This window comes from Adelges cooleyi, unplaced genomic scaffold (genome assembly GCF_023614345.1).
Source record: "Adelges cooleyi isolate 19-005CV unplaced genomic scaffold, UGA_ACOO_1.1 ACOO_flye_CR_arks_rails_tigmint_CR_PRNA_2, whole genome shotgun sequence".
NCBI lineage: Eukaryota > Metazoa > Arthropoda > Insecta > Hemiptera > Adelgidae > Adelges > Adelges cooleyi.
In genome coordinates, this window is record NW_026095860.1 from 12950172 (window position 1) to 13094350 (window position 144179).

The following is a 144179-nucleotide window of genomic DNA, read 5'->3' on the forward strand; positions in this document are numbered from 1 at the left end:
TTGTGGCTGTTCAAGTCAACGTGTCCTGCATGTGATGATTAATGTCTCTGGCGCATAACCGGACACGACGTCCTTTAATAACGCGTCACAAAGGACACGGGTTATTGTGTTATTTGCCAAAGTTGACATTTGTCAAAGGGTATTCAGGTCGTTTCCCATACACACGGAGAAGAGGAAAAAAATGCTCACATCCCACACACAGACGGAGCGCACTCATCAGAAAAAGGTCCCTCTTTTCAACAAAACAATTTTTTTAATAACAAAATAAAAATATATAATTTATCAAGACGCGAATAATAAACACTAAAAAAAAATATGTAAAAAAAAAAAAAAGTTGATTGATAATTCTTTAAAAATAAAATAATACAAATTAATAATAATAGAAAAAAGGGACATTTTATATGGCGATTGTTATCCTTGTCTGGGCGTGCGGGTCGCTGGCTATAGACGGTACGGAGGGGTAAATGTCTATGGGCAAATCCCACACCATAGTCTCGATGTCAATGTGTTCGGGACCCGTCCAGCAGGTGCCCTCTTTGGTTTCGTCCAGCCGTTCCCCGGTGGCTTTTGTGCCGGTCACAAACTCAAAGTGCAGTCGCCATTTGACACAAACTGAACAAAAAAAAAAAATGTAAATTCGTTAAATTACGATATATTGTAACGAGTCAAGGCTGGGCGTAACCAAGTTAAATGGAGTTAAGTTAAAAGTTGAGTTATTTTCCCGGCGCTTTTTAACTTGACAAGTTATTTTTGATAGGGCAACCTCCACACTTTTAATTTTCATGTAAAAAATGTCTAAAGAGATTCACTTTTATGAACAGCAGATCATGCTTAGCGTAAAAGTTATAAAAACCTTAAAAAATGTTTTAAATGACAAGTCATACAACTCAGTTTCTAATTTACAATATATAAATATGAATGTCTGTATATGGGGCAGTCCGAGTCAAACCACGCGGTTATCGGGCCGACCTCCTCAACATTTTTCGAAATTTTTTTTATAAACTTCTTTTGGTAAGACTAATTTTTTTGAAATTTTTATCATAAAATCAGATCAAATATTTTCGTCTAAAAACGGGAATGGGCCGAGATTTGTTTATATTTTTTTGTTTAGTAATGAAAATATTTTTTTCAAAATCGGAAAAATAAATTATTATTTCAGTTTTTTTAATTTTAAATAAAATAAAAAAATAAACATGTCTTAGTAAAATTTAATTTTTTGCATATTTTGGGAGTAAAAAGTGAAAATGTGCCTTACGAATAAAATTAAAAACTAAATTACATTTTTTTTCAGATTAAAAAAAAAAAAAAATTTCATGACTAAAAAAAAATATAAATAAGTCTCTGCCCATTCCCGTTATTAGACAAACAGATTTGAGTCTGATTTTTTGATAAAAATTTCAGAATTTTAAAACTAGGTCGAATTTGATTTTTTGTGAAAAATAACTTGACAACTAGGTTTTAAGATTTGTAAACTAAAATTAAATACCAATGTGAATTTATTTTTGTTATGTAAATGTATGAATTTGAAAATTTTAGCTTAAGAGAGCGTCGCACAGGTGATTTTCAGTGGTAAAAACATGTTTAAGCAGACTGAAAATAACTCGCTTAATTTTGGGTTTAGAGTGTCCATTATAAAATTAAAAAAAAAAACAATATTCCGGAGGGCAAGACGGTGCGTTTTTTAAAAAAAATTAATTTTTTGGAAAGTTAGTCATTTAAAAATGTTAAAATAGTCGTTATTTCTAAACTATGTATTACGCGTTATACTTAGTATAATGAAAAAAACGCACCGTCTTGCCTTCCGAAATATTGTTCTCTTTTAATTTTATAATGGGTGCTTTTACTCAAAATCCAAAATTAAGCGAGTTATTTTCAGTCTGCTTAAACAAGTTGATATGAAAAAACATTTTAAAATCGCTTTCAAGGATGCTGTGATATTCCAAAAAATAAATTAACTACCAAAATAGAGTCCTAGTTATTGAACTAATAATTACACATCAAAAAATTTTAAATAATTGCAAATCATTTTTTTTAATATTTAAATTGTTTGCCAACTGATGTTTATTAAGTGAACTAAAAAATAAAAGAAGTTGGATTTATTATAAAATGTTTAGATAAGAAAAAATCTAATATTTTACAGCAGTAATAATAGTTTATAATTATAATATAGTATGCATAATTACCCAACAGCGTGTTAAAAGCTGGTGTAACATTAAGCGGTATGGCTAGTTGTAAGAATGACTTTAAAGTGTTGGCGCAAAACTGATGTTGAGTGTTGTAAGAAGAGATGGACAAGTTGTCTCTCCGGTGTCTAGGGTTGGCGACGATAAAGGCTTTGTTTACAGATTCTTCGCATTGTAAGCTTACGGTAAACTGTTAAAAAAAAAAATCATCATGACATTTATTTCAGAAGTATCATTTAAAAAAACTATTAGCCTGAGAAATCCACAAAAAAATATTAAAAAATACTAATTTTTTATTTTGCATTTAGATGAAATCAAAAGATATTCTACTAATAATTTTGATTGTCGGATTTCTAATTAAATATTAGTGTTATAAAAAAATTATATATATTATTTTGCGAATGTGAATTAGAAAAGAAGGATGTTCAGTAAATTTGTTGCAATTATCAAATACAACAATAAAACTAAAAAAAATTGTATTTAAAAAGGAATGAACAGGAGCTATTTGTTAAGAGGCAAACGGTCAAAATGTAACATATATTTATCTAAGAAGAAATTTAAGTACAACAACAAATTAAAGGGTAAACGACTGTTATAATTATTTTCAAAAATTAACATTCATAAAATTGTATTTTCTTTACTATTGTGGCAAGGAATATAATGTATCTCTTGTATACATTTTAAAAGGTATTTTTATGGAAAACTTACAACTTATTATATTTGGGTTTAAAAGCTGATTTTTTTTTTTAGTTATTAGAAAATTAACTCAATTTATTATCAAACTAATTACCTCAATGCATGGCACATCTGTTTGCTCAAAATCAAAGGTTCCAACAATATCTTCTCCAAGTTTATAAGCTTGTTTAAATAAACAAAATCGAGCTACTTTCCCCCGTGAATTAGTTATATTGTAAAAGTTTGGACTCCGCTTCGCTGTTATGTTCTAAAATAAAACATAATAATAAAGTACATTTTATGTTGACATAATATGTAAAATTGTAACTTGATTTAAAAAAAAACTAATCACAATTACAATTCTTGCGGCTGATGGAAATAGAAATGACCAAATAACTGAAGATATACAACAAGCCTTACATATTTAGGCTAAGAAATAAATGTGATTATGATTTCGACAAAAGTGTAATCCAGCTTGTTTACAATACAAAATAATAACTTACACATTTTTATATAGAACGGGAAGAAAGAGACGTATGTGACGAAAGTGCAGAATTAATATTGTAAAATATCAATATTTGACAGAGAAATAATAATATCAAACCAAATAGTTTTTACCTTATATTTAAGGTTATATAATTTATACATGTATGATTGACAATTAAAATTGAAATAAACTGAACTGACGACCCATCCCGATTAGCAAATTCATCAAGAAACCATCTCATGATGACAGCGTTGGGCCTTCGTGGCCCGTTAAGCTACATGATGATGATAATACATACAACAAAAGTAATGTTTTGCCCTAATAAGCATAATGGCCATTATTTAAATACATTTTTTTTTAAATTAAAAAATGTTTTATAATAATTATTATTAAAATGTTTAATTAGAAAATTATCAGGGTCTACTAATAAGTACCTGGAGATTTTGAAGAGCCATATCACATTCCTCGTGCTTGTAATTTGATTCTAAAAACGGATTGCTCGGTGATAAGTCAATGCTGTTCTCACATGTCACTCCTTCTGTTAGACCTAGAAGAAAATTGAAGTGTCACAATAAAATGTACATTATTATTAAAAACGTATATGTTCTACATTACTTCGTATGACTACTACACGAAGAGGAACTCTTAAAAGTTTAATTGGACTGTTTAGACGTTGCATTCCAATAGTAATTTTGTATGCATATTTAACTAGATGGCCTTTGTATGAAGGTGGTGCGTCATTTGATATGGTTTCACTGTATAGATCTAAAATTAAACAAATATTTTATTACTATAGTGTCCGAGGCGAGATTGTAAGCCAAATTAATTTTACATACATGATTTACTTTCGCCAGGAGACAAGCCAACATCACAAAATAGTATTTTTGGTTTTGTAGACAAAACAACATGACCATTTTCGTTGAGGCAAGGAGCGAATGATGTTTCAGAATTACCCAAATATCTCTCCTCTTTGGTAACGCACATATCTGGTGGGAAGTTAATGGTGTCGTTGGTTAAACAAAGACAGTTAATTTGGACACTAGCCCATGCCAAATTTTCCAGTACATCACTGAAACAACATATTACATATTGGAAAGTATTATACAATTTCTAAAAGCATGGTATTGACTTAAATGTGTCACTAAGCAATTAAGGTTTAACTCCTTGAATTAATGACATATAAGACGAAAGAAAAACATATATAAAGAATAACCCTTTAAGCATATGTATATATGAGTCTTCAATGAAAACATTTTACTTCCTACATGAGGTAAGATTTTTACAATTTTTTATAGTTTGACCCAGTGTTAAAATTGTTCCACTATCGTTTGGCTATCTCTACACAGCTCTATACTCCGGACACTTTAAGAAGGTTCTTCATCGAGTCGATTCCACCCCGCAACATCATAGTTTGGCACCACATTCTCTGCATACAGATACACAGTCAACTCAAACACTGTATGCATTAAGTACTTGTAGAACAATAATTAACAACATTCAAGTAGCTATAATTTTTTAATTAAAAGTTTCTAATTTAAAAAAAAATCAATAAGAAAAGGGAATTGTATACCCTTTTTCTAGTACAATATTACAAAATTTCTCACTAACCTATTACTCTGACTTTTAGAATCTGTTGGTATCGGTGGATGTGTAAATGTAATACAGCAACCGATTTTGCTGCCTGGCATAAATATCGGTCCACCAATAAGTCTGGCTGATACTTCAATCATCGCACAAATAGTGTTTTTTATTACACTTTGTCTTAAAAACTTAAAATATTTGAAACTGTATTAGGTATCATAAAGAAATGTGTAATGTTCTGACAATAACTATAAAATAGAATTGAGATTTGAGACTACAGGTCACTTTTATTATTATTAATTACTATCAGTTAACAGCAACACAAATTCGCTATCATCAATACAAATGCAATACATTTTAAATTTATTGATAACGATTTTAAATTATCAAATATTTTTTTGTGTGAAGTTGTGACTCGTGTGCAACACCACTTTTCCCAAATTGCACAAGTTACCAAGGACCTTTTTTCCATTGTACACCTATTTCCAATCACTAGTTTCTAACAGATCTTTTTAACTTAACTTTTAACTTGTAACCTCCTACTAGACTGTAGTTTGCAAACTTAGTTATTTTTGGTTTAGCGGAATTACGAGGGCGAGTAATATAGTATTATAGTAATATAGTATTTGTTCCACACGTTTTATCTTCCAATGAACATTTGTTAAAATATTTTGTGGAACAAGTCTGCTACACAATCGATAGTACTAATACCGAATTAATAGTTTACTATCGTATTGATTATTATATTCTTAACTTTTGTTATCAATTATAACTTATAAGTTACAATTTATGTACCTAAAATATTGGAAACTCGAGTATTCAATTTTTTTCACTGCCATAAGCCATTACAACACTCAAAATAAGAAACATTTCGAATAAAATATAGCTGTTGGTAAATTTGATGACAATAAAGTAAACAAATAACAATAGATCAACATTAAATCCACCTTGCATTAGATACTAAATTTCCAATAATCGATATCGAAACAAATAGCGTATAAAACGTTAACCGACATTGGCTCGATAACTCTTTTTTCGAATACTTTCTACATAATATTATAATTTATATATACCGCGCATATAAACCGTGTTTGCATATAATATATCTCCCTAATCTATATAAAAACCGAAAGCCACTAGCATTGATTGTATTTTATAATCAATGCCACTAACAATTTTTAGCGTCAAAGTCATTAAAGAATAACAATAATACAAAAATAAATAAATAAAATTAATAATTTCTAAGGGACATGATTGTAAATATATATGAACCCGTAAAGCTGGTAATAAAACATACAAATTAAGCACGTGTTCTACAATATACTAGTAACTAATATAATATTTATTATACTTTGTGATGTCACCATTATTTTTGGAACACTTTTTTCATAGATTTAAAACATATACACAGAGCTAAATGAATAAAAAAAACAAAATTTAACGGATTTTTTAAAATTTATTTGAGCATATCAATTTTCAATACATATTATTATTATGGTATTAATATGCATTGTGTGGTCTATGGCATTTTTGAGTTTGACATCATGGAATAATTTCATTACCACTTCTGAAAAATTAAAGTATTATTAGTTTAATATTATAATAACTATTTGTGTTCTTAAATATATGTCTCCTATAGTATAAAGCTAAATTTGTTGTCATATATTTTAAAATAACATTCCATTTTTCTGTAAATAATGTTAAAAAATAAATTTAAACATACTTATATTTAATTAATCATTTTACGGAACTAATTTTAAGTTAAATTAGTCACAAACATAATATATTGGGTAATATAGTAAAAGTTATTACAATTCAAAATGTAAAAATCAATAAAAACTCTATAAAATGATTAAGTTATTTTATAAGTAACCTTAATAAAAGTATGTTTAATAATTATAATTTATAAAGACCAAATTTGTGTAAGTAAAAAATAATAATAAATTCTCGAAAAAACAGAGGACCAACTAAAATTAAGGTTTATATAGGGTCACACTAAATATATAGTACTAGTACCATAATTCATTTAATAGTTTCTTTAAATAAATATTTAGTTGGATTAAGAATTTATATAGTTTTATCAACAATAAATGTATTGTGTCCTTATATTTACCATAATTTCATCATATATTTATGAAAAAAAACATTAAAAAATGTACAAAAAAATTGGTTAAATCCAATCGTTTAAGTTGTTATTTAAGAATTTCATTATTTCATTTAAGTTCTCCAAATTTGAAAAAAAAAACTTAAAACTTACCGTGGCTTGGTTGGCAGCGGAGCTGGTCTTGGCGACAGTCTTGATAGCTTTGGCGGATTGCACCTGTCCGACGACAACGATGTTCATTGATACCTTTTCTGCGCCCATTTTTGGTTTTTGAGTTGGTTCTTGGAGAACTTGCGAAGGAAATACTGAAATTTCGAAATCAGTTTTATTGGCATATTAATATTTATACGATACAATTATATTATTACGAAAAGAGAATAATGCTGTTAGTACTTACCAAAGTATAGATTTGCACAAAAAACGTGTTATGCTCGATCTGAAATGCTGCACACCTATTTAAACTGTTTTGTATCAGATGCAATCGATATGGCGTGGTCTCGTTACAGTCATCCGATGGAGTGGCACCATATTTTTCCGTTCAAAGTTCAACACGGAATATGGATTATATAAGCTATTTGACTAACAATACCAAAACAAAAAAAAAAATATATATATATATATTCCAGAGAAATAATAATGCAAAATGCATACATTTTGAAACTGAATGTTGATCTATAGGTAACATTAACAACCTATTGCACATTGTCGCAGTAGACAGATACTATCAAATGAAAGTCTCAACTGAAAGATATCTCATTAAAAAAATTTTGATTCAAACGTAACAGCAAATGTCAAAAAGGTCTTGTCTACTGTAATGTGTAAATTATTAAAAAATATTGATTGCTATGAACGACAAAAAAATGGTAACATTATAAATTGAAGTGTTGCAGTTGGTTAGCAAATAACTTTTTTGTAATAGTGATCTATTTTCATTTTTAATATATTATTAAATCAATTTTGGTAGTATAGTGGACATTTTTTATTTTAACCCAGATAAAATCGAATACATTTTATTCTAAAAATATCACATTCTAGCATTCAAGTGTAAATTGAATGAAATAAATTTATCAACCTAGCCTTTGTCACTTTACGGTTTCTCGATTTCAGCGTAAAAGTTAACAAAGTCAAGAGCAACAAAATATTAAAAATAAATATTTTATGCGACTTAACATCTGAATATCTGTTCTGTCTAACTACATTTGTATGTTTGTATATGCGGTGTTGGGGTCTTCTATTCATGTTTATTTCTTTTAATACCCTTTTGACATTCTTTCCTATGTCGAATAACTGTTTTGGTGGCTATGGAGATTTTTAGTTGTACCTAAAAACCAATTTGTACTAATACAAATTTTTTTTTGAATTTTTTAAAATTATATATATTTTTTAAACTCGTGTCGATTGAAGGCTTAGGAAAAAGGTGGCCGACCCCAAATAGTTATGTGATGAAGGTGAAAAAAAAACAGTCAATTTTAGTTAAATCATTTTAATCGCCTGGTATTAAAGTATTGCAACGTTAAATACATTTAAAATACACAACTATAAGTTCCATGTACAATTTTTGAGTAGCACGCGCCCCATTAGGTGTAACTAACTTTACACTACCTACGTTGTTAAGGGGCAAAATTAGGCAATATTTGACAAAAATTGATCTAGGAGACATTTTAAACATGCCATCTAATTTAAGGGCAAATAAATATGTTTATAACCAGTTTGACTGGTCATAAAATTGTTGGTAAAGTTATTTTTCCCAATAGAGAAAAATTGATATAGAAACTTCATTCCACTGTAATTCCACTAAATCGAAAAACATTAAAAACCCTGGCTGGACAATCATGTCAACAATCATTATTGTATTGTCAGAAGCGAACACGATTACTACTTGATGTAAAATTTGTATAACCAGAATATATCTAGATTTATTATAAAGCTCCTTAAGCATCCTATTATCGACACCGGGACCAGGTTTCGATAAACCAGAAGACCCGGGACTTTCGGTAAAATCGTTCACAACTTTAGTTGGCCAATATCTTTAAATAAAAAAATTCCTTGATGACCTTCTGTAAATAAAAACAACGACGGTTAATTTTGATATTTTTGATTTTTCCAACATTTACTACAAAGTACAAAGGCTGTTCAAGCACCGTGCACGCCGGTGGCCGCCATACTGAAAAAAACGGCCGTGTTTTCCGTGTAGGAAGTTACCAAACCTGGTTAAGACGTGCCGGTGTAATTTCTTATCAGTGACAATATAAATCCCGCCAAATTATTTGTTTGGCAGGGCCCGTAGATACGAGCTGCACCTTACAAGAATAAAATACATTACATTACATTTGGTCATTATTCATGAAATATGTGATTATTCATTATAACTAGGCGAAACCCAAACATTTTTAAATTGTATTTGTAATAATTTCGTACAGAATTCAGTTTGTTTGTAGTTCTAAAATAATACATTATTCTTATCATAACTATCGAATTCAAAATGGACTCTGACTATAAAGTTTGCACTTCTATCGAAGAAGTCAAGACAATTATTTCTTCGGAGGACAATTCATTCGATGTTTTCATTGAGTCTGAACTACCTGAGACGACTAAAACGGAAAAATGTATTTTAGGAATTGATGAAGCCGGTCGGGGTCCAGTATTAGGTAAGTTCAAGAAATGTCTTGACAAAATTTCATTTGATTGTCTTCAGCTGTCTTTTTGTAGGACCAATGGTGTACGGAACATCATTTTGTTGCAAGGACAATCAAGATATTCTTAAAGCATTGGGATGTGCCGATTCAAAGGTTCTCACAGAACAGGCTCGTGACGATATCTTTGATGGTATAACCAAACAAAATGATGTGTTAGGATGGGCAGTGCATGTCATATCACCAAACACCATCAGCAATTGCAATTTTAGAAGGTACAATACATTTATACAATTGTGTTTAGTTGGGTTATGAGTGTTTTAAAACTTTCTTGGATCGACTATTAGTTGATAATTTTCAGACCTAAGTATCCATGTTGTCATTATTTAACTGACATTTCAGACCCATTACAAAATTCATCTTCAGAGCAGTAGTCATTGTTTCATTGGCATAGAGTAGGTATAGTCGCGACAGTGGATCGCTAAAAACATGGATATATATGAAAACTATCAAACTATAGTTGGTTAATTTTTTAACTATAACACAAATTTTTCGTATTTCAGACAAAAGTGTTCTCTTAACGAAGTTTCTCATAATGCAGCAATTGGCCTAATACAAAGAGTCATAGATAGAGGAGTAAATCTTTGTGAAGTTTATGTAGATACTGTTGGACCAGCTGAAAAATACGAAGTAAACTATCATAATCTATTTGTTTTATTAATATTGAGAAATCTAATGGACACAAAATTGTAGAGAAATCCATATAACCTTGGTTTGATTTATGTGTTAAAAATATAACATTTGCAAAGGTTTCAATGTGGAATGCTTATTATTATTTTCAGGCTAAACTTTCTGCCATATTTCCACAGTTAAAAATTAAAGTATCCAAAAAAGCTGATTCTTTGTTTCCTATTGTAAGTGCGGCAAGTATTTGTGCTAAAGTTACACGTGATGCTGCTTTAAAAAATTGGAAGTTTGCCGAAAAACCTGATGAAGATATTGATTCAAAATGGGGAAGTGGGTACCCTGGCGGTATGTTGATTTTTTTAAGTTATAATAATATTATCATGTAACATTCATATTGTTACAAACGGAATAAAAAATTTGGGAACAAATGCACTTTACCGGATACCCTTTATTCTTCGATTTTTTTTTGCCATATTATAGTGTTTTTACGCTGATTACGAATCTGAAGTCAGAATTAGGCGGACTCCGTTAGTTCAATAGTTATAGCTAGTGGGAATTTGCATATTTCCCCTATGTAACAGTATGCGGCAAAGCCGTGCGGCACCATTGGCAATAACTGATAAGGACGGCAGGTCTCCGAGTGTTTTGGTACTCGCTCGCTCAGAAAAAAAAAAGGACCACAAAGGGCGCGTACAGCTACATAAGGAAAATATGCAAATTTCAACTAGCTTTAACTTTTGAACTAACGGAGTCCACATAATTCTGACTTCAAATTCAGATAATATTTATGTCAGACACGTGACATGGCTTCTAGAGCCGTTTTAAACCGACTTTACTTTAAACCTGTGATCTCCTCCTAGACTGTAGCCTGCAAACCTAGGATATTTTTAGTAAGCGAAGCGACAGTGCCGAGCGAGCGAGTGCCAAAACACTCGGAGACCTGCCATCCTTATCAGTTATCGCCAACGGTGCCGCATGGCTCTGCCGCGTACTGTTACATAGGGGAAATATGGAAAATTTCAACTAGCTATAACTATTGAACTAACGGAGTCCGCCTAATTCGGACTTCAGATTCGTAATCAGCGTAAAAAAAACACTACAAAATAGAAAAAAAAAATTGGAAAAAAAGGGTGTACGGTAAAGAGCATTTATACCAAAGTTTGTTTTGTTGATTATCACTAAAAGGAATTACATTTTTTTAAAAATATAAATGTTAAATTAAAATAGTTCTTTAAAGATTCAATTTTCACTCATTATTTGTTTATTTTGTACAGACCCAGTGACCAAAGACTATTTGACAAAAAATATAGATCCTGTATTTGGATTCCCTAACATAGTACGATTTTGTTGGTCTACGGCCGAAACTATTCTGAAAGACCGAGCAATACAAGTAGATTGGTATGTAATTGAAATTTGTAGTTATTTGATAATATCATTTTAGTTTTGAGTTTAAAACATTTAAAGTTAAAAACAACTTGGTTTTTTATGAAAACCTGACCTATTCCAACAATTTTTAGGAACTAACATTTTCTGGAGTTCTTTTTGCACACTGATTACAGTCATTATATCATATTTTAGGTCTGACGAAGATGAGGATGATGATAAAAATACTGTTCCAATAACTTCATTTTTTGCTCAAAATGGAAAGAATGTTCAACAAAAAACTGCATTTTTTGATGACCGATGTTTAGTGGTAACCAACAAAATATAAATTTAAAACAATGTTGTACACATTTTATTTTCACTAAATGTATTGTAATATTTTTATTTTGTAAAACATTTTAACTTAATTATAATGTAAATTTAAATATTAATTATATTTTATCTTTGTGTCTTGGTAATATTGAGTTTATTGTATTATTGTTTTAGCTTTGTATCAATCCACTATAACCTAAATAGTTATAGTTCACTCAATTAATTTAAAGAAAAACATTTTTTTTGTTTGGTTTGATGAAGTATGAAAACAATATGATACTGTAGTTAAAGAGTGATCACTAGCAGATCTATAGCAATATATTTAAAGATAATATAAATACAAATATTTTCACATAAAATAAAAAAATTTGATGTATATAAAAATATAATGTATTTATAAAAATAAAAGTAATCAAACGCTAATCATAAATTTTCAATGCATACAATTTTCTTAAAATTTATATTTTCAATCATTCGTCGTTATAAAATATAATATAATATATAAACTCTTAAACATTTAATATTTTAATTAAATAATGTTTATATAGCCTTTATAAAAGTATATTAAAATATACTTACTAATAACTAAAATATATTTATTGTCTGATGGGACTTTTGAGTTAATTCACCAAAAAAATATGTATAACGTAAACAATTTTTTGGACACAAAATCGTTTTATAGTGGTAGACTCAAAAGTCCAATCATGCAAGAAAGCGTTAAAACATTATCTGATTAGAAAGTTAAGAATGAAGTTATGATTTTCATTTCAATTAACTTTAAAAAAAACAAATGAATAAAACAATATCAATGTTGAGTATTCTTTCTTACTAATTGTGGAAAACTACTTTTTGGTTGTGTAGAATTAAACTTGGTAGCAATATACATAAATGGTTCAAACAATGTATTACGATCCAATGCGTTTACTTCGAAATGTTTCATTTTTTCTCTGATGGACCAATGAGAAGCTCGACTTGTAGGACACTCTAAAGTCGGAGCTTTGATATCAATTTCCCTCATTTTATGTCCCAAAATTACATAAAACACCTAAGAAAATATTAACAAAATTACTAGAAATTTTAGTTTTATTGTAACTAATGTTATAGAGAATCAACTTGCATCTTTTTTTTCTTTATTTTTATCAATTTCTTTTTTTAATGTAACCAAACAGTCGAAGGTTTCTGGCCTACTAGTGTCGTATACTAGTATAAACGCATCCGCAACACACGCATATTGTTTAGCGATTTGACCAAACGACAATACAAGAGAAGGATCAGGATTTGAGTACAAACCCACTTCAGGTAATTGAGTTAAATCCAATCCGGCCGTGTCGTAAAATCGAACTTGTTCTCGTAGTCCTTTGTCTGTTTCAATATAGGCTTGGTATATATCTTCGATAGTGGGCCATAATTTCTGTGTTCAAAAATTAATAAGTATTATTAACGAATTATTATCCCCTTTGTATAATACAAGGGTCCTTACATAGTGTTGACTGAAATGTCCATAAATCGCTTGTTCTAATATTGCAGTTTTCCCGACGCTTTTTACGCCAAAAACCACTACACGATAAGTCTTTACCATATTTCTTAAATAATTATTATTTAAACCATATTATATTATTTATGTGTAAATATATTTATTTGTTTACGTTTTGAACATTCATTTTAAAATTTTTCCAGGATGTGTTTGAAATCCTATCATTTTTTTTTATCAATAATTCTATACTGATTAATCGTGCTGATTATTGACTAAATTTAATTATTCAAATTTTAAGATTTGGTTAATGATTTTAAATAGTGCGTCGTCCGAGTTTTTTAATTTATTTTTAATTGTATTATAATATTTTTCATGACGATGATCTATATTTCGATTTTAAAGTTTGAAATTCAGATTTATTAATTTTGAACTATACATCATGGCAATATATATATAGGTATATCAGTAACTTGTGTTATTATAGTTTACAATATGGCGACCGGATGATTCTCATAAGAAATAAGGTACAGCCGGCAGCCATTTTGTAGTTGTCACAAGTTGCTGACATACCTATTCATTTGTCACGCCGCCGTTAACCGCACGTCAACGGCGGCATCTACCGAATAACTTTTATACTCAAGATATCAATTGGCATAATAATGTTTATGTTTTGAACAAATATTTCATTATCATCAAACATCATTAATCCGGATTCCGGTATGATTTACAAAATACAAAGCGCTTAACGATTGAAGTTTCAACTTTCAAGTTAATAAATTAACATTTTTTTTTCGAATCAAGATGTCTGACGACGAAGAAATTACTTACGTTAAAAAACCCAAAACGATCCATTATGGTTCTTTAGAGGATCAAGAACGTGCTCGTTTAGCTCAGTTGGCCGCACTCGATGATGATGGCGAGCAAAAAACTTCCAGTGGAAATATTAATATTTCCAATGGTATATATATTTCTAATTATTTAGATATTTGGTTAAAAAAAATGCATTTATTTATGAAGAATTTAAAAATTTAAATTAATGTTTTGTAGAGTACTTTGATTTGGAGGATGCTATGTCCAAAGACAAACAAGCATTGTTAGAAGAATTTGAACGTAAAAAAAAAGCTCGACAAGTACAAGTGTCTACAGACGACGACGATGTTAAAAAAAGTCTTAGGAAACTTGGTCAAGCTATTTGTTTATTTGGAGAAGGTCCAGCCGAAAGAAGAAATAGGTTACGAGAATTACTGTCCAGGTGCATATTATTTTATTTACTAAACTTTCTTTTACAATGCTGTGTACAAAGAAGTATAAATGTTTGTATCATACTTTTTTAGAGTGGGAGAAGACGTTGTTATAAAAAAACCTGAAGAAGAAAGAGAAAAACGACAACAAATCAAAGATCAAGATACAACGTGGTATCATGAAGGACCGCCATCGTTATTAGATTCTCGGTTAGCTATAGCAGGTATAAACTATAAAATAACTAGAGAGCTAAAATATGATCTAATGTGTGAATATCACTCTGATTTCCATGTAGTTCACTATTTTTAATTTAGGATTTATTGAGGCGCTTAATAACAATATTGAAGTTTGTTAATATAATTTTTTTATGTTGTAGAATACTCATTATTGAGATCTCATTTTCGACTAGAAAAATTGAGAGAAGAAGCTAGTATACCTGAGTCTACTCTTACGGCTCGTTTGCAAGACTTACATAAATATACTACGTCGTTATCGATATATTGTAGTCAAATTGGCGATACTAGGCCAATATCTTACTGTCGATTTAGCCCAGATTCACAGTTTATAGCTACATCATCTTGGTAAATTCTATTAAGCGGGGATCCTATGGTACAAAATTTAGCTAGCGGTTTGGCATTCGGTTTTTGCCCTTTCACTTTTATTAAAAGTAACCGACATAAATCAGATAGGTGCAAGCCAAACTGAGTCTAGCAAAGTAACAGGGATTTAAGCTAAGCTAGACCGTTACTCAGCTTGTAAGAGTCCTGAGCCACTCACTAAATCTTGTGTCGTGGGATTCCAGCTTTAGTGTTTTTAATTGATGTGCTGAAATTAAGTAAATCTTGGAAAATGTTCAAAAAAAAAAATATTTATCATTTTTTAGGAGTGGTTTGTGTAAGCTTTGGTCAGTTCCAGACTGTAACTTAGTCAAAACATTCAGAGGGCACAACTGTAATGTTTGTTGTATAACATTTAATCCACAGGCTAATACTGAAGAAAATGTGTGTGATCTTGTGTCGTGTGCTAGCGATGGGTCGGTTAAACTTTGGTCCATGAATAGGTAACATATTTTTGTATTAATGTGTATTATTATCAAACAACAGCTAATGTTACTATTCTCAAATTATAACTAACAATTTCAGCAAAAAAGAAGAACCCGTAGCAGATTTGGAAGGTCATGCTCCGTTTAGAGTGTCACGGGCTATTTTTCATCCTTCCGGTAGATTTTTGGGAACTTGTTGTTTTGATAATTCGTGGCGTTTATGGGATTTAGAACAAGCAGAAGAAGTACTCCACCAGGAAGGTCATTGTAAGCCAGTTTATTGCATGTCGTTTCAATGTGATGGATCAATCGTTGCTACTGGGTAAAGATATTTTCTTAAATATTAATACAAAGTTAAGAGCACAATGAGAAGCTTGGTTTGTTAGGCGAGAAACAATCCAGGGTCCCCTCTCTCTGGCGACAGGTTTATGATCCGTTCCGAGTATCATATCTGTATGCCAAATTCCGATTCCTAATAGTACAAAATTAATTAAGATTTTAAATTATTTTCAGTGGATTGGATGCATTTGGTCGTGTTTGGGACTTGCGAACAGGCAGATGTATTATGTTTATGGAAGGCCATTTAAAATCAGTCTATAGCATAGACTTTTCCCCAAATGGGTATTATATTTTTTAATTTATATATCTTTTTAGTATATAAATATATTTATTTTTATTTTTAATAACAGTTATCAATTAGCTACTGGAAGCGAAGATAACACATGCCGTATTTGGGACGTGAGAAAGAGAGCTTGTCTGTACACAATTCCTGCACATATGAGTCTTGTATCTGGACTCAGGTATCAACCAGAAGGTCATTTCATTGTTACATCGTCTTACGATAACACAATTAAGGTAACTAATAAAACTATCCAAATTGTGAGTTTATATAATTATTTACTGGTTTTTTCTCTTCTTCAGATTTGGGCAAATAAAACGTGGCAAATGTTAAAAACATTATCTGGACACGATAATAAAATTATGGGTGTAGACATATCTTCAGATTCAAAATACATAGCGTCTTCATCCTACGATAGGACTTTTAAACTGTGGGCACCTGAATATTCAACTTAGTCAGTTTTTCTTTTAAATTGATTGGTATATTTATGTTTTGTTTTTTTACATACTAAAATTTAATAAATTGTACAAATTTAAATAAATTATATTTTTTATTTGATATTTCTAATTTTTGCTATTACTGCTACTACTTTTGGTGCAGCGACTGATGATGATTTCATAGTGTACTCTTCATTTTGTAGTCTTAGTAAATTCATTATTTGTTTAGTAGTGTCGTTAAGTTTGACCCCCAATTCTTCCAGTACATATCCCAAATATTCTAAAAATAACAATAACTTTGATGTGAAAAATGCACAGAGATAAGTAAAACAATTAAATGAACATTACCTATGTCTGCTGCTAAATGTTGTGCAGCAAAATTATTAAGATCTCTTAAAGATTGAATTTGTTCAATATACAAATCACACGTGTTATTTGCCAGTATTTTCAGTAAAACATTAGTATAACTTTCTTCCTGATTAGCATCAGAATACCGTCGGTCAGCCAAGTTTAAAACTATAGTTATTGCTTCGTTATCTCTTACTAAAAACGGTTCAACATGTTGAGGAAGAGTAATTAGGTATTGGCCTATCTAAATTAAAAAAAATAAAAAATAATAATTAATCTGCAAAAATAATGAGTAAAACTAAAATATACATTTAAATTTACATCTACGTATTATACAGTTACCTGCGTAATATATTCTCTTGGTGTAAATCTATGTGAGTCGGAATAGTTTTCTTTGCTGAATTTTACTTTGTCCACTTGTTTTAAGTAATGAGATATTGGTAGAAATGATATTTTATAAAATGTTTGATATATATGTGAACATAATTTCTCTGTTCCTTGAATTGTTTCTCTAAAAAGCTTCCATTGTTTGTCTGTATAAAAAATTAAAGCTCTAATTGTTCGACAGTTGCAATTAATGAAAACTATAATTAAATTTAAATAGTACCTTCTTTTAAAAATTGAATGATGGTATTTAATTCTTTTTGCTTTTCTTCAGAAAGCAAATATTTTGAAGTTTCCAAAGCTAGATTTTCGTTTGTTAATAGACAGCTTTTAAATTCCGATTCCAAAAAGTACAGTTCTCGTAAAAATTCTCCTAAAAATAATTTTTCATGAGAAATGTACATTATAAGTAGATATATTTATAATAACTACCAGAAGACTGTAAAAACTTTAAGCATATTTGAAATAGGTTCCAATTATCACCGGATTTAATTGTTGTTAAAATTTTTTTTAATACCTCTTTTCCTCCTTCGATAATGCTGGAAAAAATTTTCTAGAAAACAAATCTTAATCAGAGTAATTCAATCATTTTGTTGGTCACAACTTTTTTTATAATAATCATAATTAAAGCTCAGAAGTTAATGACCATAAATTTATCAAAATATGCCTTTATTGAAATCGGCTAACCATTTTAGCTGAGTTATCGAATAGACCTTTTGACATAATTTAAAAATGTACTTTATATATCAGGATAACATATGTTAATTAAGGATAAGTTTAATTTTAAATCTAGTCATTTGGGTATAAATCTGATTTTACTAAAAAATATGCATTCATAATTATACACATTTGAGCTTTTATCATAATAAATACACGACTACTTACGTTAATTGCAAACACCATCCCTGGGAAAACACAATGATTGAACACCGCACTTCTGCGTTTTGCTTCTTCCGAAGTTCTAAATCCCGTCAGTTGAGATTGAGTAAAAGCTTGTACAATATCTACTAAATCGTCATTATTGAGTTTTAACTCAGTGTTTTTTTTTGTATGTTCATATTCTAATTCCTTATAAGAAGCCAGTTGAGGAATTAAGGGACGATATATATTAATAAGTACATCATTCCAATCAAACGATTCACCTATAATAGCAAAATGTATATAATCATTAAATGTGAAATATTTTACCATTAATAGTCAGTATAAATATAAATTATGAAGTTCGTACTAATTTTTGAATCATTTCTAATGCCTTTGATAAATAGTTCTGTGGCAGTAAATAAATTCAATAACAGAGTAAGTGGTTCGTGGTGAGCTTTCATGGAAACATCGACTAACTCAAACAATGGAAGTTCTAACGTATTAAATAAATCTCCATACGACAGGATCAGCTGTGATTCAATTTCAGGTTGTTCTTCGTTATTAAATAACTTTTTAAATAAAACCATCTGGATATAAAATATTAAGAAATATAATTATTTAGAAAATGTCTTATCTGCTCTACAGTAGCAACACCAGAAAAACATCTCAATTCCCGGTTGGGCCACTGATAAATATTACAATTGTAACATAACAAATATATTAACCTGTTGTTTTTTTCGCTGGATTATGGCATCATAAAAGTTTTCAATAAACAATACAGGATTTGTGGAACTTTCTTTATCGTATATTTTAGATGACCATTCTTTGCGCAATTTATTTTTGTTACATTTTATATAATATTTGATAATCTGATCGCGTTTGTCTAAATCGGTAAATATTTGTACATAACTTTTTGATTCATCTGAAATTAACACACCAATTAGTAAATTAAACTTAGATTAATAACAGTACTAACTATACCAATTTTTTGATTTTCAAACGCGTCATTAAGCATTGGAGTCAAAATAACCTCCAGTTTGTTTTTTAATTCTTCAAGTTGGTTTTTTCTTAATTCATAGTCAGATACATTTTCCAAAACAGCTAATGACTTTTGCATTCTGACCATTCTACTTGTTACTTGTTCTAATTCTTCATTTTCAATTAGCTTAACATAAAATATGCTATTATTATTACATGTAAATAATTAGTACTATTAGTAATAATATTTTTTACAGTTTCAATGTCGGTTATAAGTTTAGTCCAATTGTCTGCTTCTTCTAAAGCATGCTTTGTTATTTCCATTTTACATTTTATTTCATCATATATTTGTAACTTTATTAATGACTCTCCAGTATTACTTTTAACCTTAAAAAAACAACTAACTTTTTATTGTTTTTCATACTTTAAATGATTAAAAAAATTAACAGTTACAGTATTTATTTCCTGTTTTAAATCAGTGATTTTTTGTTTGATATGTATCGCTTGGTTTTCAAACTGCTCGATATCATTGATTACTTTAGGCAAAGAAAAAAGAACTTGTTCAGTCGAATCATCTAATACTTCATTGACTTGTTCTACACATAGTTGTAACTTTTTTAACATTGATGGAATAATCTGTCAACATGCATAAGTTATATTTATTAATTAGTATCTAGTATTTTAATAATGAAATATATAATAATTATAAATTAGTTATAATTGGATCTTGCTTTACAAAATTACATTGCAAATAATATACAAATGGTTTTGTTAATAAATCATTTTAAAGTTGATCTTACATAAAGATTATAAGATATTTAAAAATGTATTACAAATAGAACTTTTGGTGGGAGTTTGAAATTGAAAAACTATTTATTATAACAATAAGCTGTTCAAATTTTACAAGCCCAAACAATTAAAAACATAAAATAAATTTGTAATTACTTCTCGACATTGATCTGGAGGTTTATCTTTTAATGTATTATTGATCCAATTAACAACATTAAAATCTTTTTCAGAAAATAATGAAATATCCTAGAAAAATTTTTTTTTTTTATTAGATAATTGTATAATTTCATAACGTAGTTTTAACTACATTGTATAATTAAATCTATCAAATTAATATAGATTTTACCATTTCGTTGAAAACTGTTCAAACACTCAAAACATGAACAAAAATACTTATAATTACTATAAACATTTTTTTAAAAAGTCACGTCAACTATCTTATTTTGAAGACGTGATGTGATTGGAACTTGCCACTTGGACCATTGTAGGTCTTTATCACATTAATTTGTATTTATTTTACAGTGTTATCAATGTTTCTGTAATATTGATATTCTGTGTTTGTTATTATTATTTTTTTATATTCATTATTTAAATGATAAAAAAAGTATGATGTCGAGGTGATCCAACAGCAATCTGTTCTACTTTGATTTTCGAGCGGCATTGTTATAAAGAATGTAATTCAACTTTCAAAATGTAAAATATAAGGTTTTAAATTAGGTAGTGAGTAAATGTAGGTATGAACTTTGAAGATACTACTTTTGCCATGATTACGAATTATCTAATCTGGAGAAATATGTACAAATTTTGATTATGATTAATATTGACGTTCGGATTAATTAAAATGAATATGTCTACAACATAAATAGACCGATTTGAACATGCTTCATTCGAGCTTCAAGTGGCAAACACTGGAATATATATTTATTATAATTAAAACCTTAGGTTATAGTATTGGGTCAAATGTCTCATAGGGCATGACGGTCCGAGTACGAGTGTCGGTTACCCCGCATCCTAGTCCTGAAAAGTGGAAAAAAAAACCATCGAATTTTTTAACTTTTTATGATAACTTATCATGTTGAATGTCGGTTCTACGTTCATGCGGTTCCAATGCGGTCGGTCGAGCGACGGGATAAACGGTTCTCCGACGCGTTCTGTTCCTCGTGCGGTTACAGGCATCTGGCATACGCACTCTACGGCAGCTGCTCGTTCCACCGTGCAGTGCTGCAGCTTGTACCGGGCTGAACTCAGCAACGGTCGCGGACTTGTATAATCACTTTGATTATTGTTTTTTTTTTCCTACCGTTTACATACATTTCATCCCGTTGCTCCGCCGCTGGGTTTTGTTGTTTTGCCGACGACAATTTTCTCGTCTGACCGACCGTGTGCGCCCGTCTTGCTGTCAGATCGTCGCCAAACCCGTTTAATTATCGTTGTTCACAGTCAAATTGGTCGGCAAAACCTTCGGCACGGCCGTTGCAGTCTACTGACACGTTCGGCGTGTGACTGCACGGGCCCGTTCCCTCCAAATCGCCGTTCGTCCCGGCAACATTCGGTGTGTGTGTGTGCGTGTGTGTAACGTATCCTACCGCAGACAACAAAGGACCGCGGGTTGACCAAACCGGAGGCGCCATGCCGCTCCTTCATAAAAAACCGTTCACCAAAAACCCGGTCCCGAGGGGTCTTCGGGACACGGACGAAGTGTTCTACTGCGAGATGACCAAAGAGATTTTCCTCAATTACGAGTGAGTACACCCGTTACGGCAACGGTCAAAACGTACAGACGACCCTGGCCCCCGCAGCGATCGATCTCGTTCGCGTCCCAGCGTTTCTGCCAACGGACAAAACCGAAAACGGTTGTTTTGCTGGCCAACGCTTTTTTTGTCCACTTTCACCTGAGTTTCGTCATAATGACAAATGTGCCATTGCCCAACACGCCACAGCCGAAAATTTAAGGTTAATTTATCACTCAGTGGCGTGTACCATTTGACTGTCACCTCACCGGTGTCAGCATTTAAGTCCTAATCGTTGTCCTAATCGAAAATTGAAGTCCTTTTAAACGTACATTGTTTACCACCAGTATCCGTCCCCGTTAAAATAGTTGCTACAAAAGAGCAATAACTGATGATTCAGTATAAATAGCCTGTGAATTGTCGTACCTATATGTTGTGTCGTGTCCAAAGTCACATTGGAAACAACCTTGTGGCTTTGGCTATGACAAATCAAAACTAGAAAAAATATACTTTAAAATCTATAGTCGGTCCCTTATGGTGTTACTTAGGAATAGTGAAATACCTGGAAGGGTCTAAGGGTACTTGCCACTCTTCCTGGTAACTCGAAATAATCAATGTAATGATGTAAATGTTCATTGCATTTAATTTAAATGTGAATTTATCCTTTTTTTAAATTATTTACAGACATTACGTAGAAAGAATAATATTGTGCAACTCATTAGTATGGTCTTGTGAACTTACTGGTAAAAAAAACATGACCTACAAAGAAGCTTTAGATTGTGAATTAGAGTCCAAAAAAATGTTAAATGACTTTCCTAACGAGGTAAACATTTATTTGTATTAATATTGTTTTTGATTTTAATATTTTTGATGTTTATATTTTTTTATTATAGCTTCAAAAGCCAATTTTATTCTTAATATCTCTGACAAAATGTTCTTCACTGAAAGAACTCATTGAACAAATATTTAACTATGTAAGATATCGTTATTTTATATCTGAAATTGTGGAAGTTGCTTTAGAACAAGATCAGTGGTAAGATAAAATATTGTACTGCCTTTTACATGAAATTGTCTCAAATATTATTTTCCAATAAGTTTGAGAATGTTTAATGATCTGAAAATTCATTAAATAAATATTTTAATTATAAGTTAAGTTTATTTAATTAGACGTTCTTTAGATAAGTAATATGGCACTTCAAACAAATTTTCTTTATACTTATTGGATGATAATACTATAATTTTAAGCCTATAACACTTGTTATGATTATTGTAAGATTATTTATATTGAAATTTACTGATATAGGTTGAAATGTAGAGTTTTAGCTGTGCATCCACCGTCTGATCAGAAAGTAATTGAACGAAAAAGTACCCCTAAGTAATTATTTATTAAAATTCTAATATTTTATTTCGCAATATTATAATATGTGTCATTATTTAATAGGAAATCAAATGATAGCAGTCCACCTGCAACTCATTCGTTTTATAGTTATGATGTTGAAAAACTATGTTCAACAAAAGTAGGCAATCCTAATACACAGCCAATATACCGAGTAGACGCTGTTCAAATAAAAAGATCAAAAAATTGTTTCACAAGAGACCGATGCAGGTTTTTCATTACTCATAATGTTGAGTTTAAAAATGGTCTGCTTTTATTAAAGGTAAAACATTAATTTTTCTTAAGCACATTTTATTTGAAAAACAACTATGTAGTGTTTACAGATAATTTGAGCTAACTTAGTTCAAATAGTTGTAATGAAGAAAATTATAAATCTTCTCTGAATCACTATTTCAGGAAAGCATTGTAACTCAAATTTCTGATTTGAAGTTTGATGATATATTTAGTGGAGATGTACCCAAATTTTCTGAAACTAAAAAGAACAAAGTATTAGCTAAGAATGGTTTAATTAAAAAACATGAGTTAATAAATGGAGAAACATCAAAGAAAAATGAAAAGTCACTGCAAGAAGTAGCTGAAAAAATTAAAGAAGAAAAGTTAAGAGTGAAAGAAAAGAGGAAAGAAGAAAAAGAAAAACTTGCTAAATTCATGAAAGAATGGAGTAAAAAGAAAGAAGACCTTGAACTAGAAGATTTGAAAGTACAAAACATTTTTTTTTTATCATTATTTAAGGTTGTTTAATCAATTGTTTAATTTTTAGGATTTACCAGTCGCCAAACCTGTAAACTTGAAAATTCCTAATAAACTTTTTGGAGATTTCGTTATGATATATGAGTTTTTCCAAAATTTTTGGTCTCAGCTGGACGCAGGTAGTTATTTTCCCCAAGGCTTAAGCATAGAACTGCTGGAAAGATGTATGGTCGAACAAGAAATTGCCGGTAAAATATATACAACTTGTGTTATTGACGGTTCTTTAAGTAATATTTTCTTTTTTAAATTTTAGGGCCTTTAAATACACTCGTTCAAGTATTACTTACGACAATATTCGACCTTGAGGAAGATGAAGAAGCTGATATGAAAGACAGTCATATTTCAGGTTGGGAACCTGTTTACAATCTTGGAGATGACAAAACTCGTAATGCAATAAAGTCTGCAACTAATGTAAGGAATTGGACTATGAGTCACCTCGGACAACAGTTAAACAAAATAACACTACTTCCAACAGTTATTTCTGAAGTATTGAGACTTCATTTGCTCTCTTCTGGGGGAAAACATTCTGACAGAATGGCCAAGTGGATGTAATGACTGAAATATATAGTTTATTATAAACATTGGTAAACATTTTCATATCATTTTAAAAATTTTATTTAGATATCAAGAAAGAGGAAACTACTGTCCAACCGATGATCCCGGACTTACAATTAGATTACAGCGTCCGGATTTATTAGAATCGCTTAGCCACCATCATATTTCTTGTCTATCGATAGGTTTGTTTTTGTATAGTTTACAGAGTTGGCGAAAATAACCCAGCAAATGTTTGGTATTTATCCAAAAATATGGGTTTTACTGAGTTTGCATGTACCCAAAAAAATGTATTGGCTTAAAAAAAAAAAAACCTGGGTTACTGCCAATTTTGATATTTTTACTTTTAGTTAATTTATAATATTTTTGTCTTTTTAGCGGACAAAATGACAATCGTAAATTGTCTTATGAGTCAAATATTGACATTTTCGTCTTACCGAATACAACTACAAAACACTGTAATTAAGACGAAAAATGCTAGGTTGGAAGTAAGAAGTGCCCTGGCAGCCGAAAAGAAAAAGTCTCTTGAAATTATTCAAAAGTTTGTTGTGTTTTTTTATATACATTTTAAGTATTTAGTAATAAATCATTTTGTTAACCCAGGAAAAAAGAAATGAAACTACTCAATGGTGACTCTCATAATGTAGAATCTGACCAAAAAGCTATTGAAGCTAAACAACTCGAATGGAACAAAAAGCTTAGCGAACTCAGCGAGTTAGGTATGACTGCTCAAATATTGCCCCTTGGCACCGATCGAGCATTCAGAAGATATTGGATATTTGCTTCAATGCCTGGACTATTTGTTGAAGACAATGAGCTAAACCCAGGATCTTGCTTACCTGAGTAAGAAATCGGTTTTGTTAGTGCAATACATTTGATTTATGTTCTATTAATTTTTATTTGAAAATTTTAGTGGTACTCCAGCGAGCAACATAACGGATAGGGACACAGTGACTTACGTAAAACGATTATTTGAAATGAACGAAAAAGAAAATGTTGACGAAACAAGAGCCAGCTTGTCCAATACCCCTTTGAGAAAAAAACTGGTTGACAGTATGAACAATTCTTCATTTATGAGTAACGGTAGTTTTAGAGAAGATCAGAAAAAGTCGACGCTCAGTTGTTGGGGTCCTGATAACAATTGTCCGGTGCACAATGAAAACAATGAAAGACTTACGTGGGGCTACTACAACAGTCCCGAAGAATTGGAATCTCTTCTTGAAAATTTAAATTCCAGGGGTTTGAGAGAAAGTGAACTAAAAAAAACTATATCATTTGAAAAGCATCGTATAATATCTAGCATGGAAAAATGCACCAATTGTCTTTTAGACCCATCTTTGGTAAGTTTTTGTACTGTTGTAACGAAATTGAAAGCCAATCTGTTGTTAATAATGTGAGCAGCAGTTTTGCGCTCGACAGCGGTAAAAGCAAGAAACAGGTGTAACTGCCATTGTGATTTTTAAAAATAGGTTGGCAAACCTTTTTCGTATACAGCAAACTGTTATAATTTGTATCAAAGTTTTAACAAAAAGCTATATTATATGAAAACTAATAATATTTGTTTCAGATGGTTGAGGATGATAAAAAAGTCCAAAAGCGTTTAAAAACAGAATTTTCTGAATTCAAAAAAGTAAATGTCAAATTTCTCCGTATTGATCCCGATGTTGATACATCATTGGAATTAACTTTGAGAGAATATATTTTAGATTTAGAAAGAAGATTAAACACAACAGCGCTTGGCAACTTATCAAATATGGTAAGTTCACATATTTTATAATTTTTTTTTTATAAAATGTCAAAATAAGAACAAACGCACTTTGAATAATTAACATTCTTTTCGTTATAGAAAATAGTTGAAAACATTTGCACATTGACTTTTTTTTTAGTGTACTTATTAAGACTAATTTTGACCTGTCGATACCTAATAAATTACTGTACACTGCTAACCTTTACGAGATAGTAAAATTTTGGTTTCTCTTGACAATCTGACACATTTAGAAATTAAGTGTATTTTAAAATTCATAATTAATGATGATTTTTTTATTTTACATCTTATTTTGACAAAAAAAAAACCTATTTATCTTAAGTTTAAATATTACATCTAATAATTACATTGTTTTAAAATATGAACAACTACATTTTGTAATTAGATACCCAATCGTGATGAATGGAGAGAAAATATATTGAATGGTGTTTACGAAGTACAGGGTCAGTTATCTTGGGGCGTTAGAAGTAAAGTGGTAAGTGCCAATTATTATTAAGTTGACTGTTATAATTGTAATACTGTATAGTTTTGATCAGGGATCCAAGCAAAATTCAAATTTTACTCAAACAAAAATGAGTAAATTATAATTATATAATAATAGTATGTTTTTCTGAATCAAACCATCATTTTACAAACTAGAAAAATTAATTAGTTCTTAGTAAAATTTGTCTAGTTTTATTTATGTTGTTCCAATATATTTTACGGTTTTTTGACCATATCACATTTTTTTAATTGCATATTTTATATAAATTTTAATATTTTAATTCCAGAATACTGATAACACTGAAAAAGCCAATACACCAGAACCTTTTAGTAAGTAAAAAGTTAACATTTGCAATTGGAATCGATTAAAGTCAAATATTCAACAACATTCTTGATTTAGGTTATCAAGATCCAATTAATTATGTGGTCGACAGTGTTAAACCAGAACAGAATATCACCGATTTGGCATCTGTTATTTTACAGATCGAACAATCAGTTGAACCGAAATTCCTCAGAAGACCATTAGGTAAAATTGCATTTTCTGGGATTTATATAATATTGTTACGGTTAAATTTATAGTTAAATCTTGTCATAAATCATAGTATACTTTTTTTAAATTTAGGTTATGATAAAAAAGAGAAAATGAGCATCTCGGCAGTTAATCCTATGATAGATAAATGGGAAATGTCGCTGATGAGTTCTGTAAATTATTCTCAATTATATTTACATTTAATCACACTAGGTAAGAAAAATATATATTTTTTTTTTTAAATATTCATTATTATACAATTTAATTGAATATTCTGTTTGTATTAATATTTGTTTTTGTATTTATAGAAAAAAGTATTGAATGGTCAAAGTCCATTATGAAAGTTAATTGTGTTTTGTGTAGAAGCAACAAAGATGAAGACGTCATGTTATTGTGTGATAATTGTAATAGAGGTCACCATATGTATTGTTTGAGACCAAAACTAAAAGTATGTTGATATAAAGTTGAAAAATTCAATTCAATTAATTTTTATTACTAATATTTGTTATTCAGAAAGTACCTTCAGGTGATTGGTATTGCCAAAAATGCAAACCTCTTGCTAAAAATCAACAAGAAGAGGACGAACCCGAAGATAAAGTGTAATTATTATTGTTTTACAAAAATATTTCTATAAAATTATTAAAAGTAATTGTGGATATATTTTTTATAGGAAAATCGATATTTGTCATATATGCAAAGAAGAAGGTTCGGTAATAACTTGTGACGATTGTTCAAAAAATTATCATTTATCTTGTTTAAATCCACCTAAACGTGCACCGCCCAAGCGGAACTGGACGTGTTTCAACTGTAGACAAACATCGTGTAAAGGTAAACCTTTCTAATGACAATTTTAGTAAACATTGTTCAGTAAGACAAAATAGGGTTCTAACAGTTTGACTTCTTGTTTACGGGTTAGGTTTCAGAAAATAAAAGTTAGACTTATTGTGATGGAAGATATTGAACTAACTTGTTTTGTGAAATCATTTTTTAGACATCTGTATAAGATTTTTAATATTTCTTATTGTCCATGTATGGCTTCAGTTGTTCATAAAACTAATGAATAGTATATTAGCGTTTTTTTAAGGTAAATTAGTATACTTCTCATTGATACAAAGTTATATAAAGTAGGCATGTGAACTATAAGGCAAACTAGGCAAATTATTACTTATAAATTCGCATAATTATTTTATTAAAATGTATATTTAAATAAAAGCTCAAATAATAAATACAATTTTGTATTTATTTTGAGAAATTTAAATAAAAAATAAAAAAATGATTTACATAAATTATTAGTTTCAAAGAAATAAATAATAAATAATATTTCTGTTGGACTAAAATATAAGGGTATTTTATTCCTTTTTTTTGTTTTTTTTTTGTACAAAACCCCCAAATTAACTCTGATACAACAAATTCTTAAATTTAACCCTTTCACTGCTACACCTGCTTATATGCAGCCAACTAAATGTAAAATATAAAGGAAAACACTGAATAAAAAAAAATTATTTTATTACAAATCCTATTTCCTACAAAAATATAAAAATGGAGAAATAAAAAAAAAATCGTGTGTACAGCTTATATACTTAAACTACTTTTACTAATAAAATATGCCATAGCAGTGAAAGAGTTCAACATATTTTTTTCCAATATTGGTTTATTCTTTAAATTTATATTTCATTGACACTATTAATCTAAATTTAAGGACTTGTGGAGTTAAAAGTTACCCCAAAAACCTAGTTCATTCAATTTGAATCTGTTGAATGTTATTTACAGATGATTTGGAACAGATTGAGGTTGAAAGGTATAGCAGGCGAAAGAGCTCGCAGGCTGCCACTGCCAAAATATCTGAATTTGCTCGACAGCTGTTGCATGCATCAGCCAGATGTTATGGTCTGTCTCTGATGTTCACCAATAATAATAATAATTTTTTTTTTGGTTTTGACTTCAAGATAGTATTATACTAATTTTTAAACACAGATCTCAGTATTTGAAATTAATGAATACCCAATTATTTATTTTTCCATAGCAATATTTGTCTTTTAAATTAATTTTTATACTGGAGGAATAGTTGCTTTTTTAATTAAGAGTTGTTGAATTTTTAAACTTACTTGAAAGTACATTATTTCCATGGAATAATAGTTGATTGTATCAATGTTAAAATAATTTATTAATGATTAATCACATTTTTATAATTCCTCTTTAATTTGATGTAGACAAAAGTTGATTTTTATTACTACTGGAGAACAATGATACTTATTAACACTCAATCTAGAACGATTTGCTACATGAATTATACTATGCTGAATTAATTTTTTTGGAATTAATCCAAACAAAAGTATTTAAAAATAATTTGGTTTTTGTTATTCATTGGAAATCCAGAATCTGTGATTAAAAGTTGTTAACCTCCAAGCAGTCTCGTCTTAAAATTTCTTGTTGGTTAACCTGCTGCAGTGTTACACCGTCATTTCATTTCTGTATTTAAGAATTACCAAAAGTCACGTTATTTGTTAACAATACCTACGCGAGCGCGCTTGGAGGTTAAGTATTTGTTAATAAAAACAATAATATACCTAGCACAATAATGCATGGGTGGGTAACTGCGATTTTTATAAAAACATTTTTACAATTTTAAAATTTTTTCTCTAAATTGGATGATTTTTTAAATTATGGGTAGCACACCATTAATAAGCTATTAGATAAATACATTTTTTTAATAGGAATACAGTTTTTGAAATACATTTTGGATGTATAGTATATGAGAAAGAAAATGCTATTAATTATTATTTTTTTTTTATCAATTTTACTGGACAACATTGTCATAAATTATTAAGTTAGTTACAGTTCAAGACATTTTGTTGGAGTGTTATTATTTTGCATGGAAACAATAATAGTAGTTGTAATTTTAGTAAAAACTTGTTAATTTAATTTTGTTTTATTATTATTAATGCAATAGACGAAGATGGTGTGACCGAAGAAAAAAGTCGAAGACGAGCAAGGCATTCAGAAAATACAGTGCTGACGACATCTGGAGACTTGCCCCTAGACAACGCATTGTTACAGTTGCTTCTGAATCAAGTCATGCACCATCCAGAAGCTTGGCCGTTCTTACGACCCGTCACTAAGTCACAGTGTCCTGATTATCACAATATTATTAAAAATCCTATGGATTTAGGTACGGTCAAGTATAAACTTAACATGTTGTCGTACCGGACCAACGAAGATCTACTGAGCGACATGGAATTGATATTTGAAAACTGCTTCTATTACAATTCAGAAACTTCAGAAGTTTACAAGTATGTCGTTTTTAAGTTCTTGCAGTACTCTTTATGCAGTGGTGTAGTTTAGTGGGTGTATAAAAGTTGTGTACTTAATCTACAGGTTTACAATTTTTGTTACGAGTACGGTAAGTGTATATAAAAAAAGTTGGTACACACGGCGTTTATACCCTTACAACTATGCCACTGTTTATTTGTATTTTTGTTAAAATTAACATTTTTAATAGGTGTGGGGAGGAAGTATATAACTATTATAAAAAATTATGTCAAGAATGTAACCTGAAAGATTTTAGTGAAGATGGTGAATTCGATGGACCTCCGACTAAAAAATCAAAACATAGTTTGTAGTTGATATGTAATCTACGAGTTAAAATCGAAATTATTTTCTCCTTGCATACAATTATCTTAACTACTAAACAATGATGTAACTTTATTTGCGTTGGATCCGTCACTGAACTTGTTTTGTATTCCTTCAATGTAGCTTCTAACGTCCGAACTGTTGATTCATCTACCAGTGAGATATTTAGTAGTAAAATAAATATAAGAGACATACTTACATGTTAGCTTTAAGATAATAGCTCATAGTGATCTAGGAGTAAGTTAATTTTTAATTTTATTATGTAATTTAATTAGAATTATTTTTTTTACTCTGCAATGATGATGGTTTCCTCAATGAAGTGGAAAATTGTGATTATTTCTATTGTTTTTAATAGGTTTCTAAATGTACATAATAAATGCCTTACATTCAATTTAAATTATGAACATTTACATTAATGTGTTAGTTTATAACTAATCATTGTTGTATTACCTTATTACTATTGTGATTTTTTTTTTTTCGTTTACCTTTACAAATTCAACAAATAAATGTAACATAGACATTAGACGTTTAACAAGCCTAAAATTATAGTAGTATTTTGATAAAACAATTAATTTTATAATATACTTTTCGTATGTTGGTTTTCAAAAATGTTATACTGTATGTTCAAGATAAGTTGAATCAAACATCAAAGACAAGCATGTTTTTTTTTTTTTTACAAAATAATTTCTTTTTTTAATTAAACTTTTTTATGTAATTAATTTTTTTTAGTTTAATACTAGAAGTCCTTAATGTAGTATAACACAATTATTTATAGTTCTGAGGATTAGTTGCTCTTATTTTCATAAATTTTCATGTAAAAAAATTCATAATATTGTATTCGTTTAAGTGAAAGGTGATAGTCCATCTTTATTATTTTTCTATATTTACAAGTATTTAATGTAATTCAATTCCTATTTTTCGTATTTTTTACTTAAATATGGTATTTTTATTTTTTTATTTTAGAAAAAACAGAATAAATTTAAATTAAACTTACATTTAAGTAAAAAAAAAAAAAAAAACATTATGTTTAACAAATTCTTTTCAGGTTTCCTGTTCTACCATGAGTAATTATATATTTAAATGTATGAGGCTAAACAACTACAAAATTGCTTCTGTGTTCTCAATGATTTCATTTGGTTAAATAAAGTAACTGATAAATTTTCGGTTTGTCAAATTGTGTTAGATAAAACATCAACGATTTGTTGCAAGCAAGGTAATCTATTAAATTAAATTTTGTTTAGGAATTTGTGAGTAAAAAGAAATTCAACATTTTATTGAATAGTGGTAGTATTATTGGGTATGTTTGTTTTTACTTGATGTAAAGTAAACGCCATTCCTTTATTTTTAGTATACAAAGTGTAGTGAATTTTCGCGCAAAATAGGCGTAAGAGTGGTAGTATCTTTCAGTACCATAGTGAACCAAATCCTTAGTTCATCCTAATGCCGCAAAATGGCTACATGTACACTGCATTTCACCACCGATTAGATTATTCAAAACCAAAATTAGGAGTCAATTGTAGAAAATTGGCTGTGATAGATTTGGTTCACTTGTACTCTGAAGTCATCCCTCTATTTGCAGTAACGGCAAGAACTAAACTAACCGATTAATTAGATTTAATTTAATATTTTTGGTTGATCCGTATAATTTCTACTTCTACGTTGGTTCTGCTTATAGGTGAAATAAGAACATTCAAAATTCTGTTGAAAATACACTGGCTAGTAGTAAATGAACTCTGTAAATCCCAATAAATTTACATTCTCGTTTGAAAACAGCCCGGGAACTTTTTAACCATAGTGGTAACACTCTAATCAGCTGTGTGGTTACTGTGGTATCTTATCAACGACAATACGCATTAGATGCCGTATTTTAAGTCGATACTCAATAGTCGCCCTTCATCCATTATACGTACTTTCCTAGGTCACATTTCGTTAAACGTACTTTTCATTTTCCAAAGTTTCTTCGTCCAAGAAGTTAACCAGAAAATTAACGGTAAGTGTTGTGATTTAATCGATCATTACTGTTAACCAGAAAGTTATTTCGTTTAAAATAACCAGCAGCCTGTACTTAGGTTAATGTTTAATAGAAAATTTGTTGTTATCATGTTCTATTTTGTTTCAATAATTAACCAATAATATGATATTAAAAACGTTTACCCTTCCGCCCGACATTTTGTATGTACTTAATTCGTTTCAATTACTTTAAAAACCACCATTTCACAATATTATATTGGGCAAGATGAGTGGCGGATATGGGATAACCCCTGTTTCACAAGGTTTGAGAACCTAACTTGACGCCTTATACTGTTGCCCCTCAAAAATTCACAATTTTTCACCAGTTAATGCAACTTTTAACCATAGCTTATTGAGATAACTTTTTTTAAATTACTTATGGACGTTCTAGCAAGTTTAGTTTATAAGTTTAGTGTTGTATACAATAGTCAATACTGTATTCTAACATACTATAGCTAAACTTGTTGGCCAAACTGTTGAAAATGACCATTAATAAATAATGTAAAACGCATTATTATTTTAATCAACAAAGATCCAAGTATTTGATATTAGCAACACTCGTGGTATTGTTGTTTCAACTTAAATTAACCTGTCTGGGTTTTTTTATTTACCAACTGAAAAATTAGGTTTTTTATATTTGTTTTTAAATTTTAAAACACTCATTTATATTTTCCCATTTGAATCTAGCGGCGTAAAAGACATTCAATGGCTAATAAATAATAATTTACACTAAACATGTTTTTTTGTAGATGGGTGGCGAAGGTGAGAAATTGAGCCGCAAGATGATTTTCCCTTATACGCACACGGCTAAATTTGCTCAATTCCCACTCAAACTTCATTTCAAACATCACTGGATGTTCCCATGGTTAGTCGGAGCATCAGTCTTGTGTTTACCACTTTTCTACAAGATTCAGCAAGCTGGTAATTTTTTCATAATATTTTTTTTTTTACCAAAATACTAAAAGTAGTTTTGTTTTAGCCAATTGTGAAGCCAATGTTAAAATTTGGGCAGAAAAAAGGCGCAAGGAGGAAGAACATTATAAACACAGATGGGACTAGGTCAGAGTATAAGGTGTAGTGAAAAATTACAAAAAAAAAAAAACCATATTCAATGATTTAAAATGTATTTCTAATAGTGTTACTGCGAGTTTTATAATCATATTCTAATGTACGTACAATAAAAATAACCAATAAAAATAATTTTGCTTTATTTACTTTTTTTCTTCTTCTAGCTTGGTCCACTTTTCACTTACTTTCCATAACCAGTCGACTGTTTTCTTATCTTTTACTTGAATAGGCATTGAAACTTCTTCAAAATTACTGGAAAATATGTTTTTAATTAATAAGAATGGTGACTAGTCAGTCTTCTTCTTCTTGATACAAATTATTTATTAAAACGTTTTTAATTTAAATTGTGACATTACTATAGTTGTGTGTGTATATTGTATACCTAAGCATTTTGTTATTACCTGAGAAACTGTCCAGTCACATTTTCTAATTCGGGATCTATTGAGGCGTGTACTATGGTTTGTGATCCTTTTGAAGGAGATTTCATAAATAGCCACGCCAAAGGCTTAATAATAAATCTAGTGACGCTATTGTAATAAGGTAAATGCCTTGAAAGATCAGTTGTACATATGCCGGGATAAACTGCATTTACTGTTACACCAGTGTCTGTGAAATAATTGTATAACATAATTACAAAATTATACAACCAAAACAACTTAACTAGAAGGAGATCCCGCGACAAGAGTGGGTCTAAGAGTAAGGTGTACACATAATTTTGCAGGAAAAAATACAGATGTAAAATGTGGAAAAAAATTAGATAAACAAGTTGCACTAATTTCTATATTATGAGTTTAAAACAGGTAATACACTAGGATTGTTTCTATCAGAATTAAAAAATTGTAAATGCCGCCAAGTGCTACAAACCTTTTAAAACATCTGCTAACTTGGCCGTAAACATGAGATTGGCCAACTTGCTTTGATTGTAAGCCGTTTCTTCATCGTATGATGTATCTGAATTTAAATCGGTTTTGTTAATTTGACTAGATTTATGTTGACGTGTTGTAATGTTGATCACACGACTTGGAGCACTTTTCTTCAAATAGTCCAATAATAGATTAGTTAACAAGAAATGTCCTATATGATTGACACCCAAATGGGTTTCAATACCATCTTTAGTTGTCGACTTTTTGCATCTCATCACACCAGCATTATTGACCAGCACATCAAGTTTATTGAATTCTAAGTAACCATCAAAATGGTAAAAATAAAAAAAATTAGGTAATTCTACTTCAATTATCTAACCTTTTTTGAATGTGTTAGCAAACTCTTTAATGGACTCTTGAGACGATAGATCACATTTCCTACAGTATAATCGTTTGTTTCTGGACTGTAGCGCAAGTTCTGTGCGACTCTGTTCTAAGACCGGTAATATGTTTTAAAATATAATTGTAGAAAGTAATTATACCTACTGGAAAACTGTTTAATCTTAAATTGTTAAACCTTTTTAATAATATTATAAATAGTGGTATAACATTAACCTTTTCACATTTATCCAAATCTCGACAAGCCATAATTACTGTTGCATTTTTAATCGCAAGCAATCTAGCCGCCTCTTTGCCAATGCCTGTATTGGCTCCCGTTATGATAATAATTTTATTGGCTGCAGATGTTCTTATCTTGTAAGACTTGCCGGTTATAGATTCTCTGAAAAAAAATAAATACGAAGCCCCCAATTACAAGATTATACTCGACTAATAATTTTATGAAAATTCCATACTTAAAAAGATATGCTCCGCCAATAACTGTGCTAAAAGCGCTGACATACAATAACGGCTTCGGTATGTTGATCATCGCATGGAATTAAAATCAATAATAATGAGATTTTTTTTAAATTAAATTAAATTAAACTATACTTATAAATTGTAGTAATTAATAATTTAAAAAAGAAGTAGAATAAAATATAAATCGACAAATTTCGGCTTTTCAGAAAGTTCAACTAGTTACTAGTTAGTTGTTATCATATTCTTATCATGACCAACACCATGCTTGTTGTTAACTTGTTCAAGAGTGCTCCGGTTACTGGTATGATTTATTACTACCGTGTGGTTTGGTTTGCAGTGGTAACAATAATTAGAACAATTATTGAGATAGGTATTTACCAATTCAATAAATCTTTCATCTTCAATGCCAAAAGCATTTTTCTCGACATAATATTTTTGAAGTACAAGTTACTACTACAATAAAGACGAAAATTAAGAGAAAAATATAAAAAATAAATCGTGTTCCTATCATGGTTGAAATGTGACTATAATTTATAACCATTCATATTATTTTTTATTACAAGCTTGGATCATTGTATACATGATCTAAGGTGGTTTCAAGTGTAGTGGAGTGTTTTAACTTTGATACTTTATCAAAATGGCTGTGGAATTATTTTAAAAAGTACTTTTTTGTAACTAATAATAGACAATAGACCTAATTACATCATTAGGTATGTAGGTACTAGGTACACAGAAACGGGCAACAGCAAATAATGCTGATGTTTTTACGACATTTCTAGCTAGTATGTGTTAAAGCTAAAACTATATAGTATATTATTATTACAAGTATAAAATACCTATAATAATAATAATATACTTAATAATACAGTAAAGGAAATAGTTTTTATTGGTAGTTAACAATCGCACTTGTATAGGAGAAATTAAAATTGCTTTTAATCAGATCTATTTTCTTATTTAAAATATTGTGCTTTTTCGAGTAGACAGGTACCTCACCAATAATTTGAAAACTATTAATCATGATTAAGTATTGTTGAAAAATGATGACTGCTTATTGGAAAACATAATTTGTTGTTGTGTAAAAAATCATTAAACGATTTACGCGAAGTAAAAAGAAAATCTTAATTTATGTTCCATTTGTTTGTCTTCTAATTTATTTACGAAAAAACATAGTTAAGAGTAAACTTATTATCCAAACGCTATATTGATTGGTTTACGCTATATTATCGCATTCTTATAATATTTTTGAAATTGAGTAAAATTTTTTTTTTAAATTCGTTTCATGGTGCTATTTTAATAATTTTTTCTGTTAATATTTATTATTTAATTATACTGGTTAATTTGTCATTGTCATATTATGCATAGCCCTACCGCTGTGTGTCTCATAAAGTAGCTTATTTGGCTCATAGTAATGGAACTATGTACAACATTATAATATTACAAATTACCATAAATTAAGCATAGCCAATATTAATGTGATGGTCACGACTCACGATGTACAGTAGATCTCCTCTACATAAAAATTAACATAGTAATTTACAATGCAAACAAATTAACAGATTCTTATAATCATACCAAACACATTTACATTAAAAAAGATAGTTTTTTGTTACAATGTGTGCTTTTAATTTAAATAAACGTAAAACATAGTAATAGGATACAATATTAATCTAAGTGTTAACTTCAATAAAGTATGTGTACCTAAATTGCCTACGCCGAACGCCGTCTTGTAGGACACCTATACCGAGGTTAAGGCATTTCACTTATTGTCTATTGATGTAGCCAAAAGACAACAATAATAATTGTTTTGCCAATATTAAACTTTATATGAAATAAAATAAAGAACAACGATTAATTTTGAAATTCAAAATAATTTTAATTTCGAACAATGTCATAACAACATTATTATTAAAAAGATATAGTATAATCTAATAATAATTAGTGAAATATTTAGCTATATGACTAATACGACTTAATAGTAAGCATTTATATTGGTACTTAAATATTGTCTTCCATTTAGTCCAATTACCTAGTGGTCAATGCGATAGTGAATAATTTATATAATTTTACGGATCAAAAATAGGTACTCTAAATCAATGTAATTCGAATAATGTCTGAAATGATAAAATTCTGAATTTTGCTTTATAAACCGTTCACAACACGAGAGACGCTTTAAAAAACAAACTGACGTAGGTACTAGATCAGCTCTGAGGCCAGATTTTGATTCAGAAAAAATATTGGTATAAAATGGTAAAAGTGAAATCGTGATGGGATCTATCACAAAATATACATAATATATATTATATTAAAGGATTTTAGCAGTAGAGCGGTTTTTTATAACATAAGAGCGCGCACATGGCAAAACTAATATTATGGTACTTAAAGGATTTTTGGCAACACTGATTGTGCACTTCGGCGGGTCCTGGCGGCGGCTGCGACCACCACAGTAGCTTTAGCAGCCTCGAGTCAAGTTGTCGACACCGCTCATGATTGTCCTTATTTTAGTTAGTCCATGCACATTTATCTACACTTTTCCTGGCTAATTTCTCCACGATAATAATTATCCTCCAGTAAATCACTTATATTTTCCGGTGGATTTTTCGTTCCCTTTGAGTTTTACCGGTCGCGTGTTCTCTCGTGAAATTTTTAATCCTACTTAAAAAAATAATCTAATTATTATAATAAAAACAATATTAAAAACTGGTGAGTGGTTTGTGAACGTATAAAATTCTGTATAATTACGTGTGCCGAGATAAAATAACGATTATTTTATTTCATTAATTTTCTAATAAATTCAGTTTGTTTTGTAAGTAATTTTTAGTTATTACACTTGATATTTTTTTGTTTGATAAAATAATACTAATACTTGCAAAATAGTTGTGTTAGTTTAAATGAACGTAGGTAGGTACATTGTCTAGTAGATACATGTTTTTTTCCTAGAAGACTGTGTTTTTTTTCATAGTTTGCTGTATATTATAGTTTTTTTTAGTGAATTTAAATATTGAAAATTTAGAAAATATACACATTTTTACCGCTTTTTTATGTTATTTGCTTAAGTGTATGTTGTATTATGGCTAATAAAAACGTTATTAGTAAACAATATATATTTTTTCAATTAAGTACATAATCTCTAAATATGATAATAATAAAATAATGTTATCAGGTTTTGTTTGAGAATAAATTTCATTAAATTGTATTTTATGTAGTTTACAAAAGTTGTTATTGTGTGTATTAATTAATAATATTAACTAATATTTAGATATTAATTTGATATCTAAATTTGTATGGTAAAAAACATACTTGAACTAAAATGTGTTACTCTTGCTTGTTGTTTTGTAAAAAACAGTGTTTAGATTTTTATTGTTACACTAATGTTTATGTAGCGAGTACCCATAAATTAAAATAATTAATTTTTTTATCATAGTATTAACAAGACTGTACACAAATGTTATTATAAACTTAAGTTGCTAATTTTCTAAAAAAATAATAAACTACTACGATTTTTCTATACTTCTTTATTAGTTTATACTTTATTTCAACATTTTATTTGATCTATTATTTTTTCAATTGAAGTTTGAGGCAAACAGCCAAAAGGAAAAAATGTAATATTATGTAACACATAATACACTTATAACTAAATTATTTGTATATCCATACTTCAATGCTAACAAGAGTAATCACGGGAAAGCACTAACATTTTTTTTAAAATTAAAAATGATGCATAACAACTATTTGGATATACTATTAAAGCGTAATGTCATAAATTAACACATTGACTTTTATGAGACTTCATAACAGCTGTACCTTATTCTAATTCAAATTTAATTACCTTTTACAGAAATTTTAACATCCTGATTTTTTTTTTTTGTTATTTTTAAAAGTAATCATAAGTTTAGTTTTAGGTACCTGTTCTCGTTTTCACGTTTAAAGCCAATAACACATTATACTTTTAAGACTTCAAAGTATAAACCAAATTTTTTTAAATCCAAGTTCAAGAAATGGCTAGTGGTTTTTATATATTTTAGACCAAAAAGTCTTGAAATTGTCAGCTACTTAGGACAGTTAAAATCAATTTTGATTATATCATCCTTTTTTCATTCAATTAACTAATTCGTTTTATATTAGCGTAAGAGTGCACATTTTCCCATTCTTAACTCTTAATAACATTTTTTCTATTTTGTGATATTTTTAGTATTTTAGGAACATCACTATGAAATTAAATGGTTTGATTTCGAATAAGTAAAAAGATCTGAGTTTTATGGCTTCTTTACTAGGTATTGTTGAATGCATTTTCCTTTGCTCAATCTTGGTAAAGTATTTAAAATTAAAAAAAATGTAATTAATTTTTTTTACAAAACTATAAATTAACTATACTTTTACAAATCGGATCATCTCGGTTGTCGAAGTATGGTGGGGTTTTGAATTTAAAAATATACACAACAGCTGTAACCAATATTATAAATTGTGTACTGGGAAATATGTATTATTAAGCTAAATAATAATAAGTAAATAATTAATTAACCTGAAAAAGTTGATGTGATCAGAATTTATTTTGTTTTAGTTTTTTGTTATATCGTCAATATTTTCTCCCTTACTAAATATCTGTTTTCAATGTCTTTAACTGCGGCGTACAAATAACAGTCATAACACAATAATCAATTTAAACCATTACCTTTTCGGGTTCGTCCAGGCGAATATTTTTGATATGGTTCCAACCACACCTTGTCGGAAAACGGGGAAACAAGTATCATTCGATAACCACAGACGAAGACCCGCCGCGGATAGAAATGAAATATATTATTATAATTATCGCTCGAATAAATATCCGAGCCATTTGTCATTATTCGGGATACGTTGAAAAACGTCAATTCAAACACTAACCGTCGTTTGGATGTAAGCTCATATGATATATTTCATCTCGGTATAAGTTTCGGTTGGGTTGTATTATATATTATTATATAGTGTACACCAAATAAATGTTATTCGTTTTCTGGTCGACACGTAGTCGAAACTGTATTGAAAACACTCGGGCGAAAAAAAAAATGGGAAAAATCGTTTATACATGTATCCTTAACGTGCTACTGATTCATTGCTGTTGCCTGTTAGGTATTATATATATATATATATATATATATATATTATATATATATATATATATGTAGACAGGGCGGAAGTAAAAAAAAAAATAGTGTAAACATTGCCCTGGGATCGTGAAACCGTTTGCGTTTTCTGGCGCTGTTCCCGGTTAAGTATAACAAAACAAAAAAAAAACTCTCGTGTCTATCCGGAGCAAGTGGGAAAGTGGTCCTTTAAAAGACTAATTGACATCTTATTTTTTTTTTCACTCTCTCCCTTTAATATTTATTACACGCATATTGACCGTATGGGCTACGGCGCCCGACCCGAAATTGTGACAGTCGGCAACTTTTTTTTTTTAAGTACATACCACCGTTTTTTAGCCGTGGTGTACGCTGGATAATGATGTGTTGTTTTGTTTCTTTTTTTGCAAGTGTAAGTTTACAATATCATCCCGGTGCGCGCAGTTCCTCGCAAAGTATTGCCGTCGACTAAATTAGTTTCGACCACGGTTCGCTCTCTCCTTGGGGGGTTCTTTTATTTTTTATCTCCTTTTCTTGAGCCTCGTGTCAGGGATTTGAGTGACGAATCTGCCGGGGCAAACCGCAGCCAATAATAGTTTACTGCCCGTGGGCGAAGGACGACACGGGGATTTTTTTTTTATTCAATATCGATGATTGAGGTGTGTAAAAAAAAAAGGGTCGTTTGTAATCTGTGTAATTTTCTCTAGAATTTGATCAATTAACATGAGATGGAACTCATGCGCCGGGTCCGCACCATTGAATTTACTATAGTCATAATAGAGTAGAGACGAGCCATCCATTGACAACACTCTTACCTTAACTCAAGTATTAATTTTGAGGATTTCTACTCAATTGCCTATTTATACTGCGTTGAGTAATCACCCGGGAGTCAACGAGAGGATTATTGGAACATTAAGCGGTTTGTTTTGTCTTGTAAATTATTGTCGAATCGATAAAATAATCTTAACGAAAAACTAATACAAATACATAATACACTATTTTAACAATTATCTAGATTCTTGTATTTTATGTGTATACATGCATCGAGATTCATTACAAAAGCTCTGATCCACCGATATTCACAGATTGATTAGAAATACTTAGAAAACAAAAATAAAATTTGTTTTCGCGCTTGAATGGCAACAGTAATATTATGCCGTCGTCTTTGTTATGCACATAGTTAACCCTCTTATAGCGACGCGTTTTGTTATTTATTTTTGTAACGGTTTTCCGACTCGAGAAGGGTAAAGCGATTCCGTTTTCACATCCTTTAGCACACGAGGTAGCCTCGTTTGTGTACTTTCCTGTTTAGATAGTCGTACGTGCGTTCAACGGGGACAACACGTATACAAATATATATATTTTTACACACACACACACAATATATTGTAATATTGTGTGCATATTATATACTAATCGGAAACTGAACGGTACTGAATCTTATGTTATTCTCTGTTTACAAACACACGAGTCGTATACTATAGAATTTCGTTTTATCTTAATTTCGGTTTTCGTCTTTTAGCGTGTATACTTGATTTTGTGCAATTAGATGATATCCCGTTAAATCCCCGCCTGGGGGTTATCCAAAAACAATAACTGACAACTAGGATAAACGGTTTCCGGTCGAGTTCAGCAATTATTGCGGTAGCGTTTGTGCTGACTCGAACAATTGCACGATGCTTGTTTAACGGGTTCTTGACTTTTTAATAGTCGAACATAAATAACATTCATGCTCAGTCCGTTAATTTTCAATTAAAATGGAACTGAATTCGCAATCTTTTTGCATGATCATCGATAGGTACGCAAACGAATAATTAACACACAGTTGGCGTACTTGGTGGGTTGAGAAATTGCCCACAAAAAAAAAAATGTTTAAAAAAATGACTCAGTAATTGCCTTTTTATGTTGGTAAATGAAATATTGTATTTATTAATTTGTCAAGTTAAAATTTGCAGGGTCCCTTGTGAAATGTGTTAAACCCGTATGAATGATGTTCTATATGCTTAGGATTATTTAAATCAATAAAAAATAATAACATTGAAATGTTAACATTTAATAACTGTCATTTTAAATTAATTAAATATATAATTAAAATTAAAATGTAGGTATCACAAAAATGGTTTCAATCTTAGAATATGCTGACTGTGTTAATATTTACCATAAAGCAATTTATCTAATATTATATGAAATTTAATATTCTAAATAACTAATATTATAGTTCTAATTATAATAAAAATATTTTTCCACATACTGTATCACCAGTATTATCGGCCAGTTTAGGGAAGTGGACGCTTGTTAGTAAATGTCACCTATCAGTTAAACTGATAACTTGCACTAACGCAATAAATACACTTGTAAAATAATGAAATTTCAGCACTGAGAACGTCGAACGACTTCTTTTGAGATGGCTTAACAATATACATAAACAAAAGCAATGTATATTGAATACATTTATTGTTAGTAATGATGTGAAAATCATTTTTTTACTAGACTATCATAATGATTGCTTAAAAACGAAAAGTTGAACGCTAGTTGTTTTCAATTTTATCGGTCAGCTATTAATTTGTCCTGTGGTTCAAACTTCAAACGGATAAATGTTTTTTTTTTAGTTTTTCAAATAATATTACATAACCTTATGTTAGGACAATATAAGGTTTATCATCGCCGACAGCAAAGTATGCGCATTCGCATTGATTACTTTATAAGCTGCAAACGCATTTTTGATAATAGAAACTTAGGTCACTGTGTCAAATAAAAAAACGATCCCTACTACTTTTTTTTTTTTTTACAGAAAGATTGTTAAAGAGTTGTTTGTGAAAATCCGTTACCTTTATTTAAATTACGATAACAGGGCAAAACAACACATCTGACGTTATACCCTTTCACGCGTGTTTGAAAAATGAACGTCACGGGTCGGCTGTAAGAAAAGTTTTCGTAAGAAAGTTAAATAGCGTAAAAGCGTTTAACGTTTTTGGGTAAAACTTTACACGCCATTTTCCAATAATATTCGCGTATTCCTTATCCCCGATCAGCAATGTGCACGGCGTTTGCGTTAAAGTGATTTATAAAAACTTGCACGATCACTAAACGGGGCGATATAACAATGTTACCGTTTACCTTACAGCTTTTTGGACTGAAAGTTGTGTTGTTCTTGGACATGTACCAACAATTCTAAGTATCAACGATGATATTTTGATAAAGAAAACGTGTATCAACAAATTGTTGCTTACATAACAATTAACGTATTTCTTATATTTACTAATATTATACCACTAATGTGTACCTATATTTGTCGGGAAAAATCAATAGCATTAACAAAATTCAAATTTGTACCTTAAAATTATTTTTAATAGTGTATCAAAAAAAAAAAAAAATCCTCGGTACTTGATGCACGTATTAGTGCATTAACACATTTTGTTAGAATCAACGCCCAATTCTTTAGTTATAAATTCTAATGGAATTTGTATGCCCTTAAGGTAACCTGAACACCACAAGTGGAAGATGTAAATGACCAAAGGTTGGTGGTGGTGGTGGTGGCGGCGGCGGCGGTGTGGCGGCGGTGATCGGTTTCTGGAATGATGAAGATTGAACAGGAACGTCTAGAGTGTATCACCGCCGAGACAAGTCGGATTGCCAGTGGCGGTTTGATCCCCCCGTGAACGGTTGGGGGGCAACCGTGCGATGGCGACGCCCCCCGACAGCCCCAATTTCGAAGAGGCGGCTTTATTAGAGCTCGAGGAACAGCTAGACAACTCGTCTGCCTTCCAACACGCAAGGCCAGTGGCCCTCGAAGACCTCTGCCGACAGACCAAGTTCACCAGGCAGGAAATCCGCATCATGTACAGAGGATTTAAGCAGGTTAGCACGAGATAATACATATTATATCTTTATATCTTATACCATTGACCAATGATAAAAAACAGTCTTCACTTCACATGAATATTGAAGAACTTGCCATAGGCGATTTCTCTCTTGTTCTGTTTTCAAAGTTGGGAAAGTTATAACACTATATATTTAAGTTGAGTTGAATGAAATATTATTAATGAGGTACGCCGTACAAGTTAAAAGTTGAATTTAGTATTCAGTTAAGGTAATTAGAAGAAAAGAAAATAGTTTTCCTACATCTTTCACGGCCAAAATTGTCTCAAGTATAATTGCTCCTTATTTACTATAAACGTTATTTATGTTAATCTAGAATCTAAGACGTTTTGTTTATTAGTTAATTCTTATGAAAATATAATTAGTAAAATTAATAAGTAAACTTAACAACACGTCCAACATTTAATTATTATTACAAGGCTAGCTCCTGTTTTTTTTATTTTAAAATCTAAACTGCGTGATTATTTCATAATATATTTATTGAGAAAATTTCAGTTTTTTCTTAATACGCTTTATCAAATAATTTGATAAAATAAGTCAGCCTAATTATTAGGCTGAGTATTGATTTTCAATAAGAAAAAATTGATTAGAGGATCAAATTTTGATAATATATTTAATATCGATACGGCAAAAAAATAAAAATATGTTTCGTAGAGATATTTCTCTTAAGATTTTGGTATTGTTAGTACTGTTTGCATCTCGTGTCTGAAAGTTAAATAAACAATTTCAAAAGATGTGTCTCCCTATTATAGAGACATGGCTGCAATCTTATATACTGGATTATGGGTATACAGTTGGTGTAATCACTGGTGTGTGTGTGTATTAACCGGGTGGAGTTGAACAAATACGGAAGAAGGCAGTCGAAAAACTCCCCAGAGAATGTGACCTTTAACGAGCACTGAACGTGTATGAAAAACTTATCGGCAAACGCACGTTAGTCTTATCCTTTTTTTTTTTTTGTCATTTTCTATCTCGTTTGTGATGGCGGGTTTCACGCGTTAGTATTAAAAAAAAAATATATATATATATCTAAAATAAATATGTCATTGTTCGCATTCGTCCAACGCCGACCCGAGCGACTCCTGGGGTGGCCGGACACGAGCGCGCCGGCCCATTAATAAACTTAATTAGCCGTTATGAAGGTAGCGCTTTGGCAGTTTTCAATGTGTGTGTGTGAGTGTGTGTGGTGTACTAATGACGTGTAATCAACAACATCGTTCATTTTCGGCTCACTCGGATAGTTGCCGTCATTTTTCACCGGCAGGTGCAAACTTACCGACGGATTTAACCTAAAGCGCGAAAGGGTGCACACCGGCCGCGCGGCAACACGATACCGGCGGTAGAGAGCTGCTGCTGTTGTTGTTTCGGACAAACAGCCGCCGCGTTTGCCATACACATCCACGGTAACCCTCTCAAGTTTCTCTCCCTACCTATGCCTATGGTGATTATTTTAAAACGATCCATTCGATATCTCACAGGGTTTAATTATTAGTAATTGAATATTGTTTTTTATACAACGCTGTATCTCAATTTTCCACAAAACTTTTATGTTATTAAATCCTCTCTCAAATCAATTATAATTGATATAAACGTTTGAAACTTAAATGGCAACGCATATATTACGTTTTATTAATTCGTATCGGGTAATTATTTTTAATGTTTTAAATTAAATATTAAAATTTAGGACGGGAGAAAGGGTCGAGTGTATTTCTCCTCTCGTCCTAACTCTTAAACTCTAAAATGATTAAAAGTAATAACTTAAAATGGTTATTGAAAATGTGTAGTATTTTATGATTTTTCATCAACTACGACGGATGTTTAGGTCTATATTTTTAAAAAAATTAACGTAATTTAATAGTATACATATAGTTTTGAGAAAATGTTTTATAACGATCATGTAATGAGATACATTTTTCAAAACTAATATCTGATAATGTAAAATATAAGTGTCATCTTTTATTGACTGTTTGTGCATTATCTTCATAAAAACCATTTACGGGGTCCAAACGAATTAGTGACTCCTAATTATTATGAGTGAGTTTTTCTTAAATTTATTTTACAATAAAAAAACTGCATAAAACCTTTTTTTTTCTGTTTCAAAGGTTTAGTTTCTTGAATACTCTAAGGAGGAGGTTGAGGGAGAGAGGCTCAGTTCAAATACGTATCTTAGTATACCCCTTCATCACAATTTTTTACGAAATTAAAAAAAAAACCTTTATTTTCCAAAAAATAGAATATTATTTACAGCATATTTTAATAATCAAATGGTTGGTAATGGCTGATAAGCCGCCAATAATAGGCACAAGAAAAATAAGAGCGCCGATGCTAATCCTGTAACACTTGAAGAAACTTTAAACCGAGATGGTTCTATTAAGTCTAAATGGACCGTTAAGTTGTATCAAAATCGTATACTTATTGAAGCGTGCCCCTATAACATTATGTCCGTAATGAAAGACCCTTATGAACAAACTGTTAGTTTAACTTCTTTTGTAATATATTTTTATATCAAGCGCAATTATGTTAAAAAATAATGTTATATATTTTAACGGTGCGATATTTAACCGTCTAATTATCGGGTTCAGAGACTTTGGATTTCATGTTGCACAAATTGTTGCACAAATCTGTTTCGGAAATTTCACTTGTCTTAGCGCCATACATACTAGTTAATACAGTCTTTCTTACTAGGCTTATGGACAAACAGTTTAATCTTGTTTTGTTAGCTTACGCTATTTTAAAGATTAGGATTTTGAAGAAACTTTTTAATTATCAGAACACAAATTTAAATGACATAAGTATAAACGATTGCACCGCGTTTCTCGCCGTGATCAATGTTTAAAAGACCCTGGGCGTTATCCCTTCTATATTATAATACAGTTATGAGTCGGTATGAATAATTTAACACTTCATGTGACGGTGTATATGATTCGTCTGTTGCTTTTGAGATTGAATACCCGATTATAATGAATATAATATTATTGTTCAAGGCAATGGTTTTAAACCCAACCAACTCAGCAAGTATGAAATATGAACTCGTGTATTGTAATAATAATTTCAAAACATGTTAAATATTAAGTTTTAGTTGTCCATAACAGTATTTACTCGAGTACGTGTAGCATAGCCACAGATTATAATTTACCACTGGCATTTCTCGATAAACATTAAATGACAATCGCAATAAAAAACCTAGTAACTAGTATTGGTAAATTATTTATTTGTTGATTAAGCTGCTATTATTTTTAAATAAAATATTTTATCTAAGAAAATGTATTTATATAGAAACACGAGACACTTTTGTAGGGAAACCGATATTTTTTTAAGCATATTGGCATTCATATCATTGCTATGGATGTCATTAACTCGGCTTACACCGACCCAACGAAATGGGCCATTGTCGGATATTGCCCTTAACAAAAGACAATCATGGATAAAATATCACCGACAACACCACGTCCTTATGGTTTCATTTTTCATTTTGAATTCTACGCAGTTTCCTCTTAATAGTCACAACCAGCGTATGTATGTTTACACTAGAAAGCTAGCTGATACAATAACAAGACCCCTTCGGATTTATGACAGCTTGAAAAACATACATTTTTGGGTAGTTTCGAATGAGTTTATCGATAAAAGTAATTTTATTAATACTTTATTACCTACCACGAAAACCGTTATTGTAATATAATTGATTACTTTTCTGTAAGGTTTGTATGTTTATATTATGCAAGATATATCTTACATTAAAATGAATAAAACGTGTTAGTATTAGAAGAATTTCCGCTCCCTCTGTCTCGCCTTTATCTATTTAAAAAAAAAAAAAAGGAAAAATTAAGTGGAAAAGCGACGTTGATTGTCGAATGTCGTTAGCGGTAATCGGCTATAAAAACAAACGCGAATAGATAGGGTATTACAGAGAAGGCAATGTGGCCGAAAACTTAGCTGGGACCGATTATCGCGTTTCCCATCGGATGTCCGTCGTCGTGCGAGTCCCTTAGTGTAGATTTAGGCAGTTGGATACATGGCAACGACAGCTATTTGACGTATATTGACATGGGATGGGAATGGGGGGGGGGGGTTTAGCCCTTGGACTGAAAAATGATACACCCTAATATCCCAACGACCTGCGATCATTAATAGACCATGGCGTGCTCGGCCTTTGCTTCCGATGTACAGATGCCACGGTTTTTTTGTGCGTCACCGCCTTCCGCAATCAGTTTTATCATTGTTTTACAGCCACAATACCTACCGTACTATACGCAGGGCCAAGCAAAATCCGGAATATTTGGATTTTTGGATTTTCCCGAGTTCTGATTATAATAATATGCAAATGGCCGGCTGCTTAACGGACTGACGACACGCGTGTACGGCATCACGTTTGGACAATTAAATTTACAACACACGTTATGAGAAGAAAAGGTTTGACATCGTTATTTTTTAAACGGTCAAATTTGTAATTCTACCGTACCACCTCAGTTGCTTTTATACAAACATCGAACACCCGAGCTTACTCGAGTACAGTGTTTTTTTTTTTTTTTTTAACCACGACCGTTTGAAACGGGCGACGTAACTAGCGCATAAATATTCAGACATTCGAACGTTACTCGATACGTGACCCAGACCTCGTGTTGTTCACATTTCGGACACATTGAAGTGATTTGTCGAAAAAGCGGCCCACATTGTATAATAATATGTCATGTGTGTTTGTTTACACGGAACAGGGTGGAAAGTATTGATTAAATTGGCCAAGGGTGCGGACCTGATATCGGTCACTTTATATTCAGCTGTAACGCGTCGTAATATTTGCTTGTATAAATATCTGCCAGGACATCTGGATTGCATCAACTCGACTCGAGCGGTCCACTCGTTTTTTTGAAATTAATAGTGTCAGGAAATTTTACCTCATTATGTAAAACGGGCAAATACATCAACCGTGTACACGCTTCAAGTTATTGGTTGTCGAAACGTCGTTTAAAAGATTCAAGAGTTCTATTTGAACTAGTTTCAACAAGTTCAACTAATTACTTTTTTTAATTTTCACCAGGGTTATAATATGTTAGTTTTAAGTGATAATTTAATTTTTAATTTCATCCGTATTCTATTGTTATAATTAGGTACCACTGCTGTAACCACACACCTAATCATTTTCCGTTACTAATATTTAAGTATACTACTAACTATATATTCACTAACGTAACTAAACTAAAAATATCATTTTTTTTCAGCTTCTCATTGGAGAAATATAGTCTTAAAGGAGTGTTAATTAAAAAAATGTAAAACAATTCTGTGTTTTGTAAATATTTCCCATACATTAATTTTAATTGCTAAATTTTTCGTAGTTGTTATTGTTATTAAATATATTCGGTATGAAAATAGTTTAAAAAGTCGTACGTTTACAGTACCTAATTGCTACGAAAAATCGTAAGACTTAACACGTGAAAACATAATTGGAGAGAAACGTTTAAAATTTTACTGCTCTAAATATTTTGTGTTACAAGTTGGCCGATGTGTTGTGCATAGGTCGTTACGTTAATTTATTCAATGTTAATCGTCGCTTGGTCGCTGTTAAGTATTATAAAAGTTAAACGCGCACCCCAAACTGCTGACGGTATGTTATATACATATATATTATATAGATAGACCGAGCTGTAGTAGGTACTATAGTAAAAAAACAAGCCTAATTAGCATAATATTATTTGTTATTGTTGGTGTTGTTGCTTTTTTGTTCTACTTTTAGTCCGGAATATCGTTATCAACTGTGTACTCGCAAATTAGACGAACGAATCCTCTTCCTACCCTATGGTGCATTGTTGTTGGTGTTGAATTTTAGCCCCTCCCCTCGTCCGGCCTATACTAAGCTAATGTATATACTCAAACGGTCGTGGTCGGTCAGACTGTTGGCGTGACCTAATAAATTGAACTATTTTGTCCAACGGGATCGCATTAAAAAAAAAAAAAAAAATTATTATATGTATATAATTCGCCCTCAGCATGTAACCAACGCATGAACCGCTCCAATAAATAACTTTCTCACGCTATCCGACGATTAAATGCAAATTAACGATAGTGTAGGGCAGCAACCTTTAGGTGAAATAATATTACTGCTGTGAGTGCACAACCTGCCGGCAAGAGGGACAAGAGGGACAAGAAATAAATCACGGTTTCGATTGTGAGATAAAGACCGACAACGCACCAACCATATTACGGTGGACGTAAGTTAGTTAAATTAGCGGTGCAATCAGAATTGTGATTTCGACAGGAGTTATTACGCGTTCAAAGCACTATCCTTTAGTTGATGTATAGATAAACCCAGCTTTTATCCGTTAAAAAAAACCATAAACCATTTCAGGAGGGTTTCATCAACGCCTCGAGCTCTCTATCTGATTGCGTCGCTGAACTAAACAGTACCTAGTGTACTAAACGAACACTTTATGATGTAATTATGTAAGACTGAGAAAAATATATTTTATAGTAACTTCGTTAAGTTTAATGATATAATATTTTATTTACGTTCAAACGCCCTCAAGAACAGAGAGTACAATAAAAACTCAAGACTTTAACAAATTAGCATCACTAGAAAAAAAAACCAAATTAATTAAATCTAGTGTTCGTTAAAATAATTCGGTTTTTAAAAAAATTAAATTTTTAAAAACATCATCTTAATTATGTATTAAATATTAATGATAGGGATTAACCCTTATCAAATCGCGCGCTTTTATTACATTTTTTACTCTGTGCGTCTAACTGAAGGTTAAAATAAATTAGTTTATCAAACAATTGTATTTTATTTTCGAAACACTTTTATATTCTGCATGAGATGACATAAGCTATGGTCGATTCCCAAACACTTTAAATGTTCCCCGAAATTCTCAAGTGATCCCGGGAAATCTCGCTAAGATTTACCCCCGAGAACCGCATATCCTGTGTTGGGGAGATATTTCCTTCGACTTTCCCACCCGCTGTCTTAAAGTCATGAAGATATTTTGCCGTCAGTGTATTACGGGTCGTAAATTATCTGAGTGACCCTTCAAACCGCAATAGTGTCATGGCTGAAGAACGCCTTTGGCCTATAATATTATTAATAACATAATAATACACTATAATGTATACTGGCCTGGACTGTCCCTAATCATAACGAGTTCAATGGCCGCATTGTGGTCGTGGTGATTTTGTAACACGTCCCAATAGTACATCTAAATAGATAGATAGATAGACCATATTGTGGTAGAAACATAGCGGTACATTTTGCGAATAGTTTCGCGATTCGATAGTTTGAGTACACTTGGAAAAAACGCTCTGTCGCCGTCATAAGTAATCAATCTCGTGGTAAACAGCTATTCTTCTTGTGCTGCTCCTGTGTTTCGGTTAAATCCGATTCGCATTCGGTGAAAGTGGAAAAGCTTGTCTATATATTATTACATCACGTCCATAAGCATTTGTTCTTCGGGAAAACGTTAGCGGGAAATTTATATTTACACGATAATTCAACCAAACGGAATCTACGCCACGGCCGAATGCTGCGCTGCAATAAAAATCCGGCCAAATTGTTGAAACTTTTCCCTGACCGATGGCGTCCCCTCGGGCTTACCGATAAAAGTGGGGGTACCAAACCCAAAGGCTGTATCTGTGGCTGTACATAATAATTTTTGTACAACAGCTATTATTATTATTAAATACAATAAACGTGTCGCTTCCGTAGCCCGTAGGCGGAAAAGTAGGTACTGCAATCCAGTCCGGCTCGCCGAACTTGTATATTTTGTGTGAGCTCAAGTAAAATTTAATTATTTTCCCAAAAGTGTCGCGAAAAACTTTTGGCGTAAACCCGAGATCGAGGTGAAGCGTGTAAAAGTGAACAAAAAACATAATCAGCTGTTGACGGTTTGGTTAGTTCATAAAGTTTGTCATTCGATAGGCAAAAAAACGGTATAGTGTATATACTATATACACAGGGTGATCAACTTAATTATCTCGGAAAATAATATTTCATTTCTTTCTTTTAAATTATTGAAATGTTTGTTTAAGCTGTGTGGTTTAGAATTTAACCTCACTGTTCATCTACAATAAAACGTTACTATATCTACAAATAATTGCGTTTTGTCAAATTATAAAGAATGTTTTCCTTAAAAAATTCATTTGTTTCACAGATTTGACAAATATTTACAATTTTTGATAATTAACAGAGTTATCGACCTTAGAAACTGGAATGATAACATAAATATTATATTAACTTTTCAAGTTGAGAGTTATTTTTAAAAAACTTTAAACTGCTAAATGACCAGTTTTGAATCATTACTTTTAAAGTTAATGGAGCTTAGATTTAGATTAGACGAGAGAGAAGAGGTTCAGTGTGGTATTATTTTTATTCGCGTGCATTTATCAACCGCACTTCTCCTACACTTACATTTCAATAATTTAAACTTTTTCAATTTCAAAGGTTCCCTAATGAAAAAAAAAAATTAAAGTATCAACTGAGTTCATTGATTATACGAGAAAAATAAGTGACTTGTGTTAAATTGATCACCCTGTATATTGTATATAAAGGATAATTACTTGATTCCGTTGAATTCGAGGGGAAAAAACTGATATTAAAGTGTATTACGATAAAAGACGGACAGTCCCTAAGTCTATGTATATATTTAATGCCGAGAAAAAGCTGAGGGATTAAAAGTTGATTTTTTTTCTTGCACTTCGCCCTTTTTTTGTTGCCGCCCCCGTAAAGTAACGAACAACATAATGCATCTCTTCATCACAATGGGCTGTATTGTATACCCTTAGCCGGCAGTTTTTGACTCGGCAGTCCTTTAATAATACAATATATTATATTGTATGGCGAATAATAATAATAATAATAATATACTCTTCACTTAATTTACACGAGCCATTCACTATGACGCGGAGGTCGAATGACACTGCGTTGTCGTATGCTTAATCACAATAACGCAATTTCCCAGACTTATTATTTTTTTTTCGATATTTTTTTTCAGCTTTATAACGCGACATAATGGCGACTTAAATAAAAAAAATATTTCCTAGGCTTTTACCGTTGCGTTGTGGACGTTTGTAAAGTGACCGCACTGGGTTCTGTGCGAGTTCGTTTTACTATTATTGAGCCTCTCAACTACTCTTTACAAATTGTTATTCGTAAATCGTAGCCATCTCTATTGTAATATATATATATATAAAACGAAACGCTGAGAACTCGTAGAAACGGCCAGCCACAGACAACGACAGAAAAAAAAAGGATGTATAAAACTAAATGACAAACCATAAAGGCCCATCGGAAAAATAAATTCTCGTTTATTCACCACCCAATCATAATATTGTTGTGAGCAAGTCAGACCCAGAGGCTATTCCGTGATATTTATGACCTTTTGAGAACACTGTAACGCGCGCGACCAGACCAGTAACGTCTTTATATTTTTTCATGGCTGGGAGCGCATAAAAAAAAATTGACCAGATTCAAATTAACGATTGCGTTTTATTAGCCCATATTAATATCATTCGATGCGATCGAGCCGCATTAATAATAATCATTTATTAGCGAATCTAGTAATAATAATAATCGTATAAACTTATCGGAGGCTCGATAAAAAAACTTATGCGATTGCTTGCATACTTGTGTTGTAATTTCTTTGTTAAAATAGTTGTCAAGAACTGATGTCTAAATGACTTCTATACAAATAAATAAATATTTAGGTACTATTGTCAGGCCCCAGACACTGATAACATTAACACGGGGAAGATACATACAAAAAAATATATAGTTAAACAGAATTATTCCACTTGTAGTACATGTACATTTTTGAAAATTCGGCCTTTTTCCTGTACTGATTGTCGCTGAGAGAAATTTAAGAGTCAATGCGCACCGACGACCACTAATTCCTAATGACCTTTGAGTATTAAGGGCAAACTCGGGCGTTAGGTCAGGCCAGTGTCATGACTCGTGAGGCTTGACCCTAAATTTCGTCTACAACAGGAAGGTCTGAGAAGCGATTCGAATTGTTTAATTAAATAGCTTACCAACAGTGTATAAAGTCTACATCTATTCGATCAAATCAAAATTTAATTTAATCGTTCGAAGGGCATTAACTGTAACGGTACAAAGGTTTTCCAATTGTATAATATAATGGGCGCTCCGTTTGCCGGGTAAAAAATCGTCTGCTGAAAAAGAATCGTCATCCCCTCTCATATTGGCAGCGTTGGACATCCAAGGCCTGCTCAGCTACATGATGATGATGATGAATAAATAAATTGTACAAAACATACGGATTTTAGCTATTAAGCTTTTATGCTTTATATATCTCGCAGTCCCTTAGCTGTGTCGACCGCAGCGAAGTGAAGTAGACACATGAAAGACATGCATGGTACAAGTTTATGGCTGAAACTTATCTGAATAACACAAACGTTCCAACAAACAATGTTTGTTTACTGTGTTTTCGTCGAATTTTGTATAAAAAAGAAATTGTAATTTGTATTTGGTCAAACGGATGTTTAATTATTATATTTTAGTTGGTTAGATAGTATTAGCGTTTAAATTACAGTATTTACATAAATAATTTATTCAAATTAAAAATGTTAAATTTAAATAAAAAGAAATACGCATACACATATATGTGTATAAAACAATTCTTTTTATAAATAGTATAAATTATTTAATGTCACCGTTTTACCTTTTTTAAATTTGATTGGTGAAACAAATTTGAACTTTTTTAATGAATTCGTTCGCTAGTGAATCAAAATTTTAAAGTTTCGTTTATTTTTCATTTATTACTTTGGATATTAGTATTGTGGTGAAATGTCATTTGTTAATAGAAGTCTTATGGCAGGCTTTCTTATAATTTATTTGGGTATAAATAAAAAAAAAATGATAGAATAAACATGTTTTATAGTACATATTTTTATTATTCATTAGGGACTATAGTACAGAGGCAAACAATAATTCATGACATCCACATACTTATTTGCAACTTATTTACATTTGAATAAGTCATAAATAGCCAAGAGGGTCTATAAAAAATAACACAATATAACATACATTTTTACAGTTTTCTTTTTAGTATGTTTATAGCTACTCCTTATATAATGTGATGGTAAAATAGCAGTGCGGTCACTGTATTAACTGTATATTCACATTAATTATGTTTAACAAAATATTATTATTTCTGTATACTATTGAATGACAATAATTTGTTCTTTTGGCTTCTGTTTATATCTTTGTAATTTATTTAACATTCTGCGCAAGAGTCCAGATAAAATTAAGGGAAAAAATAATATTTTACACAATAACAAAAAAAAAAATATTTTTCCATAACTAAATATTTATTTTAGAATCGAACAATAAGTTCACACATTCATAAAAAAAAAGTTTAAACCTTAACATTTTTAAATTGCATACCTAAAGATTGCATCTTTAAAGATACAAATAATTTATATATAATTTTTCATAGCCAACCTAAAAAGTACTATTATTTTAATTATTTTTGATATTAAAAAATACCCCTTGACAAGTTAAGGGCTAAAACAAACTTTAAGAACAAATTAAAATTGCATACCTAACCTGACCGGAACTTTATTAGGGCCTTTGTCACATTAACCTATTAATAGTATATTTAATGAATGGTATAGGACCTTTTTCAAACAAAATTTTAAGTGAAAGCTAAAACTATTGTGTACAATTATTAGTACAGTAATAAACATTGTTTACCGTTTGTTAATTTTGTTTAGATAAGACTATCAAAATTGTTGTCAAAAGTCAATTAATTTAGCATTAAACAAAAATATAAAAATTATATTTTAATATTTGCATTAGTAGATCTACGAAAAAGTTTAAACGCTATTTTTCGAATTTGGCGGTACAACCAAAATGTAAACAAACGTCAGCCCGTTCTCGCTAGATTTTTAAGAAAAACAAATTCTTAATATATCATTCTGATAATATTCAATGGTTGTAACTTATAAAATAGTAAAATGGTGCATATCTTTTCTCTGTCGCATCATATATTACTATAAAGCATGTACAGTTGTCAGTTGAACACAAGTATTAAATAAATGATTAGGACATCATATTTCTATACTATATTAAATGACGTATGTTCAATTCGGGTACTGTAATATTACGCCGACAGTTATATTATATTATTATTGTTGATGCCAGAAAAGTATAGTATTATAGCAATAACAAACCCGCGTTGACGTTATGCTCTATGTACTTAAGCTTGTATCTGGTACAAAGCAAATTTTATCTCTTTTAATATACTCAGTTCAGTGAACACTTACCCCCGTCCGGTCACATGGAACCCGCTCGTCCGTTAACTGATATAAAGAAGAACCATTCGTTTTATAGCTGCTGCGAATATGGCCGAATTTTCGTTTGGCTCAGCAGCTTTTAACGGGCTAAATGAGCCTGACCGTTTGTACAAACAAATGAAACATAAATTCAGATTGCGACTTTCGACTTAACCGAACTCGGCGGAAAGTTAATGTTCTTTATCGTCGGTACACAAAACGACGACTTTAGACGTCTGTATTTTATACATTTCGGTTACATCGGTGCTGTATTTATATATACTATAATATGTATTATGTTTTTGCCATTGAAACTTTTGGAAATCACTGTACAGACGACCGACTGTCGAGCGAGCAGTGGCTGTGGCGATAAAATCGAGTGGAAAACGTTTTCCGTTGTTATTGACTAGGAGGGTTAAATGTCGGAATTTCGATTGGGGTCGAAAGGCATCGGCCACTTATCCTTGGGTACTGCCATCGACTTTGATTATGTTTCTTTCTGTTTGTTTTCATCTTCGAACTGTGTCTTTAATCTGGACTCCGCACTGGCTGCTACGAAGTTCGTCAATACTTCTATACTATTAAATATGAGAACCCAACGGATTTTCTATAATGTGCAAACGTTGTTAGGCTCTATTGAGTTCGATAAACCCATAAATGTGTGATGGAAATCCAATTTTAATGTCATAAACCCACCGACCGCGTTGAGGGCTTTACACCTGTATGTCATGTTTATGTAACGCTAGTTGGGGTTTAACTTTTTTTGAACAATTTTAGAGTGAAAACTCCTATTGTCGAACCTGGAGGATGTAATATTTCTGAACTCTGTACTTTGGCGGATTTTCAAAATTACGCGAAGCGACAATGCTATTTAAAAAAGTAGATTTTTGTTCATTAGAAAACCGTTTCAATTTATTACATTACAGCGGTTTTAATAAGGATGTATACTATTTTTTAACAGGTATTATATGATTATTTTTTGCACAAAATTGCTTACAAATTGGAAATCAGCTTACTTACATGAAATACCGTGACAACTTACATATGACATTTGTTGAACAAATATCATGGTTTTGTCGGTTTATTGAAATGTGATAATACATTTTGTAGATGTTTGATAACAACGAGTTATCTAAGATGTTATAAATGGGGGATAACACTAATGGAATAACTACTGTTAAGGATATGGTCCAATTATGTCCAACTATCAATGATTTTTTAGTGGTAGTTTTTTTTTTATCTACCATATGTACAAATTATAGCTTGTGTTAATAATCCTTTAAAAAAAACTGTCATAAACTCCCCTTGACACGAGGTTCGAAACAAAATTGATAAATTACATTTAAAATAAAACGGTATCTCTATATTTTGTAACTGCTGTTATTGGTGGTTCGCAATGGTATTTTACTTTATGAATATCTCATTTTATATGTGATTATTTCATTTCGGGGAGGGGGGAGTAGCGTAAAAAGCTTTTTTTTATGGTGTGGCATTTTAGGGCGAACTGTGTTCTGACAATTATCAAAAGTCGTAGGTTGATTGATCGAAGCAATCGCAATGCTACCGTGACTGTTATACCACCTCTAGGTCTGAATGGAAGCAATAGCTCTTTCCAGTTCTGGTGTATTCAGACAAACGCGATCATTTATCAAACACATTGCCGGTTCCCGTCAAATAACTGTCGGCCTATTTGAACATTAGCGGGGTTGATGGAAATTCAGAGTTGGCAATGCGAAATACGAAAATAAATGCTATTGCTAACATAAACGCCGTTTCTTATTATATTTTCCGGTAGGCGGTAGCCAATGCGTAATAAACCAGTACAAATTATAATGTAGACATAATGCTTTATGCTTTTATTTTATAAACCTTGTTTTTCGGGCAAAATCAAAAAGTCAATAGTGACAACTGATAGTATTGTAATAATAATGTAAAAGTCATTTAATATGAATGCAGAAATACAGGTTGTATTTCTTTTGATAGCGCTCTGGAAAATACTAACAAAGATAAATATTTGGTAATTTTATAATACAGTTCAATAAATTAAACAAAAATTTAAAAAAAAAAAAACAATAAAATATAGTTGTTTTTTGGTGAAAATGTATGTCCTACGTTAAGTGGATCCCCTGTATTATATGAGCATACTCACGAGGAATCTTTATAGATATCTATTTTATAGTTTTAAATTCTATTAACTTATTTATTTAATTAAAGCCAAAAATTGTAGTACATATTATAATAATGTAGAGTTGTATAAATTTAGCGTTTTCACTCATTTTTCGTTAAACACGTTTTTGCTTTTGGACATTTCAGTAATTTTTATTTTTGACAGTGACGCTATCAAGCTGACTGAGAAACATGTATAAAATAGATAAAAACTTTAATGTATTCAATGTTTTTGTTAGCTATAATCTATCACAATCGATTTAATCGCAGCAAACCTAGTTCATTACGTTAATTTTAGTTACTTTAACTTTATCTACAGTATTGTATTTTTAAAATTTACCCGAGTAAAAGTCGTTACCTCCTATGGATATTTAAACCTTTTTTTTTTTTAGAATCCAAAAATCTCGAGTGTCTTCCGGCTCTTTGTAAAGTTTCCAAAGTTTTTGATAAAATATTGAAACTTTGTCGAGCGAAATGTTTAACAAACTTATTAATATTTTATCGTTTAGTCACTGAAAATAGACTTTTAAATGTTTCACATAGTTTTTCATATATTATGTTTGATTTATTAAAGCTATTAAGTAAATATATCATTATCTATTTACATTACGTTCAATACTTATCTTATTTGATTCATTTCGTATTTGTTATGCAATAATTATTTATTTTTGGGTCCATTATTATTAATTATCATATTTGTGTTGTAGGTATATAATACATAAGTAACGGTGTACTTACATATTTAAAACCCACTACGTACCTAAGTAATATGTATACTTGGATAAGGTAGTGGTTTTAAAGATGTCATGTCGTTTGGGGATGTCGAGGATAAAACATCACGCTTAAAGCTTTGATTAATTGAGAGTGCGCTTTTAAGTGATTAGGTGTAATAATATGCATTAATCTCTCGTGTACATATGTGTTATGGGATTTTGAACTTATAAATGTCTACGGTAATAATGATAAAAACATTTTTATGTAATTAATTTAATTTCTAAACTTAATTTCCTTACACATTGTTAAGTCTGAAAAAGACAAAGTGGTTTTCTATTGAGGATCGGTGTTTAATTATAATAATTAACAGGTGTATCTATAAAAAAGGGTAATTTTAAAATTAATTTGTAATTTTTAGTTTATTTCTAGTTACTGTGGACACGTTGATTAATTTGGTATTGGCCTACAGACTACAGTGAACGTGGATAAAGTATGTTATTCGTCCACGGCATTAACCGTTCAGATGAATGAAACAAGAATAACACCCTAAGGGCTTATACAGCTAAATGCTTATTTAATTTAATTTGGTTTTTCGTTAATCTTGTTTTATGGAGGAAACGTTTTCGCCATAGAAACTATAATGATAAATTATAAATTTAGCGTTACGGCTCTAATCCGAAACTTCCGTGTTATGCGTTTATTACGATGAACATTTTGTACTAACCCTTGAACGTTAAATTCAACATGCATAGTACAAGAAACTCGGGCACGCTAACCAAGTTTAGACTCTGGTGTAAAATATTAGTGCTCAAACACGTTAGAGGAAGGGCAGAATTTCAGACAAAACTTTATGTACAAACAAAATCCTGAAGTATGGCTATTTGACATAATAGAATCCTTTTGGCCTCACTTAAAAGCTAACTTAAAAATATGATATACCTACCTGAGTTTTTTTTGCTATAACTCGCCCAAAGTGTAACAACGGTAAGCGTAAACAAAAATATACTTATACAATACGTTTCTTTTACATTGAATACAGTTATGACCTTTTTTAAAAATTGTGTGTAGGCTGTACTTGAAGTACATACAATAGGAGCTGTCATGACCACAAATGATGCGTGTGTGACTACTTTAACTTATTCAAAACAATGAAAAATTCACAACCGAATTAACTTGATTGATTAGGTTAAAATAGCTGCTTGGTCATTTATTATACAAAATTGCCTTTACACACTAATACTTTTACTAATATTATTAGTTGAGCAAATTAAATAAATAAAATATTAATGATAGGAGTTGTTAACGTACAGCATATAAAACAACTGTTTTGTTAATTTAATTCAATTTTTTTCATCTAAACATAAATAATCTATTTTATCCGCTAATGAAATTCATTATTTTGTTAGAAAATTGTAATGTAATATTTCATTAAATAATAATTTTTTGTACCTTTGTGGTTACAAAAATAAGTTTTCATTACGAGAAAATAAAACTGCTTACCAAGATTTGTGTGTAGAATATAAATTAAACTAAGCATTTTCCCTACTTGGAAGTAAACTGAATATTGATCTTTTGCCCCAGCCTCTAGAAAATGAATGAATAATGCTACTATCGCCTGTAGGGTATATCATTGAGTTACACTTGTCTTTGTAGCAATACAACTCGACATTATGACTTTAATTGTCATAAGTTCAATTTAGTTATGAATATTACTTTTTTCCAGTACGTCTAAACGTGAGTAATGTCTTATTAATTATATATGTACATATGAGTAAGAGATTAGACTAACTAGTTACTAGTACATTATCAAACACTTGAAAACCTATAGTTATAACATATTTTGTGATCAATTTAACGTAAGCATTTTTAAAAAAAAATATTTCTGTTATTTTTTAAATTGCTTTTTAATAATATAATTTTTTCAATCGATCAGTAAAATTGTTCAACAGACTCACAACCTAAAAAGTTAGTAATGCGGGTACTATTTAAAAACAAATTTAAGAAATCTGCAGTAGTAATTTTCTATTGAGGATATTTTTTGTTTTTAATTATCCGATCATCTATATTTCTATTTATTTGAAACTGATTTCCAGTTATAATATTCCTAAAGCCCTGCAACCTCTTCGACAACACGATCTATCGCCACGATGTCCCGATCCCACTTTAATAGCTTCCCTCCCCCATTATTTTTAGTTTTAAAATAGTGTTTTTTTCTGTAATAAGTATGGAAATTAGATGTTTAAAGACGTGCTTTACAGGGAATCATAAAAATTCTTACCAAAAGTCTTCCAAATTTTTTAATTTATTTAAATTTTGTTTTTAAACAATATATGTTTTTTTTTTTTTTTTTTAAAATCGTCTTATTACACTTATTTGTGAAGCAACAAATTGTGTGGTTACCTGTGATAAAAATAAACGTATTATCATTGTATTATATACCCTACCCGTGGTCACCGGTAAAGTTTCGGCACCGCAATTCATTCACCCCTAGCCGCTGTGGTGGAGGCAACCATGGGGTGGAGTCGGTAGTATGCTCTCAGCCGGCTTCGTCGCTGCCGGTCCTCTAGCGCGCGCGTAACAATCGATGAGTTCCGGTGACGTCACGGTTTCGGGTAGTTTTTTTTTAACGGCGGGGGAGCCGCCGCGTTGAAGGGGAGGACCGTAGTCGGCGGGTAGTTATGACATCATATCCTCGCGGCGTACTCCGCGTACAAAATATAATATAGGTAGGTAACGTTATACTGATTTTATATATATATATATATAAATATTACGACGGTGTCTCTCACTTTGCTCTCACCCCGTCCGGTAATCAGACGGCGGCGGTGGTCCGGGCAGCGCCGGCTGGCCAATTGAACCCGACACCAAAGTCCCAACGTGTACTTTCCCTCTCGTCTAGTGCGCACGTTTCTGTTAGTGTGTGTGTATAGATATATGTGCAGCCCGTGTTGTACGCGCATCACAACAGCAGCTATTCAGACGCTTTGCACGCTGCTCGTTTGGCGGCGGCGGCGACGACGACGGCGGCGGCACCTGTGGGAAATGAAAAACAGAAAACCCCCGGCCGGCGTGGTAGAGGCAAGAATGAAAAACGTTTTAAAGTGCGTACAGCATCCACTCTGTACTGGATACTGTCGCGTGAAGATTGTGTTTACGTATTAAATTTCTCTTAAACATTATGAAAAACAAACCGACAAAACCGCTGCTTTACCGATTTTGCAAACGATACGTGCATAGCAAAGAAACCCACCCCCCGCTGCTAAAATAATTGGCACAATATAACTTTCTCAAAACCGAAGAATTTGAATGCAACCATTGCAAATTAAAAATTTTTGCGACAAAAATGTTTTGAAAATCTCTTGACCGGGTAAAAAGGTACGAGGTAAGTACGACTGATAACAGAAAAAATAGTCATGATATCTATCGTTTCTGAGCTAGAAAGCCAAAATTTGTATCACATTCCGTCGAATAAACTGCGCAAAGCTTACACAACTAGGTTCGGGAGAAAAATATCCCATGAATTTAGCCAACTTTAAAATAGTTACCTATCTAAACTTAATGTTATGCAAGGCCAATTATTAAGTGTTTGATAGTCACAGATACAAGCACCTTTTTGTAAATGCAACACCAATGTTTAGTTACCTTTGAAGAATAATACTAATACTGTTCATTAGCTGATAATAATTATTAAATATTACTAATTGTTATAACGAAATAAAATAATATTAACGATAGTTCATAAATTGAAATACATTTTAATAATAGTTTGAAAATCTAGCGACAGGCTTTTACTTTGGGAAATCTCGTGTTTACCCTTTACAATATAAAGTCTTAAATCACTCGACGTCATGAAAACATGTTTTATGTGTCTCTATAATTTTTTTTTTCTTGAGAAACATACATGGGATGGCGGTAATGTTTCTTCTGATTTACTGACTATATGCGTGTGCGATGGTGTAAAGTGTGATAAAATATTGCGATACAGTCTGCAATATGTCTAATAATGTGCCGAGATTAAATGCGTTGTAATAATGTAATATAATGGCTCTAAAAAAAATTTTAATTCAAAGTATGTTTTGTACGTTAAACATAATCAAACTGTACAGCTGGTGACACGCGTATAGTGTTATCAATTAGCCAAATTTAAAACATAAAATATGTTATAATTTAGATCTTTGCTGATATGACCTTTTTTCGGGTTATTTGAATATTACAGAGGAGTAAGCCTATCCACACCCCATCTGATTCCCGTCGGACCTAGGACTTGAATAATCGTATGAATCTTAAGGGTCAAAATAATAATCTAAAAATTCCAATTACTTTTATGAAGTAAAGTAATTGTCGTTGTCGGTAGTCAGTAGTTGTCGTTGGAATACACTCATATTGCATATATTTTTTTCTTTTCTCGGCTACAAAATTATCAGAACGTTTATTATTTTAAATCCATGTTATATTTTTTGATTCGAGAGTACTGAAATGAAGTTTTGATGATACTTGTAGCGTGGGGCGTAGGCTCTTTAAACGTCTGGATGTGGACATTTCGAAAAGCAACCAGGGAATCTCATTAGCAGCGCTATACTAAAGCAGCAGCTGTCATCAGAAGAACACAACTTGATAAGTAGTGGTAAGACGACATGTAATTTGTATTCGAAAGATCCATCGTTTCGCGCCTCAGTCTCTATTACGATTGCTGTTGATAATATTAATAGAGTCTTAGCTAAGTTTTGAAGAACGTCGTGACGTTAAGGATTTATATTAAAATAATATCCTATTAATGCATTTATTGTATAATATTATTCAGCGTTTTTAACATTGCAAATAAAATGCGTGCCCTTCTTAATTCAAATAAAACCGAAGGAGTTTCAACAGTTTGCTAACATTTTTAAAACTCCAGCTTAATATTTTCCTTTCTGTCATCGCAATTCATTAAAAAAAAAGCGTAGATAATTTACAAATAACTATTTAAGTATTAATTATTATTAACGCGATGGACGATGATGTATACAAAAGAATAAAAACATTATTAAACTTTTTCTTTTATTTGTAAATATAATTTGATTTTAAATGCACAAGTTTTTCAAAGTAACTGTCGTATTAAGCTATGACCACTTAACTGTCATCACAACTGTTGTCACTTATTATGTATTAATTTTGGGATAGAAGTGTAGAACAGCTGTTTATAACGAAATAAGAAATAATGTGTACAATACACAACAAACAGTTAGTTAAAAACTAAATGTTTCAATTAATTTTAAAACAAAATTTGTTTTTAAGTACATTGCCAATGTTGAATAGTTAGGTGCAAGTTCGTTCTGTCTTGTATTTAGTTCTACATCTAATGTAGTACAATAGGTTATTGAACAAATATACAAAAAAAAAACAAATATGGTATAAAACTAATGAAAACTGGAAGAATATTCATTTGTTCTGTTTTTTTATTATAAAAAAATCTTATAAACTTCACATATGCTCTGTTAATTTATAGGATTTCCCATGTTGTTATTGCGTCAGTTTGTTACATGTTGTTATACTTATAGGCATTGTTCATTATTATTTCTGTAAGTTTAACATGAATATTACCACCATACTGATCATGTTACATAATCGTATTAATGTAAAAATCGAAACGTTATTTTGTTTTAACCTGTGAACAATTTATTGTATTTAATATAAGTTTATTATTGTTGCAGAAATGTCCGGAAGGAGTTGTACACGAAGACCTATTCAAAGATATCTACTCCAAGTTTTTTCCTCACGGAAGTAAGTATAGTGAACAATCAAAGTATAAAGTGTAGTTTATTTTTTATTTTTGTTGTACACCATCTTATAGTTGTCGACAGGTACTTTGATATATATTACATTATGTTAGAAAAACGGAGAACGTAACTACGTTTAATTTAACCATAAAATAATTACAGTGTTTGTAAACATAAGTAACCATTATACTGCATTGGAGTGTGTTTTAAACTTTAAGTTTTAATACAGTTAATTTCGAAGTAACTTTACTATGCAATACTACTATGTATTTTTATATACTAAGTCCAGTTAGCAAAATATTAAATTATTTTAAAAATATTTCAAAAACAGTTTTCGATATTATTATAAATTTATTTTTTTCTTTTCTTCTCCTTCGCCTCTACCCCAACTATTTGGGGTCGTCCAACCTTTGACCCAAACCTTAACTCGACACGATCTCCCTTTTCATCTCCGCATACGCCAGCTGTCCTCATATCATTCTCAAACGCATTTAACCACCTTTTTTCTGTATTCCTCTTATCCTCTTTCTTTCTACGTTTATTTAATGTCATTCCGATTCTTCTCTTCTCATAACATGGCCAAATCATCGCTCAGTATGTTTTCTCTCCTTTTGTCCACTGTCGAAGCTACGCTTATGAGATGTCTTGTGCAATCGTTCTTACCCTATATTGTCACCCCACTTAACCACATAAACAAGTATTCTCAACTCCACTGCACTCATTCTTTTGACCTTTCAGCAGTATTGTAGTACCAATATAAAAACATATGAAATAAGCAATTTTTTTCAAAATGTTCAGTCAATAACATTGTTTGTAGTATACTTAAAATTTGATACAATTTCCAGTTAAATGTACGTTTTTTTTTAAACAAATAGAAAAAAGGCCTTTTTAAAACTCTTTAATATAAATCCGGTATAATGTCCTATAAACAAAAAAAGAAATCACATCAAAGTTCTGCATAACAACGTACAAGTACTTTTAGCAACAGTTAACATACAATTGTTTTAAAAATGTATTTTTATTTTTAGATTCGAATTTATATGCTCAGTTTGTGTTTAAAGCATTCGATGTCAAATGCAACGGCGCTATTAGTTTTAAGGTGAGTTCTATAATTTAATTAAGCATATTCCACACGCTATGTACATAATATTATTATGGGTATACACGACTTTTTAGATTGTATAAACTTGTGTTGCTTCTGTGAAATAATCGTATAGGCTTTTAGTTTGAAAACCTTTCAATCATATTTGTATTAATTCTTAATTGAAAAAAAGTTTTTAAACAGTAAATTTTAAAAGTTATATGACAACCTAATGCATTATTTTATTTACTTATCAAAAACAGTATGATTTAATGCAAATAATAATAATCAATGGCCGAAACTAGGTTTTAATAAATGTTATTGTGTTATTAGAGTTTAAGGGTATGAATATTATGTTATTTTTTTATACATGTGTATACTACTTAATGTCGCTTCTTTTCACAACTTTAAATGTTGAGAAAGTATTTATTTATATCTGCTTATATTGCAATCATTGTTTTCGTTCAATTACAATTGTTGAACATATTGTATATCATTAGGTATATACATTCCCAAATGTACCATGACACTAAAAATAATTAAAATTAAATAATTATTATTTCAGATATTGTAGTTCTCAACTTTTAATTTTTCGGATCGTTTTTAGTTAGAAATTTAGCCAATACATTTTTTTTTTTGTAATTTAGGTGGACACAATGGATATGTTGACAGTTGGTTACTATAACGCTTACAGGTTAAAGTTACCAGCGCATGAAACTGTATACGATATTACTTTAAATTATAATAGTTTATATTTAATGTTACACACGCGTGATTTTTGCATGCAGAAACATTGCGTGCAACTGAAATAGTAAAATAGGAACTCTTTAAAGTGTATAATAATGTATTTAACGGAAGCCATTTTATACGTTTAGGGTATAGATGAGTTAAATAGATGTATGTAAGTACACGCAACTATATCCATTGTCCATCAAAGCATTAGACTCTAATGAAATAATTTAAAATAAAATGTTTTCCAAAATACAGTCGTTAGCAAAAAAATATGAACCCGGTATCTTAAAATGCCCACGGAAACAGTCATACAAGAACTTGCGTGGAAGGTGTGTCTAATATATTTAGATAACGTCGGACCCAACGGGCTGTGTCGTAGTTGGTCAAAGTCAGACAGTCAATTAGTTATTGTGCTAATTATGCATAGTGTATTATTTATTATTGTTAATTTGGTAACAATGGTTTTCTTTTTTTATTGTACCACTGGTTACTGGTTTGTTAATAGTATTTCAAAGTAAAGTTTATTTTTTATTGTTTACATCGAGCAAACGATAAATTATACATTTTTTTTTATGGAGACAGTTACTATTAAACCCGTTAAAAACTTTTTACCATTTATATTATTTTGTAGGGCTTTGACATCCAAGTATTTTCGAATGTGATTATGAGATCAGATACACAACTGTCGGACGCCCTTAGATCATTTTTTTCTTTAGGCTTTTGCTGCGTGTTCCGAATGTGTTTGGAGGCGCCATTAATATTTCCTTTAAAATATGTATATTGCATAAACTACATTGCTGTTGTAAGTTTAAACCATTATGGGAAACCGTCCCTGCTCCTTTTGGCGTGGCGTCGTCGTCGACGTTTGAAAGCTTTGAAATTATCGATTGCCTTAGTGGAAAGATGATGAGTTATTAAATTTCGCGGTGTAAGACCTTGCGGATACTGAAACTATACTTTGATAATCCAATTGCCTAATTGAAACGATAAGTAAAAGAGAGGGATTATACAACTTAGGTATATACAGCGAGTGCTGAGTGGGGACAGGCGGGACGCAGTGTAATTCAAATTTTGTAAATCCTTCTTCCTCTTAGTGAATTTTCTAAAAAGAAATGTTTAAACAGAATTACTTATTCCCTAATAAGTGTACAGAGAGAAAATTAAGTAAATTCGGACGAATTGAAAGAGCCAACATAGAAATTAGAGGTGTTGTTATAAATAAAGTAAGAGGAGTGAAGAGTTAAATGAAGTAGAAGTCAGTTGCATTATGATTCAATCCTTAGGCATTCTCGGCAGTATTTTGCCTTGTTGTATCTATTATTGTGCACATTTTACTATGCTACTGGTCTGAATATGTGTCCCAAATCGTTTACAATAGTATGACTGTAGACATTTAACCAGATTGTTTCTTCAGGACATGCTGATGACACTGTCCATATTGCTCCGTGGATCCATTTACGAGAAACTCCGGTGGACTTTCAAACTGTACGACTTGAACGGCGATGGATGCATAACCAGATCTGAGCTCGGTCAAATAGTGTTAGCCATACACGAACTCATGGGCAAGAGACCGCAAGTATGTGTCACAATATTTGACATTCATTATACTATCATTCTTCGTATAGGACTCTCAATCATTTCCCCATTAACCCTCCGTTAGTCACCTGATTTTCGGTCGTACTTGAATAAAGTGTGAATAGAGTACATTTCTTACCTGAGTCATAGCGTTGACACATTGCGACTGATGCAAACTATGTTAAAAAAGTGATTTCGTATTTCGTAAGAGCCACGTCATTGACCCCGAAAAGATTACGACCTTGAGTTAAACAAAACAAAACTTGTAGATTTAAATTATAACTTAGTAATACATAAATTGGGTTATATCTTATTGGGGCTTCAAAAAAATTGCACCAAAATCTCTATCCATTTGTCTTTGAAAAGACTAAGTGTGTTAAATGGTTTAATTAATTACAACCAGACAGCAGAAAAAAAAATGTATACTAAAAAAATATCGTGAAAATATATTCTGACTATAAACAGTTTAAAACATTTTAACAATAGGTTTTACGTTATTTAAAAAGTATTTTTTTTATGTAGGCAACACAATGTTTTATAGTAGGTATAATAAACAAAAAAAATTAAAAAATGTCTATAAAAGTTAATTCAATTACAATAGCAAAAAAAACGTTGACCTTTTTTTTAAATTTTGAGCATTTTAATGGATAATTTCCGCAAATGATCTTAAAACTTTTGTGGTTGGGTGTTTATGTAAAAAATACTTTTCGGCTTTTTTTTTAATGTCGATCATAAATTAAAGTACTTGAAGAATGCACAGTATTTTATTATTATTTATTTACTCAAGAGGAATATAAATGAGCACAGGTCTTGTGGGGAATTGTACATATACTAAGTTTTACTTTTCGGTTAGAATGATACTTTTTATTTTTAAAGTTGCACAATTTATATTGTAAAGATGAATTATTTTAAAAATTGTATGAAATAATTATTCGTATTCAAAGTCTGCTGTTCGGATTAACATAATGTTTGAAATTGATTTAAATTTACTTCAAAGTATTATTATCTTATGTACTTTTCACAAAGCTTTGTTAAAAATTATTCGTTTTCGATTTCAGCTAAAATATTAATATTGAAATGTATTAAATTAAAATAATAATTATAAGTCGTATCCCTTGGTTTTAAATTGCTTATTTCAGATTTGGGTTTTAGTGAGAATAATTGCAGAGCGACTGTAGTCTAAATGTAATTAAACTTTTTTTATGAAAATAAAATATTTCATTAAAACGACTTTGTTTCCTTTAAGTGTTTTCTTAATCAAATTAATAAATCGTTAAAGTATTCTAAAATTACATTCCATGTTTTAATCACATTTTTAAAAACAATAAACTTAAGTATGTTTTTTTTTGCTTTGGACGCTGTAAAGGTATTGGTTTGTTTTACAGTTTTCATTAGTATTTAGCAGCGTAGAAACCAATAGGTATTTCAAATGCTTTAACTAAAAACCAAACTAATGCACAATTTATTATTTCTTTTTAACGCAGGGTCGCAACAATAGCAAAACAAAAGATCAAACCGACATTGTATTCCAAAAACTCGATATCAATCAAGATGGCGTGATCACGTTCGAAGAATTTATCGAATCTTGTTTAAAGGTTAAAGTTAAATACTTTTGTAAAATCTGTAATTCTTTTCAAAAGCTCTAGAGTTTGAAGTCTCTGAGGAAATCTTTCAAAGTACACAGAGATTAAAATTCTAAAGTTTTTACTCTGAATTGACGGTAGTATCTACTTTGACGTTATTCACAAAATAATGCTTCACTGTGGTATTAGTGACTTTTATTTTTTAAGTAAATACATAGTGAACTGGTAAAGTTAAGTTTTATCCATTATAGTAAACAGCAATGATATATTTTAATAATACATTTCACTTAAAGACAGAACATTTGTTTACAGAAAATATACTTAAAAAAAAAATATACTGTGCAATGATTTTTTCTAAAATATTTCTAATGTATTATTTATTAAATAATTTGAGTTTTGATAAATTCAAAACCAGCTATAAACTCAATTTTTTGGTATTATTTGTATTTTGTATACAGGGTGATTTTTTTATCATGAACCACTCAATATCTCATAGGGTTTAATAAGAAATTAATTTTTTTTTTCATATTGTTTTTATACAATGATCTCAATTTTCCACAATTTATTTTTTTTACCCCCCTCCCAACTTAGTTTTTTTGATAGTAACTTTTGAAACTTAAATGGTAACGTATATATTTTATTAACTTTTTAAATTGAGAATAATGTACTAAAAATTTTGACAGGTCGATACCAGTTTCGGATAACTATTTTTAAAGTTATAAGAGTTTTAAAGTTAGAATGAGAGGGGAAGTGCGGTTGGGAAATGCGCGCAGAGAAAAATTATACTACACTCCACCTTTCCTCCTGCCCTTAATTTGAAACTTCAATAACTCAGGTTAGGTTAGGTAACTTAGTATTGAAGTCCCTGTTTTTTTGTGAAATAATATTACAATTCAAATAAAATTATACTCAATATGCTGTTTGATACATGACATTCAAAGACGTGATATTTCAAAAATTCCTGATATAAAACTGAATTCAATTCTTGAAAACTTTTGCTTTTAAAGAAACAGGAACCGGTATTTGTTTAAGGACAAAAGAAAGGCAATATTTGAAAAACATACGTAGAAGCCGTTTTAAACACGTCGACATCCAGTTAGGCATGTTATATTTAAAAAATATATATATATTTTCATAAGTGTTAAGGCGAATGTTTGATTATATTTTATAGAACTCCATTTTAGAATCATCTACAGAAGATTAATTTGTTATTAAATAAAAACATTTTGATCTTGGGGCATGCGATTTAAGTTAAACTTTAGATAGAGGGCGTTGTCGTTCTGCGTTTTGATATTATTAACATAAATAATAATATGTATTTTCCCAATAAAACCCACCATTTTGTTTACCACAGGACGAGGCGATCACTAATTCATTGCAAGTGTTCGACTCGCGTTCGCTATGATTATCGCTATCCTCCGTCGATTCCGTGGAAATATCACTCCTGTCGTGTGACCAGTCCGAACAGGAACAGGAACAGGGACAGGAGGAACAGGCGGCGGAGGATCGATACGGCCGAACGCTGTCGGCGAGCAACCAGCGACAGTCTTCCCAAAACTACTCGTTTTTCGATATTTAATATTGTAAAAAAAAAACACAACATTTATATAAGTACTTAATCGTGTAGATTTGTGTAACCGTTTACAGTTTGGGCTTTAAAAACTATTTTTTTTTAGGTTTTAAGTACGTTATATAGTAATAAATCGTTAGCAATTGTCGTTGGAGTGCTCATATTGTGTATTATGTATATTATTACTATTATTATTATTATTATTATTATTATTATTATGTAATACTTTGGCGCCATTTAATCGTTCGGTCCGTCCTATACAAACATTGTTACCGTACAAAACTAAACGCTAATACCATTTAATTAACATTCATACAACCGCCTATATATATATATATAGAGTTAAATAGTAACAAATAATAACATTAATGACACGCTAGCGGTTTAAGTCGTTGTAAAATAGGTTTTTTTTTTTTGCGAACACAATCGATATACATATAAATATAATATATTATAATTATTTATATGCAATAATCATATTAGGTATCAAACGCGTTTTTATAACAATATACTATGTATTTTTAAGTGTATTAACATTACCCTCAGCCTAATTTTCAGACCTTAACTTTTAGAATTTGGTTAAAGAAAACTTTACCTTGTTGGAGTTATGTGGTTATTCTCATGGTATTTTTTTGGGGCTATTGTCGATATCAAGATGAGGTATGGGAGAAATAGGGCTATAGCCATTTTGGCCTTCCAAACTACCGACCATATGCGATTACACTGATCTATAACACTTAAAAGTAACTAACAATATAGGTAATATATTACCTTTGTATTATTGCCCAAACAGCAATAATACAAAATTTAAAAAATATTTTACTGAGTAATTTGATAATTGTCACAATTTATCTAAAATAGTTGCATCTCATACAAAAAATATGTTCAACTAATTTCGAAATATCCTCAAATATGATTTCAGTATTTTTGAATATGATATAATACTATATTAACATGACATTTAATGTTTCAAAAATTGTGTTTACAAAAAAAGTCTTTAAAGTATTGGAATTACTTTTTAAAACACATTTCATACAAAATTAATGTTTAATTTAATTTAATAGTTCTAATATGAATGAAATGTTTCCAAGTTAACACCTCTTACGCTATAGAACGATTATCGTTATTTTTTTTTCAGGGCTTTTTCCTTTAGTATATTTTATTTAAGAATTTAACCCCACGCAAACGTATCCGCCCACAAACTTACAAGTGTAAAATAAAAATTCATTTTCAGTGATTTTTGTATTCATTTTACTACATTATAATATAAGCAAGTAGGTATAAGCCGGTCTAACGTTTAGTTTTTAATTTTGATTATGCTACGCTGCGAGTTAAAATATTTATCAAATTTCAATAATAATCAAATACAATAATTATACTTACACATTGCCAAAGAACTAAAGCTGTTGTTTATGGATAGTTACAAGACTTGTAGCGCGATCGACCGGATAACCGTACAATCATTTTGGGTTTCGCTTGTAAACCAACAAATGCCGCTTTCCAACGAGTCGGTTTAGGTTATGTTGACTTATTAAACGCGCTTGATGATATTGTTAGTACTTCATTTTATTAAATAGATATTTATTTATGTATATTGTAATAGTTAAATGATTCGTGTAATGTCAGTTACATTGTAAAAACGGGTTCGGCGTAAATTGCACGTTGTTAAAAAGCAAATAATGTTTTTATTATATTAGTGTAATTATTACGATAATATTATATTATTATTCCTGCCCCCAGTCAATAATAATTCTGATATAATAATAATTTTGTCCTTTTTTGTTTTTGTATAATATATTGTCTTGTAGTTTGTATTGAATTAAACTCTGGGACTTAGTCGGAGGAATTGATTAAATCGAAACTACAAATTACGATTAAATTCGTTTTTTTCCAACAATTAGTTTCTATGAGATAATAATTACTCTTAACTGTTTATGTAATTGTCAATTGTTGTATTCGTCCAATAAATGTTCAAAGTTATATTGCATATTAGTTTTTATTACTTTTTTAATAAACATTTTAGCTTAGACAAACGTTAGCCACACAACAAAAAATATATTATGAGTATATCTTCAATTGTATTCCTATGACGGCATCAGTAATATTATACTACTTTTAATTAATCGATATAAATAATCTTATATGTACATAGTATTGTTATGAATTACACTATGCCTACAACAACATGACCTAATTTTAAAATAAACTAACTTATAATTAAAAAGGACAGCGAAGTTAATTACCTAAATACTTAAAATATACTGTGAAAACAATAAATATGTGACCGAAAATGTCTTAAATATTGTATAACAATGACAAATAGTTATCTAAATAATAGGTATGTAAAAAATGCGAAATCCGATACCACATTTTTTTAAATTTAAATAAAAATATTTCTTTTGCTAAGAAACATTTTGTCAATCAAAAATAATTATCAACAATTTATATGAAATTAATTTAAAAACATTAAAAATAATGAAATGTAAATATTGCAGTTTTACAGTAAGAAAAAAACACGATGGCTTAAAAAAGTACATAATATTATAATATGTTTTTTTTAGGATGGGTTTTCAGTCTAATACTTTTACTAGAAAAAGTGACGTAAACAATATTCAAATTGTTTGCAAAAAATAATATAAAAAAAAAAAGGTTGGGATAATTAATTGTTGTTTTTGGTTCTAAGCTATTGGGCGTCCGTCTGTTTTGAAATCCGCCTTAAACAATGTGCGCCGTATTATGTATTGCCAATAACAATTTCAAGTGTGGTTAATTGATAGAATAATTATTATAATTCAATGTTAGAGTTTGATCCCTAATCCTTCATGTGTCCATAGACCCTCTACTCCCAAAGAGCTATAGTTTAGGACCTTGAGCAATTTTGAAAGTCGACGAGGTGCCAACATTAGATTCTTATTTTATGTATATTGAACTATTTTAACGATAGTAGTACATGTTAAACTTAGGAAGGTGCTCAAGTAGAACCGGCAGTGCAATAATAGTGTTGGCTGTTGTTTACGAGTTCCAGACTAGTGCAGATAATGCATTAATTATCGCGGCCGGCCGACAGAACTGCGTCATACTTCCTATATACGAGGGAAAACCCCCAGAACCATGCGAGGCGACCATCAAGGACTTATGTAGAATTAGACCGCCGAAAAGACCATCTATCGGTTTTATATTTTGGCACGAGAGTTTGCATAATACAAATATATTATAATAGTTATACCGTTACTACAATGTCCACTGTCAATTCATCGTGTACAATCTTTGATGATATAAAACACAAATAAAAAATAAGTACTCAATACTAACATTTATGTCATATTTTATAGTCAACATGATTAAATCGAGGACTCAATTTTCCGGAAAAAAAAGAGACTATTCTTGGGATGATAGAAATTTGAGTGGAAATTTAGAAGAAGACAGGAGAAAAATAGTATACCTAGCAAAGAATGTAAAACTAAATTGGCCCAGGACAAGGAAAAAAATAGCTGTCGCGAGGACCTCGAGATATTATTTATAAAAGTAACAATAATAATTATTTGAAAAAAGTCTAATATCTTCTAAGGTGTATGATGTACTTGTTCAATGAAAACATATATTGTTGCCATGTGGGAAAGACTACTATGTATTATATACAGCTGCAGCTACTCTATATTATAATTTATAGAGCCAGACGCGAGGTCAATTGGTAGTATGAATAACAATATTGTTATTATATTATTGTCCTATCATAGTATTATCATAATTTATACATGTAAAAAAAAAATGGCACGCGCACCGTGAGTTATACCCAGGAAAAACAACGGTTATCTGCCAACGCGCATCTTCCCTTCCACATACATACTTACACAGAAGTACACGTACTTCCCACGAAGGAAAACGACCGCAACCGCTACGACTCATCTGTTATTGTGTATTATCGTCGTATTAGGTATGTTGTGTGTTTGTATACATTTGTATTATTGTGTGTGTGTGTTTATACAGAGTGTTCTATGAGAATTTGTATCTATTTAATAGATTTACCTAGGAAAATGATGTTTTTCATTCTGTTTTTTCCCTTAAGAATTAAGATTCGTTATTATTGAAAATCTGACTGACCGATAACAAGTATTGAATAAAGACTTTTGGAGTTATTAAGGCTGCAAAGTATATTACATCTATACAAATACGATTTTTTCAAAATGTTGTCAGTATATTTAAATGACATTTTAGCCGAAGTTAAACGTTTAAAAAATGATATTGAGCAAACATTTTAAAGATATTGAAAATATTATCATAATATTTAAAATACAAGTCAAACATTAAAAATAATATTTGTACAATATTTAAGTGACATTTTTAAAAAATAAATAATTTTACATAATCCCCTATGAAAATATGATTATTAATCATTTCAAGATCATTAAAGCGCTTTTCGGCAAGATTATGAAAAATATTAAAGCGAAATAATTGTATTCAAAATTCGTGCGCACACCGTTGCATTTTCTTTTCCGTCGTAACATTTAAAAATATAATTGTCACCTAGTAACAGTACATTTAATCGTTACTAAACTTAAAAAAAAAGGCAATTTTTTTCTAAACTAAAAAAAAAATTATGTTATTTGTCTATGATTTTTTTTCTCTCAAAAAATAAATAAATTAGCAATTTCGTAAGACACCCTGTAGGCATAGGTACCGTTTTTTTTTTTTTTGTTGGCGTCGAAGAGTATCAGGCAAAAACCGCCCACGAGACACATGACGTCATCCAGAGCTCGGGGTACGGACAGAGGTGGTCATAGCCCGGTTACCATGACCTCGGTCAGGTCCCCTCTTGAAGGAGTGGGAGGAGGGGGCCAGGGAGCTCTGCTCGTCCGGCTGGCGCATCACCTCTGCCATATAACGGCCCGCGGGACACGCGTGCCCGGCCAATAGTCACGGAACCGTCGCGCAAACCGGCCTTTGTCATAATATTTACCCGCTCTCCTTTTTGAAAAAAAAAAAAAAAATTAAAAAATATAATTATAATACTTACTTAATATACTACTTAACGCCGTACGTCGTTTGGGCCAACGAAATATACTTATTCGCTATTTTTGTATTTAAATTTTGTTTATTAATACACAACAACGCGCTATTATACACCCGTTCGTCTCCGGTGGTCCGGCGTCAAATTTGATCAAGGAAGGAATCGTTGTGCAGGTGAGTCTATATATATATATATATTTGTCACCGGTCACATTTGCGATAGCTTCGAAATTAAAAAAAATGTTTGTAAAAAGTATAAAAACATTGACAAACGTTTATCGTTGACAATGTCTGGGTTCGGAGTTATCGCTATAGTTTGACAGAATGTCTCCTTTAAAAAAAAAAATGTAATTAGGTATGTCATAATTATAGCAAAGTTGTTGCACTTACAAAATTTTAATCATTTTTAAAAAAAACTAGTTAAATTAGGTTAAATTGCTTTTTAATGACAGTAGCCTAATTGAAAGTTAAAATTATAACCACCAAATTAAGACTTCAATCTAAATACGTTTTGTAAGCAAAAATCATAACAATTTCTACTTGGTGTCAACTGAATGAGTTTTATAAACATTTAACTATGTATCTAGGTGCTTAGACGCTATATAATATTATGTATCTTTTGGAAATTCGTTATTCTTTCTTAGAATTTGACCTGTGGCTACGGATTTAATATCACAACACAATAGTTGATTGAAGTTTACTTTCCCACTGTAACAAAAGTTATATGGGCGTAATTAAAGCCAAATTTGTTTTTTTTGGGGAGAAGGGGAAGCTCTGTATAGACTTTATGTAAATTTGGCTTACAAATACTAATAACAGTTTGCCAAAAAGCTTTAACAACAATTATTATAATATGTTAATAATCATACAACGTCTAGGTACAAATTTTCATTAGTGTTTACTTGTTTTCTTCTTCTGTAGCGCCATTACTCACAAAGCACACAAAAGTTCACAAAGCAATAAAATATTTTAATTTTTACTGGAATATTCTGATATTTTATAACAATTGTCACAATAGATTTTCATCAGCTTTTGACAGGAAATCCAATATAAATGATACAAATCATATTTCCTCAATACATATCGATGCAATAATTTTACACAGTGTGGCGTTAATGCGATTAGCTTATATTAAGTTTTATGTTGTCAATAAAATCATTGACAGTGCAAATTAAGCAAAAAAATATATGCTATTATGTAATTATATGTTAACAACATTGAAGTTCATTGATATGAGTTGTTATAAGTTTTGGGCGATGGTAAAAAAATATTTGTAGCAGTAAAACAAAACATTTCGAAAAACGCGAGACAAACGAGATGAATAATTAACGATATCATATTTTTTAAATTAATTGTTGTTTAATGACGTGTGAAATAGAATTGAACTTCCCGGTGTTGTGAGGAAGAGGCAGTGTTAATAATAATATGTAATGTTTTTGTATGAAGGAGTCAAGGTCGATTTCAGCGAAACGTTTTCACATTCGATTGCACGTTTTTGTACTCATTTGCGCAATTATTAAAAGAAAAACCAACAATCGATTACACTAATTGCTTTGTGCTTCAAGAAAAATAAAGTTTTTTTTTTGTCTTATACAAGTGATCGTCACTCAATAATTAACTAATCATATTTTCCTTATTATATTAGGAAGATGTATGATTGCGTGAATGTGGGTAATAATTTCTTCTACCTATACAAAAAACATGATTACATATATTATTTTAATATTAGCTATGTAAATTATATTGACGTATATTTAACAAGCAATATATATAAATATATATATATATATTGAAACACTAGGCTAATTAAGAATATAAAACAAAAATAGTTTATCTAATATGGCTGATATTATTAGGCAGCGGTATAATATATTCAAGACTCAACAAAGGATTAAAATATTTAACATTATTACGTTTTATACTGTTAATTTTTGTTGTTTGTTATGGCATGACTGAAAAATCATTTTGCCTCCATAAAAAAGTATGTACATTTCAGACATTAATGTTTTGTTTCTTTTTTAGTAGCAAACAATAAGTATTATAACGATCTAATAAAATTGTATATTATTCATAAAATTTATCGTCTGACGTTTGACTGCGTGGTTTGCCGGTTGGTACTTAAATTATAGTTAAAAAAGTCTCACAAAAATGTATTTCGTTAAACATAATTGTAGTTCATTGAATATAAAACGGCACAATATAAACAACATCTAGCCTGCCCATCAGATACTAATACTGGTCTGTAAAATGTTAAAAACAATACACATAATTTCATTAAAAAAAGTAAATCTTAACAGCTGAGAATAAACTTATCTTCTTTCTCGCTACTTAGCTCACGCTTCTTGAACATACCCAACTACTGCCCAACACATTTTTTGATTTTCTGTGATTTTTTGTAAAAATGTTTTCTTTGATTGTTCTACACTTCAATCAAAATATTCTCTTTTTATATAGTTTCCTCTTCTCCTAAAGCCTATGTTAACTACAACACCCCCTACCGTTTCCACTCGGTTTTTATAATACTTACATAATTATAATTTTGAATAATACTGCAGTATGTGATGTCACGGCTGTGCATAGCATCCTAAATCCTATGTTAGATGCGATCGGTCTAAAGGAATGTGCCTTGTTTGCTTTTTTGGTTAAGCAAGACCGGGGGCGACACCAAAACATCAGATCATGCTCAAATCTTATTACATACGTTTTCACATGCAGTGCTTACTATTATAAAACATTTATTAAGATTACATAAGAGGCATATATTATTGATTTATTGCAAGAGTAAACTATTGTCAAATCCCAAAGTATATTTTATAGTATATATAAAAACGGTTGGTAGTAATAATGTTTAACGGTTTGATTAATTTATGTTTGTTCAGAAAATGTATCAAATAAATACTTATGGAAAAATGTCTCATTGATGAACTTGTACGATTTGTTAATGAAGAAAATATATCACCTGACATCACTTGCTTGGTTCTCATCACATTAATTAGTGATGATGTATTATAGCCAATATTATGTCAAGATAAGTAAAAATTAGCTGTCAGCCTCAGTGACTCTGACCAATTTCGAATAGTGTCTACTTAAAGTAAAAATTGCATATTCTATGGTTACTTTTTCAATTGTGTTGTTCAGTGTTAGGCATCGAGTGTGTAAACTTGGTATTATGTACGTTAGCAAAATAAATAAAAAGGAACCACCGTTAAATCACAGATCACCTAAAAAAAAAAAATGTCTAGAATTTCTAAGAAATCATTTTCGCTCCACGCGGTTCCCGTCCTTGGCCGTTTGATCTTCTTCCCACATTCCGGATAAGGTCGTCAGCAGTTCCATCTTTACCCTAAGGACACGAACCCAGGACTCTTGGCCTGATAATACATTTTACATCTTGACGTTTTTTTTTTGGTTTTCTTATAAGGCCCCAAAAACTCTGGGCTTTGGTCGTCAGGTCGTGTTGTATGTGTCATAGAATTTTTCGGATTCGCATAAGGAATGACACGGGAAGAAGGTCGCGGTTACTGGCAAATAACCAGTGTAAAAAAAAAATAATAATAATAATGATGGTAAAACTAATAATTAGAAGCTAATGCGTTTTAATGACAGAAATTATACTACTATTATTAATGGCCGCCGCTTGATTGTGCGAGACTATCGCGAGCAGTAATGATGGCACGTTCAAGGACCGACCTGACACGAGTTGTGTGTACTGCACATTGTTTTTTTTTTTTTGGAAAGAACAAAAGAACTCTTTGTATGTACATATTAAGTAGAAGAACAACAACAACGATTATAATTATTACCTATCAAATTATACCGCCGACCGGTGAACAGATTCGCTTCGGTCGGGGTTTATTTTTTAGCTATTATTATAATTTTTTAATGTTTTTGACCAAAGTCAAGCGCGTTGGAGCTGCGGCCGTTTAACGCATTCGAAATACATTTGTCGCTGAAATTGTCGGCGGCGTTTTTTCTTTTAAATGTTTGTACATATCATTTGTGTGTTATTGTCGTCTAACATGTCTCTTCCCGTTACCATCTTGCGGTCTGTTGTGTAACACATCCGACAGACGTGTGCGATCATCGAAACGCAGACGAAAAACGGCAGGTCGAAAGGTGAATGGGTTATGAAATGCGATTATGGCCGCGATGGAATTCCGAGAAAGTTACCGGTTTTCAAGTGTAACTTAAGGTTTACACTGTTGGTCCTATGCCCGCTTTGTCCTCTAAAATGTACAATATTATTCCTTATTATTATTATTAGTAGTAGTAGTAGTAGTAGTACTACTGTATGTCGCACGGTAATAATTCGAAAATGTTAAGCGTTGTTAACCGTAAATCTTAAATGGTTATCCTTAATAAACTGTCCTGGATCTTGATCCTGGACAATTATCGCACATACGACCCATATAATATGGAAACTTGTAAGTGCACGACATCAAATGAACCAAAAGAATTAAGAAATAATGATCTGTTCGAATAATTATGATAACGTAATAATAATAGTTGAAAATAATCAATACATATTTTGTACAGTTTTATGCACTAGACATTGTGGATAAGTACATACATTTTTTTGTTGACGTTTTATTTTTATAGAAAACAAAATAATAACTGTACTCCAGTCTAAGCCGAAGAACACTTAGTCGAGATTCCATGTAATTATTTATTATTCATAATAATAATTCATGGCCCATAGGTGGCACTTAAATGCATTGCATTTCTGGAATAACGGATCCGACGTTTAAAACACATGAGATTAACTTAGGAATTTAACATCGTAAACTCTATATAATAATATATACTATATTGTAGGTACTTAAGGTTCGGCATTTTGATATTTTATAATTTAATTTTGAGATGAATGTGTTGAGAGAAACAATAATAATTATAGTAAGTTTTTTTAAATTCTTTAAAATTGTAATATGTTAATATTATAAATTCTTGTAATCATTAAAATAATAATAATATGTCCATCCCCCATAATTTAACAACATATAACGATTTTCTTGTTTAAGATACAGCTGATGTCACTAAATAATAATTTTATTATAGTATTTATAATAATTATAGTGTCTATAATAATTTGTTACCGTTGTTCCTATATATCGTAATTAACAATGAAAATATCTGTTGTCAGATACCTGTTCACTGTTGATTCATTCCCTCAAAGTAATATGAAAATTGAATACGGTGGAAGTATAATATTTACCTTTTATATAATTTTTCCTTAAAAAAAAAAAAATTTTTGAGAAAAATGTATTTGTAATAGCACTACTATGTATTTTACTTTCAGTATAATTTTGAATTTTTAGACCTAATTTCCTAAAACTATACGTCTTAAAAATCGAATTAAAGCGTTTCGTAATTTTAAGATGAAAAATGTGTACATTTTTAAGGTTTTTTTCTCGATTTTGAAGATGAAGTGATGAGTTTTTTCAACTTTTAACCCATTTAAGAACCAATCGCATACAATTCTGATCGATAGAGTAGCTATTACAGTAAACCGGCCACAGGAAAATATGTTATCTTCAGACACAAAAATATCACATCATTATAAAACCATTACCTTCTCAACTCCACGTCGAAACTATTAATTATTATTGTTCGCTTGTTATCCAGTTCACTAATTATAATTATAAAAAAAAAACATAGTATATCGACTAAGAACTGGACTTTGATAACAATAGATCTCTAATGCCTGATTATATGACTGTACATGAAACGTTTTGATGAACCATTAGCTAAGTTTTACGATTCCTTAAACATCATTATTTGGGTCAAATTAAGACCTAGAAAATATTATAATCGATAGTTTATGCTATTTTTTTAATATTGCGTTTAATAATGATGATATTGGCTTATATTGTTTATGTCTATAGTTATCAGTCTAACATATTCGGGTTTTTTGCGAAGAAATTAACCAACACAAATTGTTAGTAGTAACTCTTCTCTGTTTTTTTTTTTACATTGACTTATTTATAAGAGCTTATCTATGAGCTCTTTCCAAGTGCGTCTAATAGAGCGGTTTGTGTATTATTATTTATTATAATAACGATTGCGTTTTTTTATAAATTGTTTTTTTCAACTCATAGACTTAACGTGCCGACGGTGTGTTTAACAATGTTTTGCCATAATATTAATTATTAAGTATTTGTTAACTATTATAATTTATTAGGTATTGTATTATTATTATTCCATCACGGCGTGACTGAATACATTTTAACCGTGGCGAATGCCCAACACAGCCATTGAGTCATCGTGAAACGTATACCTCTATACACAAGACACAAACAAATCGTCCGACTATATCTTTTGACATCTAAATGTGTCGAGAAAAAATAATAAAAGTCCTACGCAGCCGGATATACAATAATATAGCCGTTATTAATGGGGTTTCGCAGTTTTGCTTTTTTCCTCTTTAACCTACGGATTTGTAAAAAAATAAAATCTGCTTTCTTCGTGGGATCGCGCAAGACTTTATTTTTATTTTGTAATATTATAAATTTGAATATTTTTTATCGCATTGTAAACTATGTAATTATTACAATGTGATATAATCACCGCAATTTTAATTTTTAAAGGACACGCTTCTATATGGGTAATTTTTTTTAAAAATAAAATATGACTATTATGTTTTATATAAGCCAAAAATATTAATTGCCTATCTCACCATTTAAGTAATACATGATTGTTATGTTTACATTTATTAATAGGACGTGTGAAATTTGAATGACTTTTTAAAAATGGTTCAAAAACAAAAAAAAAATGTAATAACGTTAGTGATAAAAAAAAGTTGTTATGCAGCCATATTGTTATCGTACCACTTAACCTCTGACTTTTGGTTTTTTTTTGTAAAGCGCTCCGATATGAATATACATATACCTATTTTAAGCCTTAGAAAAAAGTGTTTTTGTATATAATAGGATATAAAAAAATAACAATGTATTATTACTGGTTACACATTTTCCTTTACCGTCATCACTATTCGCACTTTTTGGCCACGCTCTATCTCCGGGAGTCCTAAGCACAATAATAATGACTTAAAATGTTATTTAAACTTGCATTCGTTTTTTTTAAGTATCTTCCAATATGCACAAGCACGACTATTAATATCTCTTTATATATTGATAGATGGGGTATTTTGCGATTTGCGATGGTCAAAACATTTTAACCCAGAAAACGCTTCAAAATCACAATACAATATTCAAGTATGAAAGTAAATAATTTTGAAATTATTTATGTCGTTCAAAGTGAGTTTACACGGTACCGCAGCAATTAAGGACTCGGCGCCCTCTTTCTTAATGAAAAACAATTCGTTCGCTGTACATAAATTCTAGTCTACAGTGACTAGTAAGCTACGTTAAACACATTATTGTTTGGTTTTTTATAGACATGTGATATTTTTTATTATCTACATATTCACACTAAAACATTTTCTTGCGACAGATTCGGTCAGTATTGGATATTGGAAATATTGTTCCTTCCTAAAACTACAGCACAGTACAACTTTTTGAAAATAGTTTTACTAATCTCAAATTTGAATGGGATGCTCCAGAAACATAATATTACCTATGTCATTAAAAATCAAAGAAAAAAATTCTTTCACCTCAAAGTAGTTGAAACTTTTTTTAAATTTTACTTTTTAGGTTTAATTTTAGGGTTTAGGGTCTGAATATTAGACTTAATGTAGATCAAGTCTTTAAATACAATTTTTTTTAAGAAAAACCTATATTTAAAAAAAAAAATATTATTATAGAGTATTTCCAGATGGTATTTAAAATTGTCATCGTGTATACAGGGTGTATAACAATTACGTTTGTCCTATAACTGTTTATACATAAACCAATAAAGTTGTATGTATCTCAGCATTAAAATTTCGATAGTTAAATCATTAAATATTATACATTTTTTTTTACTAGACGACATTACTACATAGAAACGTTGTTAAAAGTTGTTTCATCCCTTTAGTTAGGTATAATTATATTTCTTAAAATCTATGACCTCCTTGATTCCACTGTGATCAGTCATCACTGTGCCCCAACCCTAATGTACTGACTCGTTTAATAGGTACTTATTTATTAATATTGTACATTTTCATGAAATAAATCTTAAAAACTTGAAATACCTGGATTTTAGCAGTATAATATGTTTAATTTTTTTTTTTTTTTTAATAAGAAAGGCTTCAATTTAAAATTTTGTTTTCAACAATTTCATATTATTTGGATACAAAATGTATACATGTATATAAATTATATTTTATTTATAGGACTTACGCTTATAAGTTATAACATACATAGCCATCGAATCTGCCGCAGTATTACTTCCGAGTATTTGCACATACGCTTGCTTAAGTACTTCTAAATAGAATAAATCGCCATCGATCGATGGCCATTGTTCCGTAACGGATCGGTATTGCACATAACAATGTTTATAATTAATATTAACAAAAACAACAACAATAATATCATTATGTCATCGAGAGGTTATCGGATTTTAAAACAATATCCTCCGGCAATCACTGTACCGAGATCTTTGTCCGCCGATAACGATAATGTTATGCACGTGTCTTAACATATTATGTTACTTATACAAAACGGTAATAGAATTATTATACAGGTATAATATATCCAAGACTTTGAATCCTTACCAGTTTCCATTTCCATCGGACCAACGTCTACCGGTCAAAATCCATTAAAATTTCGAAATGTATCTTTACCGCAACGGATGAAACGCAATAGTATTTCAGAGATGTATCTAACAAATAAACCATTGGAGCATGATGAATAATTATAGTCATCGACTCTGTGTAATGTTAAAATCATTTTATTTATTAAATAATATGTAATTACCGTGTTGGGAAAGTTCCTTTGTTAGAATACGTTGTCCGAAATTATTACAGATCCTCCTCCCTTATTTAAAAATAGAGAATTCTCTCCTTTAATTTGATTAACATAATTTTTTCAGTTTCAAAATAGTAACTAATAAATTTATTAACAAACATGTAGCCCGTACAGCAATAATAATATATTTGTATTATATTTTGTCGACAAATTATAATATTTATAATAATAATAATACGAGTAGGTATGGAATTTCATAATAATTACTAAAATGGGTTTTTTGGCAGGAAGTCGGTTTTACCTGACTGAATTTTATAAACCATAAATAATATGTAATTATTTTCAAAAATATTTCTTCAATGTTGGCATTTTTGAATAAGAACATTATTCAAACACAACTATTTTAAATTACTCAAATATATGTATATACAAAGTAGTTATTAGTTTCATAGTTACACATATGGCTTTTAACAAAATATCCACAACAAAACTACTTCTTTGTCATAATTTTGTGATAATATCACATTGAAGAATACAGCTTAGGTATATATGTCAGCAAAGCAGCAATGAACCAAGCTGTACTTTACATAATGGTTGTATTTAGTATGTACTTATAAATATTTAGTACTTGAAGTTAAGAAAATTTATTTTTAATAATAACAACAAATCATTGTTCTCGTATTTCATGTTTGTAATACGCACTATACGTCTTATACTGCAGCTAAGGTACTGCGTCTTTGGTTTTAAATTGAACATGTTTAACTGTTAAATAGTTTATAGTAATAATGTAAATTAGTAAATATAATTACTACGAGTATGATCAAATAAACTTTAGTTATCATTATAACTTTATTCGTTTTTTATGTTCACAGATTTAAACGGACTTAAAATGCAAACGACAAAAAGGATTTCCGTAGTTGCGTTCACTGTATGTATGGTGGCTTTTGTGTCAGCATACCCTAGAAAACCATCTTTTCTTGGCTGTGTTGGTCCCGACGATTGTGGAGTGGACGAATGTTGCGTTTTAGGTAAATTGATTTTTATTTAAAAAAATGATATATATCTAGTATACCTAGGTAAAGTGTATAATAGACTTAATAAGCTTAAATTTTTGTCAAGGCAAACTATTATCTTAAAGTTAGTATAACATTAATATAAATTATTTTCTAATAACAAGTAAAGATATCCACTTTTTAGCCTCCATTGAAACAATTGTAAGCTTTCGCATAAAAACAAATTTGAAATTTGTTCAATGGATGCATAAAACATTTATGTTTTCAAACGCTAAGTTAACACATTTAAAATACCTCCTAATCAGCTTTTTGAAATAGTAAATGTCTCTTACCGGGTGATGTTGCTAAATAAGTTAAAGTAATTTTTACAACTGTTTATTTTTATTCATTTTGTTCTATTAGTTTCTGTATTCAAGTGCCTTAGATTACTGCTCAGGAATATAAACTTAATATCGACTATTAATTAGACAAACAAACCGATGCTTGTTTTGTTATATATATATATATAATATATTCTTAGTGAAGATAAGTATACTTTGTTTTTGTCTAAAAATATTCACCGGTTGTCTTTGAGAAAAACTCTTGTGGGTTAATATTCCATAACCGTGCTACGACGTGGGTCGTCGCAAAATAAAATAAATGCGATAGAACCCACTCAGAGAAATTCACTAGGGTCAAACTACGACCACTATATACCATATATATTTTTATTTTATATATTATATTATTCGGTTTGTTGAGTAAACTGGTACAATTCGTTTATATTTTTTGGTAGAAAATTCTAACATAATATAATTATTGTGTTGGTAAAAATATCAACAAAAAAAGTAAAACCCCGGTCTGCAGTGATTGGGTGGACTTATTTTAAAGTAACTCCATGAAATCATAACTTATTTCGTGATTTTGAGGCCTGAAATTTCCAATCAAGATGACATTATCTAGACTTTTATTTGGAACTGTTTTAGGCTCAAGTGTTGATCCCGCACAATTCACTTATTAGTTTCCTTTTCGGTCCCATTTTCTACAATGTAATTATTAGATTCGAAACATTATTTTAATGTCTACGCTATATAAAATGCACGTTTATACAATAAACCGATAATTTATAACTAATCGTAATGTCGGCACAAGTAGTTAAATGTATACAGATTGACGTGGAATTTGGACAAGGGTCGTTTCAGATGAAATATACTAATATATCTCTCCTGACTAATTACCTACTTAGTTAGAGGTGTTTGTATTCAAAACTAATCTCGCACAATTACCTAGTTAGTGCGCTGTATGGTCCCTTTTAATTTGCGCAGAGTTATCTGTGTGTAGCCTTTACATAACGAGATTCAACGGACCACTTTGGTTGGCGTCTAACACGTTATAAGCTGACGGTTCGCAAGACAACAGCCATAAATAACGCAAGCTCTTGTATGTTTTGTACACTGTAAGATAGGTGTCTCTGAAATTTTACTAAGTAATCACCTCAATTGTATGCTTAGGACTATATACTCTGTCCGCTAATAATGTCGGCTGGCTCCGTATAGTATTGCATATTATTATACAGTAACAGATAAGGCGTTAAATTTGGATATTGCAGAATAAACGAGAAAAAATGTAGGTGGACATTAGCGTTTTAATTTAACTTTTTAATAGAATTACCTTGGACACTTCACTCCGTATAAAATATTACAATGGCCCTTGTATTATACATGCCCGCTTAAAAAAGTATTTAAACCTATAATTGACGATGGTGACATAATTAGGTTTTATCCTTCGTATAAATATCGACAACAATAATTAAGTATTTTTGACAACGCCAATTTGTTTTTTCGACATTGAACTTGTTTCATTTGAAATGTACAAATGTATTGCCTACAATACATTACACTATTTTTGAGTTCATTGTATTATTATTTTACTAAAACGGTTTTTTCTCATTTCGCAGGTATGATGAGGTACAGCGTGCCGACTTGTAGACCAATGGCTAGCGTGGGCGATGCATGCCGCGCGGCCGATGAACCGCGCAACTTGACCGTGTCCTATCCAGACGGGTCTTCGGCCGACATAAGTGCCCACATGGTCGTGTGTCCGTGCGCCGTGGGCTTGGAGTGCTCAAAGCAGACCGGTACTTGTTTGGGTCTGGAAGGCGCCGGCAAGCTGTTGCTCCGGGAAGACTACACCGACTCGGAAGACAATCGGATATAATAACTCACATTAATTGGAAAACAATAATAATATTATAATACGAGGCGTTCAGAAGCCAAACCGATTAACTCCATAACATGCAATTTTTCAGGACAGGCAGTTAAAGTTATTAGAAACAATATATGTAAGTACAATTATTGCCAATTTTTTTAGCGCACTCTAGTGGTGAAAAATTCAACAATGGAGTTATTTATCTTGGCCACTGAAAATTATACACTATTTTAATCCAACTGTGCTATTGTTCGCAATTTGAAAACAAATTTGGAGTTAATCGGTTTGGCGTCTGAGCGCCTCATATAGTTACATTTACATACGCATACGGATGTATACTTACGCATTCATTGTGTATTCATTTGTACTTATTTTTGTTTTTTTTTTTTAAATATTTTCACGCATTCATGTATATATAAGTATTTATATATTATTCGCACCATCGATGATTGCATTGAATTAGTACGACGTTAACTATTATAAGCTATAGATATACCGAATAAGCTTGTAAAAACGTGTATTGAGTATAATATGTTTTAATTTATTTTTTTAAGTTTATGTATTTACCACTATTGAAAAATATACTAATTTTTTTTTTAACGACGTGTTTATTGTAATAATTATTATTTTTAATGTGTTTTCCTCGAATGTTAAACGTTCGCTGGACGATTACTCGTGCATTGAACGGTTTTAACATAATATACTTTTAAAATTTACATTTTTATTTTTTTTAATTTTCAATACTTTGAGAGTAACATTTTTTTTACAATAAACCCCTGGACTATTATAAAACAAATTGAAAAAATTGTAATGTTTCTGCTGTCTGGAATGTGTAATAGCAATATAAATATTGAACATTAGGTAACTTTAGTTTGATACGCAGCTAACGTGGGACAAATTTTCGCTTTTTTTAAAAATAAAATAGCTTTTTTATAGCTATAAATCATCCTATATCTAATTTTACTACACATTACAAAAAAAAAATCAACTTTATGTAATCTAGGTAACTGAAAAAAAAACTAACATCGTTGCATCTTTGTCACGATAAATACTTGAGTCATGAATAAATTAAAAACAAAAAATTTCAAAATGCTGTTCAGTATTGTTATAATCTTAGAATTAATTTATGATAACAAATATTGGAGGTTTCAAAGTTTTGACACTGTCATCAGATATGCCGTACTTGAGTGTATATCGTAGACAGATGATTTTGTTTTCAAGGTGAGAAAAATATTGATTTATAGCTTTGGAAAAACTAAAAATATAGCTGCTCAGATTACTTACAAAAATTCGAGGTACATTCTCAGTTTTATTTTGACAAAAAAAATAATTGCTAAATCCAAAGAGCCATAACTGGAAATATGAGAAGATAGCTTTACCTACTGTAGCTTCGACAACTGTTGAAATTATGCGCAATATGCTCAGACATTTATTTGGAGAGGCGAATATTGTACAAATGTACATTTTTTTAGTGTCTATAAAAGTTTTGTAAAAATTCAAAGCCAAAACTAATGTGTGGATTTCTCACGAAATCACCACTAAAAAAAAGCTATAATCGAGTTATAATGGCGCCGCACAACAAACTTATACACCGGTGTATATACTGTTATGCGAAGGTACTTAGGTATAAATGTTCTTCTGTTATTTTTAATAAAAAAAATAGTGCTCGAGGGGAAGGTCTGAATTTTGAAATTGCTAGACATGATAGGTCTGCCGGAAGACACTGACGACAAAATATGAATTGTATTTAAACGCTATAAGGCAAAAAAAAATAACCATCATAGTTACAAAGCGACGATTACCTGCACTGGTTGACATTTGCCACGACAAGAGACAAATAATATAATAACTAGTATTATATGATAAATAATACACATTGGCCTACTGGGATTATGCTAATTTCCAACGTGGTTACCTCTGAACTGTTAAACCATGTGTTCGGCGAATAATTATTACTATAATCCGATTCCCGAAAATTAAGCTGATGTTGAAAGGTTTCCGCTAGTCAAATTTCTAATTATTAACCGCAGTAGACCCAATTTCGGTACATTTATCCAACACCGTGAAACGCATTTGTTTATTAATAACGGTTTAATCGTCCGTATGTTAATTTTAAGTGAAAAGTAATTCCAACAATGCCTGTACATGTTAGGTTATTTCGTAGTTTAACGATTTGTAGTACTGTGGTCAGTATACAGTTTAAAATTTGAAATTTATTTGATTGGAAAAATATAATCGGTACAAACACGAATAGATAATATATTTATAAATTGAGAAGAAAATCTTGAATGTGTACTAAAATCGCTATTCGTGTAATACTTGTTGTATAATATCGAAACATTAACATATTTGAGCACCGTCAAAGGCAATACGATACCTAATTTTAAAGCTTTAAACTTAAGTCGGTCTTAATGAAAGTTGCTGGCCACAGCAACTCGCTGCGGGGTAAAAGCGATCCGGTATAATGGAAAACTTTATGGTAAACCTCGTGTGATTTCCCAAGACGTATGCACGCTCACGACCATGTCCACGATAGTCATGCTTTTTCATAAATTGCTTAGACCAACAAAACTTGTACTCAAGTCTGGGTCTCCCGAGTTTCTCACGTGATCGTCATCGATACCGTTACTGTATAATATATTTGATGAAAATAATTATTCATTGATTTTGGGGTGTTCCATTTAATTTAGTACATAGATTATTAACACAGCGAAGCAGGGTCTTCTTTTTTTTAGGTGCTTTTATTTAGTAATAAAAAAACCATTATCCGTATTTAAACAGCTGCAGACTGTTGCCCGGTTGCACGACCGTTCAATGAATTGTGTAACAGATCATTAAATATTTAATGGGTCTTAAAATTTAGAGGTCCGCGATTGGTCCATTTAATTATAATGAATTAATCATCATTTATCAGTATTTCGTGGACACCGTCATCAGCATCAACTAAAATACAGTTAAGTTTCCACAACGGTCATGTGTTATAAACTAGACGATTAAACACCGCGCAGTGACCAGATTATCGGGATACAAATTCTAAAGTGTAACGTTGGATTAGGTTTAAGTATTGACCATGTACTCGCGGCTGTATAGAACATTTTAAACCGACTAATAATTGTGTTGTTAAGACCAAAAGGTAGAGGCAGAGGTAAGCCGTAGAATAGTGCCAAAAGATAGTTAAGTGTCCAAAAAATGCAATTTTAATCATAAATTCAAACATCAAACAAATATTGTGTTTGTAATATTTTCGCTTAACTTTTAGACATTTTTTGCACTATAACTTAAAATATGCGATGGGCCTCAAGTAGTTATTAGACCGTCGAGTCCAGACAATTGTATCTTCTTTAAATGGTATACTATTAAACGTACTTAGGTACATACATACAACGATTATGAGTTTGAGAAACGAATAATGTTGTATAATATATTATCATTATTATATATGTACCAAATGGGTGTGACATGAGTGTTTTGGATATTGATATGGCGGCCTATGGGGACGAATATGTTTTGAAAACGTCGCGCACTCCCAAGTGTTCTTATGAGAGTTTAACTCGGCGGTCCAATTTCCCTAGGTTTTCCTCTGTGCTCGTGTTTGGCCGGCCAAATGGGCCTCGAGGGGTTAGGTGTTAAACCTACCAATCGAAAGTACACGCCTATCTATATACAACACCACGAAAAACAAAAACAATTGTCAATGTTTGTGGGTAAGCCGGAAAATATGTGTGTAAACGGGGCGACCGGTCGACCACCGATCGAATAACCGGAGTACAAAAGCAAAGCATTAATAAATGTTTTGACAGCAGTAATCTGGCAGTCGATATAGGGATATCGCGTTGCCATTTCGTTTGTTTTCACACCACATTATTATACGTGGACCGCGAACGGTGGTTTACCACCTATAAAGCACAGGGCCCGTTTTAAAAACGCTGTCGGCGAGCAAAATCAAAATAGGACAGTCGGACGACAATAATTATTATTTAGGTATAACAAAATTAAAGCATTAATCATTGACTGCATATTCGAGCGGCTCATGCGAGCCCACAGCGCACAGCGTTTGGATCAATAACAATTATTATTATGGTCGTGTCAAAACAATAGAATTATGTGTAATTTATAAGCGGGGGAGGGGGCGGGGACAGCGGCTTGAATATAAAACATCTCAGTGGACACATTAGCCTCACTTAATTAATCAATTATCATATTATACCTAGGGTGTAAACCCAACCTATACGGCCACCACTTTAAGCAGTTGGTAAACTTCAATTTTACTCTATTTTTTTTCAATATAGATAATTTACTTAACGTTCCAAAAGTCCCTAATTATCCCGGGCATTTAAAAATGTATTTTGATTGAAATAGCTAATGTTATTAGCTAAAAGCATTTGCGAAGAAAAACAATTTTTAAAGTGGAATCCACTAATGTAAAAATAAAATAGAATTGATTTTATCTTTAATTTTATTATCTTGAGTACATACTTTGAGCGTTAACGGATTTTATGTTTGACATTAAATATAATAAAATTACCAAATTTATTTCTACAATACAAGACTTTGATTCTTAGTTAAGTGCTTTTACGTAGAAATACCTTTTAAAACTCGTCGAAATTACGAGTGAAGTTGTTATTTAATAAATTATTTGTTTTGTCTTGTACTAGAAGTATAAATCAAATTATTTTTAGAGCCAATATTTTAGACTTTGTTTATTGATTTAAGATTTATTGAACCTTAAGAAAACAAAAATAATAAAATGTTTGTTAAATTTCTGCTCCAAATTCTCATTAATATTTTTTTTTTGGTTATTGGTTGTTGCTAAAATGTCTTGAAAATTAATAAAGTAAATAGGTATACAGTAATAATATTATCTCAAGTAAAACATTTTGAGGGAGTTGGAGAACTTAACTCTCCCGAAATGTCTTATTCACTTCCCCTTTTTTGTTCCACTGACGGTGTAGTTTTAGAATAATAAGCTTGTATAAATAAATATAGTCCTTGCCTCTCTAAACGACTCTTGCTTCTAACAAGTTCTTTATTTGCAATATTTTACCGACAGTTTTCGCTGTAGTGAAAATGAATGGGGTGGAATTTTAATGAAATCACTAAATATATTATTATGTATATTTCAAAATGTTATTCATAACTTCGATATAATTAATCACAGATTTATTAAATGGGTTTTTAAATGAACTTTAAACGTACAACAAAACTCTGTGATAAACCTAAAAGCAACTATTTGATTTCAGATTCCATTCCAACGTCTCCTCCAGTGAAGGAATTTCAAATTTCTCTTAGCACAAACGATTGTGTCGTTAGTACTAGCTAAATTATCTTCCGGCTTGCCGATGAAACGGCTGCTTTCTTCCCAAATGCCAACTGATGAAATTTCATACAGCATACTTCATCTAGCCACAATTGGTTGTGCTTGGAGACATTTGACATTCCTTCCACCGGGGAACGGATAAGGGTTCTAGTTTAAATCATAATTTCCAGTGTATAACAGCATCAACCGTTATAAAACGGCAGTTTGTTAGTATTTCAAAAAAAAAAAAAAATTTACTTTTGTTACTCTGTATACCGAGGACTCGTGGTGGTATCTATGGTGCCTTTATTGTTATCGATCAAACCCGGGGCGGCGGTCTACACGACCAAGCATTTCATTATTCAAACGGTTGTCATCATCATGATCAAGGGCCTTACGATAGTGTAACCGCTGACCATTCGGTGTGTTGTTTAAGCCCGGCGATAGCCATGGAGGCGTTCAGACACGCCGTGGAACGTGTGATGGGCAAGCCGGCAGATCAGCTAGATTGCGCTTTAATGGCTTCTGTTCAAAGGCAACTGATGGAAGTAGCAGATGCCATAAACGGTATCCGGCCTCTTGCGGAGCTAACGGACGTCGAGAAACGGGAGTGCTCCAAAACTTCTTCCGTCAAACGCTATCCTGCCGAATGTGTCGTCTATGGTAGGCATTATACCGTTATTACTATACAACAAAATACTAGCTTATACTAATATGAGTACATTTTTTACAAAGTTATTTGTTTATTTTACACCCGCATGTCGGCCATATGGCGTATTCGGAACTTTTGACATGAACATAATATGTATGTGTCATTATAAAATACTTTGACATATTATATCCGTGTAGAATAGGTTTTTAAAAATGTCTTGTCAGTAATGTATTAAAAATGTATTAGTTTTTAGAAAGAAACGCAAAGCGTGTACCTAGGTAAAAAAAAAAACCAAACCTTCTCGGTTATCAAAGCTAAAAGGTTGATTTGGAAATTTTTCTTACAAAGAGTTGTCAACGTTTAGTCATGCTATACGACAAGGTGTAACGTTTATTATTTTTAAAGAAGGCCTAGTGATATAACTATCCGGATTTCAGAACACCAGATAATTCGAATTTATTTTTTCATTAACTATGTATAACATTTCATTGGATAGTAACAGTAGGAAAATTATTGATTGAGTACATATACCACAGAAAGTGTTAAGTTATGCAGTAAGCGGTTCAAATATTTTTTTTTATGAAAAATATAGTCGAAAGGTAGGTTACATAAATCAAGTTAACATTTGACTAGAACGATAACATCTGGTAGAGCTATGCAATGAGAGTTGGAATATAAAAATTTGTAAAATAGATTTTTTTTAAAATTATTAAGGACTTCGGCCGAGAAATTAAAAATTTAAATTTAAATTATCATATAGAAATTAGAGAATATGTGTTAAAAATATAGTACATATTTAATATGCAGTTATTATGACTGTATATTTTAATATCAATACTGTAAACTATTATTAATTTCTTTAATTATATATATATATTAGAGGTCCCTATTACATGTGTATTCGATTACACGTGACGTGGATCCCGTGTAATTAACATGCACGTGTATATACACGTGTAATTATAAATACACGTGTATTCAAAAAAAATTATTTTTGTTATTAATTTTAGTTTTACGTTTAATATCACGTTTATTTAATTATACGAACTCAAACACAAGTATAACTGGGTAAATACGTTAACTCAAACTAAAATTTTTGACAAAATAAATTTTTTTAAATATACGTGTATTTTAATTACACGTTTAAAATCACAGGCACTAATATATATATATTTTTTATAACTTTTTAGCATCAATTAATATTATTTATTCGGTTAAACGAGAATGTGGACTGTTACCTTATAAGGATATATATACACGTATATATTAATAATATACATACTTAATGTTCATGTACACTTATTTTGTGTAACGGTTATTGTAAACGTGAAGTATTCACAAAGGTACTTAGTAATTGTAAAACTCACCCGTTTCAAAAATTATTGTGTTAAATCAAGGGTAGGTAAAACAATTAATCATTGCGCCTTTATAATGTATTACATAGGTTGTTCATAATTTCACAAAGAGTGTACCTATTTTAACAGCATACTTTTATCTCTAGTGTTCGCTCTTTTAATGTTTTATAAACAGAACACAAAGTAATGAAGATTAATTTGGGAGAAAAATATTTTCGTTTTATCAGGTATCTTCCAAAAGACAATTTGTCACCCTGGTGACTCGCGTTGTTTCTACCATAAATCATTTTTAAGGCTGCATAGCGAGAGGGCGTTCAACCTAGTAGAATCTTTTTTCCGATAACCCATCAGGGTGTATTTTGTTTTCTTATAATATTTTTGTGAACGTATTTTATGAGGTGTTCATTACACCGAGTGCAATAATTGAAGTACTTATATTATTACTATTATTATCTTAGAAGGTTTCTTATCGCTAACAATATTGCTGTTGAAAAATAGTTTGGTTGATAATATCTTGGTCAAAACTAAAACTAAGTTGTTCAAAGCATAGTCGTTATTAATTTTATTTACTTTTTAAATGTAAAAAGTTTTCATTATGTCTTATTTATTTCATCAACGTTTTTATTATTACATCAATTAGGTATGAAGTAATTCCAAAAAAAATGTCTAGAATTCCTAATTTTGTAGAAAGCCGACTTTGGATAATATAATTAATATTTTCGGCTCTCCTTCGGCCGATTACAATCGGATATACTTAAATAACGAAGCGGTGTTAAATTTCTTTGCTTTTAACTAAACCATTTATCACATATACCGTAGAAGCTATAATAATTATAATAATAATATAATATACAATACACGCGTTTACCGATCCTAGTAAAACAGTAGTAATAATAAGAGTAAAATGATCCGGATTAAAATTTTTTCCTTAGAATTAAAAATGACTCGCCTAAGATCCGTGTACAGATATACAGGCTGAAATCGTAAAAATCCGCAATAAAACAAAGCAAATCCTTAGGTCGACGGGAAAAGGGTCAAGTGTGTTTATTTTTTCAGTCGTCGTGTCAAAATTACCCCTTCCAACTCGGCACGTACACGTTCTATTCGTTTATCCGTCACTGGACATTACTCGACTTTTATACAGTCTGTATAAAGTATAAAATAAGTATTTGTGATAAAACAATAATACGTTATAAAATATATTACTTTGAAAATAGTCTCATGAAGAGACCGTCCAGTGGCGGAACTCTTTTACTGACTTAAATTACAACTGCGTTTGTATTACATTTCTGAGTAAATTACTATTGCATACAAATCAAAACTGTTTTGTTCACCAGGACCGTTTTAGGCAGCGAGGAGTGTTATCAGGGATTGCGCGGGAGGACGGATTGACGAATAAATAAATAACAATTTTCCGAAACCGCTTAAAAATACAAAACAACAGTGGTCGCTTGTAATAAAGCACCGGGGCAAACCGAGACGGCCAATAAATAACGACCGTAAGCTGTGTGTAGGATCTTCGGGCAAGGCTGAACCACACCAACCAAAGTGGCCGTCGTGTCCTGCTGGGAAGTTAAGCAGATTGGTCCACCGGGACGTCTACCGGGAACAGCAAAAAAAAAAAAAAAGGACCCCGAATTTTTATAATTTCTAATTATAAAAAAATCACTCGGGTAGGTTTCCCACAAAATCCGGTCGATGGGTCGTTGTGCTTGTTCGCTTTTAGCTGGAATCCCAAATTTCTACTACGGTCATTATACAAGATAAACGGACGTGGTTGTGTTGTTATGTACAGGGTGGGGCAAAAGATATGCATCGGTTTTGAAGGGCTGTATAAAAAAAACTATTCAACTTAGAGAAATGAGATTTATATTGTTCGATTCAGTAGATAATTTAGTTTTTTACATAACGTTTTAAAGATTACATCACTAAAATGGCGACCGTCAGCAACGATGCACTCTGAAGGCGATTTCTGAAGTTTTCAACCGCTTGTCGGCACATTCGGATGGGTATAGCCATTATTTCCTCCCTAATTCTCTTCTTAAGTTCTTCCAGGTTGTGTGGACGATGTTTAAAAACTTTTTCCTTTAGGTATCCCCAAAGAAAAAAGACGAAAATAGTCAAATCTGGTGAGCGCGCAGGTCTGAAATTGAAACAAATGGTCCCCGAGCGCCCGATCTCTCTGAGGGGAGACGTGGGGAGGTTCGCGCGCTCATGGTCACTATTTTAGTGGTGTAAAATTTAAAACTTGATGTACGAAACTAGATTGTCTACTGAATCGAACAATATAAACTTCATTTTTCTAAGTTGAATAGTTTTTTTTATACAGCTCTTCAAAACCGATGCATATCTTTTGCCCCACCCTGTATATCTGGTCTCAAGTATCAGTAAATTGAGCACAATTTAACTCACGAAGAATTTTTTAGGGACATAACGATACATCACTCTTAAGTCTAAATCGTTGTAATTGAACAATTATATATGTAGGTATTTATTATATACTATTATATAAGATTATTATCTATTAGTAATAATAAAAGTATAAAAAATACAGCAAAGCGTATTCGTAGTCTCAGGCGTTAAACTTTGAATTATTTCAAATTTAAATTGACCATGATTTGCGATAAATTATTAAAATTGTACAAGTATAAATCATTGGCTACTTGTAAGCTGCAAAATACATTCAAGTTTTCCACAGTAGTATACATCTAAATATTAGCCACGCGCACTGTAATATAGTTTGTACCCATTAACAATTATACAGCACACCATACGGTACCACGAAGTTTCGATAGAATTAAACTTAAAACCAATTAATAACATCCGAGATAACATTACTGTAAATAGCGCATAGTACGGGTACCGAGCTTGTAGGTGTATGTATCTACTATATTTTTGTGAGTGTACATGTATACTACTAAATGTATACATAGCAATTAGATAAGTAGGTATTAACTCAAAATGATCGCTGTACAAAACACCCGCATTCCGCAACACCACAAATTGAACGGTCGATTTGTAACAATGAAAACATATTACACAACGTATAGCTAGTTAATTTGATTGAAGTCCCATCGCGCGGATTGTGCATTGTCGGTGAAAAATAATAGGTACAAACCCTCATTCGATTATGCAACCGAATGTTTTGACGTTAAGATAACCAACCAAATTTACCAACCAATTTATTTGTGTAAACTAATTAATAAAATAATTTTAAGCATACCAACTACATAATTAAACAAAATACAAACGTCCTTTCTATATAAAAAAAAAAGCAATTACATTTCTCTCGTTCGTTTACGGTAACCACCTTCACCCTGCTATCTTCAGAACAAATGAGAATTTCATATCAGACAACAATATTTATCAAAAAAAAAATTGTTTTAAATGTGTTAAACGATTGTTTAATTCTGACAAACAAATTTAGTGTAGCGGAAAAACTATTTTGTTTTTTTAGTTAGCGAGTAAAATTTGATTTTTATCCCGAACTTTATCTGGACTCTTGCTATAATTTAATCTTAAATACAATGTCAGTTAAAACAAAATTATATAAAAGCACAGCAAACGTGGATAAAAAACTGGTATAACAGTATGAAATTAATTTATATTGAAATACAAAAAAAAAAAATATTCCAAATATTATAAATAATATATAAAAATTATTATGCTTAAAATATTTTATACCCATTATTTTCTACTTAATATTATAATATTAATTTTATGTATAACCCTATGGCTGTTCAAAAGCTTCTATAGTTCTATAGTTGACATTGATACTAGTTTGTTTGCTGTATAGGTACTAGGAATTCAGATATATAAAATGGATTTGTTGACACTCAATACTCATTTTTAAATTGGAATTTTTAGGATTATCATTTAAAAAAAAATGTATTATATTGATATTGGCTTGATTTTAATGATTGTACAGCTTTTTTGTTTTGTATTATTTTTATTTTTACAAACTACACTTATTTTACAAACAGAGTGTGTAGTATAAATAAATCAATAGCGTCACATATTATTAGCGTTCAGAAAGAAAATCGCAGATAAAAGCACTGAGAAAGAAAACAAACTACCAATTTGTATTTTTAAAACGTATTGTTGATTTTAAATATCTTTTTTTATTTATCTAATCAGTGTATTACTCAATACTGAAAAGCTCTTAAAGTTGTACATTATGTATTTATATTTTATGTTTTTATATGATATTCTAATAATATATTAACATACTATCCAATATAGTAATAATTTTAGTTTAAAAGTAAATATTATCATTTATCAGTTATTTTAAACCAACAAAAATTACAGTTTATTTGTATTTTTGAGTAAATTTAAACTATTTTGTTAAACAAATAAACGGTAATTGATTTTATTAATTTTCCTTAAACCACTCGATTTGCATTGCCATATTACTTAACAGTCAATACATGACAAAGGCTTATACACAATGCAATTAAAGTACGGAACCTGTATAATAACTTATCTAAGTCTTCAATTAATACTGTCTAATTTATTATTCGAAATAACACACACACACATATATACATATATATTATATGTTGCCGGAGTTTGGAATTCGAACACTTCCAGGTAATTCTGTAATTAAAAATAATTACTGACTACAAACGGTAGGTATATAAGCAAATTCGCTGTTCAATGCATAATTATTATTGTAACACCGAAAGTTTGGTAGTTAATGGGTGAACAAAAGTTCGAAAACTACCATTAAATAATAAATATTTTGTAGAGTGAACATCAAGGAATCGGTTGTACTGTATTGTTTATTATTATCATGTTATAATATTTACTCACGAATTCGTATTAAGTAAAAAGTTTTATTTATTTACATGCATTAGGTTAGTAGCATTGTTTAGTTAAAGCTTTACGGTATTAATAAACTAAATACAATTTAACCAAACTTCAATTCTTATAAACATGAAACCTTTCCTACTTGTAAATGAACCCTCACGAAACCGAGACACATAATATTATATAAGAAATATTAAAAAAAAAATGATATATTATAGTTGAATAGCGCAACCTAACATATTGGAGTAATGCTATTTGTATGGTGACATTTGGACACAGCGTTGGTGTTCACATCGTGTGACAACATCACAAATTTGAATCATTCATCAAATTCGATTTATGAGCAAGATAACTACATAATTCTATTCAACAATGTTCGAGTGTAGTTTTAGGACTTAAGGTGTGAAAACCTTTCTTTAGTAAATTCCTTGAATGCTACGTTTTCAAAAAATTTAAATCACTATATTATGATAAAACGTTTATTTTGTATGAAGTTATTTCTTCATTGAATGGAATACCGTATATACCTAAGGCATAGTATTATCAATCGGTCGATATACAAAATAAATATCAAAAACTCTTTTTCCTAGATAGGAATTGTACTGGCTTTTTTGTAGATGATACTTCATTGTAATCTAACCTAATATTACCTACCTAAACTAAGGCTCTATCACTAATCCAAGCGATTGCAACCAATCCACCTATGATAACACCTATGACGGTTACAGACGAAGACCGAGACTTCAGTTTGGTGCCAGGTGATGCTTACTTCTTGCTCGAAGGCCAGTGCTTGGGTGTGCAGCGGTTGCGAGTGCGAAAACGTTTGGTGGCCGGTCACGACCGCTATGCTCTGGTCCAGGATGTTGGCGAAAGAGACGGACCGCAATGTCAAACGGTCTATGTTAAGACTTCAGAACTTCGGCCTGGATCGGTGTTTTGCATAGGTAACAGCCGACATGAAGTAATGTCACTGAGAAAGGACCGGGCTCGCAAACAAAGTATAGTGATTACTGTTATTTGAGTATTGTAGGTGAACGGTCCGAAGGCGGTCGATTGGTGTTGAGCATAACCGAAGTTAAGTACCTTCTGGTGCCGTTTGCTTTTTTGGCCAAACACAATACGGCTAACGTGTGGGGACGAACGGCGTGTTCGTTAGATTCAAGTGCACTCACCGTCCGAGAGTCATTTCGCAAATTTGTCGTTTCCAAAAAATGGGAAGAGTACAAGAAATCGACGGTAGAAGCGGTTGTGCTAAAATGGAAAACCGAAAAGTAATATCCAATTGTTATTATTATATGGGTCATGAGACAGAGAACAACAGTAATACATTATATATTATACATATAATTATACGTTGAGGGTTATCAAAATGTAAAGAGATTTTTATAATTTTGCCAGTTACCTTAATTGAAACTAATCGTTTCTAAGCACAATAATAGTGCTGCCTAAGCAGACCAATAGAACAAAACAAAACAAATGAACGCGTTGACTCTACACACACACGTTTGTGTTGTAGATGTATTCAGACCTGGGACATTTTTTTATACAACAAACGAATATTCAAACCATTTGGATTGATAATAATTTATTTCATAAAATTCAACACAAACAGCTGTTTAGTTTAACAATATCCAAACATTTTTTTTTTAGTTTATTATAATGGACATCCATAATTTAATGTGTATATATATATATATATATATTACATCACATAATATATTAATAGATAACTTACACTCATTATGTAATAAATATTATATGTTTTAAATACATTTTTTTTTATGAAATTAACATTAATGAATAGATATCATATTATAATAATTAAGTAAACCTGCATAAATAGCGTGAATTAATTATTTGATATAATATTATTATAAATACATTTATACATTATTTTAGTATAATAATCAGTTATCTTATTATACGCTAGCAAATTTTAATAATAATCAACACATTAGTTTTTTTTTCTCATGGTACAACAGGTGATTTGACCCAGGATGAGCTTGTACATGCGTTTGTGATCGGTCATTTTATAGGTTTTTTATGTGATCATATTATACAAATGAGTTTTGGACATAGCAAAAGGATTTGGGGTGTAAAGAAAAAACAACAAAAGGTGATTTATCAATTTTTACCATGATTGTATGTAAATTAGCAACAGTTATTACCTCAGCTTAGTTAACTGAATTATGTCATCTCGGCGTCAATCGAATCTATTTTTTTTATTAGCTATATTTGATCACCACATGTATACTCTAGTTATTTTATTTGATTTGATAAAGAATTTGTATTAGTAAAACTGAAAATTGGTTCAAAATTGATGAAAAATAACCGCCAAAAAGTATGCACTTGCAAGTGGCTAACACTTGTCACACTAGCTGTGGCGGCATCAAAACAAACATAATATCACTTAAAATTAAATTAAAAAAAAAAATGTTAACCATTATTTTATAAAAAAAAAAAATCATAAGAACCAATATTTATTATATTAACGAGCGTTAACATCAAAATTATGGAACTATAAGAACCTTTTTTCTTATCCATTTTGAACTAATTGAGGGAGAGAACCGATTGAAATTCCTTCAAAACCAAATAGTTCTTATACATGTATTATAGTATATTAATTCTTTGTTTCCGTTACAAGAAACTAACATAAGATATAGTATTATTTGTAGTATAGTGTATTATGTTATTATTTTATAATAATATAATATATATATATATATATATAATAACTAATATTGCCTAACAAAAACAACATGAACAAAATGCAATATTTTTTAGAGACGCAATATTTACATGTCGTACTTACTTTTTTTTTATCTTACAATATAACATTAATGTGACGAGACAACTGTATAATATAATATATGTATTATTATAATTAACTATAAATAATATAACTTATTTTAGCTTCGTATCGAAACTAAAATATTTTATTGTTGCATCTGGAAAAAAAAAGATTTTACCTAATTTTTTTGACCTTCAATTAGAATAATTACTCACACTTAAATCATAAACGCGCATCAAAAAAAATTGTTTCAAAATATTTTAAAAAAAATTTTGATAAAAATTCATTGTTATAAAAATATTGTTAAAAATTAAAATGGTTTTTTTTAACATGTTACATTGATTGAAGCAGAGTTTCAATGGTTACAAATTATACTTATGAAATGTTGGTTGAATATTGTAGAAATTTTTTCAATTATAATTATAATTCAATTTTTTTTTTATTGTATTAGAATTGCATTTTTTTTTATAAATTCATATTTATAAAATGTTACGGCTCGAGTTGTTTTTTCTTGATAATTTTAAAGCCTTATGGACATATAATAATTTCTCAGTTGCTTTATAAAATAATATTATTATTATTGTAGTGTATATAGGTAGAGCCACTGGCAGTCTTGTTCCAGGAATGCAAAGTATTTTTTTTTTTTTTTTAATTATCTTATATTCTCACTGCAGTAAAAACATTTCTAAAATAAATCTGATTCTTATGTGGTATTACACATACTTAATGGATAAAAAGATGTTATAAATCCTGGCTCTAACTCTACTACTGGAAACGATCAATATTATGCATAATATGTAATATAAAATAATTGATTAAACATAACTCAACATAACAATCTATATCATTAAATACGATTATTATATAAAAATCGACTTAAAATATTTTATAACAATATGATGATTGGGACGTTAATTTATATGTTTTATTAATGGTCCTTTTTTGTATTTAACAAAAAAATTACTAGTTTTAAATTGAAATAATAAAATAAAAAACAAAATATTATATTATTGAAATAAAATCGTCGATAAGGTGCTAGAACAATGAATATCGACAATTTTTGTTTTTTTTTTTACTTGTACCCTGTACCACCGCGCTGTATAAATAGATACGTCTTGTCTTTCATACTTAAAAATAACGTTCTACTTGAGAAATTAAAATATGAAACTAAAACAGCGAGACTTTAAAGTGCCGTGACATCTGAATCGAGAAGAAACAAATATGTATTTTTGGGCGAATTTCTGGCCAAAGAACAATTTGGAGGGATACATTTTTTCCAAATTACACTATCACCATATACCCGTGTCACGGGACTTTAGGGACATATACAATGTATATAGTCTAGAATAATATGTTGTAACTGTTCAGGATATTTTTTTTTTTTTTATTGGAGGCAAAACACAATGGTACGTATTGAAACGTCAATTTTGTCGGTTTAACGCGTTTAAGGATAAAGCGATTTCGTTTTAAATGTAATAAAAAACACATATTTCAATAATAATAGAATAAATCGTCGAGGGATGTCAAAATCGGTTTGTGTACAAAAACATATAATAAAAAACCAATAAATCTGATCGGGACGTCATTGGATGGTATAGAATTATTTGTTGTTTGTTTTATTGGTCTTACGGTAACGATTCTTCTTCGAAAATTTGGCCAACCAAACACTAATCGACAACTACAGCTGTATATTTGCAAAGGTTCGCGATTACATTGAGATCATTGCGCGCGTTATGTTCTCGTCACTTTTGCAACTCTCCATGAACTCTTCGAACGATACCACGCCGTCACGGTTCAGATCCATTTTCTGTAAAAAAAAAAAAAAAGTAAATAAAAAGTAAGTTGTGAAATGGTAAAAAGTGTGGTAAAAATATTGTTTACAAATGAAACTTTACAACTTATGCAAGAGGAACATAAAATCATAGTAGTATGTGTGACTGAATGTCAGAGGCACTTTTAAAATAATCCCCTATTTTTACGCTTTTGATAATATATATTATACATAATGTAATAACATTAGTGTACATTCCGTGCGGTAAAGTATAAAAATATATCAACATATCATGAAATTGTATTAAAAATAATTTGTTGAGATAAGAACTTAAAAACCGTTGCCAAATCATTGGCACAGAACTACCTAAAGACAAAAAAACATTTCTTATCGGGGTCAAAACGAATAAGGTAAATTCGACCGATAACAGAAAAATAAGTTGTAACTTTTATAATTATTAAGTTAGAATCTTGCAACTCAAATTTTTATCAGTTCATCCCGGTAAAATTTTAGGAAAAAAATCGACCCTAATCGTACGTCTCTAACACTCAAAATATAATTTTAAGCACATTATAGCTTTTAAAATGCTTTTATCGCTTATTTATTTTATCACTTTTATTTATAATTATACCTGTATAACTGGGACCATGCCAGCTCCAATATACTCCAACAATCTACTATATCCGACCGCACTTTACCGACTTTTTTTTTATAAATTATTTTTGTGAGAAATAAGGTATAAAATAATATTATTATTTTATTATTTTAATTAAAGTGACATAACCTAAATTAATACACAGCGAAATAAATATATATTATTATTTAATTATTTCACTATTTGTTGTGTTTGGTTTATACTATTAATGCTTAATATAATCCGACTATATATATTATAATTTTAGGTATAATCAGATTTTGAAGGAAACATTGTAAATATTAAAAAATGTATTACATTATTTAAGTTATTGTAGCGATGATAAGAAATAAACATAGATTGGAAGACATTGTTTAAGTAGCGTAATTATATAATCGGATGTCATGCGCAATACCGTTGATGTGGCTTAAATTTTACATTGATGTTCTTCTCGCATATTTATCATTCTAAAAAAAACACTATTGTGTGTGTAATAACTCTACAGTAATACTAAATTACTTCTTACCCCGAGTGTCATGTCTCGAACACGCCCTTAAGGGGTTTTCCTTTCTAAAATTAAATTCTTGGCTTGTTCCCATTATTTTACAGCAATCTACGGCTTCCCTTTTATAAAACTCGTGTTCTCGAAAATTTTAATCATAGGCGAAATAATATATTATTTTTACTTTTCTCAATAATAATATTATATTCTGTCCACGTCCAAGCAAACGCGCCAGCCATTCAAAATAGAGTAGTCAGTAGGTACATAGTTTATTGTATACTAATAACGGTAAAGTATCTGGTAAATAAATCCCACGAACCCAAACTTCTCCTCCTACAAAGTAAGTCGGGTATTCACCCGTTTAAAACCACGGACGTCGCCGCACTTGTATAGCACACACTACGCACAACATTGTTTAGCCACTAACTTCAAATTAATCATGTTAATCTCTTTTCAATAACCGTTGTACAATATGCGCAGATATTAGGTGTATTATATTGTTGTGGTATGAATTCCTCCGCGTCTGTACGAAATCGTTTCCCCGCTAAAATCCAAAAGCTTAAGTTGTCGAGTGTACGTGCTGCTCTTGAGTCGACCTCCCCTCTTCCTATTCCCCAAAAATAGTTATAACACTAACAGCAATCAATCCTTTTCCGCCGTCAGCGCACGATGTGAGCCGAAACATATTCCTATTATATTAAGTTTAACTACTGCCCTACAAGTTAACGTATCTCCGTTATCTACGGTCTTGGAAAACTTTGTAGTAGTTGTTACCGACACTACAATAAAATTATTATATAAAATTCAGGTTTGCGCTTAATCATTAAGTTATTTTTATTATAGTAGGTATAAAGTTATGCATCATTTTTAAAAAAAAGTTCTTTTGAATTAACAGTATTAAAGTGCACACGGCACACTTGCCGTGTGCACAATCTACTGTTTAAAACAGTTTTTTTTAATAAAAATGGTTCCGAATGAATTTTACACTCTGTGTCTGTTATCCAAGACTCGAGGGTTGTTTTGTTAAGAGAGGTTTCTCACTCTAATATATGGTTTTCAGTCCTACAGAAAATTACACAGGCAAACACACACGCGCTGTGACGTTTATATTATATTAAATATTAGTACACGGTAGAGAGACAGTGTGATTTATTATACCGGCAAATTGGTGTAATGCGAAAATAAAGCAAAGCAAAAAAAAAATTCAATTACACAGGTAAGACGACGACGTTCTCACACGGTTATTAAATACCTAAACGATATCGTACACATTATAGTATAACACTTAACCGCTGTCGTGTGTGGCCAAATCGATTTGGTAGCCAAAAGTTACGATGGATTTGATTGCAACAATGATAATGATTTAACAAATAATTATCTTACAACTACTCGAGTAATAAATTATATAAATCGTCTTACGACAAACTTGAATTGTTTCGTTAAAAATAGTTTGCTCAGTTTAGATCCAATTAATTACTACTGTAATTACATTTCCCACTGCTATGGTAATAACGTTGAAAAATGTCGACCAGAAGTTCGCATTACTGCAATATGTGTCTCTCGCTCTCATTTTAGTTTTTTTTTTTAAAGGCAATTAAACAACAAATTGTTTATTAAAAACAAATTGGACTTCTGTTACACAATAGAAAAAAACTAAAACCAAATATTGTACCTATGCTCGTCCCAAAGTAAAATCCTGATGATTAAAAATCGAGCCTGTTGTGAATGCCTTTGAAAAGGACCCAACATTATCAAATGACAGCCCAATTAAGCGACCGTTTTCGTTCAATATATAAATATTGAATATACTTTATCATGACCAGGTTTTTTTTTTTGCAGGTAAAAATCCAATATGTTACTACTTACCCCTTCTGATTCAATACTAACATGTCCAATTATGATAACAAGGTATATTTTAACTGGCTACATATTCTACATGACATGATTATTACATTAAATTAATTGCATGATTATTATATTATAACGTGTGTGCGTTTTAATACGACACAAATGCTTACAACAGTTAAGTGTACAGTGTAAGTAATATACATGCTGTCTTGGGTCTAAGAAGACCGATATTTTTTTTCATAAATTTTTTACTAGAAAACTTTTCAAAACTTTTGTAATGTCAAGGTGTAGTATATATTTTTTTCTACTGTTGTAAATAATTGTGTATTTGTATCTTTATATGCCTAGATTGCTGTTTTGGTAAATATCTATAAAATTAATTTTATTTCATTTTAAAAATGTCCGCTATGAATTATATTTTCAAATGTATTGGTTTCAACTATGTAATATAATAAAAAACAGCGATAGTAATTTAATTTCTTTAAAGTGTAAACTAAATACAATAGTGTTGAATATATATAAAAACATATTATATTATTGCTATACCTATTGTGTTGAGAATAACGGAGCAATCGACACGGAAGTTAACATATGAAAACAATACATTTTTGCGCTGCGAAAAATGTATCATATAATAATAATCGGAGCTTTGTTCTGGAAAAATAATAATATAAAACCAAAAACATCTGACATGTGTAGAATATTGACGGGCTTGTTGTTGGTTACTCTCCAATATTATGTCATGTTTTGGTGCCAAAGTAAAAAAAAATATGTTAGTGGCCGTATAGCCTATACGGTTTATACATATAACGCATAAGTAATGGGGTTTTTTTCTTCGTTTGTGTACAATGTAGGGTTTCCTGTTTTTTAGAGTTTAGTTGCATGCTGCAAACGTTATAAAATTTATCTACATTTAAAACATTTTACATAGGTACTATAATATTATATTATGTTCTACAATGCACACTTTTTGAATACAAAAAAAACAAGTTTTCTTAAATTTTAAGCGGTAAAAGTACGAAATTTTTAGTTTATTGGTTGATGTATTTAACGACCTGAGTCGTATTAGATGGTTGTGAAGTCCAGAGATCAAAAGCACACATTTTCCACTACAATATAATAAATGGCTATATGAAATATATGAAAAAATATAAGCACTTAACGTGACTGGTTAAAGTCAGGTACTCTTGCAAATCGTTACATTCAACAATCAAATATTTTATTAAACTAATATGTTGTAAAGCCCCTCAAATTCCATTGAACGATGGACTTCTACTGAAGTCTTTGGAAAAAAAAAATTTTTACTAGAGACCTACTGCTTTCGTATAGTAGTATTAAATACTTTTTTTACCATAATTAACGATATGGTAAAGCATATTTAAACAAAATTATTATGAACAATACGCGTATAGTGTGATATGATGCGATTTAAAAGTTCTATCGTGACCGGAAATGGACATAAAAGCCCTCATAATTTATTTATAAAAGAAAAATTTGCACGCACCGCCTTAAATATATTTTTAACTTACTGTACATTTATTGTAATGCAATGGTAATTTATTGAAATATTCATTGGCGTCATTATAATATACTACAAACACGCATTTTATTTTACAAATGAAAAAATTGAACGTTAAAAGGAAATATGGCCAGCAATACCATATACCGGCAATACCGCTCTATAGTCGTGGATATATGTTTTTTATAGCCACATTTACACAGCCTATTGCAGTAATTGTTTTTTAAATTATTATTTAAAAATAAAAATGTTATTTGGTGCGAAACGTTTTTAATAATTAAATAAGTTTATTTACTGGTATTTGCAATATTATATGGATCTTAAGTTTAATGGCCTCTGATAATGTTATTTTAACGATTATTTCAGATTAGTTGACGAAACGAGACTAACAGATTACAAGGCTGTTAACAAGACTTGGCCGGCTTAACGGTTGCGTGTGCTTCCTGCGGGATGGAAGTGTCAAAGTGTAATGCCTAACCTTGTCTCTTTGATATTTCCACACAAAGAAAAGCGGATTTTCGTGGCTGTCAGCTTGTTCAACGTTTACACACACACTTGTAAACCACCGAGGGCTGCCAATTATCGATACCGCCGCTTTTGTCATCAGCTTTTTCTTCTATAGCAAAGCAAAATTCGTCGGACGGATTAATCTAAACCACCGTGTATTGAACATATCTTTATAGCAAAGCACATCGGTCTTGTTCAGCAATATATACTCGGCAAACAGTACATATAGTAAAAAAATCTGTCAACAAGTTTATCTATTATAATAGCTGTTGTCTGCCGTTCTGTGTAGTACTATTATTTGCAACAACAATACAATATCAATATCGGTTGACAATATCTGCAACGTCTCAATGTGCAAAACATAATAAGCTGCAATAGAGTTACGATCCGTTGCATATTCTTCAAGTGTATTTCCCCTTCGAGAGCCTTCCCCTACTCTTCCTTCTCGTAGCAGTCTACAGAATGTAATGACTGACCTGTTGATAATAATATAATGCCGTGATTACAATCACCGAGTTGCACTAATCTCGGTTTGGCGGCGCCGCCCATCTTCAGAACAATATAAATCTAACGATTCAAATTTCAATAGCAAATTTCATAACGATCAACACTATATTATTATATTTACACAGTCGCTATCATTTCTGTAGAAGTAAAAAAAGTTCAACATCTTGAAAAATGTAATACACAATTACTGACAGTTCAGAGAAAAGTAATGATATAGTTGGACAATTTAAGTGACATTGTTATTAACCTGATATTCTTTTTACTGTATATTTTATCCACAAAAATAAATTTGTCTAAATTTCCAAAACTTAATAAGTAAATTAATTAGGTTACTTTATGTGGTTGTTTATTAGATAGTTTTGGCTTAATCAGATTATTTCAAGGCTTTGCACCCGTTTAGCTAAACCCTTAAAAAAACGTTATGAGTTTTATGGAGTTAAACCAGCTAAACCCAAAACACGAATTAATTCAGTTTTTAACCTAAAACCTGTATTCTAAAAAGAAAGATATTTTGGGCGACATCAATTCTTTTTTATATTTCAAGGAGAATTTAGTTTACAATTTATTTAGTTATAATAACTAATTTTTTATTATTTTATGCAATATGCGTTTTAAAAACCGGCAAGTTTCGTTTTTTAGTCCTTCAAGGCTTCATCTTGTTCAGGGACTGAAAACTGAAGAGAACAAAAGTGTTTATTTTATTTAAAACTATAATTTATTGGTATTATTTTAATTTATAAGTTGTTGATGGTATTATTTAAATATAATCAAACTATTTTTTATTTATTCATATTTCGTTGTCTTATATTCTACTTGATTAATTAAAATTTTTTATTTTATATACTCTACTTAATTAAATTTGGTACTTTACGAATTAAATAAAACAGCCTAAACAAATATATGGGCTAAACGAAACCCATGCTTTTTTTCAATAGAAAAAACCACAACCAGTAGTTTTTCTTTTTAAGCACCCGAATCCGTAACATAATTAAATCAGTCGGGTTCAAAGCATTGAACATTTTTGTACTTGGACATTTTTACCGAACTCCAAATAAAATACGGGTTTTCAGAAACGTCTAGTGCCACCACATCATAAATTACTTAGAACAATAATGTTAACATGCTACAAAAATTACAAACCGTATTAGTGTTCGAAATTAACAATTGACAGAACGATGAGCATGCTTGACGACGAGTCATCCAAAGTTTATGTAATTATAATACTGACAAACGTTCAAATTAATGGGAAAAACCATCCTAACCACGTTCGTCATAATACACGTGCGAGTTTACAAGAGTGTGTAAACAGTTTGGCACAATGTACATGGTATAACAACTATCCTAAACTGAACCGTGCAGTAGAAACATGTTTATTTCTAACAAGGAGGAGGTGGTGCTCGGGCAAACTTCAAACCACGAAACAAAACATATGATTGTCAACAAAACTCGGCCGGCAAGGGAAATAGATATAATATAAAAAATACTATGCGCAAGACAACTTTACATATAGAAAAAATTATTTAAATTAAAAATAACACCTCTAAACTAATAAAAATTAACCAGTAAATTCATTGACATGGTCGAAATTTAATAAAACCTCTTTTTTTCTCATCAAATATTGCCTATCCAAAACTTCTTAAAAACCTCTTGAGGGTAAAATTAATTTTTCTAAAAAAAAAAAATGCATTTGACTTCCGGCCTGGTATAATACGAATACAAACATTGTTTCAGCTTACGACGTAAGTAGACCTATAAGGTAACTTAATCTATACTACGTTCGCCGATCACATTTGCGGTATTCGCTATAATATATTATAGTACTTGAATTTTGGGGTCGACTTCGGACACAGACGTGTATATTATAGGTACGTTTTGTGGAGTATGTTTTGGGGTTGACGAGCCGCCTCTAAAACTCACACATCCATCTTGCCGTTGTTTTTCGTGGGTAGACACCGCGAATTTCCAAGCTTATGTGTACAGCTTATGGTATACGCGCGTTTAATCACGTCGTCCGAGGTCGTTATGGCGGCATAAAAATACCTTATCTCGGCCTATATTGTACAATAGTTTTTTTTTTGTAACCGGGGCGTTCACCCCGGCCGGAACCGATTATGGCAACATTGCATAGCTCAGCCGCCGGCCCGGCCCGGTAAAGTATAAGAAAAAAAAAATAGTCTAAGATGGAAAATATATACAGGAAATGACGATATTTATCGACTAACTCACCTGGAACACAAAGTCCACGTGAGCCGCTACCGCCGTCCCGTCCCTGAGCCACGGTTCGGCCAATTTACCCATCAGCTCGTACACGGCCGTCACCACTCGGGTCATCTCGTCCCGACATATGTGCCCATCGCCGTCCAGGTCGTACAGGTTAAAGGCCCACCGAAGTTTCTCGTCCACCGAACCCCTGGACAGCGTCCACAGTCCCTGTACCATGTCCTGGAATAAAAAAACGTCGTCTTATCGTGAGAAACAAAACATTAGAATAAAAAAAACCAAAAAACAGGGCCGTCTCAGGCTACGTGGGGGCTCTTAGGCACACTGGGTTTGGGTAAAATATCAGTAAAAAAAAAAAAAAAACCAGCGCAGTTGAGGGGGGGGGGGCATATTATAGTTGGCAAGGATCCAGGAGTTATCATTACCTATAAATGAAAGTGATAAAATTAATTTCCAATAAACGCTTCAAGACGGTAGACGGTAAATATATTAAATACCGATAAAAAACATTGCAAAGGCAATGTTATGGTACGGTTGGATACGATAATATTATCCAATTACCCTACACCACTCCATAAATTTATTTTCACAAGAAATAAAAGTGGTGCCAAGCAACCTTAATGTATGGTTAATCGAACAAACGATGTTCAGAATATTTATCGGCACAATAATAGTCAATTAAAAAGTATATAAAAATGGAAATAGTTATTAAAACTTGAACAGACTGATACGGCGTGTTGGGTATGCAAAATAAGGGCATGCGTGTTTTATAAAAATTGTTTATGAATTTAAACTGTTAAATTTTTAAAAAGGTATTTGTCTTATTTTTTTGTTAAAATATTTTATTCTATTTTTATATAGTTTAAACAAAACAATTTATGTCGTTTATAATCCATCAAATTATTAATAGGAACTACAATTTTCTTACGAGATATTAATTAAATAATTATATTTTTTACTGATATACTCTAATAATATGTTTCTTTTGATTATTTAAATATTTTTATTTTTAATTAATATTAATATCGAAATATTGTTATAATTTATCATATTTGTGTCTAAAATTTACATAATGCAGTTTTTGGTCAAAACATTATTAAAGCTAAAGACAATACTTCATTATTGCTGCCTAATATATATATAAAAATATTTTAAAAATCGTAAACATTTCAAAAGGTAAATTAGACTTCAACAAAAATAGTCATAACTTCTAAAAGTTTTAAGCTAGAGAGCTGACATTTTATTAAACACTTATTCAATTCAGCCAAATACATAAACTTTGTAAATTCCAGACGTCTATATGCTCAATAGATCATGGGAAAAATAAAACATTCCTGTAAACATCCAATATCAATAGTATAAGTATAGAATCAAGCTATAGCATATTATATTAAATAATGAAAATTAATAGTGGATACAGGGAAACGTGACATTTGCACACAGGTAATTGCTATTATAAATGGCTGCTGATTGTCATGAAAGTGTATAATAAATTAAACATGTATTGTGTAAAACTACTAACTAAAGACCGTCGGAAATCATTTAATTATTAATTTGAAATCGCATAGATATTTTTGTTATGGTCCAGTAAGGTTGTTATTATTAAAAATAACTCTACATAAAGACTTCATTAAAAAAAAGCTCACACAGCAAAATAATATGTGTATTTTGTACACTATAAAATAGACTTGAAAATTTAAAAAATGAGTTTATTTAAAAAAAAAATGTATTGCTAATTAGAAAAGAGAATATTTTGGTTTTTTTTAGTATAAATAAAAAAACGCGTGGAAATGTAACTCACACATTTTTTTTTTATTGTTGAAATATGATTACCTATAGCTTGACCGCTAATATTTGAAGGGTACAGAGTAAAAACCAGCAAAGTCACTTTTTAAAAATGGCAATTTTTTGTTATAAAATTCGTTTTGATACAAAACGAATCTGTTCTTTACTTTTAAGCACGATTATAAACAATAATATACAACATTTTTAAAAGTTTTACGTATTTCTTTAACATTCCAAACATATTTTAGCAATACCTAAACATGTTTTTCTTAGATTAAAAAAAAGTGACTTTCCTGGTTTTTTCCCTGTACCCTTAGACAAGTGCGCATTAAAATTATCCATTGACCACTAAAAACCAATAGTTATTCACAAAAAAAAAAATATATTAGATGTTTTTTTTTAACATCAAGTCTTTACAGTGACCGTAAATAATAATAAGAACAATCAATAAGTCAAATAGTTAAGTTAGTCGACTACATTGTAAATAGTATACTACATAGTAAATTACAGGAAATAATCGGAACATTTTGTAATGTTTTTTGTCTTACAAAAGATATATATTATAGTTGAAATAGAGGGATGGGGTGTATATAAAGTTGACTAGCTTTAGAAAAATACCCACAGGAAACACACTAGGGAAATAACCGAGAATATCCTTAAAACCTAGTAACCGCTAGCTTTTTCATTAAAATTTGATGTCAACGTAGCTATATTTTCTCAATAAAAAAAACCTATGTAGCAGATTACATTGAAGAGTGTGTTGATGTGGAAAAATTAAACAAATAATATTGTTAATACATCAAAATTAAATAAAGCAAACAAATTGTTTAACTGGATACAGAATATTTTTCTAGCGGGAAAACTTTTTTGCATTACATAATACTAATATTATACTTGTATAGTTGCTTTTTTTAATTAGCACATATGTTACTAGTTTAAACAGGTTGTATAAGTCACATAAATTATACTATTTTGTTGTAATAGATCATACATTTTATAAAAATATAAGCTAGTTTTTCTTACTTCTTATTTTTCAAATTAAGAATTTTATACGAAATTCTTCGGAAATATATCATTTTTTTCTTATTTAGTTCAAGTAAAACTTATTCAATTATGTGAATTATGATTTATTATTTTATTTGTAATAGCCGCTTATTTATAGCTTATTAATAGCCTAATTTGTATTTCAGAAAATTATTACATTTTTTTTGGCTTATTACTACTTTTTCCAAAATATAATAAAATAATATTAAGAAGAAGTTAAACGAAAGTTCAAGCTTTCTTTTTAAACGCTTACAATGTATGAAGACTGAATTTATCAAGTATTTTAGGAGCAACAAATTAAAACTAAGTTTCATAACTTAATTTGTAACTCGTAAATTACCGGAAACATGTTGGCATATCGTTTAAAAACTTAACTTGTTTCTAATTATAAAGTTACATTTTTGACTTTATTCCACTTAAAACTGACAAATTTTGTCCTCATGTTATATTCTCATCTATATCAATACTTATAACAAAATTACTAGCACAAGTACGCATATTTTAATGTATACTTTTTTAGTATAAAATAAACTTGCAATACCACTGCTGGCGGTAGTTGTTTTATGAAATGTATTTAATCATAGTCAATTTTCCGGAAAAAGTAGCCAAGTACACCATATTTTTGTGTGTTCCCGGACAAATTGATTTATGAATCGAGTTGTGGAAAAAGATCAAGATCCACGTCACAGTAGAGTTTTTACAATACCTAAGACGCCAAAGCAAGTGGAGTTGCGAAACTTTGAATTGCAATACTGAACATTTCACTATTATCGTTTCTCCACGAAGCCCTTCAACTTGAAATCTCGTTGAATGCCTAAACTTCGACGGATACAGATTCAGCTTTTCTACAGAATTCTTTTGATAATGTTTCCGATGAACCCCGTTGTTGTAAAACTAAATTAACTTCTAACCAGCAATGCCCGGTACTTGAAAAGTTTGAGAACGACGTTCGACAGATTTTCGCTTGTGTTAATATAATTTGGGGGAAAAAAAACTTAGTGGAAATTACGGCTTTAATCTCAAACGCATTGGTCTTCTCGCGTTCGAGATGTCAGATTTAGTCGGAACCACCAAGTTCTTTGTTTTTAACACAAATCAAACATTGAAGAAAAAACGATTGAGTAAAAAGTTTTATAAAAAAAAAAAATTACTATATCCGTACTAAGTCCAATGGTTTGCTAATTTTACAACAAAAACTGCGCCAAACCTATTTTAAGCTCGAAAACAGTTCTCAATTGAAATCATAGATGTGATTAAGTGACACACGACTGAGATCTGCCGTGGATCAAAAGACAATATCACATGTTGCCTTGGATACATCACGGACTTACTAAATTGTTTTCCAGCATAGGTATGAGTGCAATGCATTGCCGTATAATTTTCACATTAGTACACCAGTAATAGCAGTTATTCTGTTGTAGGCAAGGTGTTGTTATAATGTACTTGTACGTTTTTCTAATATTTTACCACACCTGACAGAGAGGCACGTCGCGTGGATCCAAGCCGGACATAATTGAAATCGTATTAACCCTTAATGGCATGTGTAATACCCACACGGTAAGGCGTACGCGATCTGTGTACGAGAAACGTTGAGAAATCATAAAGATGCTAACAAGTGCCGTTATATACAATAAAATACTACTGTTTCTATTTCTGTTTTTTTATTTTTATTGTTGTCCATACAGTTGAAAAAATCATCTCGTGTGGAAAGTCATTATAGTATAATATATTTAAAATCATGTAGTTTAAAATTTGTTAACATGTTGGTTAAAATTTTTTAAATAATATTCGAATACGTAATAATATAAACATTGAGTAATATCTTAAATACTTTGGTAAATTTTTAAATTGACAGTATTAATTTCAGTGGGTATACTACTTTAAGAAAGTATCGCTAAGAGAACTAAAAATATCCATAATATTTGAAACATAAAAAAAACTGTTTGCTGTTAAACACAAACGCAAAACCTTTTTCATTAAAAACATTTGATATATAGTATAATTTATTTTGTATTTTCTTCCCTTTCAAAAATAAGATATAAAAACAAAGTAATCCAGAAATTCAGAACGTTCCCACGAATCCAAAATAATTTATTTGGAAAATAATACACCACTGAATAAGAAAAAAAAAATTGAATGAATAAAAAAAAGTAATTGGAAAAGAATTGCACTTTTGGCACTTTTAATTATAACTCTTAATCTAATTATTATGACTAATTCCAAAACGATTTTTGAAATCATTAGGCTTTACAGCGTTGATTTGTTCCTATTGAAATACAAACTTGTTGGTATCACCCCACAAAATGTTTTGCGGTCAAAAAAACAGTTTTCATAAAATTGGCGCCCTTTCTTTTACAAGCGGTTCAAATGCAGTTAGTATTAGGTATTACTACTCAGTTAAGCAAGCAGTGAAAAATCTATTGGATAAGTGTTGGCAATCGCTTATGCTTCTTTATAATATATGCACACTTTTTCGGTTTCACGGCAAACAAAGTTGTCAGGTACTTTTGTTTTTGAGTTTGACCGCACACAATAATAATAATATGCTAGTTAGTATTTTTGACAGCTACCGCGTTTTGGCAGCTGTCGCCCTACCGAATATTAATATGATTATTGTACCCTAGTGAAATATTTGTCGCAAACGGGTTATTGCACGATGTATTGTTTCCAAAGGAGATGCGGTTCATTGAACCAACAATACAGAGATGAAAAATAATTATAGATAGCAACTAATAACTGTAATACATTTAATTGGTGTACACAAGTATGTTCTGGAAGGCCATGCCCTGCACGAGTTTAATAGTTAGCCAATCGAACGGTGTACAAAGGTAAATTTCAACTGTGCGGCGTTAAATCGTACATAAACGTTATATTTTCATTAGTATGTTAAATATAAAATAACAAATATGAAAAAAAAGAAACCCGCACTCCGTCCATGTATTATAGTAATAATCATAATAATAATATAACAGCCATAATAATAAAACGAGGACGATTTAGTTGCTGCCGCCGGGACGTTATAATATAATAATAACACAATGAAAAATGTACATATTTTTTTCATTTTCACTAAAGAACAAAAAAATTAAAACATTTTTTTACAACTAGTTTTTTTCTTTTATCACGTGAACAATTTTGTAAACATTATCCTACGCCGAGACTCTGACAAATACATGTTTTTTTTACTTTTCAGGAGAGCATAATAACGTTAATTGTCTAGCATACGATCTTGTGAGTAATATAACTTTTGTAAATAATAAATGGAGAATTTTTAACAAAATTCCGAACATATGGATTGATGCAAAATCAGATTCCACATTCAAAGCTCTGTCTTAACCCAAAAATCGCCATTTTTGGACCTGAAGAGTATAATAATTGTGCCTTAGAGTGGGAGAACAATAGTTGTTTCAAAAACATTATTCGGTTTTTATTTATTTATACTACTAAATTATTATTACTTGTGTGCTAAACATTTTCATGTCATCATAAGATAAGTTTTATTTCAAAATATATTGGTCAAGTATAAGTATAAATAAGGAATGTGAGTAAAAAAAGTACATTTTAATTTGAATAAATATTATGATTTGACTAAATAGATTGTGATTAAATATGAATATTTATTTTTAATATCACAGTATAGCAACATCACACAATATAGCAGTTCAACATTGTGTTGTGTATATTCTTAAACTTTATTGGATGATTGAATGTGGTCTGTTTTAAGCTTGACTGGCGAAAATAATTATATTGTAAAACGTAACAATATTAAATTTAAAATGGAGATGGCGCTGTAAAATTTATAATCGGTTTGAACCTACACAACTCTCTAAATATTATTACCCTGTACTAACTAAATAATGTAATTAAAATGTAATAGTGACGAAAATCTTGCCTGAATAACTAACAACCAAATAAATATCCTTTTGGTGGCAAATATTTCAAATTGAAAAAGGAATACTTAATATTATTACAGTACATAACTCATCGCTTCCAATCCGGGCTGAAGGCTTCCATTATTATTGTGTACAAACTACTCAAGTACATATTTTATTAATCAGCGGCCATTAACGATTATTAGTTTATTTTAGAATTAAATTTTAGTACTAAATCAGTGGAGCTGTGGGTTGGCTTAATTCAATAATGTACATTCTGGATGGATCCCGACATGGGGATTTATTCATTGCGATTTCCCTCGAGTGCTATAGAGATTTTACAGTTCATTTTTTTTTTTTTTTACAATTATTTTATTTGTACTAACATGCGGTTGTTGTAATAAATATTTTTAGCTTTAATCCGGACCTTAAGAGGTTTTGGTTTTTCAATGATATATATATTTTTTTTTATTTGCATATGAATCTGAACGATAACGTTTTAACTTATAATCACTGAGCCGTTTTCTTTACACAAACAGTATATAGATGAAAAATTGTTTATCGAAGGTACTTTGTACACAAGTCCAACGACGAGAATATATTTTATTTCATTATTTTGCAAATATTAACTGATCGATAACGAGTTTTGTTTACTTCGGAAGTTACAAGAGTAACTCAAAAAATATCTTATAATATTTGTATAGCTTTATATTACTTTAAAAACCAGTATTGATGCCTATAGAACTTTCTATAGAAATTTCTATAGAACTTTAATTAACGAAAAATGGAAAACTATAGTAATTCGAATAATAATATATTATTATTTAAAAATATATGTAATCACATAATGCACACCTCTGATTATGGTAGTTATACGTTTTTATTTTTTTCAAATATTTCACAACTACATATTTTTAATTAAAAATCCTATTAGAGCAGACATACAGTACAATAATTCCATACAGTATCTCGAGTGTTAGCCGATGTAGATAAGTAATAATTACTATAACTTTGTTCAATGAAGTCGTCCAGTGCTGTAAATAATTTTAAAATCATATTTGCGACACGCAGTCCATAACAAGATGACAGAAAATCATTATAAATAAGGAGACGTGCAGAGGTCTTGTTATTGCAAGTCATTCTTGTAAAAGAAAATATATAACTAAGAGACACCGGCCGTTTGTCCTGTTATTACAAAATATAAATATATGCATACATAATATTATATTCTATGTAATTTTTATAAATTCACGAGAAAATTGAAGGACTGTAGAAAAAAAAAATAATGTTGGCGTGCACGTTGGTCTGAAAAAAAGGGACAGCGGGAGGTGAATGTCTTACTTACAGGAGATGTATAAAAAGAAGTCGTCACGACTGAGGCTATTGTAAGGTGAACATGAACACAAGTACGGCAGGTAGTAGATACTTATATATACTTCTCCGGTAACAATGACTGTATTAATGGGGTACTGCGCTAAGCTTCGATCGACGATGACAACGCCATATTTCAATAATAATTTATTATTTATTTCAATAATGAGTTTTGACTCTTTGGATGCATATTATATTTCACTGCAACCTTTAAACAGTATAACATATCGACTTATGTCGTTGCAATATGATTTTTCAAAAAAAAAAAAAAAATTTATTATGCTTTCTTGGTACACATTGTATTAATTGTTGGATTGAAATTATGTTGGAATTTTCTTCCATATGTACAGAAACTGAAAACCGGCAATTTACGTTTCATTAAAAAAATAACAATTATACAGAAAACATTACTAAATCACATAACAAATGAGTTTATTTATGATAATTTCGCATGATATCCCACACTTAAATATGGGCAAATGTAGTGAAACAAAGTTCAATTAAAAAAAAAGGCGACTGCTGCTTAACGTACTGGAAAGTCCACACGTGGCTATGCCCTCGTCAGCTTGCAAAAAAGTATAATACCAATGTATTAACGTAGCCTAGAGTGTAATAATATCTAATATTTTTTTAAAAATAATTTGTTGGTACATGGAAAAACCACAATTCATGTTATGTTCGAACCTAACCTAACCTTATTAAGTTATTATTCAGACGAATATTAAAAAAAATAAAAATGTGTTTAAAATAAATATGTTCAACAATATTACCAAATTAATTATTTTTTTATTTTAATACAAATTAAAATGTTAGTAATAAAAATGAAAAAAAAAACATTTAATAAATTATGTACCTATAAGTAATAAAAATCAGAATTCCGGAAGCTTCATCCCCAAGAGAAGGCAACTATTGACATACGTGAGATTGCTCAAGCCGTATCCGAATCATTTTTAATCATTTGAGTATTTTCTTATTTTATAGTTTATACCTGTGTATTACTCGACGGTTATTCACAACTTTTATCGTACTTTTCAATAAAATTACAACATAATGGAAGTCTCCAGTTATTTTACGACTCGAAGCAGTATTAATGGAATTGCAAACGCTATTATTCGGTTTCAATGAAAAGATCCAGTTCAATGCGCATTATTTTCAAATAGAGTACATGTGGAGCTCCCATGTATTGACGAAGACTAAACGCTATTAAAGTTATATATATATATATATATATAAACATATATGTGTGTGTATTATTAAAACCACGTGGGCCTATGAAAAGCACGGTCGTCATACCGGTAGCTTATACACAGGAAGTATACAAAGAGAATGAAATATGATATCACAATAATAAATCCTTGATCTCTTAATCGAGATATCTAGTTATTTCATTAGACATGTTTTTGTTGTTACTCTGTTGATCTTTGAATCGATCCGGTTCAGCGTATGTAATCATATTTATTTGTATGTAAGTGCGATTTAGGCACTTGATCAGTTATCTTTAAAGTTTTAATTGAACTGTTCAGTAGGAATTACATTGGGTTGATTTACCGCATGAAGTGAAGCATAGATATAAATGTCATAAATGTTAAAAATAAATAGTCAAGCGGATAAGGGAGATTTGTGTAAAGGAATTAAGATATAGCGAAATACTTAATAAGTGTGTGGATGTTATGGTTAAAGACAAGGTGGAGATTTGTGTAGACAACGTATTTAAATGACTGACCTCAAATGCACCGGATAAGGTAAAAAATAAATCATGATGAATGTTCTAAATTTAATGAACAATATTGATTTGTTGTGAGGCATCAATATGATTTTCAATCCAAAAGACTGTTATTCTCTGAATGTTCAGGAATGGTCCACTTAAATAGACGATTCTGAACTATCGTTAATAGCTTAAGTAAATAATTTTCAGTAAAGTACATAAAAGTATTGTTATGACAATATGAAAACTACAAAATTGAAGGCACACAGTGTAGAACGTTTCGATATTTTTTTCATCGAGAATATTTGTCGGCGACATAAAAAAAAGTATTTAACGTTGTAGAGCATATGCCAGAGTTTTAGGCATGCTTAAACATATACTGTCAAATGCAAGTTTGTTATTTAGTAACTAAAAAACAATGTAGGTGTACGAAAATCAATTTACACCGGTCGAGTCAAATTTTTTTTTGGAGCTCTCTACGCTTAGATAAACTTAATTATTTTAAAGTAATTTCCATTAGAATTAGAGGTCATGGCGCGAATTTGATTAGCAAAAATGTGTTGGTTTTTCCAAGTTCTCACTCATTAGCGGTAAAAGTTTCTTAAACATATTTTTGCTTTGTGTTAACGCGCGTTTCTCCGCGACAAAAGAAGTCAAGTTTTTTATATTTTTTTTTCCTGACTAGAAATCTTTTTGAATAAGTACATTTACCATTACAACCTCGCCCTTGCCACTATTAACCGTACACGAAATTGTACAGGTTGGTACAGTTGTTTATCTCTAAGTGACCTTTTTCCGTAACGATACCCCTCGCAAATAACATTTTTGTTTAGATTATAATACAGTATATTTTTATTAGAAAATATATAACCGTTACAAACACATATTTCTAATTCAAATGACTTTCAAAAATCAGTATAGCATACTGTGATAATTGTATTAACTTAAACATTTTATACAAGGAAACCACAATTGAAGACAACCCTTTTAGTTTAAACGTCGTATATGATGTTGAAAATCAGATCATACTTCTTTCTACCTCTGTTCACAAATCCGTCATCGTTTCATTCTACGCATATCCAAATTTGTCCACTATCCTGCAAAATAGTTACAGTAAACACTTTTTTTTCTCTACTCTATTGACCGGTCAATTTCCAAACATAACTCCAAGGCACCTTACCCACCACTTTTTTTAAATCATTTCGTCCAATGAGTTTTTCCAAAGTTTTTTTTTTTTTTAAACTCCTGACGCGCTATTGGTGTTATTTTCATTTACTTTAAAACAACATACCACAATATTTAATATTATAATACAATTTACCGCGTTTATTAAATAAAATTAAAAATACTTAACTATAATGGCGATATAAGGTTTCACAATGTTGTTGAGAGGATGAGTCGACGGTTTGGTGTTCCACAATAGGGGGGAGGGGGGCACTACAAAATAAAATATCCTAGTATGAAGTGTGCACTGTAAAACCGAAGAGGTAATTTTAAGCGAATTGCCAGCCACCGGCGAAGTGCTCGGGTTTCCTGCGGCGCGGTAACGGCTATTTAATTTAATACCGAAACCCATGACTTGAAAGGAGAAGCAGGAGGGTAGTCGTTGCGTTGTTTTTTCAAATAAAACACTCGAGGTATATGATACGTGCGTCAGTGTATTGTCTAATTGCTATTGGGATGGTACTAGTTGGCAATAAAAAAATATATATAAATATATATATATATATATATATATATTCGTAAGTATAGCGACGCTGTTTTATTGCCATTAAGACCGAGGTTTTTTATTTATTTTTGTTTTTATGTGTTCAGTGTTGTGATTTAACGAAAAACGTTCTGCGTACATAGTGGACAGTGATACACAACGTGATTGCGTTTAAATTGGATAAATAGTTTACACACAGTACAGTCCGTTTTCACTAGCCTTCTATTTGCTACTCGACATAGTGGGTTTTTTGTAGATGAAAAAAATATAAGTACAATTTTCCGATTACAAGACACAACAATTATGTAGAAACACTTCTTAACAAAACATTACATACAGAGTTAAGATTTATGAGTTTGTGATACATTTTTTAAGTACATATATCATAATTCAGAGTTGCTAATAATAGTTATCTAAATAGTTAAAGTTGAACTAAATACATAAATGGTAACTTTTTTAAAATGTTTATATACAAACCAATAAGGCGGAATCGTTGGTTACATGACTTCTCCTTAAGTTAGGTCATTTAAAAGAAAATTTTTTTTTCAATTATATTTTCTAAATATTATTAAATACTCAATAATTACACGATATGATTTTTGTTTTAAACATGAAACAAATATTATACTTGTTTGATTTTTTGCCAATACATATTTTTTAGTTTTTATAATACATATAATTAGTCGAGTTTAACTATATAAATTATCTTAAACTCATTAAAGCGTAAGTACTGGCCTTGTATCATATATCATATGAATGCCAATTACTCAGGTTATGCACAGTTTTATTTGCGTTTAGAAACTTTATTTGAACGTATAAACTATATGTTTGATTTGTCACTACTTATATTGTCTGGCTCTCCTAGTAATTCCTATTTGTCGGTCACAAACGGATTACACTTAAACTTAAGAACACTAAAAGTCATAAGTAGCTATAATAAGGTATTTGAAAATATATAAATATGTATAATCGTATAACGGTGTTGTTATGATTTTAATCCACAATTTTTATTTTGTGTACACTATTATGGTTTTTACAGTGATGGATTCTGACACGATCTTGGCGTAACATATATTTTTCAGAATTGTAATTAAAACGTGAATGGCGGAGGGTGAGGAGAGATTATATTTTTAATTTCGAGCATACCCCAACGAAATTGACCTAAATCCACGGTCACGCTTGTTGTCATAGCACAGTTTATAGGATATATATACATACATTAAATGTACGTTTGCTTTATTTGGGAAATAGTTAATTTGGTCAGAAATATAAAGTACAACCGACAAGTAATAACGCAGGTTTATAATGTTTGTTTCTAGCTTGCTTTATGATTTTCTAATACAAAATAACACTAAGTACACTACACATAAATTATGAATTCATGTAAACCATAAAACTATAAAATTGATAATTATTTTAATTAACTATTCAGGAAAATCCGGATTTATCAGAGTGGAACAAATTTGAGTTATAAACCCCTAAGTAAATTTAATTTCAAAGTTTAAGTATGAGCTGATACATATTTGTACGGATATTTTTATGGTATATAAATAACATAAAATCGTGTCCACCCTATACAACAGTCCTACCTTATTTATATTTTAACCACACAAAACCAATTGGAAACAAATAATTGGAGTCACGAGTACTAAAGCTGTACTGTTAACTAATATTTGTATAATAATAAATTCAGAATTTTTCTTATGGTTATAACTTATAACAATATAATTTTGTTATTTGTTTTTACTTGACACTCTCAGTATATACCTAGTTCTCTAATTGTGTGTAAATCTACTATATTTTTACAGATAATTAAATTTATTGTAGACCAAACGACTGTTGTATATAAAATTATCGTTACAAGAGACAACAAAGGCTCGCTGAGTGATAAGCATTTTAAACCGTTCCTGATTACTGTAGGAAATGAACAATAAAAGTAAAACGGTCTTATAATCTTGTTAAAATTTTCAGTAGATGTATTATAGTAAAGGGTAATACAAAGCCGTTTGGATGTGTTCAACGTCGACGTATTTTTCTATGGTTAAGTTTTCGTTGAATTTATTTTTATTTTTGAATTGGGTTGACATAAACTTAATCGTTAGATGTTTTCAAACGTTGAGCTGCGACCACTCATTAAATTAACAAATAGCGCTAACAACCGAACGGTATAGGGTGTTTATTATTACTCACTAAGTCACTAAGGTCGCGGTCAGTTATTGAAAAGATAACCCGACCGTGCTTGGAAAAGGCATTTCACTTTAATGGCTTTGGTGTCCGCTTCATCCGGTTTTAAGGATGACTGAATTCCGCTTTTCCTCGGGCTAATGGGGCCGAAGCATCGAGTCGATGAAAAGGCAACGACAACTCTCGCTTAACGTTTTGGAAACGATACAATGTTTTCTCGGATTGGGTGCGTGCAAAAAAAAAAAAGAAAAAAAAAGTGTCGAGAAAAATCACTTGTTGGACACATTTTGAAAATCAATATACTTTCCTGAATCTTAAGAAGGTGGGGCAGAGCGATTGCGGTAAAGACAATATTAAATTGTGTAATTGTGTCGTTAAACGTTAAACACGAACATAATATTTTTAACATTTAAAATACACCGAAAAGTAATATAGTGAACGATTTTTACTATTAACTTTGAATATTATAATATAATGTTTAAAAGCTAACGATTGTGTTTATATTGTTATTTTGTTTTGAGTATCCAAAGTATCTTAAGCGCTTGAATTTGATTAGGTATTATTATTATTATTATTTTTTTTAGAATGTTTGTTGGAAAGAAGAAACGCGTAATGGGGAGATAACGTTTAAACGTGTCGAATTTCGATGGAAAAAACTTTGGCAAACTTATACACCGAATACAATTAATATACTTGAATAAATTGCATACAATTACCGAACTTTGGAAGTATAATTTTATTTTTGGCTAAAAGTTATTAAAACTTTGGATTTACTCCGCACAAGTAATAGAAAGCTATATTATTATCTGTGAAAAATAAAAAAAATACTATTTTCCTACAGTATATTATAATACTGCATTATAATACACTATACAGCTATTTCGGTTTTCATATCAGAATTCATCAAACCAAATCTTCTTTGCCTAATCTTTCTCTCTTTTCACAATGCTAATTGTATATGCGTTCAAGGCGTAGTCTCTAACCAGATTATACAACAAGTATTATTGTAATTTCAGCGAATCTACTGACTTTTTCGAATTTAATTAATGTAATTTGTTAAATACTTAGAATACATTTCTCGGGTAAAAACAGTAAAACATAATCAAAGGAAACGTCAGAGCCCGGAGTATAATAGATTAGTCATTATTCTTATTATATTTACAACAATATTATAAGCTTAGCATTGAACGCTTTCATTCAAAACGTCAAGATGAATTTTGATTACACGCATTTTGTGCAATTAGACCTGACTGGGTAACACAAAGCAGTCGTTTAATTATTTTTTGAAGTTTAATTTTTGTATTAGTCCTAGTTTGATATAAAATCAAGATAAACATATAGCAAACAAATATTTTCGATTTATTGTATAAAAAAATATATCTGGATTTTATTTATAATAGAATTATAAAACGTAACAATATAGTTAGTCAATAACATAATGTTAAGTAATGAAGGAAAGTTGGAAGTGTTTGAAAGAAAGATATTAAGGAAAATCTTCGGTCCAAAAAGAAATAACGATGGAGAGTATGAAATGAGAAACAACGAAGAATTGGATAATCTCTATGAGGAACCTACCATTATTGGGCCCCCGAAGAGCACGAGGATAAGTTGGGCGGGGCACGTATGGAGATCAGAGGGAATGATTGGATCAATAACTAAATGGAAACCCGACACTAAGAGACCTAGAGGACGCTCCAGACAAATATGGATGGATAGAGTACAAGAAGACTTTTAACTTTTGAACGTAAGGAACGCAGAAGAATGTGCAAACGATTTTAAGAAACGGGTTGGAGACAATACGTTGTTGCGGCGATGGGCCTTAAAGGCCTGTAAAAGCCCAGAAGATGAAGAAGAATAACATAATGTATTATATTATGGTTTGACATATTTGCATTGATTTTATCATTTTCGACGGTCCAAATAAAGCTGAACTAACCCACGCAGAAATATAAAACCATGCCTTTTTATTGTTTTTTAAATGGTCAATATATTTGATTAGATGTTTTGAAAATAATTACAACTATTAAATATTGATATAATATTATTTATTAAAGTTATTGGTGTATACTAACTATTAAATTCATAATTAATTGTTAATAATATAGTTTTTTGACTCTTGACATAAATACGGCGTCGATAATATTACGAAATATATTATAATTAAAACTATTATTATTATAATTTTTCAATGAAACAGTATGAGTTAAATTTACCTTAGCTTAAAATAAACGACAGCTGTTATAAATTATTGCGTTCGAAATAATATAACTCTTACTTCTAAAGGCATTATGTGGTCTGAATATTATATATAACATTATTTAATCTCCATTTTAAAAGTGACTTATAACTTTACGACGTACAAAGTTCTAGCGGGTGATGGAAATTATTTTTTAAAAACTTTGACGCACGTGTCTTAATTTACGGCCCGCCCAAGTAATTCCATCGAATAATAAATAATATATTCCAGTTAAAAAAAAACTTGACCATTTTTTTTTGTTTGTTTCTACAAATCGAAAGAAACGAAAATACCTGGATTAGATCGCAAACATATTACATAAATTACTATATAAACGGTCACGCATTTTTTAAATTATCAAAATTGACGATAAAAAATAATACCCTATGTATAAATATTTATATATACAATCTTATAATCTGTTCAATATCGTTGATTTATGCACGTTGAGTATATTGAATACTATTCGTATAAGTATAGTCGTACTATAAGTACGAGTATACTTATAACTAACTACGTACAATATAAATACATAAATATAAATAGTTAGGTAAATGTCCAATTATTATGAGTATTATTCTTACCTCAAAATTTAGAATACCGTTTCTCTCGTGGTCGAGTGATTGAAAAACGTAGTGAGCGTATTGACTGGTGTTCGCTGAAATATATGATAAAATTTAATATTATTTTGTCAAAGGACTATATCCCACACGGCAATTGAAACGAGCTAGTTTATCGAAAAACCTTCTACATAATAGAGATAAATCTTAAAAAGAATCAATCATTAAAAAATAACATGTGTGTCTGAAAAAAATACATTGGTATTAAATCGTACAATAGCCGTTGAAACTTTTTTTAAGGTAGTCGGATCACATGTTATAATTTCTAACTTTTTGAATTTGAATAATATACTTTAGCTGTAATAATCTTATAATATTATATAATTAAATTAACGTTCCTTTTGATAAAAATAATTAAATATCGTTCGTTCAACATTTAAGTGAATATAATGTATAGCAGTCAAAATGCCTATTGAAAGCTTTTATAGGAATTAAAATAGCAAACAATTTCTGTATTTGAAAGATGAGTCCTTTATACAAGTAACACATTGTTGAAGATGTACAATAATTTTTGTTGGAAAATTTAAATAATATTCCTTGAATTATATTTAGTTAGTCTGAATACAGAAATACATTTTGTTGACACAATGCGTTATGATGCTTTTCCGTAGGAAGTTGAGAACAATTCATGTAAACATTTATTTTTCTATACAAAAATAGTTTTATTCTGTTTTTCAGTTTTGAATATATAAATATTTATACTTTTATAGAAATGTCAATTTGGACTACAATTTTTCCAAAAAAAATGGGTTTCCGGATTTATTCCAAAAATGTATCGATTAATTACTATATTTTTTTTCTTCAATTTTCCAGTAAAATAAGTAACAAAATAGAAAGATACGTAAACAGTGTAAACAAAATACCAATTTTAAACTGTCAATTTACCAGCTAAACGTACTGTAATGATTTTCTGAGTATTTTTAGTTGATAAAATATAATGTAAACACAATATTTTATTATAAAAGTTATATTATGTCGATAAACTATATACATGCGTATTTTTGAAAACGTTTCGATTAAAACTGTTATCATCTGCTGTGTGGGTGAAGGTGTGCTATTGTGAGTAGGCAATAATATATTATTACCTCCTTGGGGGAAGAATTGCGAGTAAAAGCCACGAAACGTGTCCTCTTTAATAAGACCCGTCGGGCATTCCGTCTTGAAGTTGCGGTAAATTTTTTTGATTTCCGATTCCGTGAAACCCGTCGTCCGACAGAAATATTGTACGCTCTCCGGTCTATATCTGGCTGGTGTTTCCAAGTCATCTAGTTCGGAATCTGCGTGGAGAAAATAATTATAAGCCAATTATTAATTATTATTATTTTACAATATTATGCGTTTCGTGCGGTTGTAACAATAGACGGCAACGACAGTCAAGATCGCGCGACGCGTTCTATGTGTTTTTTATGCATAAAAAAATATTGCCATGCAAGCGAAAAAAATATAAAAATAAAAAAACACTTTACCGGCGCATCATTGTCACCGCGCATAGTGATTGTTGTATTCGTTCAAAAGCGGAAAATAATGCTGAATTTCACATAATTGCCACTCGACCTTATACCGACCGACGTCGAAGTGCGCCATGCACAAGTTATTACAAACACTTTAACGGCAAGGCAAGGCAAAAAATACCCTAGCAAAAAAAAAAAAAAAATACCTGTTCGACCATCTTATCTTTACCATGGGTTAATGCATATTGTTCGCTTAACAGTGTCGGAGTGTTTTATTATTATTTTTTTTTAGTCTGTTTCCAATTATGAACGAATGATCAAGTATAATATGATAATAACATTGATTAAAAAAAAAAAAAAATTAGCTAAACGAATGTCAAGCGAAGTAAACTACTATTGAAAAATGATCATAATAAACTTAATAATTCAACCATTACACGTTATTGGGAAAAAAAAACTACTAAAAATTAAGCGATTAAATTACACAAAGTGTTATCATAAGACATTACTTCGGGTCTCTAGGGTCAATTTCGGTTTTCAGGTTTATAGTAATTTAGTGCATGCTCTATTCTATTACATAATTTATTGAAATTTAATGTGCTTTAGTTTTTATTATAATTCTTACGAAAAATATAGCATATATCTTTTACTAAAACTATTCATCATTAGATCCAAGGCGGAAGCGTAATAGTTTACCGAGGTATAGAGAACAATAGCATTTGTAACCTAGAAAGTCAGATTAATATAACACGATGACAAATTAAGGGTTAATTTTTTATTAATTTTTCTTTATAGTTTTGCAACATTTTTGAAAATGTATTCCAATTATTAATAAAGAATAAAAAACAGGGATAAAAAATATCAAGAGTAATCATAAATATATTTAATGTATATTTTATAATAATACTTCATTAATTTAGATTAATGCTAAACTCTAATTTTTATTTTATGAAATGTACGGAACACCGATGTGCCTCAACGGCCTTTGTAAGACAAAGAAAGGGATATAAAATGCGTTTGTTAAATGTTTATTTTAATTTTAGTGAGTTTATTTAATTCTCTGAAACTAAACCGAAAGAGGTAATAAATGATGTTTGATTTGTAATATATTTCAGCAATCATAATATTGTATAATAGGTTTTAAGAGATTGTATAATCATATTTTATAATAGGTATTTTGCAATGCAATCTCAACAAAGTGGTGTTTCATTCGAAATGGTATACAAATATAAAGGTCGTACAATATTGAATACGAATACAAACAATAATACTATATAGTATTATAGCTAATCTTCACCACGATCCTTCGAGTCTAGACGGTTAATACAGCCCGTTGACCTAACCATTGCAGCAGTTATTATGCCTACAAAAGGCCGGACAAGAGCTTGTTCATGGCGCAAGCTTATGCAGATTGTGATAATATGAATACATAAACTTGTGATTCGTTGTAGGTACTTGTTTACACAATAGCATTATTCGTTGAACTAAATCATAAATCCTCGACGTGAAGTTTTAGACAATAAAACAGATTAATTTCCTAGTCGGTTTAAAACGATTTTCCGTAAAAGAAATGTATTTTTTCGTCGTTAATATTGAAATGCAATTGTACCTATATAATACAATAACTGTTGGAATAATTAAAATTTATTATAAATGTTGTGCTAATTAACTATAAAATTGTACATTTGGCTTCGTGTGGTTACCCACGATAAAAAATCTGTGAGAAGCGTTTAAATAAAAAAAATATGTTAACGCTTTTTACTCGAACATAAATTTTTAAATGTATAAACAAAAAAATCGAAAGATAAGTTATTACTCATATCTTTATTTTATGGTTTGGTTCAGCGTGAAGATAATAATGTATGAGGTGAAGGGAAAACGCACCAACGTGTGTTAGCGTGCAACATAAGAGTAATCGATAGCTTTTGAAAAACGGCTGTGCCCATTAGAAACAACAAATTTATATTTAATTATTTTGAAAATTAGCCGATGCCATTTTAAAGAGCTTTTTATTTGTGTGCCTTCAACAGTGCTTGTATGTAAAATTATATAACCGCCTAAGTAGACCGACAGGGTCTCGTTATTTATTCATTAGAATTGATTAGAACTGATTTGCATAAGAGCGCGTTCCTTGTAAATTAACCGTGCCGACGTTGTGGCAAAGCCATCGCCAATCCTGTAATACACCGGTTAAGTTAGGGTAGGACACTAACAAGTCCATGAACGAAGCAATAGTTTCGGGCTGGTTATTCAAAATCATAATAATAATTATTGTAATAATCCCAACAGCGGCTAATAACAAGCATTCAAAAGCAGTAATTACTAATATTATATACAGCCAATGAATTGTGTTCACAATCAAAATGAAAACGTTACAGTTAAACACAATCGATGACGATACTTATTGTGTAAATCGAATTTTAAAATTGTATAATATTAATAAATGTGTCATTATGTTTTATTAAGATATATACTATTGATATTAAACACAATAAGGTTTCAATAATTGTTGGTTTACTTTAACGTAACAAATATAGTGCGATTAAAACTTAATCTAATATTTATAATACATGCTTTATTTTTATTGTGCACATTCTCGTGTGTTTATTGTTGTGATTATTACATGATTATAAAAGTACAGTATCACAGCGCAATAGGATGTACAATAGTAAACTATAATATCATGCAGTACATTGGGTTTAATGTCGACGTAACGAACACCCACTAATCACCATACCCAACTAAGGAGAAATCGTAGTATAATATACTCTTAGAGAAGTTAAATCCTGTATTATATTACTATAACGTCATAGACGTAACTAGAGAAGTGACTTAGCAAATTCAGATGCTCAATTCTTTAAGCTCCCAAATAGAATTCAGGTAAAATGAAGAACCCTTGCTTGAGGCTAGAATACTTTTGTATTGGCCATTATAACATTTGTGGTATATTATAGCAACATATATTACAACACTAGTTACATTGCTTAAACAGCCGGCCAAAAATATAGGTATTTAAATATTGTATCGGTAAGTTTGTAGCGTATCATATAACCTAAGGCGAACTTGACGCCGGTCCACGCTTGTCTGATGAAGTTGAACACGCGCCTGTACAGCGATCGGGACGACGGCTGCGGCTGGTGGTAGTAGGACGTGTTGTCCGTGTGATGACTGCGGCGGTGCTTCACGCCGCGGTCGCTGTGGCAGTGGTGATAGTGGTGGTGGTGATGGTGGTGATGATAGAGGCCAGCGCCGTGGCCACTATTCACCATAGACGCTTGTAGCGGCGGCGTACGTATTTCCACGTCATTGTAGTAGTGCTCGAACCCGTCCGGCCACTCCAAGTCCTCGAATCCGATCGTTTTTTCGCTTTGCCCGATGAACCGTGGCCGCGCACCGACTCGCCAGTGCCACTTGCCCTTGGCCGCCGAAAACGACCGGCGCGACCCGAAGCAGTGCGCGATCAGAAGCCTTGCCCTCACCGCGACTGCTACGGTCCGCTAGGACACTACCACCGACGGCCGCCGACCGGGCCTGTAGCTGGTCGGACAGTGTAAACGCAGAACAGCCTGCGCCCGCGGTTCCTGCGAAAACATAGAAAAACCCACCCCACGTGTAAATGGTATATACTATTATGTGTAAAATATAATAATATGGTACACGGTATATTGATAAAAAACCGAAATCAATCTTTCTCCTTTTTTTTTGGTGGGGGGGGGGGGCCTCGATAAAAAACATAAACTCGGATATTTGATTTTCTTATTTAAATTGTGGTATCTTGTATAACCTACTGAACGTTTAGACTGAGCGATCGGGAAACTCATATAACGTGTACAAATCATTTAATTGTATACTCATGAGGATCGACTGCTATGTTTCCTGATAATTCTTTGCCATTGTTACCAACATGCAATATCATAAAACGGGTTTGACTATTGACTTCCGGGGAAATTGTACACTGACGTCAGCAGGGTGAAATGAGTAGTATACTCGAAACTATTATAGTGGATGAACTTATTGCGTGTTGCAAAGGTTCGTGGAAAAAATGTCGGTGTGCTCGTTAAAAATAGCTATCATAAGCAAAATGATGACGATACGATAGCGATAGGTCAGAACAGTTTAGCCGAAAAAACGGAAATAGCCGTCCAAATGACCACCCAGTAGACTGTACAACCTAAAGTGTTTAAAGAGGCCTTTTTTTCTTAGATAAACGTTTATTTTGATTGATGTGAAATACACTGGATTTTTAACACTTCAGTTCTATTTACGGCGATTAACTATAACATTACCGATAATGATACTAAAAGTCTGCAAATAGTTAAATATACGGTGAATGTAGTCCATCTACGTAATGATGAACTACATTAGTAAATTCTAACAATGTCATTATTGAAATAAGTTTTTTTTGTAAACCCTAAAATATAAGTATTTATATTTTATAGTTTACTATAATGATATGGCCTTGTTTTCAGTTTTAACGTTGTCAGATAATACGTACATTACGTTTTTTTACTGAAATATTATGTTACATTTCCATTAGTGCGAGGTACTAATGTAATATTATATTATAAATATTATATTTTTGAATCGGCAGAATATTGCACAAATCGTATTAATATTTATAATTGATTTGATTAGATTAATTAATGAACAATATTAAAGTGATGTACCATCTTAATTAATGAACTTGAATATTATTTAATTTAACGATAAGTTATCTAAAACTCAAAGAAGGCAGACCCCGGGTTTAAATAATTTTGAAAATTATAAGCCAAGTGAAATTTTTAGCCTTTAGGACAAAAATAAGTTTAGGTTATCAGTATACAATTTTCAAAGAGTTGGATTTTTAAATCCTGAAAAAATCTGGTAACATTGTTAATGGCTTATCGAGTTTGCGGTTGGTTATCATAATATAGTATGTGAGTTGAAATAGAGAGTCAAAAAGAAAAGCAGAACTACTCAGTCTAATGGACAGTCATCAAACCAAAACGTTTGAGAAACGTTACTTCTTTTACTTTCAAAGGAAATTATCTACAAAACTCATCGCGCTAAACATAAGATGTATTTTTAAAAAGAAACCCAAACGATATCATGTAGGTCAACTTAATTATATTATAGCCTATAGAAGCTGCTCATAACAGTCACCTTTATACAATAAAAAGTACACAAGACTTTTTTTATAAAAAGTGTAATTTATCAATAAAAAAAACAATACTGTCAGTCAATTTTGTGAAACGTAATTTGTCATTTTCTTATCAACCATCGTTTAAAATCTAAAACATCTCTTAAAGACTTGTCACTGTAATTCAAATTTATCTCCAACAGCTTTATAAAAATGTTGTGTACATGTTGCTGTGAATGTTTCCTAGACAATAGTTTCATAGTCAAATAATATAAATTATGATTTTAATAAAATAAAATAAAAATCATTTTTATATTTTACTATTTTGCTCGTTGAGCGAGTCGCTCGTATATAAAAAAAAATTCTTCCAATCAAATAGTTAGACTTACGCAAGCCATTTTTGTTTTACATTACTGTAAGTCTAAAAGCGAACGTTGTAGTAGGTACGTATTTTACATATATTAAATAACATATGATACAATGCGAACCTTTAAGCATATTTTCTTCCCAGAAATCACATACAACTTTATCACCGGCCGATTACAATTTGCATCTTATTTACGTTTTTCTCGGTTAACACGTTTGATCGTTAAACGCAATGGAAATAAAAACGGTTATTGCCGAGGCTGTATCCCTATGGCTTCGAACACATTATTGTCAGACTCAAACAATTTCAACGGGTTCTTGAATAAATTTGTACTGTACCTGCTTAAATCAAATTATACTCGTGCGTTATTACTCGCATCGTGGTTTGTCGAATTGAAGACTATTATGGCAGTCTTCTTATTGCATTTAAAAAGCACAGACTCTACTAGAATTCAACGTGTGTCTTGTAGGGTTTATAGAAAACCGATTTCGTTGATATTTACGCTTTTGGTACAGATATAAATGTCGTTACACCGTCTATATAATCACACCAGGTGGTGATCGACCCATATAAATCAACTGCAAGCGGTGTTAAAGTGGCCGTACCTTCAACAATAATAACATCTACAGACAAAACAATAAAACATAGTGTCTATTCTTCCAAAAACGTTAACCGTACCGAATGTGCTGTTGTTCGTACTAAAAAATGTATCAATGACAAACGGTTTAAATATAATACTTGGGCTTTACATTGGTTACACAATTTGATAAGGAGCAAAAACTTTTTTTTTTTAATTTGCATAGTAATTTATTTCGGCAATTCAAATGGAGTACATTTTTAAAATTGCGCAAGAATATTTAGTTAAATACAAAGAGAAATAAAATAAAAACACCTCAGCTCCGTATCGAAGCTAAAACATTTTTGTGTACGATTTCTGATCCATAGATAATATATTATGCTGCATTGGTAATTTGGTACCATGGTACATCGGTTGAAAAGTAAACGTTGGTAAAAAAAAAAAATCCCTAGGTAATTACTGCAAATTTTGGAACGACCCCTAACTCCTCAGCTGTAAAACATAACCATGTTAAAACACTCTGTACAATTTTAAGTACCGTGTTATTGTAAAAAATCCAATACTTTCGCAGTTGCACATTAAAGCGAAAAACAGTTAAAATAGTTTACGACTCATCACAGTCCTCAGCCTAACCTGACCGTAGGGTGCGACCGATAAGGGTAAGGGAAAACCCGTGTAATCGTTCGTTTGGGCTATAATCATTTAAGGTTCTTTTGGAATTGGACACCGCGTCGACGAGGAAAACCGGAGCGACACGTGCCATTAAACCGAATATAACGATTCGATGATATTATATTGTATTGTTTTCATCGAACAATGGAAACCGGACACCCGTAGGTCGTCGTGGAAATTCTTTAACCGACGCGAAAGCGGAGACTGCGAATAATTTGCGGTGAGGTATTGAAGAAAAAAAATTAAAGATATCTCCTCGCACACTATAACGATGACGTGTGCGGTATCATATAATTATCAACAAATCTCTCACTGCCCGCCTAGGAGGAGAGGATCAAACGATAAATAAAGGGGCGAAAGGCGTGCCCAAAAAGGGAAATACTAAAACGATGGAAGGGATGCGGGAATGGGGTGGTGGGGGGTTAGTTAAAAGGCCCAACAACAATACTGGTGGTGGCGGCAACCGCTAAACCGCAGAGCAAAAACGCTTTTACGATAATAATAATATCCTATCCACCGGGTACCGGTGCCAATGGACGTGTATAATAGTACCGCGGTGTACAGTGTTAAAGAGAGAGAATTATATAGGTTCGCCGACGACGAGTGAGGCACAACAACACGGGCTATATCATGTGCATCCCTTGTAGAAAATATAATACACTCGCTCGGCGGTGTAACAACACCCTGCGATACACACTGGATGTACGATGATAATGTGATATATGTACGGACGTGTGTGTATATACATATATATATATATATTATATAAACGCTCTCCCTTCTTCCCCCGTGGGCCGATGATTTGGTATAAAAATCGCCCCTATCTATATCGGCTGTCTAAAAACTGAACGGTACAAATGTCTGCGCCTCGCGTAGAAAAATAAAAATAACTCAGCGACGTCGGCGGAAACTATTTCTCCTATTTTTCTACACCCTCGGTGTCCCGTGATAGCATATATATATATATATATGCTATGTACATAAATATGTATACAGAGTGAGGTCAGCGACAGTCTAAAATTTAACGAGCAATAAACCCAAAAAAAGCACGACCGGTCTAGTTTTTGACGTGTCCGTTTTCCACGTTCGGTAGTTGTATTCTTATACCGATGGCCGTTTTCAGTGGTTAAGCGTTATTAACCACACTGAGTATAGTTTAACACTATTAAAGTTATAGACCTAAAAACAACTGAATTATCAGGCCAAATTGGTGATAACGGTCATTACTCGGACAAGAACAATTTAATCTAAGTAGAGAAGTCGTTTGAATGAATCACGAGCAATGCGCAATGGAGAGCTTTGTTAGTACAGCAGACCACTGCAGTCGTAACGGAATATCTAATGTACTTATAATTTGAAGGCATCAGCAATTACAACACTTATGTTTGAAACGAACATTGTATAACCGTTATAATTTTTTGGTATTTTGTAAACACCTTAAAAAAACGACAACATCTTTTTTATTTATTTGGAATTTTTTTATCTAACCATTCAATTTAAAATCTTTTGTGCAAATATCAAATAAATTTACAAAACAACCGAAAACTCATCATGAAAAAAAAACCACTTTTATATTGGAAAAATATAATTATATATTTTGTCGGAACTCTGAACGTTTTTGTGTTCATTGACTGTAAACATACAAACACTATTACGATGACAAAGTAATTTGATGAATATTATCAACGACATATTTTCGGTTTTATTTAAAGAAAGGAAAAATAATAATCAACAAGCATAACAGCTATTAACTATTCATAAAATCACTGTACGATCGGCACAACAATAGAAGAACCGTGACATGAAATTTAAAAACAATTTTTTTCAAAATGTTACTTATAATTCATTTCTAAAAAAAATACATCTCTCAACAGTTAGATTTACATTAGGTATAACAATTTGAGAGTATCTAATTACACGAGTATAGAAAAAAAACAAGATGCTTTAAACTAAAATCTTAAGGAAGAGAAATTACAGGTGTGAATCTTAAACGAAATACAAATATATAGATGTATATGAAGAAGGAATGATGAGCACGTCAAAATTGACAACATGCCATACAAAAAAATGAGTTATTAAATTACATGTCAATTGTCAGTTGAGTAGATTTTATGTGACGGTTGTATAATAATTCTGTCTTTGAATCTGTTTGTAACAGTTTTGGTATTCCAATTTAATATGCAAAATGATTAATTGATTTATTGTTGATTTTTTCGTCACCTACTGCAGCACTAATTATTTTCTGTTTACAACTAATAAATTAAATATTACAATAAATAATAGATTATTTTATAGGCGTTCAACCGTTGTGGGTATAATTTAATCGTCCTACCAATGGGGAATATGTGAATAGTGGTTTATAGCGATAGATACGGTTGCCCAACAAAATCGACAAACAACACTAAACACAATTACAAACCAATGAAAAAATATAACTTGATGTTATTACGGTTCATTTAATTTTGTCACAGCAACAAAATTAAATATCAGGGCTTTAATTATTTTATGTTGATATTCACATGTTTTCAAATAATGATAAAATTTTAATTTTATTTCTGTATATGTCTGTATTAAGTTTGTTTAAACAAATGTAAAGCATACTATATAAGATATAAATAAGATTATTTTTATTATAATTCATACGAACCGCCTAATTACAAGGAAAATCAGCATACCAATAAAAGTGATTGTGCCGTTTTTATTGCTGCAGACCCTTTTGAATTATAAATGATTTCAAGAAGTCATAATTAGCATTCTGAAAAATGATTTACATTTAAACGGACAGATGAAAACACATTAGTCTAATACAAGCCGTGGGATATTAAACAAATAATAGCAAGTAGAGACCAAAACGGTAATGGTTATCATTAAAATCTAAAGCCGTGTAATCAGTTATGGTGAAAAATGCAATCACGACGATATCGGTCGACTAAAAAACTCACAGAACCATCACAAGGCGTATTGTAGCCAACTGACGACTTCCAAGATTTTTGAACTCTCATCTTTATATTAATTTTTTTTTACTAAACAGATATTGTATTGTATACTTGGCAAATGAAAACCATATCCATCACAATTAAATGATCAAGGTTTAAAACCAATACTCACTCAGTGGGTTTCACACAATTTGTAATAAATAAACACCACTTGTGTAACGATATCATTGCGACGGGATATAAAAGCGTTTTAGTGTTCGCAGACGTGTGGAGCTGGTGGAAAATGAGAGAATATGTGTTGACTATACGAGCAAGAGACGTTTGAGGCAGTAAAAAATTGCCTTAATATATTATTTCCGCAATGAATGAAAACCGTAAAATGTTCATCATTCTGCTGTATCACACCGAAACATGGACGACGACCGGCAAACCCCAAGTACAAGACGTTCTATTTCTTATCCTGGTACATCAACGATTCGCGGCAACGCATCGGTGTACCTATATTGCATACTCTTAGCGCCGCGTTTGAGCCGGGGGTTTGGGGGGGGGGGGTAACCAAGCCGTTCTGCTTCTGTTGTCTGCACGGATGCCTTTTCAATAAAAGTATAATGTAAATTTCACTGAGAATAATAGTTTAGTATCGGCCAATACTAAACCTCATCAACGATTAACCTCATTAAGCGTATGGCATTTTTTAAAAATAAATTAAACTTTTTATAAACGGCAATTATATAATAGATATTCATAGGTTTTAAAAAAATTGAAATATTAAAATATTCATTATTAAGTATGATTGGAATGATAATTAGCTAAAAATAATGATAAAATTCCAAAAGTAAATTATAAAAAATAAAAACTATACTAACATGCTTAGTCTAACCTATAATGTTTGATGACACTGGACAAAATTGTAGATTCTACCAGTTCTGCCCAATGAGCTGAGCTATATAGACAATAGCAATTTTTACTTTAAACTTTGTTCTGTAATACTCTTCAAACAACAATTTATAATCTGTCGTAATACACGAGGTCCATAACGTTATAATGCAAAATGTCGACTTGCTTTTAATCCTTTTGTAGCACAAATTCGCTCTGAAGATATTTGAGTGTGGGCTTCGATGTAATAACAATAACAATAATAATGTTAAGAATATCCTTTGATCTCCGAACGAAGACGCCAGACGTGGTCTATAGAGTTTTAGCGGTCCTCGAGTCTTTCATTAAACTTCTATATATCTCCGTTAAGTTTAATCTTCAATCGTAGGCTCTATGGTGTCTATTATTATATATATATATATATATTTTTATATATAATACCGACCCGACCGTTTTGCACGTATAAATTACACTTGCACAGTAAGGCGAAGACGTTCGCTCGGCTGTGATAATAATGTTGGTTACAAGAACAAATTGTATATATTATTATGTATGTTTAACACAAATATGCAGCTCGTTAGGCAAATTATATTACTCATAAAGAAGGTACCTACCGCGCGTCAGATAATAACACTGCGATGACAGACTGAGAGGTCGGTTTGAAGATCAGCATTTGCACGATTTATGCATTTTTAGGTTACTTTAAATTGCATTCTACCGAGGAGTTTTCGAACTTAATTAAAATTAGGACAACGTTAAAGAGGTTTTCATTTTTCATTGACACGGGATAACAATTTAACAGCTTATACCATTAGAACCGAATTTCGAGGATTTCAAACCTACACGTTTGGAAATGGCATTTTTGTACTCAAACATTGTCTCGACAATGGAACATTTTTCCAGGCTTTGTATGAACACCACTTCAGTCTACACACACACACACACACACACGTTGTACCGCCGACATGGAATAAAATATAAATAAATGGGTACATGCACGCGTTTAGGTGTATTTATATGTGATGTTGTGTCGTTTCTTACGGCTGCTATTGCCTTCCGGCGTTCTTATTCGCGCACACAAAACGCCGTTATCCAAACACGGTTCGGTAAGCGTCAATACAACAACAGCAATTCTAGCTAACACTAGCTCGAGTCTGCTTCATTTTGCACCGGTACACACCACGTACGGCTTTAGCGCATGGCCGGGTAGAACAATATTTGTTCGGGGTAACCGAACGGTGGAAAATACATATAAGAAAATGCGCGCAATTCTTTAAAACCATATTGCATATAACCGACAACCGACGGTCTGTATCGTACTAGCGCGATGATACTAAAATGGAAATCGTTCAAAGATAGACTCGTGGAAACAACCCATGCAGAGTAACACGACTATTCGATTGGTTTACCCGAACACCGCGCAAAGCACACGTCATAGTATTACAACGCAGCAGTTTTTTTTTTTTAGTTTAACATATTATAAACGCCGTGATGTGGACTACAGCTATTACACGTGCATATATTGTAATGTAAATCTCATTCGGTGTAAAACTAAAATTCATAGTTTCATCGGACATGTCAAAATATGGTACCTATTCACTAACGTAGCTGTAGTTGAATTAACATTATTTATTTTAAACATTAACCGGCATTAAGTGATACATAACTAACCTAACCTATAATTTAAATTAACTCATAACAGCTGATAGTTGAAATAATATATTAAATATATTAAATTTATCAGGCGTACAACTACAATTAATTTATTCAATTGTATAACATACGATGTGCTTTATACTATTATCGACTGCGGTATACACAAACTCGTGACGTTGAGTCTTATGATATGTACTTACATATATTTTGTATCCGCATTCATCGATCAGTGTGACCAGCAAACCTAATATAAATTTC

The 144179-nt window shown here is 30.8% G+C and overlaps 10 protein-coding genes and 1 long non-coding RNA gene across 15 annotated transcripts in view; 5 read left to right on the top strand and 6 right to left on the bottom strand.

Moving 5' to 3' along the window:
- Window positions 1-291: 291 nt before the first annotated feature.
- On the bottom strand, window positions 292-5238 carry LOC126833479 (RAB6A-GEF complex partner protein 2). The gene is made up of 7 exons (XM_050564848.1): window positions 4954-5238; window positions 4182-4414; window positions 3961-4110; window positions 3780-3892; window positions 2974-3126; window positions 2184-2373; window positions 292-612 (listed from the first exon to the last, which is right to left on the bottom strand). Exons 1-7 carry the CDS (start codon window positions 5073-5075, stop codon window positions 398-400), a joined length of 1176 nt encoding a protein of 391 aa, XP_050420805.1. The 5' UTR covers window positions 5076-5238; the 3' UTR covers window positions 292-397.
- A 1964-nt stretch (window positions 5239-7202) lies between these two features.
- On the bottom strand, window positions 7203-7598 carry LOC126833619 (uncharacterized). The gene is made up of 2 exons (XR_007684983.1): window positions 7428-7598; window positions 7203-7335 (listed from the first exon to the last, which is right to left on the bottom strand). It is a non-coding gene; the product is annotated as an uncharacterized LOC126833619 (long non-coding RNA).
- A 1708-nt stretch (window positions 7599-9306) lies between these two features.
- On the top strand, window positions 9307-12120 carry LOC126833327 (ribonuclease H2 subunit A). The gene is made up of 6 exons (XM_050564593.1): window positions 9307-9678; window positions 9740-9938; window positions 10227-10353; window positions 10506-10695; window positions 11625-11748; window positions 11929-12120. Exons 1-6 carry the CDS (start codon window positions 9513-9515, stop codon window positions 12059-12061), a joined length of 939 nt encoding a protein of 312 aa, XP_050420550.1. The 5' UTR covers window positions 9307-9512; the 3' UTR covers window positions 12062-12120.
- Window positions 12121-12490: 370 nt separating this feature from the next.
- On the bottom strand, window positions 12491-13751 carry LOC126833328 (NF-kappa-B inhibitor-interacting Ras-like protein 2). Its single transcript, XM_050564594.1, has 3 exons — window positions 13526-13751; window positions 13163-13456; window positions 12491-13090 (listed from the first exon to the last, which is right to left on the bottom strand). The coding sequence occupies exons 1-3, from the start codon at window positions 13622-13624 to the stop codon at window positions 12851-12853; spliced, it is 633 nt and encodes a 210-aa protein (XP_050420551.1). The 5' UTR covers window positions 13625-13751; the 3' UTR covers window positions 12491-12850.
- A 469-nt stretch (window positions 13752-14220) lies between these two features.
- On the top strand, window positions 14221-16982 carry LOC126833974 (U4/U6 small nuclear ribonucleoprotein Prp4). The gene is made up of 9 exons (XM_050565599.1): window positions 14221-14477; window positions 14567-14771; window positions 14854-14984; window positions 15138-15342; window positions 15645-15821; window positions 15904-16125; window positions 16317-16424; window positions 16493-16658; window positions 16725-16982. The coding sequence occupies exons 1-9, from the start codon at window positions 14321-14323 to the stop codon at window positions 16875-16877; spliced, it is 1524 nt and encodes a 507-aa protein (XP_050421556.1). The 5' UTR covers window positions 14221-14320; the 3' UTR covers window positions 16878-16982.
- On the bottom strand, window positions 16883-20725 carry LOC126833973 (conserved oligomeric Golgi complex subunit 7). Its single transcript, XM_050565598.1, has 13 exons — window positions 20566-20725; window positions 20376-20465; window positions 19884-20066; window positions 19686-19817; window positions 19434-19617; window positions 19178-19374; window positions 18820-19039; window positions 18477-18733; window positions 18024-18144; window positions 17815-17964; window positions 17550-17740; window positions 17208-17451; window positions 16883-17139 (listed from the first exon to the last, which is right to left on the bottom strand). Exons 1-13 carry the CDS (start codon window positions 20566-20568, stop codon window positions 16973-16975), a joined length of 2139 nt encoding a protein of 712 aa, XP_050421555.1. The 5' UTR covers window positions 20569-20725; the 3' UTR covers window positions 16883-16972.
- Window positions 20726-21494: 769 nt separating this feature from the next.
- LOC126833972 (bromodomain adjacent to zinc finger domain protein 1A) lies at window positions 21495-31701 on the top strand. 2 transcript variants are annotated; one of them, XM_050565596.1, is made up of 23 exons: window positions 21495-21961; window positions 22634-22772; window positions 22843-22982; window positions 23253-23324; window positions 23391-23607; window positions 23742-24044; window positions 24106-24283; window positions 24349-24643; window positions 24717-24832; window positions 25026-25188; window positions 25251-25490; window positions 25561-25987; window positions 26215-26403; window positions 26798-26887; window positions 27183-27225; window positions 27296-27421; window positions 27518-27637; window positions 27733-27872; window positions 27938-28023; window positions 28095-28252; window positions 29195-29311; window positions 30375-30714; window positions 30924-31701. In XM_050565596.1, the coding sequence occupies exons 1-23, from the start codon at window positions 21849-21851 to the stop codon at window positions 31042-31044; spliced, it is 3933 nt and encodes a 1310-aa protein (XP_050421553.1). In that variant the 5' UTR covers window positions 21495-21848; the 3' UTR covers window positions 31045-31701. The 2 variants fall into 2 exon arrangements, with proteins under 2 accessions (XP_050421553.1, XP_050421554.1); XM_050565597.1 differs by lacking the exon at window positions 29195-29311 and having other exon boundaries at window positions 21498-21961; window positions 30924-31700.
- A 2470-nt stretch (window positions 31702-34171) lies between these two features.
- LOC126833734 (retinol dehydrogenase 13-like) lies at window positions 34172-36085 on the bottom strand. The gene is made up of 6 exons (XM_050565238.1): window positions 35850-36085; window positions 35611-35776; window positions 35375-35483; window positions 34997-35311; window positions 34534-34738; window positions 34172-34384 (listed from the first exon to the last, which is right to left on the bottom strand). The coding sequence occupies exons 1-6, from the start codon at window positions 35921-35923 to the stop codon at window positions 34276-34278; spliced, it is 978 nt and encodes a 325-aa protein (XP_050421195.1). The 5' UTR covers window positions 35924-36085; the 3' UTR covers window positions 34172-34275.
- A 2226-nt stretch (window positions 36086-38311) lies between these two features.
- On the top strand, window positions 38312-73225 carry LOC126833422 (Kv channel-interacting protein 4). Of its 2 annotated transcripts, none has more exons than XM_050564755.1 (7): window positions 38312-38656; window positions 44426-44807; window positions 65675-65744; window positions 66769-66839; window positions 68968-69129; window positions 70613-70723; window positions 72066-73225. In XM_050564755.1, exons 2-7 carry the CDS (start codon window positions 44631-44633, stop codon window positions 72114-72116), a joined length of 642 nt encoding a protein of 213 aa, XP_050420712.1. In that variant the 5' UTR covers window positions 38312-38656; window positions 44426-44630; the 3' UTR covers window positions 72117-73225. The 2 variants fall into 2 exon arrangements, with proteins under 2 accessions (XP_050420712.1, XP_050420713.1); XM_050564756.1 differs by having other exon boundaries at window positions 38312-38553.
- Window positions 73226-95076: 21851 nt separating this feature from the next.
- Window positions 95077-102718, top strand: LOC126833868 (uncharacterized). Its single transcript, XM_050565427.1, has 3 exons — window positions 95077-95290; window positions 102172-102387; window positions 102474-102718. Exons 1-3 carry the CDS (start codon window positions 95077-95079, stop codon window positions 102716-102718), a joined length of 675 nt encoding a protein of 224 aa, XP_050421384.1.
- A 2868-nt stretch (window positions 102719-105586) lies between these two features.
- Window positions 105587-144179, bottom strand: part of LOC126833316 (Kv channel-interacting protein 4) — a 62347-nt gene continuing 23754 nt past the window's right edge. For 2 of the 3 annotated variants that reach the window (XM_050564575.1, XM_050564576.1), the window contains 5 exons: window positions 134771-135299; window positions 131353-131544; window positions 130232-130305; window positions 113749-113964; window positions 105587-106041 (listed from right to left, as the gene is read on the bottom strand). In XM_050564575.1, the coding sequence (XP_050420532.1) occupies window positions 105943-106041; window positions 113749-113964; window positions 130232-130305; window positions 131353-131544; window positions 134771-134987 (798 nt within the window). In that variant the 5' untranslated portion in view covers window positions 134988-135299 and the 3' untranslated portion in view covers window positions 105587-105942. The remainder of the gene's footprint in view (window positions 106042-113748; window positions 113965-130231; window positions 130306-131352; window positions 131545-134770; window positions 135300-144179) is intronic. The other variant, XM_050564577.1, reaches the window with a different exon arrangement.

What these genes read in the sequence shown, in the direction of transcription:
- LOC126833974 (XM_050565599.1), top strand. Translation starts at nt 14,321, where the DNA reads ATGTCTGACGACGAAGAAATTACTTACGTTAAAAAACCCAAAACGATC. An exon ending in TTCTCGGTTAGCTATAGCAG is followed by an intron (nt 14,985 to 15,137) that starts GTATAAACTATA and finishes TTTATGTTGTAG; the next exon opens with AATACTCATTATTGAGATCT. An exon ending in TTTATAGCTACATCATCTTG is followed by an intron (nt 15,343 to 15,644) that starts GTAAATTCTATT and finishes ATCATTTTTTAG; the next exon opens with GAGTGGTTTGTGTAAGCTTT.
- LOC126833327 (XM_050564593.1), top strand. Translation starts at nt 9,513, where the DNA reads ATGGACTCTGACTATAAAGTTTGCACTTCTATCGAAGAAGTCAAGACA. An exon ending in GACCAGCTGAAAAATACGAA is followed by an intron (nt 10,354 to 10,505) that starts GTAAACTATCAT and finishes TATTATTTTCAG; the next exon opens with GCTAAACTTTCTGCCATATT. An exon ending in GGGAAGTGGGTACCCTGGCG is followed by an intron (nt 10,696 to 11,624) that starts GTATGTTGATTT and finishes TATTTTGTACAG; the next exon opens with ACCCAGTGACCAAAGACTAT.
- LOC126833868 (XM_050565427.1), top strand. Translation starts at nt 95,077, where the DNA reads ATGGAGGCGTTCAGACACGCCGTGGAACGTGTGATGGGCAAGCCGGCA. An exon ending in TGCCGAATGTGTCGTCTATG is followed by an intron (nt 95,291 to 102,171) that starts GTAGGCATTATA and finishes TGACGGTTACAG; the next exon opens with ACGAAGACCGAGACTTCAGT. An exon ending in TGGATCGGTGTTTTGCATAG is followed by an intron (nt 102,388 to 102,473) that starts GTAACAGCCGAC and finishes TGAGTATTGTAG; the next exon opens with GTGAACGGTCCGAAGGCGGT.
- LOC126833422 (XM_050564755.1), top strand. Translation starts at nt 44,631, where the DNA reads ATGGCGACGCCCCCCGACAGCCCCAATTTCGAAGAGGCGGCTTTATTA. An exon ending in CAAGTTTTTTCCTCACGGAA is followed by an intron (nt 65,745 to 66,768) that starts GTAAGTATAGTG and finishes TTTTATTTTTAG; the next exon opens with ATTCGAATTTATATGCTCAG. An exon ending in ACGGCGCTATTAGTTTTAAG is followed by an intron (nt 66,840 to 68,967) that starts GTGAGTTCTATA and finishes TTGTTTCTTCAG; the next exon opens with GACATGCTGATGACACTGTC.
- LOC126833328 (XM_050564594.1), bottom strand. Translation starts at nt 13,624, where the DNA reads ATGGTAAAGACTTATCGTGTAGTGGTTTTTGGCGTAAAAAGCGTCGGG. An exon ending in GACATTTCAGTCAACACTAT is followed by an intron (nt 13,457 to 13,525) that starts GTAAGGACCCTT and finishes TTTTGAACACAG; the next exon opens with AAATTATGGCCCACTATCGA. An exon ending in AAAATAAAGAAAAAAAAGAT is followed by an intron (nt 13,091 to 13,162) that starts GCAAGTTGATTC and finishes ATATTTTCTTAG; the next exon opens with GTGTTTTATGTAATTTTGGG.
- LOC126833973 (XM_050565598.1), bottom strand. An exon ending in TAGAAATGATTCAAAAATTA is followed by an intron (nt 18,734 to 18,819) that starts GTACGAACTTCA and finishes TTGCTATTATAG; the next exon opens with GTGAATCGTTTGATTGGAAT. An exon ending in CATTCAATTTTTAAAAGAAG is followed by an intron (nt 17,741 to 17,814) that starts GTACTATTTAAA and finishes TTTTTTATACAG; the next exon opens with ACAAACAATGGAAGCTTTTT.
- LOC126833972 (XM_050565596.1), top strand. Translation starts at nt 21,849, where the DNA reads ATGCCGCTCCTTCATAAAAAACCGTTCACCAAAAACCCGGTCCCGAGG. An exon ending in ATGGTCTGCTTTTATTAAAG is followed by an intron (nt 23,608 to 23,741) that starts GTAAAACATTAA and finishes TCACTATTTCAG; the next exon opens with GAAAGCATTGTAACTCAAAT. An exon ending in GACAGAATGGCCAAGTGGAT is followed by an intron (nt 24,644 to 24,716) that starts GTAATGACTGAA and finishes AATTTTATTTAG; the next exon opens with ATATCAAGAAAGAGGAAACT.
- LOC126833734 (XM_050565238.1), bottom strand. Translation starts at nt 35,923, where the DNA reads ATGATCAACATACCGAAGCCGTTATTGTATGTCAGCGCTTTTAGCACA. An exon ending in GGCGGAGCATATCTTTTTAA is followed by an intron (nt 35,777 to 35,849) that starts GTATGGAATTTT and finishes ATTTTTTTTCAG; the next exon opens with AGAATCTATAACCGGCAAGT. An exon ending in GTTAGCAGATGTTTTAAAAG is followed by an intron (nt 34,739 to 34,996) that starts GTTTGTAGCACT and finishes ATTATTTCACAG; the next exon opens with ACACTGGTGTAACAGTAAAT.
- LOC126833479 (XM_050564848.1), bottom strand. Translation starts at nt 5,075, where the DNA reads ATGATTGAAGTATCAGCCAGACTTATTGGTGGACCGATATTTATGCCA. An exon ending in TCTAAAAGTCAGAGTAATAG is followed by an intron (nt 4,415 to 4,953) that starts GTTAGTGAGAAA and finishes ATGTTGTTTCAG; the next exon opens with TGATGTACTGGAAAATTTGG. An exon ending in TCCTGGCGAAAGTAAATCAT is followed by an intron (nt 4,111 to 4,181) that starts GTATGTAAAATT and finishes GTTTAATTTTAG; the next exon opens with ATCTATACAGTGAAACCATA.